The sequence below is a fragment of the Natator depressus genome, chromosome 6, assembly GCF_965152275.1.
Source record: "Natator depressus isolate rNatDep1 chromosome 6, rNatDep2.hap1, whole genome shotgun sequence".
NCBI lineage: Eukaryota > Metazoa > Chordata > Testudines > Cheloniidae > Natator > Natator depressus.
This window is the reverse complement of record NC_134239.1, coordinates 17,524,932-17,636,607: the sequence shown is the minus strand read 5'-3', so window position 1 is coordinate 17,636,607 and position 111,676 is coordinate 17,524,932. Positions and strand designations below refer to the sequence as shown.

Sequence of the window (111,676 nt, the reverse complement as noted above, 5' to 3'; positions counted from 1 at the left end):
GGTTCTATCTAGCCGGAGTCTTGGGTTTCTGGCTCTGACTTCTAAACCCCCTGGCTTCAGAGTCTTCCCTACAAAGGTCTTTCTTACTTTCTACAATTTCCTTCGGTTCCCTTTTCATTACAAAAAGAAAAGGAGTACTTGTGGCACCTTAGAGACTAACCAATTTATTTGAGCATGAGCTTTCGTGAGCTACAGCTCACTTCATCGGATGCATACTGTGGAAAACTGCACAAGACATTATATACACAGAGACCATGAAACAATACCTCCTCCCACCCCACTCTCCTGCTGGCAATAGCTTATCTAAAGTGATCATCAAGTTGGGCAATTTCCAGCACAAATCCAGGTTTTCTCACCCTTCGCCCCCCCCCCCCCTCCCCAACACACACAGACTCAGTCTCCTGCTGGTAATCTCTCTTTACAATTTGCATGATAATCAAGGTGGGCCATTTCCAGCACAGATCCAGGTTTTCTCACCCCCCACCCCCCTCCAAAAACCACACACACAAACTCACTCTCCTGCTGGTAATAGCTTATCCAAAGTGACTACCCTCCCTACAATGTGCATGATAATCAAGGTGGGCCATTTCCAGCACAAATCCAGGTTTTCTCACCCTCTGCCCCCCCCACACACAAACTCATTCTCCTGCTGGTAATAGCCCATCCAAAGTGACCACTCTGTTTACAATGTGCATGATAATCAAGGTGGGCCATTTCCAGCACAAATCCAGGTTTTCTCACCCCCCCCCCACACACAAACTCACTCTCCTGCTGGCAATAGCTCATCCAAACTGACCACTCTCCCTACAATGTGCACGACAATCAAGGTGGGCCATTTCCAGCACAAATCCAAGTTTAACCAGAACGTCGGGGTGGGGGGGGGTAGGAAAAAACAAGGGGAAATAGGCTACCTTGCATAATGGCTTAGCCACTTGCAGTCTCTATTTAAGCCTAAATTAATAGTATCCAATTTGTAAATGAATTCCAATTCAGCAGTTTCTCGCTGGAGTCTGGATTTGAAGTTTTTTTGCTGTAAGATAGCGACCTTCATGTCTGTGATTGCGTGACCAGAGAGATTGAAGTGTTCTCCGACTGGTTTATGAATGTTATAATTCTTGACATCTGATTTGTGTCCATTTCTTCTTTTACGTAGAGACTGTCCAGTTTGACCAATGTACATGGCAGAGGGGCATTGCTGGCACATGATGGCATATATCACATTGGTGGATGTGCAGGTGAACGAGCCTCTGATAGTGTGGCTGATGTTGTTAGGCCCTGTGATGGTGTCTCCTGAATAGATATGTGGGCACAGTTGGCAACGGGCTTTGTTGCAAGGATAGGTTCCTGGGTTAGTGGTTCTGTTGTGTGGTATGTGATTGTTGGTGAGTATTCGCTTCAGGTTGGGGGGCTGTCTGTAGGCAAGGACTGGCCTGTCTCCCAAGATTTGTGAGAGAGTTGGGTCATCCTTCAGGATAGGTTGTAGATCCTTAATAATGCGTTGGAGGGGTTTTAGTTGGGGGCTGAAGGTGACGGCTAGTGGCGTTCTGTTATTTTCTTCGTTAGGCCTGTCCTGTAGTAGGTGACTTCTGGGAACTCTTCTGGCTCTTCTGTTACTCTGAAACTTTTCATTACAGCCACCTGCTGCCTTTTATAGGGAATTACTTGATCCAACCCATGTGTGCCTCTTTAGTAATCAAGGTTAGCTATCCCCAACCCTCCAGGCCTTAAGGGTCAAGCCATCCTGTTACACCCAGCATTAACAGAAAAATAGTTATCCAGAGTTCATCCAGCGAGCTCCTTCTGTTGCCTAAGGGGCCAGGCACATACATAGGACAAACACTGCCTGGAGCGCTCTCAAGTGTGCCTGGTGCTCTAAGTCCCCACTGAAGTCTTAGCATTGCCATGGAATAACATCATTTTACAGAGTCTTTCTATAGAGGAACAGAGGCAAAAACAGATCACAGCAGCTTACTAGAGACTGATGAATATGTGTACACCTGCTCTGCTCTCCTTCCTTGTGTAATTTTCCTTTTACACTCCATCTCATACTGAACAAGCAGCTGATTAACAACCAAAGAAATATCCTATGACTAAATCCTGAGGAACCTGCTGTGATGGGTTCTGTCAGGGACCCCTTAGGGACTGTCACTTGATGTGCTGAGATACCTCTGCCTGTATGGGCACCCCTTAACTCTGTCTTGCTGAGCTAGGCCCCCCAGCACAGACTCAGAGATAGGGCCACACCCTTCTGCAGAATACAGATACTGAGATCAGATCAGCTCTGAAAAAACTCAGCTAAAGGGACTTGCCTCAGCACCCAAGGGCACAGCCCTTCTGGGAGCCTGAACCCCAGATGAATGTGTCTTATGCTGCATAGAAAACTATGCAGTATAAACTCATAAGAATACACCCTCTTTCTCAAAGTAAACAGATATATGCACAGACTCCTTGCCACTGCCCTCCCCCCCCCAGGTAACAATTACTTACACTGGGTTTATTAATAAACAAAGTATAAAAGGTAGGATTTAAGTGACAGAATAAAGTAGGTTACTAAGCAAAATAAAACAGACCATGCAAACTAAGCTTAATACACTAAGGAAACTTGTTACATGTAGTATCTCACCCTCACAGTTGTTCCAAGAATCTTTGCACAGACTGGATACCCTTCCAGTGTGGGTCCAGTGCTTGTCTCCAGTTCAGTCTTTAGTTGTTTCCCGCAGTCATCTTGGGTGGGGTAGCCAGGGAGCACTGATGAGCAGGATACCTCATTCCTCTCCCTTAAATAAGATTAGCATAAGGCAGTAATGCTTTGTCTCCCAAACATGACCCCCTCCCTTCACTCCAAAAGTTACTATAAGTCCCAGGTGATGTTCAGTATCAGGTGACGAGGCCAACTGACGTAGTATCCGGGAGTGAGCAGTATGGAGCATCGGCAGGAAGGCAAGCCAAAATGGTTTCGCAACCTGTTGTACTAGCCGATGAGTCATTAGCACTGCCTGGCTTTTCCATTATTGTACCTGAAGTGTGAGCAGTGGGAGAGACCCAAAGAAGCAAATATGAAATACAGATACACAGGTCAATATTCCTAATTTCAGATACAGAAATGATACATGCATATAAATAGGATAAACACATTCAATAAATTATAACCTTTCCACTTATATGTTACTTGAAGCATTTTGCATAAAGCATATTCCAGTTATGTCATATTCATAAGCATATTTCCACAAAGAATATGGAGTGCAACGTCACGCCTGCTTTTATTATTTTACATTTATGGTGTGGTAGTGCCTAGAAACCAGACAGGTTTTGGCCCCATCGTGCTGAGCACAATGCAAACATATAGTAAATGAAAGTCCCTGCCCCTCACAGATAAGGACTATGGCTTGAGACATGAGCATATTATCACCTGAGTTCTAATTACTGGGGATGAGGACCACGAGCCATGTGTGTAAGTGACTTTAGCGGTGGTGAAAAGTGCCAGATTAACAAGATGAGTGACCGAAGACCTATTGTTCATCTACAGAATTAGTCCCACACCAGAACGGACCATACAATTTCTCCACGACACCATGTGTTTTCCCCAGCAATGACCTGGACATTAAAGGAGTTAAAGAACAGCTCATTATGCACCTCCATCCCATCCCATCTCTGCTCTTTGTGTGGAGAATGTTAAAAAGCGGGGTGGTTAATGCCAGTTGTAATAGTGGTTTCTGTGGCACGGGCATCAGTCTGCTGGCCACTGCAACACGACCCAACCATGTATGCTGCTGATCACCCATCCCACTGTAACAGTCCGTAACTGAGCCACCGTACGCCATACCCCTTTCATCGCCAGGGGTCAGGACTGAACGCAGCCGCTGTAACCACCATCCACAGAGGAATCATTGGATGATTGTCAATCTCCCCACCCATCTTTGCCACTGTTAGAGAACCCATTTTTCCCCCCCAAAGTAGAATGAATCTAAAACCCAGTGAAGTCAATGGAAAGACCCCCACTGTACTAACTCACATGCCACAGAGATGAGCTCAGTCTAGGTGGACTAGACAGACAGGAAGAACCTGAATGGAAAATTTAGGCTCTTATCTATTGGCAGGAAGGGCTCTGGCTTTTGTCTGCTCTTCTGGGAACTCCACCTCCAGTGACTGAGCTGCTGCTAACAAAACCCACAGACAGATCCATACATTCCCATTTACAAGGGCCCAATGCTGTGAGATGTATCCTCAACTCCAAATGAGGTCAGTGGGAGTAGAGAGGACTCAATGTGCTTCAGGATCAGGCCAAAAATACACATTATAGAATATCTGAACGAATCAAATATACAGCGCCTCATGACATAAATGGTAAAATTGGATTATTAGCCCCTTCTACTACTATTGTATGAAAGGGTTTTTTGACGAATTGTATTGAAAGACATGTAGGAGAATTGCATGTCCAGGGAAGGAGGGTGGCTAGGAATAGATTAGCCAAAGGTGCTGGGAGGCCAGAATGGAGATGAATTATCAACATGGGTGGGTTTAGAGAGGTTAATTGCAGGTAGGAGTGAATAGTGAGAATTCAGATCAGCTCCCTGTGAATGGACAATCCAGTATTGGAATCCTAATCTCAGTAGCAAGGGTCAGATTTAAAAGTTCCTTTTAAATAAATAAAACATTTGAGCCCCATCTACAACCGTACTCACATGTACCGCTCTTGGAAGTTCAAATATAATTACCCTAGTCACCATCAATGCTGTTTTTCTTCCCTTCGCATCCACACATGGAGTCTTGGTAAATGGGGAACACAACCAGTGTTATTTTGGGTAACCAAACAAATCAATCACCAAACTAATTGATCATCTGGGTTGTGCCCAACTAGCCACAATTCTAGTTCACAGCAAAGCACCAGCAATGCCTTATCCTTAAATCCATCCCCATCTAACTCAAATGGATGCAGCAGATCCCCTTTGCTGTGGATTTACTCCAGCCCACTGATGTTGGTTTCTTCCAGTTTGCTCTTACACAGACCTCAGTTACCAGCTCTTTTCTGGTTCTCTACCACCACTCCACCAGCCTAAAGCAAATACCAAATGGGCCACCAAAGACACATGACCAGAATCCAAACAATTAGATTTTAATTAGAACCTGGTTGTCTGCTTTGGGCCCGGTTACCTAGTCTGAGACCACTAACTTCTAGATTAGAGTGGCTCACTTTCCCCCTTGAATAACATCCATGAAGTCTCACACTTGCACCCCCTTTCACTCATCTCCAGTTAACTAGCATTCTGTAATGCTGTTTATGAGTGTGGAACAGAGGGAAACTCTGGATGGTACAGCTTTGGGGAATCTCTGGAACTCCTCTAAGATATGCAATTATATCCACCAACACGTAGGAACAAAGTCTCAATTCACTTCACCTTCACCAGCAGGCAGGTTTCAGAGTGGTAGCCATGTTAGTCTGTATCAACAAAAACAACGAGGAGTCCAATGAGAAACTGCAGAACTGGAATTAATTTGCAAACTGGACACCATCAAATTAGGCCTGAATAAAGACTGGGAGTGGATGGGTCACTACAAAAAGTAATTTTCCCCTCTGCTGATACTCACACCTTCTTGTCAACTGTTGAGAATAGGCCACTTCCACCTTAATTGAATTGGCCTTGTTAGCACAGACCCCCCCCACTTGGTAAGGCAACTCCCATCTTTTCATGTGCTGCAATATTTATACTGCATTCTGTATTTTTCACTCCATGCGTCTGATGAAGTGGGTTTTAGCCTACAAAAGCTTATGCCCAAATAAATGTGTTAGTCTCTAAGGTGCCACAAGCACTCCTCATCGTTTTCACCTGTAGAGGGAACCAAAGAGCTCTCATTCCAACAACATTGCTAGCTCAAGGACAATACACTCATCTGTTAGTGTTGGTTTTAAAAAAATCCTATTTTATTGCAGAGAAAATTTTGAAACGAAACAATTTTGTTAATAAAATCTTTCAGACAATCTTGATTTTTCAACAAAAAAATTAAATGAAAATTTTCATCTCATTTCAAATTGAAATGTTTGTTTGTTGTTTTGTTTTTCAAAAAATAAATTGAAATGAAAATTTACATGAAAAACTAAATTACAGATTTTGTTTAGTTTCGGTTTGAGTATTTTTCACTGAAATACTGAAAATATAGTTGAAATTGAACTGTTTTTACCAAACATTTCAATGAAACTGCATTCTTCAATGCAAAATCATTTTAACCAGCTCTCTATTCTAATCTATCTGTGCGTACTATTTATAGGGTGTCAAGCTGAGCCTTCCAGTGACCACTCTATGAAAGCAGCATCTCTCCCCCTCCCTCCAAAGACAATGTACAAACACGTCCCACAAACTGCAGAGACAGAGATACCATGAAATCATAACTGGACTCCTAGTAGCTATTAATGGAGGAGCTGTGCAGAGCAGAGGGTAAGGAAAGGTCATTGAAAACACACTGCATTCTTGAGCCCAGAGGGGAGAGCTCTGTGGATTGTCAGCACCTAACAGACAGGGCTGTTTTTTACCCTGACATGTTTTAACACCTGGCTGTTTGGAGCGGGGAGGAGAAGACTGGATTGTCTAATAATCATATGCACTTCTGGCCTTTGAAAGTTACAGGGGCACTGTTCTCCTTTCTCAGAGATGATCTTTGAGTTTATAGCTTCCTTTCTTAATCCTAAAATTGTGCAGGGGCTAGGCTAGAGCCTGGGGAACTTACCTCCCCTTGCAGTGACTTCTGCAGGTAGGTTGGGGGGCCAGTGTGGGATCGACCCTGAGATCACTAGCACAGCCTGGCTCAATGTGATTAACGAAGCAGTGCTTTTCCAGATCAGTAACCAGAGTTCCATTCCAGTCTGACCTCCCATTACACAGGAGTTTGATGGGGAGGGTGCCAGCGGGGAAGGGGATAGCACGGACAGTGAGCAATGCCCCATACACTCAGGGAGCCATCACTGAATCTGGGCAGAGAACATCACCTAGTTTCAAGCCTGACTGTTTCACTACTGTGAAATGCAAACCCAACACACATAAGGGTAGGACCCCGATACATGGAATGGCTAGTGGTGACCATCATTATGGCTCCGGGGATCCTGTCCCTGCTCAGAGGCAATTCAGGGAAAGAAGGGTCTGAAAGAGAGGAAAACCTCTAGGTCACTAATGACCAGTAGCGGTAACCAGCCAGTGGTTGGGTTTGGGCCAACAGGAATGAGTTCATGGGCTCAGTGTTTCCTAATGGAGCGCTGTTCATGTGGCTCCGTAATACCCAGCACGGCTGGCACTCGCACGCGAGGATACAACCGGCCTGGAAACTGAACAACTCTCTCAGCCCACCAAGCAGCTCAGCACGGTTCTGGAGCAGTGAGGGGAGAAGCTTCGATTGCCACTGCCTCTAGGCTGTGCCCTTTCCGTGAGCACACGATTTCTCAAGTCCAGCACAAAACCCACTTTTTAACCACAAAACATGGAAAAGGAGAAGAAATTCAGGGTAAGCCAGAGGGAGTGACAGCAGCATCTTGGACGCAGGCTTTCCTGTGAGTAAAGGATCAGCCTTGGACTTTGGATTTCCGACTAGTCCTTGTTTACCCAGCTCCAGTTCTGAAAGTGCCTGTTCATCGTACAAACATCGAGAGTGCTGGCAAGGCCGAGGGGAAGCAAAGTTCAGCTGCAGGGAATGCGAGAGGAAGGGCGGTCCTGCAGCTCCCCTGGCAGCAGCTCAGGTCGTTAAAGCAAACGGTTCTGATCTGCAGCAGGGCGGGAAGGAAAATGGTGGGGGACTCCATCTCCCAAAGCCTGGGTCACTATGTGCTCCTGGCCATAAAAACTGGGGCTGGGCAGAAATCCAAGCCCTCCCCACCAGCCACGTTAAAAGCTGCTGACTGACCCCCAACAGTGCACATTCACTACAGCACGTCCAGGGCTGCAGGACCATCGGGGAGATTATTGTGTCACCAGGTTATACTACAACCATCTTCCCACAGCGCCACACGAGAAGAGGCTCGGCAACGGCCTCGCTGAAGGCTCCAAAGCCCCTGCCCTCTGGGGCCTAGCCCAGCAGCGCAGGCTGGAAGAGGATGGGTTCAGGTTCAGCGTGCTCTGTGTCGACAGCGAAGCACTCATTTCCCTGGATCCACTCGCCCCTCCTAAAAACAGTACCTGCAGCGTATGCTCAGTTAACTCCCTCCTGTTGACTCATTTACGGAAGTCAGGATTCAGACACAACCCAGTACGATGTGCTCCTAACAGAGGGGTTTGTTTCAGAGAGCTCCACTGTGTTGTGGACCATCTTTGGGTTTGGCACACAAGCAATATATTTCATCCGTAGATCAGGCCAGTTTTCTATTGCTTTTTCCCATCTGAACCATGCTAACTCTGGTGCCGTTCCTCTGAGGAGCTCCAAGCACCTTACAAACATTGGTCAAACATCACACCACCCCTGTAAGGCAGGTAGGATTATCCCCATTTTACAAAGGGGAAAACTGAGGCTCGGTTACCCAGAGTCACACAACACACCAATGGCAAAGCCAGGAAGAGAACTCAGGTTTCCTGACTCCTCGTCTCCGCACTTTAATCACTAGACTACACTCTCTTTCTTCAGAAACATTAATTCTGTTTTCTGATGCTAATTTAAAAGGGCTTTATTCTGTTGCTCTAGATTAAATTCCTTAAGCAGATCTCTCCCTCAGAGAGCTGCTTTTCAAAAGTCCGCTCCGATGCACTTGAATGTTTCCATCATGCAGCCTTTATTGTCCCCCTTTCAGCTGTGAAATAGCACTAATCTCACCTAAGCAAACTCACAAACCAAGCAAGTTCAGACACTGTCATCCAGAAGTCCCCCTGTACTAAAATTAGGAAACCATAAGTGGCTGCCTGTTCTTATCGGAGGGTGTGACCAAGCAACTCCCCAGCCAATCAGAGCCAAATTAATTCTGCAGGCATGAAGCAACTGAACTTGTTTATCACTTTGACATCTGGCACCAGAGCAAAAACTTGCAAATCTTAAACTGCCTTCACACAAGGAACTTGTGACACAGACAGCTGCAGCCTCACAGCCCACAGGCTGGGACTATCTACTCTCCCTACAAAGGGTACGGAGCCTGGATTGGAAGAGAACACAGTAGAAGGGCCATGTTGGGTTTTCAACGTGCATTCAGGTTGCTTAATGCAACAGTGAGGAAGCAGATTGTTCCCAGAGCAAATATTGTTTCTGGACCACCAGAGGAGATTGTCACTCCAGCTGTGAGTAACCTTTTGTTTAGGGGAATAGTGATAATCTATTATAGTAAATGTAGCAGTTTATTGTGTTCTGCGGACTCAAAACTGATTACAAATATAGCTGATAGCATTGGGATCTCCTAAAATGACAAGTATCTCCCGTGTGTGATAGCAAAAAGGGGCTCTGCTGGAAAAGAAAATATAAATAATGCAGAGAGAAAGTTAAATACTGACACATTTTTTTAAGAAAAGGAGAAACTTAAGTGAGTTTTCCTTGGGGTGGGGATAGGAGAAGCTGCAACTCATGTTTTTCCATTTGTTAAATTTCATTTGGATGTGAAAGTAAAAGTATAAAGAAAGAGGGAAATGATGAGTTTCACTCAGGAATAAAACCAATCCTTTTCTTACAAATGGCCAATCAAGTCACATGATGGATCAAATTCTGCTCTCAGTGACCGCTCTGAAGTCAATGGGGCTGCATGGCTGTAACTGAGGTTGACTCACTTTGATTCCCAGGGGTTATTTTTCTTTATACTCTACTTTCTTCTCTCATCGGTCAAATGACAGAAAAGGCCTCTTTTCATCTTGTGCTTACACCAGTGGGCAGGGCAGAGACGTTCAGCTTTGGGTGCGAATGCCCAGCAGGCCTGAGCCTATAACAGGCCAAACCACAATCCCACTTCTAATCGCAGGGAGAGTGGGGTCCAGACCTGCACTGTGTGGCTTGGGCCCATCTCTGCTCCACTCACGGCCATCACAGAAGCTAGTGCTGCTCCTGATTTTGATAGGAAATGTTCTTTCCCTGCAGAGGCAATTCACTGCTTTGTGAACTGCTTTGCATAGTTGGTAAGGCGAAGGCCCCAAACAAAGGCCTCTGATCCTGCAGAGATCTCCATGTGTGATACTGGAATCAATGGAACATTGCACAGATGCAGGGATCTGCCTACATGGAGCTCACTGAGGGATCGGGGACAAACTGTGTGAACGGACACAAAAATCTCTCTCTACTTTTTACTCAACTTGAACCTGTCTGGCATCTACCGGGTTAAAAAAAGAACCCTCTTTGGAGGCTGTGACAGTGGTGAAGTCAGAATCCATTGTTGGTCAGATCGGTTACACGTACCAGGAAACAGGGGAGATCAGTCACCTGCAGGCAGACTTATGGCGTCACTTTAAACAGACAGTGGCAGAAACTAAACTCCGTTCCTTCCATTAAAATAACCCAGCTCCCTGGTTTGCGGAGCCTGCCAGGAGTGCCATGTTCAGAGGTGAACGTGGGCGCCTCTTTCTCGACGGGCCAATAATAAAAAGAAAGTTTAAAAAAAAAAAAGTCGTATGGAAAGACGCTGTCTCGTTCTGGCTATAAAAAACATTCCCCTTGTTGGGGGCGGGGCAAGGGGGGGCATACTGCAACCGGCTACTGAGATCTAGTGACAGGGCATCTGGGTGTCTCATAAGAGGTTGTGTCGCAGTTTGCTTCACTCTACTCTTGTTTTGTTTGTATTTGTATAGATACCGTCTAACCCCTCCCTCTCTCTGTCAGATTGCCTCTCCTTGCCTCCAAACCAACCCCCATTTTAGTCAAGCCTTTAAAATCGGAATTTCCCCAGTTGAAATTGAATCTGCTACCGTCAACGTGTAGCTGTGCAGAATCCCCTGTTGTTTTCCTGCTTTCTTCTCCTTTTCCAAGAGATTATGTGTGAGCAGGGGGGCACGGGCCTATACTAAACTCAAGAGAGTCCAGTCCTGAGGCGCTGACTTGCTACTCAGTTCCCCATTCCTTACTCAGGAGCCTCCGAGAAGCTTTGCCAGAGTAAGGTCTAAATAAAAATCAAATAAGAGCCTCAGACTTTGATCCGAAGTTTTAGTTTATTAATATGCTTTGCTTTCAGGAACAGAGCACAAGGGGTTAATGTATGACAGCTGTATGTACAGTTAACTTAAGACTGTTTGCAGCCAGCGCAGATAACTTGTTACTAGGTGAAACTTTGTCCAGGCCATTGCTACTGTTCTGGGCACCTCAAAGTGATTTGAAAGTCAGACTGATTGTCACTGTGCCCTTCGGGAATGCATTATGCGCAGGCCGCGACCTTCTTGCTGAATTTGAGGAGCTGGCGGGCTCATGGCACTGATCAGTGACCTTGGAAGGCTGAGAGTGAGCAGTTATTGCTGGGTTGTTTTGCATACGTCCTACACCTGGAACCTTGCGGAGACGTTAGACCGAGCCCTGCCTGCGTGGGATGAATTTTGGGACTATGGGAACTAACCAAACCAGAACAGGGAAGCTCGGCTCTGTGCCAGCAGGGGGAGATGGAAGGAGCCCTGTTTTTCAAAGCAGGTGCTTACGAGCCATGTTGTTCCAAACCAGGTCCCAGCTAATGGCAGGATCTGGACTAGGGAGCTGGGTTACTTTGATTTTCGTGCCCAAACCGAGATGCAGAAATACACAAACATGCAGTGACAGAAATAAATTGACATATCAAACCACATTTAGTCTAGAGCTAGTAGGAATGAGTGCATTTACCCATAGCTCCTCCTCCCCTCCCCATCTCTCTAGTAGGCCAAGGCTGCGAACCTGTTCCCATGTTCCCTGCACACCCAAACTTCTGACTGAAGTCAGTAGGAGTTTGGGGTGCACACAGAATGTAGACCCACTAGAACCAGCTACACAGGCTTGTTACAGTTTGAACCCCTAAATCCCAATAAGATGATGTCCCATCTCTATACTGATCCATGACACATGGGAGGCTGCAGAAGACCCTATATGACCTCTGGTTTCTCTCCTATTGGCAGGATCAAGCCATTGCGCTGATTGTGATGTTTGCAACCGTCCTGATCCCATCGGGCTGGGTTCTGGCACACATGGAGGACTACAAGCACAAGCCTAGTGAGTGAGAGACAGGAAGAAGCTGCATCCAGCCTAGTTTAGGAGAATGGGAAGAGGAGACTATTGAACAAACCCCTTCATGGCAATCTGACTTTTGAGGATTTTATAATTAAAACACCATGAAAAAACACAATGGGCTGAGCAGGTCTTTGTTTGGGTAGAAGAATTGGATTGTATCTGCTGGTTAGGATAGACCCTAATCTGTCTAGGGACCCAGTCCTGATGGGGGCCTATAGGTGCTATTGCAATACAAACTTTCTCCTCTTACAGCAAACTCTGACTAGGGAGCTTTTGATTTTCCTCTTAAGCTGGACATTTCATGCATCCCCACTCACCAACTTTACAGTGTAGTCTTAAGTCAAGTCCATGATGAACAAGGTTAGGAAGCAACTTACTACGCTCAAGTGCACTCAAGGTGCAGGCCCAGTCACGGAAGTGCAATAGAGCAGAGATACTGGCAAGAATATGCTACATGGCCACTCACGGTTCAGGGGGACTGGAAAGCTGTTAAGCAGGGGCTGCTTCTCAGGGGTGCTGCACATCCATAGTTCACAGACTTTAGCTGTTGTAGATGCTCTGCATACCTGAAAAATCAGGCCCATTGGCCCAGATCCACAACGTTATGTAGGATCCTAACTTGCACTGATATCAGTGGAAGTTAGGAGCCTAAATACTTTTGTGGATGTAAGCCACATGTCGTTTATCCCCCACTCCCCCAAAATAGCTAACAGGGAACTGGTAGAATTAGTGTCAAGCAAACACGGCCAAGGCTGTTCCAGGGAAGCCGATTGCAAGGGTAATTCAAAAAGGGGGCAGTAACACTTCTATCATTACAACCTGATCACAGTCAAACAGGGATTAGTTTCTTTAGTGAATATCATGTCTACGGAGCCTACCAGTTATTTGAAAAGGTTAATACAATAAAAGCCCATGGCTCACTAGGATAGGGGAAACTCCCTAATCCACTTCTGTGGCTTCCCACGCATCCCCATCTCACACCAAACCTAGCCCTCTCTCCACACCATTGAAAGGGCTGTAATGAGGTCTCCTAAGCTCAATAGGTTCCTAATTCTCTCTTGAAGCAATGAAGTATTGCAATTAAATCTAAACTGCCAAGTGACACATTAACCCTGCTTTATGATGGTTGCTCCATTATTCTACTTTGCAGTGGCTCTTTGTCAGCATCAACTAGTGAGGTTCTACCTTATTTTTAAAAGCCCTCTACTTAGCCCAACCCTGAAATATGACAGAAAATATATTCCTAAGCATGGTTATTTGCTCCTTACCTGTACATCACAGACTAAATCATGAGAAGTGGCAGTACATAGTGAGGGTTTCTTCGGAATGAGGTTTGGGAGCAGTCTTAGGTACATTAATGACTTGGAGCATAAATAGGGGAAATTCTCAGATTGCACAACGTTGCGAGGAGGAAATGGACTGTGATACTTGCAAACATCACAGAATTATTTCAGTTGCTAAAACAAGGGAGGATTCAGAGACTCTCCAAATAGAGTTTGACAGAATGGGGTGGCTAGGGAACATGATGGTAGATGTGAAAACAAGGGGCCACATGCTGAAATTAAATAATTTAGAACCTATAACGAAGGAAATGCTATTTATGCAGGAATTCCCTGCCAGGCAAGGTCATTGAACTAAACACGGAGGTCAGAGTAAAAAGGATTAAGTCATTTTATGACCAAACTACAAACTCCACAGGAGAAACTGGTGTAGGTTGACATCTAATCAAGTCTCACACCGTCAGATCTTCTCTACCTCTGTTCACCATTGCTGCACTGACATGCACCCTATATTGTGGTGTGCTTGTCACGAGTGTGAGGAAAGACTTGAAGACCATATGCAGAGCTACAACCATGGGAAATCCCACTGTGTTGGCTGGAGCCTTTGCCTGGTGAAGAAATCTGACGTATATACTTTGATGAAATACAGGCGCAAGCACTGGTGAATAGCATGCCAGCTTTCAGAATAAGTCAGTCCTAGGATACTGTCCCAAGCACCTGGTGCAAGAATATAAGTATTGGATCTTACCGTTTAAAGCTTTCTGGAAGTTTGTCACTACCATTTATGTTTCATTTGACACCATCTGTTCAACTGATGGGTGGAAAAGGGGCTCAGCTGCTGTCTGCAGCGGCAACCACTGATGTCAGTGCCGCACCCAGAAGAGCACCAGCCACCTAGCGGAGATTAAAGACCTGCTTGGGTATCAGCCTGACTAGTGTTTATGCTCACATGCCACATTTCCTTTGGCGCTTGTACTATCATAGCCAAGGGCAGCAGGCAACCATCTCCTTGATGTGGAACCTGTACCCCACCCCCACAATTGCGCTGTTCATTCCCCCAGCTGAAGTAGCTGACTCTTGGTCTTCTCCAACTCCTCCCAAGAAAGGTGTTTTTTCAAATAGACTGGTCATGGGCCCCTTTACCAGCTCTCTCTCCTGGCTGTATGAAAAATCCACCACCCTCATGAAAGACCCAAGCCTGCCATACTACTAGGAATACTATGGAAAAGTGACTCACTAAACACTGGTATAATAGCCATGGACAGTGCCAGAATACACAGGCAGACTAAACCAAAGCAATGAAGCTTAAAGCTGTATTAGAAAAACGTTCATTACCTGCAGCCTGGTTCTGTCACCTTTCCTCACAGAAAGTTGCTACTCCACGTGAGTACGGGTGACAGAGTCAGAGATGTTGAGAAATGTGTCAGAAACACAGCTCCTAACAAGACAGGACCTTGGATGCTGCTCTTGGCAGTCACCAATGTTTCAATTTATTGTTAAGATGTATTGATCTGTAATGAAGACTACACCTGGCATGCTGTGTAAGATCTTACGTTATTCAGTTAGATTGTAAAGTTCCCCCTTAAACAGGACACAACCCAAGAGTTAGCACAAGAGCATGTGAACAGAACTGTAGAAGAGGGAAGGCAGAGAAGTTTATTCCAGCAATACTGCTGCACCACACTTCACAATAAAGTGTTCATGAAAGACGAGAATAAACCCAAAAAGGATATAAAACCAAATGCACTAAATGAATGATTTTATTCCTGGCAAACCCACTGATGGGGTGAGCAGCTCCCTTTACTGCCAACTGTGCAGGTGGGGTGTCTTGGTAATGCTGCCTTTGGGCTGCTGGGAGGAGGGGCTACTGGTGAGAAAGTCTTGCTCCCCCAAGTCCAATCACCACATCAGCAATGCCTGATAGTGGGAATATGGCATCTCTCTCTCTAGCACAGTTTAGGACAGAAGCACCCATCTACTGGGCTAATGACTCTACCATGTAGCTACCACCAGCACCCTCCAATGCAACAGTTTGACACTAAGACTGATTCAACCACCATTATGGAGCCCTTATCCCCCTTGGTGACAGTAGGACAGGAGCTCCTATGGTCAGTGCCAGCAGACCGTTGGCGCACAGGGAATTCCTGACTTAAGCACCAAAGGGTTACACAGTAAAGGCCACTTACTCCTCTGTACAAGCATCAAAAAGTAGTTCTTCCCGACCTCCCCTAGCCCCCCCTTTAATATAATTCTGTACAGAGTCAGTGGTCTGAGCACCACCAGTTTCAGCAGCAGCAAGAGTTATTCGCTCAGGCAGTGCAAAGTCTTCTATGTTAGGATATCGTGGGCTTGGTGCTCCACCAGCATTTCCATGCTCCTCACATCTGTGCACCAGAACTCCAGACGGTCCTTCATCCCCTTGATCTGGAAAGCAAATCCACAACAGCTTTAGGAGCCTGGACATAGAAGGGGAAAAGCAATTGCACCTGCCCAGGAATGGGCACTAGAGTGAGACCAGGCATGCTGCACACTGAATTCAACTAATTTGGAGCAGAAGATTTCTCACCACATCCACTGCATTTAAAGATGGAACATGAAAGCCAAGGGGGCTGATTACAGGCAGGGCCCCAGGAAAAGCATTATCAAGAGTGAAACCAATTCAACATGGGTAATTCAACAAAATTACCAATTCAACAAAATGGACTGTGAATTTGGTAGGGCCCTAAACACGGGACATTAAGATCCCAAACTTGACTTCAAGATATGGTGTGACAGGACCCCAAGATTCTAAGTATGTGGGTTTCTGAGAAAGCTTTTAGAAAATGAAGGGAGGAAATTTTAAGGGAGAATAATTTTAAGTTTTGTAAAATGAAGCAGTCCATCAGCTGTGATAGTGTGTCATTAGGACAGCAGTGTGCATTTCAGTTTCACTCAAAGCAAAGTCCAACATTATTTCCCTCTCCCCAACCCAGTGTTTTTCATGGTTTAAAGGTTTTTAATATCTGGGAGAAGCTATTCAAAGAGTTCTTAACACCTTCTTGTTACATGTTTGTTATGGGAAAAAACTAATTAATCATGGGAGTGAGGGATGGTACAGACATAAGGTCTTCTAGCCCATCCCCCTCTTCAGGCAGTGTTGTTATCTATAGCATTTACTAATAGGTCATAGGCCCCAAATGATGAGGTACCAACCCTGGGAGACTATTTAGCTCTTAATCTTTCTTCCAAAGTCATTCCCTGTTAGATGTAAGGTCTCAGGTATAGAGGATGTGCAACAATGGCATAGTTATTAATCTGAAACCTTAAATTTAAATTTAATGAAGCAAAAACTTGTTACATTAACCCAAGTTTCTGTCAATTTATATACACAAGTGCGCATGTGTGATGTACTTATTGTCTGCATGGCCCTATTCTCAGAATCTCAAAGACACTTATTCCATCCATCATGTTCCCAAGGAAGGCTTGCGAGTACAACTGCAAAGCTTAGTTATGGATATCTGGGTTGAAATCAAGGTCTTGTTATTTTGTGAAGGTTAAGCACTACAGGAGAACTTTTCAAATAGTGTTTTCCTCTGGAGGGGGAACCTTTGCTAACTCTCTTCTCCAAACCACTGCAAGAAATGGGCAGAGTCAAGGTCTGAGAACTACAATCTTATTAACAGCTCTCATGTCAGTATTCAGGCCAATCACAGATCGAAAGGAAGGTGAGTTACCATTGGTTAAGTATTTCAGCTGACATTACCTGCTGTAAATCCAGCACACGCGGTTGGACCCAAGTCATGTGCACTTTCTTATCCACTTCATCAATACTGCCCTTTACTAACCCTACTGAGAGAGCCTTCATCACCAGCAGTTCCACCTGAAGAGAAGAAAAAGGGATTAAGAACCAGCCACTTTTCCCACAGACTCCCAATTCTTTTAAATTGAGTTATCTTATAAACAGTCATTAGACTACTGTTCGCCACACGACAAAACTAAACTGAAGAGTGGCGCAAGGCAACTATCTCCACGACAGATCACTCTGACCAAGCTGGGCAGCATTCTATACAAACATCTGGAACCACAGGAATTAAAACTGTGCAAGCTTGTTCTACTAAGGAACGCGAGGGCCACCTGTATCTGAGACAGAGGGCAGTAGATGGCAATTCATTCTTCCTCTACAACCAGAGGATTCTTCGCAGTTAATTTGTGAACATTAATGCGGTGAATTTCTTTTCCCCACTATTTTACAACATATAGAAATGAACCTGTTCAGCGGATACTGTTAGGAATTTCACATGCAAGTTACTTATTGTCATCATTAGCATTAACACAACTCACCTCATTCACGGTGACTTTGGCACTTTTAGCAATCTCTTCAAAAGTGAGCTGTCTGTGATTGGCTGGTCGGGTGAAAGTCATCTAAAGGCAAGCAGAAATTCAGCACTCTTCAGATTTCTTCTCCGAAGATGTATGGAGTCTCCCTAGTACTGTCCTCCAGAAGCCACAGGGTATGCCAACACAGCAATTAAACACCCACGGCGGGCCCAGGTCAGCTGACTTTAGCTCCGGGGGCTCAGGTTGCAGAGGCGTAAAATTGCTCTGCAGATGTTCGGGCTGGGGTCCGAGCTCTGGGACCCTGCAAGGAGGGTCCTAGAGCCCAGACTCCATCCCAAGCCTAAACATCTACACAGCTGTTTTTAGCCTCGAAGCCCAAGCTAGCTGATCTGGGCTGGCCGCAGTCATACCGCAGGTCTTTTATTCCAGTGTAGATGTACCTGCAGACTCAAACCTCATCTCTACCTGTGAAAATCAGAGGCTCTGATAACAAAGGGCCAACAGCAGCTAGCTCTCCCTCTATTTTTAGAAAAAGACTGCTTTATTAAAGACGCTAAAGTAAGTAGCAGTCAGTTTCCCACATCTACCTCTCCAAACAGTAGGCTCCCTAGGAAACAATTGCTCAAAGAAAGATTCTAATCCTGAAGATGGAAATTCTCCATCCACATCACGTTATTGGCCCAACTGCAAGTGCTTAAGGACCGCTAGACCAGTGGTTTTCAAACTCTTTCTGTGGACCCAGTTGAAGAAAATTGTGGATGCCCGCAACCCAATGGAGCTGGGGATGAGAGGTTTGCGGTGTGGGAGGGCCTCAGGGCTGGTGCAGGGGTGCTGGAGCGGGTGAGGGCTCTGGGCTGGGATGTGCAGGCTCTGGGGTGGGACTGGGGAATGAGGGGTTTGGGGTGCAGAAAGGGGTTCCAGGTTTGGGGGGCGCTCAAGGCTGGGGCAGGGGATTGGGGCACAGACTTACCGCCAGTGGCTCCCAGTCAGCAGTGCCGCCGGGGTGCAGAGGCAGGCTTCCCGCCTGTCCTGGCACCGCAGACTGCGCTGCGCCCTGGAAGTGGCCAGCAGTAGGTCTGGCTCCGTGGGACTCTCGCCTGCAGGCACATCTCCCCCACCAACCAGTTCCCATTGGCTGGGAGTGCGGAGCCGATGATCGGGGAAGGAGGAGCGCATGGAGCCCCATGCCTAGAAGCCAGACCAGCTGCTGGCTGCTTCCAGTGCACAGTGTGGTGTTGGAACAGGTAGGGACTAGCCTGCCTTAGCTGGGCAGCACCGCCGACGGGACGTTTAACGGCCCGGTCGGCGGTGCTGAGCAGAGCAAGGCGACCCAGTGCCTTGCATGTCGCAACCCACGGTTTGAAAAACACTGCACTAGACTCTCTCATAATGAAGCACTTCATGTGTAAAACAATTAACTAAGCTCCATCTGTCTGAAGTATAAGTCAGCCTGTCAAAACTGCAGCTTTTGAGAGTGAGTCAGAGATTGTTAGTGTCATAAGACTCCGCATACCCATTGGTGACAATGAAATCAGGCCTTGTACATGGACGGAATGCCAGGACAAAAATTTCTGTGTCTTAGATGTTAAAGGCTTTCCTTGCATGAGGCGGGTTTTCAACCCTTATCCATTTCAGGCGAGAATTTGGGCTGTTCTTTAGGCAGCTCTAAAGTTATGTTGGGACATGCTTTAAGAACCATCCCTTCAGATGCTGTCTTTGAAAACAATCTTTTTGGCTCTTGCTGTCTCTTACTAGTATTCACTGGCACTTTCTTCCAACAGCACTTGTCTTTGAGCACCACCAATAGGCAAAATCATGTAATGCTGCCATTACTGATTTACATCTAAAGAGCAACATATAAGAGAGCAGTAGACTGAAAGCACCATGCACACAGCTCTCAACTCACAAACAATCTACTTGGACACTACAGGGAAGTTAATCATGGGGCTGCCTTCCAGACCCATCCAACTGACAAGGGGGGTGCCCTATCAGGGTCTCAGCTTGCAGCTTACCTCCATGAGGCACAGCAGCTGGATCTTCTTCAGGAGAAGTGCTTCATTTGCAGCCAGGTCTGGCTGTGAGATAACAAAAACATTAAGCAGCTGTCTATGAATAAAGTTAATTTTTCTTCTTGTTTCTTCTTTTTCTTTTTAAGTTACATCCTATGTACTATAAACGAATCACACAGAAGGTAAATACCCTCTCCTCTGTCTTGCTTCTGTGCTAAAAAGCCCCGGATTCAAACTCAGTACTGGCTGACCATTCCATATAGTGGTAACAAGGAGATGGTGTACTGTTAAATGCTATCCTCTGCATGATACGCAAAATCATGGTCCTTAACTAAGGGCTGTCTAGATGGACAATAAAGATCTCTGGGAGCTATTGCCATATTGACAGCTTCCTCCATAATCACTGAAATATTAGTATTTGACAATCATTATTTTGCAGGTGTTCCGGGAATGTGAGAGGCACTCTTTAGTGTTTTCCATAGTACCTTCGTAATGATATTTAAGTGTCCCAGGTAAGTTAGATTGGCACAGCAAGAGCCCCAGGAGACCCCATGAAATCTGCTCGTTTCCTTGGTTACGAAAGACACTTCTCTTTCTTCCATCCTTTATATCTACCTTCATATATTTATTCTAATCAATCTAGTTATGGTGGGAAGGTGCTGTTAGAAACGTTATGGTGGAGATTTTACATGGACGGAAGTCAGGAAAACTAGAGTTTTGGGTTGTATATAATCCTTATCTGTCCCTTTGTACTCCCACATTATTTTATTATTCTAGCAGATGTCTATGCATTTATCAGGGCACTATGAAGTTGTGTTGTTTCCCACATCACTCACTCACCTGCTGGCCCCAGGCTGTCTTCTGAGCCTGGAATTTCTCTACATTACCACTATTGAAGGCATAAAGTGTGTCAATCAGCCACTGTCTGTCAGTGGTTCTCAAGGACTCCAGTACAGGGTGCATGAGCTGTGATAAATAAGGCAGGACAGCGTTATTGACAGACTATAACCAATTTCCACCATTCAACAGCTGAGACAACCCAGAGTCTACTTACCAGCTCCCCAAAGTTATAAACTCCTTCTCCTAGGAGTCCTGCCAGCCCCAAGGTAAAGGCTCTCTCCTGCTGCTCTGACACTGCAAGGAAGAATAGTGTGTGTAAAGCGACAGCTTCAACCCTATTGCTCCTTCCTCTTTCAGTATGTGTATATGATCTCTTTCAGATTTTTTAGTCATCATCAACTCCACATTTACTCAAGACTGCAAACATGATCAAATCTAATCTTAATCCATGTGAAATGCAGTTCCATGCCAATACTGGAGGCTGCAGGAATTAGTGTGTGACAGAAATCCACTCCAGTGCAGCCTGAGGGTCTGAACTACTTGAGGTCAGTGACCACTTCAGTGATCTGCTTGCAGTAAAGGCCCCCCCCGGTTGGAAATTCAGAGGAATACCATCACGTACCATATCAGTGACGCAAAGGAGATCAGAAGAGTTGGGAAACGGTCATTTACTCTCCCCTACCTTACTGACAGTCTCCCCACCCCCCATACATCTTGGGTACAGTAGCCCTGAGATGAATGAGCAAGCAGAATTCATCTCTCTGGGTGGACTCTAGTAGGTTAATGATGGAATTATATAATACAGCAATGTTGAGGAAAGCTGGACTTCCCTGCATGCCTACAGCTGGACTACACTGGTGAAATAGGCCAGGACTGAATGAACATGGAAACTACAGTTCCCTATATCTGGCACAAGGAGGCAGAATTACCTGGCAGATCCTTGACATCAATACAGCCCAGGAACCGCAGTGCATCCTTATAGTAAGAAGCATGATTCCCAATTGTCTGGTAGTATTTGCTGGAAAGGTCGTAGAAACGGCTGTGAACAGATGTCACCCCAGGGAGATTGTTCAGCATCTCCTCAACATCCTCTATGGTCTCCTAAAGAAAGGAGAAAGTCCAACTCTTGACACACAGACATTTTATACACACCTGTATCTTTCACCTCCACCACTCACTATTTTAGTTAGTCTTGAAATTTACAGCTTATCACAAATTATATTCACATGTTTGGTACAGAAATCCCATCCAGAGTGAATAAGATGAGAGTGCAGCTGAGAACATTAGTAACAGCACTTGGAACAAAGCAAACAACTCCCTTTCTCCCAAAAAGTCTCATTCATATTTACAAACACTGGTCAGTGAGTGCACTTCCTGACTCTTGAAACTTCATATTTCTATTGATACTAAAGCACGAACAACTGAGGGATCCCCATTCAGCTCATGTTGGTGAAAATAATGCATCGTAACTTTGCCTAATAATCATAGAAATGTAGGGCTGGAAGGGTCCTCGAGAAGTCATCAAGTCCAGCCCTCCACGCTGACAGGATCAAGTAAACTTAGACCATCCCTGACAGCGTTTGTGCAACCTGTTCTTAAACACCTCCAATGATAGGGATTCCACAACTTCCCTTGGAAAAACCATCTGTTCAAGTGGGTTCCCTCTTACCCAAATACTCCAATCCCCACTTATAATAAGGTCAGTAAGGCCCCCAAAAAAGTTCAACCAAGAAGCTAAATAGAGATATACCATACTTCTTAGCTATTTGCCAAACCACATTCATGATGCTAAATTCGTAGAACCAGCCCTAAGTTGCACTCGGAGACACAGAAGGGTTAATTCAAGGGTTTTTCTAGCCCTTCGCAGAGGCAGTTGCTGATTCACACCAGCTGAGGATCTGGCTCCATACAGGTCATTAGTGGTGATAGTCATACACTAGAAGTATATGCCACTAGCAACTCAGCTAAAGGAATAACACTGGCTATTACTTTTAGTGTTATCAGAACTACACAAACGCTTTCCAGTCTTCCAAATAGAGCTGGATTTCCAAAACACCTGCCCATGCTGCCTAAGAGAGGTTACAGATAAATTTAAATTCACAAAATTCAACAACAGATACAGAAAGAGAGGGGCTGCCTCTAAAGGCTAAGCAAGTGCTGAAATAATGGGCATCCAGAGGAACTGAGTACACTCAAATGGACAGAACCTAAATGCCAACATAATCTCACCTTTGTGACCTGTAGGTCGCCAATGTTTAACTTCAGAGCCCCGATGGCTGTTTTACATAAAATCACAGCCTCATCACTGCTTTTCACCTGCAACCACAACACAGTTACACATCAGAAAAACATAACTGTTCCAGCCACACAGGCAACTACGGACAGTTAAAGCATAACAAGTGCTAATTTAGTTAGGTTGTGTTTCTTGCTGTGTTCCCAAATCCAAATCCATGTTGGCTTGTTCACAGTGAATTGTATGAACTGAAGAATATGCCTTCTCCAATATATACACAGATGTAAACATATCTACCAGCACAGACCTACATATACATGCAAAATGCAGCAGCTATTTTACTTAACTGTGCCAAATAGGAAAAAACTTGGATTTCACAAATACCTTTTCTCGAGTCTTTTCCAGGAAAGTAAGGGCCACATTAGGATCTAACATGGAGGAAGGAGGAAACCATATTAAGGATCCAAACAGCAGAATATTTTAACCTACCACAAGAAAGTACCTTGCCTGGCTGCACAGAACTCAGAGCCAGATTCTCAGCCAGTGAAAGCCATCATACCTCCACTGAAGTAAACGAACTATGCTGATTCACACCAGCTGAGGATCTGGCTCCATATGCATCAGCCCTCTCTCCAGCAAGGTCCCTTCTGCAGCAGTAATTTCAACATTAGTTGTAAAATTCTATGAGTTTATGCTTTTTACTTTCAATATTGTGCAAACCGGTTGCCTCATTTTCACATTGAAGCTTTGGCTGTTGCCATCAGCCAGTTAAATTGTAGGCCTAATAGTCCTAAAAAGTCACCATTAATACTAGAAAAGTTACTCACCTGTCATCTGTCTAACTACATGAAGAATGATCTCTACCAAGGACAAAGGATTCACCCTGAAATGAACAACACAGCATCAGAACAGTTAAAATTAAGAGTGCACACGCTACAAACATATGTACAAGTAGTCAATCTCACCTGTGTTCAAACTCACTGATGAAGTTCTCATAAAGCTGTAGGCGGTTAAAAAAAAATTGTGACAGCCAGTTAGTGACAGAATATTTCATTCTAGTGAAATAGGCAACTTGCCCATTATTGCATATAAACTCCTCCCTCAAAGTAGTTTTGTACCCATAAGTGGAGAAATTTAAAATGTACTGACAATAGATTACAGAAGCCAAAAATTGCTCATCTTATGAAGAGCAGTCTCCGGGATCTCCTCCCAACTGTGGAGAGTGATTCACCAGTTAATAGATTCATGAGACAAGACTAGTCTCTACCAAGAGGGGGTTACCTAGGTCTGTTTACTCCTCTTTGGTGTGAGGGGTCGCTATCCACTAAGTATCCATATAGTCAATAAAAGCCTAGCTATTTCAGGCTTCTCTACACACCCCACTTGAAACATGCAGAGCATGTCCAAACTCTCTGGGCTTTCCTTGCTGATGTCAATGTCTTTTTGGTGAATCATAATTTGTTATAAAAATGCAAAGAAGAGGGAAATGAGCAGAAATGAATCACAGGAGTACCTAGGTTCATGTAAGTTCAGATATTTGTGTGTTGCATTCTTAAAGATGACATGCCTAAATTGGAAGAGAGGAATGAAATCTGCACTGATACCTGAGTTTGTGAACTCTCAGGAAAACCACTCTGCGCACACACACACTGTTAATCCCTTTGTTCCCAAGACTGAAGAAAAGCCTTTTTAAAAAAACACAGGTGAACCAAACTAAGACCTGTGAAGACCTGAAACTCATCTCATTCCATTCCTCATGTTACAGCGCCATTATTTTAATCTAACCCATTTCAAGCTTTAGAATGTTTGTAAAACATGGTCAAATTATGCCCAAAGCCTGCATATAAGATCCAATCCATAAACTTCTAATACTAATAAACTGTATCTATTTGTTGACATTTTTAATACATATTCAGACCCTTCCAAATAGATGGGGTGCGGTTAGGAAGTTTTAAAGCATATTTTCCGATTCCACAATATTTAGGCAGGCCTTTGCACACCTATTTTATATCAGCCCAAGAATGCTCACACTGTCATCTTTGCACTGACACTTGCTTAAGAATCAACCTATTCACCTTGATGAGTCCATCTCCTTTAGCAAAGCAGGGGTCTTGCACAAAGTCCAACACCTGCAGAGTCAGCTGGTGCCAGAGTCTGAAAATACAAAAACAAAGAGGCCCCTGGCATCAGCAAACATCAGTACAATAAGCAAAACTATCAGACGGCCACCTACTGAAATACAGAAGCAAACATTATAAAACTAATTTCAATTAATCCATAAGGACCAATATAAAGGATCATTTATGACTCAATTCAGCACTAGTTCTGAAAAAGTTAAAGACCTCAACTGGCCAGGACCAGCAGCCTGGTGCTAATAACTATTCTAGACTAGACTTCAGTTAAAAAATGTGTGTTCAACCTTTTCCTCATGTATAGTTCAGAGGGATAGTAAAAATTGAGTGCAGCTTTCTTCAAAAGTTCTCACAGCACATAAGTAGTATAGATCAACCCTCAAAACATCCTCCAAGGGAAAATATTACTTTCCTCATCTTACACATGAAGAAACAGGCAGCAAGAAGTCACAGGGAAACACCAATCTCTTGCCTATTTCAAAACCCTGTCAATTATTTTTAAAAAGTTCAAGTATGGTTTCATGTTCTACATGCATTTCTCAATCTGTGACAATATTTGTAATTTCAACAATCATATTTTCCTATATTTTAAAATTGGTTTCTGTTGTTGCTGTGAGCAAGGCCGACAGAGAAACAAATCACTAACAGAGAAACAATGAAACTGACTATGCATAAAGTGCGGTCAAACAAAATAAAACTGAAAAAGCATCTCAAATTGGCTATAATTATCCTAGGTGTTTTTTGTAGCTACTATAGGTTAAAAGGTATCAGATAAGTGTGGCTTTTAAGTTAAAGGTGTCTCTTCAATAGGACATTAACTAAAGAGTACTGGATGGCATTACTACGAGGGGGACTGTATTTCTTGAGTACCACCATTTCTTGTAACCCAGCGGTTCTCAAACTTCATTGCACCGTGACCCCCTTCTGACAACAAAAGTTATTACACGATCCCAGGAGGGGGGACTGGAGCCCGAGTCCTCAGCAAGTCTAACACCAGCCCTAGCGACCCCATTAAATTGGGGTCACGACCCACTTTGGGGTCCCAATCCTCAGTCTGGGAACCCCCACAGCGTAACCCATTTCCAGTGGAGATGTCGGAGCAAAGGTGCACGTCTGATGCTGCACTCAACCCCCCAAGTATGTGCACAGGGGCGTGGGGTGGGTCTGCACAGAGGTGTAGGATTTGCTCCCCCGGGGGGGGGTCAGACACCCCCCCCCCCCCGCAACACCAGCTCATGGGAGCAGCGCTCCAGCCTCCCAGCACCGGGGCAGAGCGTGATCCCTGCACCCAGCGGCCGCCAGGTCCCATCCCACCCCAGGCGACCACCCTACACCAGGGAGCAGCCCCCGCAGCCCGCCCGCCCCAGCCCGCCCAGTGCCGGGGCCCCCCGGCCCGCTCACTTCTTGGTGTAGAGCTCCTCCAGGCGGTGCCACACGGCGGCCTGGCCCGGCCCGGAGCTCTGGCTCTGCTGCAGGAAGCCCGGCACGTCCTTCATGATGGCGGCGGCGGGCGGGGCGGGGGTGAGACCGGGGCGGGGGGGGGGGGAGCGAGACGAAAGGACCCCAAGAAGCAGGAGTCCAGGCCACCCCGCCGCTACCGCCGGAAATGCACACTCACTTCCGGTAACGAACCCCCGTCCCGTGCGCGCGCGCGCGGCATGGTGGGTACCGTATGGCCTCGCGTAGTGCAGCCTCGAAACCCCGCCCCCACGGGGAGGAGCCGCTGCGCGGCCTGGGCCTGATGGCGCGACGCGAGCGCCGGGGTGCTGGCCGGTAGCCATGGCAACAGGCGCGGCCTAGGCCTAGGCCCTGCAGCGCGGAGCCGTGATGGAGCTGCTTGCGGCGGCTCTGACCCCCCCCCTCGCCCCTCAGCCCCAGGGAACGTACCACGGGCTCGGGGGGACACGGGCAGCCCAAGCCAACGGGGTGGGTGTTTCCATCCCCCCAGCCCATCTCCCCTCCCAGCACCATCACGGTCAGCAGCTCCCCCACATGCCGCCATGGCAGGGCCTTGCGCCAACTGCCCTTGGCCAACACTAACTCGTGGCCCGTCCGCCCAGCGCGGTGCATCGGGGCGCCATGGCATGGGGACGTGTGTGTCCCAGCGCCCCGACCTTTCGGAGATCTCCAGACCAGCCGGGACCATCTCACTGCGCGGCTTTGGGGCTCTCGGCACTGTATCGGTTTGGAGCCCCCATTGGTTCTGTTTAGGGTAGCAGTGTTTCTCAGAAGCCCCTGAAGGACGGAGCACCCACCAGTGCAAACAGACAAGGGGTCACAGACCTGGCCCCCTAAAAAAAATAAAGCTGAGCTGCTGAGGGCGGCCCTGTACGTGCAGCCTTACCAAAGCTGCTGCTTCCAGATAATGCTAGAGACCCACTTTTTTCAGACCACTTTAAGCACGTCACTAAAGGACCACATTCTCATCTTCTATCCCTGCCCAGTGGGTACCCTGCTGTGAAGGCCAACCATTACCATGAAGATAATTGAAAGTCATACTAAAATAAATAAATTACACTGTTTTACTTGAAATTCCAATTTCCCCCAGCTTTTGGGGAGCTGACCACACAGAGACAGTTAGTTGATTTATCCTCTGTCCCTTCCTTTGCTAAAAAGGAGGAAATCCTAGTGTGTTTATTAACAACTCAATGGACGAAGGCGAGAATACACTAATGACAGCCGTGGACAAATACAAAGATGCTTGAAAGGGCAGCAAATACTGTTGTATGACAGAATTAAAATAGAGTAAGAGCTAAATAAATTTTAAAAATGGCATAAAATCAGTAAAATGAGGTGCAGCAATTTCACATAGGAATAATCAAATACACAGGTTTACAGTGGGAAAATGATGGCTCAGCAGTAGAATTGCAGGTGGGGATCTCTGACTAATTTCAGTAGATGATAAAATAGATGGGAACCAATGCAAGGGGAGCTATTGGGGCACTGATAAATGGATCAATAGGCTGGCTAATTTCAGGCCTAAATTAGGAATGGTAACACTGATATCTGAATGGTAGGAACAGTGCCCAATTGCTGGAGCTGTCACCTTTTAGATTAGATAACATCAAGGTTCAGCGCACGCATTATCGTGAAAGATCCATGGCACATTTTGAAAGATTTGGTGTGAATTACAATGTCCTGGACACTTTCCCATCCAGGATATCGCCTCTTGCTGGACCTATATTCGGTATTGCCAACGGTACATGTTCGAAAATCATAAGCTGGGCCCCCAAAATCATGAGATTGAAAACACACCATTTTGGTTTCTTTTTAGTTGCCTTCTGCTTTTGGGGCCTTTAGGGTGCTCTCAGGTCAGATTTTCAAGCCTTTCTCCACTACCATGAGGGCTAGAAATGTGTTTCTTTGTTTGATTGATTTTAAAGCTGAATTCTCCCCTCATCACTTGTCTCCAGCAGCTGGGACTGCTGAAATACCCCAAGACTCGCAATAAAATCATAAAAAGAAAAGGAGTACTTGTGGCACCTTAGAGACTAACCAGTTTATTTGAGCATGAGCTTTCGTGAGCTACAGCTCACTTCATCGGAGTGCATCCGATGAAGTGAGCTGTAGCTCACGAAAGCTCATGCTCAAATAAACTGGTTAGTCTCTAAGGTGCCACAAGTACTCCTTTTCTTTTTACGAATACAGACTAACACGGCTGTTACTCTGAAACCTGTCAATAAAATCATAGTCATTCCTTGACCTAAAAACACTGTTGTATAGTGTAGCTAGAGATGAAGCTTGCTGCGCTCTACTCCATTTCAGTGGATGATCCCTCTATACACAGTTTGTACAAGGGACAGCTAAGTGACAGCAACAATGAAAATACAAGCTATGGTTATGCTCCTGTGAGCTGCGGCGTGCTCTTCTATTACGGACATTGTGGTAAAGCCTTGCAGCTGTTTTGCCTGGCTCCGGACCACCTTAAGCAAACAGGCTGGTGCTCTGCCCTGTGCCCCAGATCCCCTTCTCCAGCCTCCAGGTCACCAGTGCAGCGAGTCCCAGGGCGACACAGGGGACAGTGACCGGGCGGCCCTGCGACAGTCGCTTATCCAGTCGCCGGGGGCTGTAAAGGGAAAAGCAGGGAAGCAGCCACAGCAGCCTCCCTCCTTCGCATCCACATCGCCCAAGCCTCCACTTTCTGCGACAGGGCCCGGGCAGGGGCATGAGCCTGGGGACGGGGTTACGGTTCAGAGTCGCGGCTCGTAGAAATGTGTTTCCTGCGGCGAGTCCTCAGGGATTCACAGGTAAGCAGCATATTCCGGGGCGGGGGGTCGAAAATGATCAGCGGGAGGGGGGCAGGCGGATTTGGGAAGACTTCCGAGGAGGGGGAGGGGAAGGGCAGGGTAAGTTGGCTGGCAAAGTTCAGAGGTGCGTGGGGGAGAGCGGAGTGGAGGGGACTGGGGAGAGCCAAGTGCAGTAAAGGAGCTTGGAGTGTGTGGGGCGGGGAGCTTGCTGGCAGTTTGGGGGAGATCAGTGTCAGTGACATCCTGTGTATGGCAGAGTGGATGTTAAATCTGTATCCGTACCTGGCTGGTCTCAGGCTTTTCACCTGAGACTCAGGCTTTTCAGGGGGTTCTCAGTGATAGAGCCAGGCGCTGAGTTTGCATGGCATGCCAAGCTACCAGCTTTGCTTGTACCAAGTATGGTGTTAGGAGCGGTGTTGGAGGTGCCCTCTTTTAGATGAGATGTAAGAGTGATAGAGAGACAAGGTGGGGGAGGTAATATCTTTTACTGGACCAACTTCTGTTGGTGAAAGAGACAAACTTTTGAGCCACATTGAGCTCCTCTTCAGGTCTCTCTCACCAACAGAAGTTGGTATCACCTCACCCACCATGTCTCTTTAATATCCTGAAACCAACATGGCGACAGTTACACTGCATGTAAGAGGGATGTTACTCGTAATGCCATAATGCCTGGTAAATGCACAGAGCTGACTGTTCTTTCTATAACTCTGGATAGATTTCTTTAAATCGGTCACCCCTGGCTCTGCCTTTCTAAGGGACCATTGTCAGCTGGTCCAGGTTGTTATCTTTTGTTTTAGCCTGGAGGAATCTCTGGATATGCAGTCAGAGAAATCATCCCAGGAGGCCCTTTGGCTCCATGGGGGGCAGAAATCTTCCCTTAGCTTCCTTGGGATCTGGCTTCATCCCCACAAGTGGAACTTCCCTGCAGAGGGAGCCTCTGGAATGCCATGGAGAGATGGCAATTGCCTGTGGAGCGAGGTACGGCTGTTTTCTCATTTCATGCTGTTTCCTGTTACTCTCGAGCACAATCCTGATAATTCTCCGCAAACCAAGGCTCTGTTATCTTAGGGACTCATCAAACTCTCTCACTGTCTCAGAAATACCCACTCCCAGGAAGGAGGAGATGAGGCTGTTATAATTAAATTCACCAGATACTGTAGAGAATGCTGAGAGCTTGGAGATGAGAACAGTGTTTACCATCTAAATGCACAGGCTCTCTGTCTCTGCGAGCCATACTGGTGTAGTATCTGCTGCCTGGGAACTCTTTGTGAGTGGATCAAACAGCAAAGAGGCTTTGAAGAGAAATATCAGCCACTGCTAGAGATGGGACATGTAGTCTTGTGCTGAAAAGCCCATGCTCTTTTGAAGACAGTGTCCAACCCATGGAGGCCACATTCAGTGATTCTGTGACCTAATAATTACCACCACTAGGAGTCACCAAGAACTTCTGGCCTCTGGTCTCATGTCTGGATTTTGCCCTGATCAGAGTCAGTGCCCTGAGTGACGGGTTGGGTCACAGAGTACCTCTTGGGACTGCCACCTGATGTGCTGAGACTATCTCTGAGCCCGTTTTCCCTGCCAGCGTGGGACTCCAGAACCCTGTCTTGGTGAGCCGGACATGCCAGCCTGCTGCAAACCCAGACCCAGACCTGAACCACGTCCCCCAAAAGCTGCTGACTTAACTGAAAACAGCTTAAGAAGCGCTCCTGTCTCTAGCACTCAGACACCCAGCTCCCAGTGGGATCCAAACCCCAAATAAATCCGTTTTACTCTGTATAAAGCGTATACAGGGTAAACTCATAATTGTCTGCCCTCTATAACACTGATAGAGAGATATGCACAGCTGTTTGCTCCCCCAGGTATTAGTCACTAACTCTGGGTTCAATAATAAGCAAAAGTGTTTGTATTAAGTGTAAAAAGTAAGATTTAAGTGGTTCCAAGTAATAACAGACAGAACAAAGTAAGTTATCAAGCAAAATAAAGCAAAACACGCAAGGCTAAGCCTAATACATTTAAGAAACTGGTTACAGATGAAATCTCACCCTCAGAGATGTTCCAATAAGCTTTTTTTCACAGACTGGACTCCTTCCTAGTCTGGGCCCAATCCTTTCCCTTGGTACAGTCCTTGTTCCTGCTCAGGTGGTAGCTAGGGGATTTTTTATCATTACAGCTCCCTTTCTTCTCTTCCACCCCCTTTTATAGCTTTGGCACAAGGCGGGAATCTTTTGTCTCTCTGAGTCCCCACCCCTCCTTCTAAATGGAAAAGCACCAAATTTAAGATGGATTCCAGTACCAGGTGACATGGTCACATGTCCTGTGAGACCCCGCGCCTTCATTCTTCCTGGCCTGACTCACAGGAAGGCTTGCAAGTAAACAGAGCCATCCACAGTCAATTGTCCTGGTTAATGGGAGCCATCAAGATTCCAAACCACCATTAATGGTCCACACTTTGCATAATTATAATAGGACCTCAGAGTTATATTTCATATTTCTAGTTTCAGATACAAGAATGATACATTCATACAAATAGGATGACCACACTCAGTAGATCATTAACATATTTTCATAAAATCATATGGACTGCAGCGTCACACCCTGGATGAGCAAACATCGCTTAGGTTGTTTGGGGTAATAGTCTTCTCATGTGATGGATTGTAGATTCTCATTTCCTCTTCCGCACTTAAGGCTGAGCAGTGATTCAGTTAGGTGTCTGCCATCCGCACATGGACTCTACTAAGCGGGGGATCCTGGATGGGATTCAGGGAGGGCCGAGGTTTCTTCAGTCCTTAAAGTGGGCAGCCCTGTCAGAGCAGCATGAAAACACAATCCTAAGTGCTTTCTGGTTGCCAACCAGGATCCAAAGGGGCTCCCGTGTGCATTAGCCAAGGGGAATTGTATACTAATTTGGAGATTCAAAGATCCTTTAACCCCAGTGCCTTGTCTATAATCCACCCAAATACACCAATGGTGGTGCTGTGATGCTTAATGTCTTATTTATGTTGAAAACATCTTTGGGGTAGAGACTGACGTTTTAGTCCGCATTTGTACAGCACCTAGCACAATGGGGTCCTGGTCCAGGACTGGGTGCTAGCACAATAAAACAATAGATAATAAATGTCTGTTAAGTGCCTTGATATCCTCGTATGAAAGGGGCTGTAAGTGCAAAGGAATATATTGTGCTCCTGGGGGCTTCATACTAACTGGTTCTATGTTTTCTCCCCTCAATTACCAAACAATAGCACATGAACCTGCAACTGAAAGATCAGCTCCTGGCTTCCCAGGAAACACTTGGGATGTTTTTCTCCATCTGAGCAGCTTGAGTCCTTTTGTTACCTGCTGCATTTCCTTTCTGCTCCTAGAAGGATCCAGGGGGCCAGACCGGTCTCCTTATCCACTGCTGCCACAGGCTTTTTTGGGATCGGCAGAGGAGGAGACGGCAGTGGGAACCGGAAGCTCACTCTGCAGGACGTGGCAGAATTAATTCAGAAGAAGGACTGTCACCGGATGGTAGTGATGGCTGGAGCTGGGATCAGTACCCCCAGTGGCATCCCAGATTTTAGGTAACACCTCACCCCTCTCACAGATGCTTAGTGGAGCCATGCGAGAGCTGGAATTGATGATATTCCAAACCTAGGCAACACCAGGGGTCTGCCACTCACCGTTCCTCTCCCTCTCACTAGTACTGGGGATACTGATCCCAGCTCCAGCCATCACCACCGCCCTCTCATTAGTTCTAGTTTGTGGCATGCCAGCAGCATTCCAGACTTCATTCAAAAATCACCATGTCTGCTGCTTCTCCTTCCCTGGCCGCTTGGACAATGCCACAGTTAAGATTAGTGCTCCCTTCAGCAGCTCTGACTCCATATGACACCTTGATCCAGATCCTCAGGCCCAGCTGAGCTGTGCTTATTGCTTGGTTTCGCTCTGCACTTCCCCAGTTCTGAGGCTGTCCAGGAGCCAGTCTGGCCATGGCGTAAGCTAGAGTTGAAACAGGGGCCACTCCAGCAGCCCAGGATCACTGGAGCACAGTGCACTTGCTGTGGCCCTTCCATCCTCAGCAGATCCTGAACATGCCTCATACATCAGGGGGTCTGGAGTTGGGTTGTGTAGAGCCAGCGATGCCAGTTTGACATCACCTGAGGGGCTCCTCTTACATGCAAGGGAAATCCTCAGCTGCCCACTTAAGGCTCCTTTGCCCTGCCTCAGCTGCAGAAAGCAACTAGATAGGGCTCAAGAATCTGGGCATTCTCTCTCTGAGAGGTGTCATATGTCACGCGCTAGGGGTAGGTGTCTTTAGAAACATCTGTGCTGGGTTTGTTTTCTGTGGCATTCTGACTGATAGGCCCCTTTGTCCCCTCTGCAGGTCTCCTGGGAGTGGCCTGTACAGTAACCTTCAGCAGTACAACATTCCCTATCCAGAAGCCATCTTTGAAATTGCCTACTTCTTCCACAATCCTAAGCCCTTTTTCACGTTGGCCAAGGAGTTGTACCCTGGCAATTACAGGCCCAACTACTCCCATTACTTCTTGCGACTCCTGCATGACAAGGGGCTCCTTCTGCGTCTGTACACCCAGAACATCGACGGGCTGGAAAGAGGTGAGTGCAGGGAAAAGACAAGGGGGGGTGGAATACGAGAATGGGGCTGTTGAAACATGAGATGAATTTGGGGCCAGTAGGTTCAATTTCCTTGTACTGAGTTGATCTTCTCTCCATCTTGTGTTCAAGTTGCTGGGATCCCTCTTGATAAGTTGGTGGAAGCTCATGGCACCTTCGCCACTGCGACATGTACTGTCTGTCGGAGATCCTACCCGGGTGAGGACTTCAGGGTGAGTAGCAATTATGGGGGCATCAACACAGAGACAACAGAAGCAAATTCAAAGGGGGCTTGCAGGCCAGTTACCTTGTCCTCATGGCCAAGAGACAAGGTTCCTGTTCCAGAACAAATTTTGTTTTGTTACAATGTGATATGATGGCAAACCCATGTGTGCTTGTGGGATGGATGGAAGATGTGATGGTGGAGTTGGTGTGTTGCCTGGTAAAGCATGTGGCTGCTGATGGGTTTTCTTCTTTCAGGGAGATGTGATGGCAGACAAAATCCCCCGCTGCCCAATCTGCACTGGACTCATCAAACCTGACATTGTGTTTTTTGGAGAGGAGCTCCCACACCGGTTCTTCCTGCACGTGACAGATTTCCCCATGGCAGACGTGCTCTTTATCATTGGAACCTCCCTCGAGGTCTGTGACATAGATCATGAGAGGGCTACAGGGATTCAGCACTTCGGGACTTGGGGAAATAGTGCAAAATTGAATAGGGCGTTGGGGGGAATGGAGGGGGGGGCGATTCAGGCATCAGGAAAATGAAGAGAGGAATTTGAGGACACAGGGTGAGAAGCAGAGTGCTCAGACTCTGTGTGTGGGTTTATGGAAACAGAAGGCAGCTAGACAAGGTCCATGGAGCTCAGGGTAAGGATGTGGGGATGGACCTCTGTGGGTGGAAGAGATGAGTTTTGTGGATACTTGAGGAGGTAACAGTAATAACTGGGGTGGACTCTGCTGGAGAGATGCCCCCTGCCAATACAGTGATGTGCCAGCAGGGGGTACAGTAGATAATAGCTTTTGTCTGGGATATTCCTCTCAGTCAGCTTGTCCAGGTTATGAGATGCAGTGTAAACTTTGTTATTAAATGGAGGGTCTGTGTAGTACGGAAGAGTCAGGCTGTGAGGTTTTGGGCCCCCCAGTGTGGTAGAGCCTTCTGAGACCCTGCATTTTGAGTCCCTGAGGTTCAGTTTGTGGAGTGCAGTGAATTCATTTTGTGTGGGGTATGGACTCCCCTGCTGCTTCCACTCCTGGGATGAAGCTCTCTGTTTCTTTGCTCCTTGGGGGGGGGATTTTTTAGGTGCAGCCCTTTGCCAGTCTGGCAGATGCAGTCCGCAGCTCTATTCCTCGTGTGCTGATCAATCGAGACCTGGTGGGACCATTTGCCTACCAGCCGCAGTACAATGATGTGGCCCTGCTGGGAGATGTGATCAGTGGGGTGGAGATGTTTGTGGAGCTGATGGGCTGGAAGGAGGAGATGCAGGAGCTAATCCGGAGGGAAACAGAAAAGGTATGAATGGCTCATGGAGGCCTCCCTCAACCTCGTCATGCTTTGTGTCAAAAAAATATTCCAGTGCCAACAATACTAGGAATTGTGGTGACCAGAAAGTTACATAGAAGCCATCTTCATGTCTACACTCTGTACCCGGGAGGGAGGAAGGGAGAACACATTCCAAAGGATAAAAGAAACCACTAGGGCATTTAGCAACGAACGCAGAGGTTTATATCGGAAGATAAGGAAGTAGCCGGGGTTGTTAAATACATTTTCAGCCAACATCAGACTTGTCTCAACCATGCAAAGAGAAGACCAAGACTGTGAAGTATAGTTCCCTAATGATGGAATGGTTTAATGTTATTTAACTGAATATCTGGGTCATCCTGATCTAGAATTATGTTGATATTTAAAAAGTACAAGCTGTTTTAAGGGAAGCCTGTTCTACTTATTTACTGATGCATATCCAAATAGACTTTTCAACCCCTAAAGAAGTGAATAGGGTGATGGAGACTTGCCTAAGCCAGAAATCAGTTTACCAGAGACAACAGCTGTGCAGCCAGGAAGCGTACAAAAACCAGAAAGGGTTAGGGTTAGATGCATTTAAAAGTCAAATCATCAAAAGCCTGATCCAAAGCCTAGTGAAATCAATGCGAAGACTCCCATTGACTTCAACAGACTTTTGATCAGATGCCAAGTCCAGGATAACATGCACTCCGGGGCGCAGACTGCAAAAGTTCCATAGTGATTCTGAAGGACTGGAAAGTTACCAGTATGACTCCCCATGCCAAGAGAAATACCCCTGACGTGTGCCAAACTAATTTGCGCACATTATAAACACACAAAAGTGGTGGCTTTTTTCCTCCTCTCAGTTTTCAGAGCAGAGGCTGTCGTGAAGTCTCACAGTATTAAACTTCATTCATTTTACAGAATATTCACTGTGGGTCAGATCCTCAGCTGGTGTGAATTGACATTGCTTTCTTGATTTCAATGGAGATTCAGTAGAGCTAAGCTACTTTGTGCCAGCAGAGGATCTGGCTCTGTAATTGTATTGATTCCTTCTGAAGTGTTACCATAAATAAAATTAACCTATAAATGCCAAAACGTATTCTCTTTGCTTTTTTGTGGGTTTGTTCTCTTATTTGCTGCTTTACAGAATCAGTTCATTCACAATGGCTCTCCCAGTCATCCCTATTACTAACAGAAGTAAAAGCATTCTTCTAGTCTGGTAGTAATGAAATGTTTTAAGCGCTTAATCCTGCAAACCCTTACTCCTCTGAGAAGTCCCATTGACACAGGTGATCCTTTGAGACCTTCAGAAGAGAGATTATAAAAGAGCAAACTATTAATTATTTTATTTTACACTAACAGTAATTAGGGACCATTAGGAGTAGTCGTTTATTTTAATCTAGTGGAGCATTTAACTCCATGGATCAAACTCTGCTGGTATAAATGGGTGCAGCTTCATTGGTGTCAGTACAGTTTTGCCCATTTGCACCAGCAGAGAATTTGGCCCTGTATTTTTAAACAAAGTGCAGTGAGAGGGCATGATGTAGTATGGAGATCCCAGACCCGATTTTAACATTGCTAACAATCATTATCAGATTATGGGTTGTCTACAGAAAGGATGATTAGTCATTTGTCAGGATTTTTTTCACGGTAAGCCATTTGAGGGTAACATGAGAGCGCACAGCCACAGCTGCTGTAACTCACTGAAGCAAATCCAGTTAATTGTGGCATGCACGCTCTTTCTCTTCACCCTGGGCTTTTGGCCTGAGTGTCACCAGCTGAGCTGATGAACGCTGGAACACGTGAATCACATTGACGAGCCATGAACGTTCTTTCTATTTTTAGCTGGATGCAAAAGACAACTAGGACAGCTGCCCTCCTGCTACTGGAGAATGATGTTCACCTTGAAAAGGGGTAGGTGTCATCCCCAGTGAGCTGTGGAGAGGTTACAGAAGAGAGCTGGGGAAAATGCTCTCCAGCTTTGCAGTGGCTACTGAGGATCCTTTTGGCTGTATCAGGGTGCCCTGCTGCAATACAGGAAAGACCATCACACAAGACTCTTAGCAAGTGAAGACCGAATGACAGGCTGTGGGCTGGCTATTGCAGGAGACTTTCCCAATCTGACACCTCAGCCTGGCACATGTGCCCACTGAACGCTGTGACCTCTACCTTTTCCTGTCTTCCATTCTCCCAGATCACGCATTTGGAGAGACTTTGCCTCTCCTTTTCTGTCACGTAGATCCTTATAAACTATCATCCAACTTTGTGATGTTCACTATTAGACTGGGCCAGAGTCTCATTTCCCTCCCACCAGGCATTCTGGACTCTCCCCAGAAATTCAGGATCAAATTTTTCATACGTGTCTTGTGAGTCTGGGTGTCCCAAATTTTTCGGTGCCCCACCTGAAATACCCTGGAACGGCCTGACTGTCAGAGGGTGAGCGCTCAGAATGTCCTGAAAATCAGGATCATTTATAGTATTTCAAGTTGGGCACCCAAAAGTCACTAGTCCACTTTTGAAAATGCTAGTTGATCTGTCTAATTCTAATGCTGCTGGGACAAGTACCCAGCTTCAGCAGACAGGTTCATAGAAATTGTCAGCTCCCTGAACCAGCTCTTCAAAAGAGCAGGTTTTGGATGCAAGCAGGCTTTTTTCAATTATTTATTTGTTGCCAATTTGTAGCGTTTATTATATGGGTGAAATCACTGCTAATCAGGAGGTAAAAGGTGTCAATGTGTCTAGAGATGATGCCTGGAAACCCCACTCCTGTTGAGCAAATAACCCTATGGGCCAGTTTAAGCTGCTGTTTGAATGGAACGTGGGTTGATATCTGCACAGCAATAATAATTATTAACACTAATAAGTGTTAATGCCTTTGTGGATGTCTACACATGGTATTTCAATGTCTGTTTCACACATTTCCCAGGGTCAATGCTTTGATTGCACTTCCCCCAATTTGGTTCATATGCCCTTTGTTATCCTTCATTTCTCTTAATTATTCACTTAGCAGCTATTCACCCTTTAAATGCTGGCTCAGTTCCTTGCACAGATTTACAGCTCACCGAATGCTCCAGTCATGTGGAGCAGTAAAGGGTCTACTGTTTATTCACTGAGCCTTCTAGGGAGGGAATGTTGGCCTGGACACCAGGATTATTTCCTCCTCTTTTCAAAAAGTGCCATGGGATATTTAATTTGCACATCTCGGATGGACAGAAGGGATCCATGTTTAATGTCTCATCAGAGAGCACTACTAACAGTGAGAGGCCCCTTCCCCTCTCACACTAGAGAGCTATCATTGCGGCTGAGCCCAAGGCCCAGTGCAAGATTTGAACTCACTACCCTTCTGGCCTAGAGGCAAATGCAGCAATAATTAGCTAGTCTATTACAATGATTTTTCTGGATGTGACCTTTGACCAATACTATGTCAAAAGAAGCACAATAAATAGGAGATGCAAAACACCTTGCATCAGTGTGGTTCTGGTTAATATTTTGAAATGCACAAAAGTCAAGGAATTTGAATGTTAAGGCTTCCATAGCTACTGTAACTCTGAGTCTTTGTACATTTGTATTCCTGTATATTGTGTTAACTTTTTTGCCTTAATATGTATGTGCAATGTGGCTAACTTACAGTTGCGGTATGAAACCTAGCTTTGGATTATCTGTCTTCTGTGCATTTAGAAACTTCAAGCCAAATCCTCAGCTGGTGTAACTCAACAGCACTCCATTGACTTCGATGGATGTATGCTGATTTACGCTAGCTGAGGATCTGTCCCTGTCATTCCTACCATTGCAGTAACAGTTTTTTGCCCTTGGACTTCTTTTGAATGAGCTCTGTGATTGAGCTCACATTCAGATGAACAGACTTGTTTATCTGAATGTGTGATTCAAATATATTTGAATGTTCTTACACGGCTGTGGGATCAGCCATTGAAATAAATGTCATTTGAATGTATAGCCTAAATAAAAGCAGAAGTGTTTCTTTCACTTTGCAGCGCACCAGACATGTAGCCCAGCTGGAGTTCTGCCCATTTCTACACAGTTAACATTTTACTACAAAACAGCATATGTTGCTTCTCAACCATATTTCGTTATACACGTCAAAGGTGCTTGTCCTGACTTGAGCCTCAATTCTGCAAACCCTTATGCACAAGATTTACACATATAGGCAGCCCTATTAAAATCAGTGGGATCGTTCATATGTTTAATGTTAAGCACGTGTGGAGCTTTTGTTGGATCAGTGCCTAAGCCATTGCAAGGTTGAGTTTTAAACATGGCCTATTTCTGAAGAACTTGAACACAAGGAAATGGGCGAGGGGTGAGTAAAATACACCATGTTTTTCTTTAATTTCTTGAGCGGGCGAGGTTTCTGCCAGATCTAACACTTTGAAAAAGATCAGAGGTTTGCACTGAAAGTTTACTATTATTTTTTGCCAACTTCTATCTTAGAAAAATAAAATAAAATGGCTTGACCCAGAATCTCCACACTTGATTTCTCCTGTTCTCCTCAGGGAGCTTGCTGTCTATTTGTGAAGTTGAGTGGGTTAATTTTTGAGTTATTCAATTTTTTCCCCCTCTTTTTAAACTTCTTGGAGTTTAAAAACGTCCACAAAGTTCTTCACTAAGTGAAGAACTAAACTTGCATTTTTAAAGAAGTAAATCTCTAGCCTTTTTCTCTTGCAGAGACAGCCTTTAAAATGTAAACCAATTGCAAAGTATATTTAGAATGTTCTCCCCTTAAAAATTCACAGTGGGAGACATTTTTAGGAACAATCCCCGATTCTCCAATCCCCCCAACCGCCCCCAGCAACTGCACTTCTGGCCACCAGGGCTCCCACCACACCTTGATTTCCTGGACCACAACTGTTCAGTGATAAGCCACAAGGCCCAACCCTTCCTGTCCATCCTGTCTGTACAGAAGAGAAACACCGCTGTGCTTAACCTACTCTTTCGTTCAATACGGGTCAGAAACCCCACTATCTACATACAAGCAGGTAACTATTTAGCCCAGATCCACTCTACAAACACTAGCTGAAAACCTCATTCTGCAATTCTGGATATGCCCGTAGATATTCTACACAGAGCAGAAAAGAGGACTAATATGCTTGGACTGTATTACTTATTTTTAATAATTACAACCATTTAAAAAGTAATTGGAATACTTATCATGCTCCTATAGCTACAGTACACGTGACGAGGTACAGGGGGCAGAGTTAAGGGTGTTAGTGGAATCTTAACTTAAAATTTCCTGAATCTCAGGTGCTTAGATGTTTCAAATTCAAACATTCAGTGATGTGTTTGGTTTTTTTGGTTAAGGTCTAGAGATAGTTTCAGCCTTAACTGTCTCTTAATATAGCCTATTATTTGGGAATAAAACTAATGTTTGGAATGATCATGGCTATATGACAGACACCCAGAAACACTGGCCGTTTTCTAATTTGCTTAGAGTTGTGACACCACTCAGACGAATCATTGACACAAAATCATCTGTCAGAAGGTTTCCTTTATTCTAGTGTATTTCTTTCTATTTGTGGTAATATGTTCTGAAACTCTTGGTACAGGAGACAAATTGGAAGATAGTTTCTCTTCTTTAAACAGAAAAGTCTACGCAGGAGGGGATTTGATACCAGCCTGGGAGTGCAAAGAGCTGGGGATTTGTAGGAGCTGAAGCAGATGATTCCGCAAGAAACTACGCAAGGGGTCCCTGCCTTTCATTCAGAAAGCAGAATGGGAGAAGTTAGTCCAGAAAACTGAATGTGGTGGAAACAGGAAGACTGCACAGTACTAGAGACTACAAATCAGAGCATTGCTAGCAAACGGTCACCTGCAAATGTCAACCCTGCAGTCAGTGTGAGTGCTGAAAGAGCTATACTCCCATACCTCCACATGTGTTCCCACACAGAATGAGCACATGTATCCTAACATGAGTCCCGACAGGCACATGTGCTTAAAACATTACACTCGCATCCCCACCTGTACACTCCACAGCCATTCATGTATACACTCCTTACATGCCCACAAACATCTATATGTGTACCTAAATATTACACGTTGACATGCGCCCATCTGTACATATACAATTGCATACACCCCATATAACCAGGCTCACCCATACAAGCACGTACCATCAGTATGCAGACATGTAACGCCCACACTCTTCTAATCACTACACATATGTCCAAGGCATGTACTCCACTTGTACATACACATTCACACACATCTCATGTTCCCAAATTCCCACATATGTTCTCTGTCATAGGCACACCTTTGTGTGCCCTTACAAATGCATGCATGCTGCACAAGTGCCTCACATCCCATGAACACACCCACACCCCATAAAAACACACAGATGCGCACACAGTCATGTGCCCACACAGCAGTCAGCACACACAATGCTCCACGTGCTACTGGACCCCGGTGGTGTAAGAAGATATTCCCTCGTCCCCCTTCCCAATCTTTCCTTATAAAAATCCTACTGGACAATCCTGGGTTTGGGATGGAGTGTGAGGTCCTCAGGGACACTGAGGGAAAGAGACCAAGATGAAACCAAGCTGTGGCGAGCTCTTTGGGAAAGGAGAGGTGGTTATGGGACCGGAGAGGAGGTGGTTGTTATCCGTCTGGTCAGTGGACTCCAGCCCTGATTCAGATCCCACTGGGAGAGTCCTCACCCAGTACTATCCTCTGGATGCAGCACCAGTTCTGGAGGGAGAGTGGAGAGCCCACAGTCGTTGGGGGGGCGGGTGGAGAGGTGTGAATCAGTCCAACCCCAAGTCAGAGTCAGACGATGACCTCTCCTCCACCAGCTCATGCACAGCGTTCTCCAGAGAGGTGAGATTGCCCCCTGGAGTCATCCCCATCGGCTGGATGACTTGCTGTCTGCAATACAGAGGGAAAGAGCAGAGTTAGTTTGGCAAAGTGAGTTCTCAGGAGAAAGCACATAATATCACTGGAGGGGTTACAGAACTGGGAGACGGGGGAATGCTCAGATCGCTGAGCACTCAGGTCCAACCCCTGAGGGACCTGTGGACACCTCCAGATGGCAGCCAGGGAGAATGCTTTGCGGAATACCAGCACAGTAGAGGCCCCCCAGTTAAAGCAACAGGTTTGGTTCCAGCAACAACATTCCCATGCACCTAAGGAAGGAATAAACCTGTGAAAAGAACGAGGTGCTGATTTTCAGAAGTTCTGGGCATTCACAACTCACACTGAACTCCCCACCTCTGAATATTGGGCTCTGCACTTCCACTTGCAAAGCTCCAAAAGGCAGCAGAGAGAATCCCACAGCCCACAAATCAAGTCCGAGGAACGGATTGATGCCTCTTCTCAAGCAACCCAAAGAGGGCAGCCCCTGCGGCAGGGTGGGCTAGGGGCCCAGAACCCCCGTCATGTTGGAATTAGCGTTGGAGGTCCCAGGAGCCACTCTAAGCTCCTGCTACGTTGGTTGGATACTAGAATCTCCTGGGCATTCCTGGCACAGTCCGGAGTAGCACTGGTCAGAGGCAGGCAGTGCTAGCTGAACCACCGTAGTGTAACTTTAGGACTGGCACCAGGATGAGTTTCTCTCTCTCTGACACACACGGGCTAACAGCATTAAATGAGCTGCCCTGCTGCCCTTTTCCTTCCCATCTCGGTGCCTTCTGAACTCTCTAGGTAGATCCCGGACCCCTGTCTGCAGTGCCCCTGAATGATGGATGAGCGCCTACTGGAGAAGGCTCTCCTGTGGGGAAGGAGAATTGGTGCCATTGGCTGCCATCTGTGTCTGAAATGCTACTTCCTACCAGCAGCCACCCAGGGGCAATGCCACCATCTGCTAGAGAACTCCCAGGCTGAACTCTGGTGAGGTGACAACTCCCGATGCACTGGGAGGTGGAGAACACATCTATGTGGTAGTCTGCTGCTGTCTCAACGAGGCTTGGCTAAGGCCCCTGAACTCCTTTTGCTGGGGTAACAGAATCCAGCTCTGTTAATTTATTCCTATGTTAAATCTTCCCAGCAATCACCCTGAGTCCATCCCCTATGATCTTCCAGGGCCCTGGACTGCTACCAAACACTCACTGCACTGAGCTGGGATTCCCCTCCTCCTCAAGGCACATACGTAGTTGTGTGCCCATTAAGACTCTCCTACAGTACTGACCTGCCATAGTCATGATTCTGTGACAAACCTGGGTCCCCCCAGTCTCAGTGTCTGACCTATATTAGACAGGACTCTTTCTCCTAGTGCATTCCCACTGCATCCCCAAACCACAACTGCGCACGCTTCGTTCTCTCTTCTGATACCTGGACAGCTTGTCAAACATGTTAACCAGCTTCATGGCTTCATACTCCTTCTGCTCCTCGGTCATCCCTTCCATGGGGTTGGGGAGCTTCTCCTCCACACGACCTGTCACTGGGTTAATGCTGAATGCAATGATGGGAACAGGAAGTAGAAAGAGAAAAAGAGGGAGATAGAAGAGAGAAACAGGTTCATTGAAAAGCAGGCTGCGTCTACGAGTCTACAATAGCATGAGAGCACAGCTGGCCACAGAGCACATGCTCTCTCCTCTCCTTGGGATACTAGCGCTGGTGGCATCACAGGGGACAGCCAGGTGCTTCTGGCACTTGCCCATGCTCCACTGCATCACCCCCCACTCTCCTTAGGTAGGAGAGTCCTGCCAAGCCTTCCCCTCCTTCCCTGGCCACCGGAGTGGGAATACACCCTCTCCCCGTCACTTCCTTCTAGTGGCCTCCATCTGTAGAGGCTTCACCTCCCTCCTCTTCCATATACATGTGGTCCATGTGATTCCAGAATTGGTGGACTAACGGCCTGATTTGACATGGCCAATCCTACGTTCAATCAGAGCTCGGTAGGACTGGAGAGTCCCCTTTGTCCACCCCATCACAGGGTCACGGCTCAGCACTGCCGAGGAGAGAGAGGAACACGTTCACTTTGGCTGCAGACAGGAACCTAGCAGCTGCAGGTGGGTAGGACCCAACCCTCATCACACACGCTGCCCCATCTCCACGCCTCTCCGGAGAGGCACAATAAGGGAATCTGTTCCACTGCAGATGATGTGCCCTACTGCCAGTGAGTGGATACAGGCACACTAGCAGCTGTCACACAAGGGGAGCCATTCCCCCGGTGGGGATGGGTGGGGCACTGGAGTAGGAAGTAGGTAATTTTTGGATGAAATGCCATCAAATGAAATGAGTAGTGAGGAGGAGAAAGTGGGCAAAGCCCTGGGCAGGGGGATGCAGGGAGAGGATGGGGAAGAACAGGAACAGGGTGAGAAAAGTGGGTAATGGGGTAGGTGAGGGCGCAGGGACAGGATGGGGAAGGGAGCTCGTGAGCACAGGCCGGGCATGGAGAAAGGGATTTGTGAGTATGTAGGGACAGAGGGACTGTGGTGGGAAGTGGTGGAGGGAAAGGGGTCCTTACTTGGGCTTAGCTTCCTTGTATTCCTCTGTGTCCGTGTCTTCATCCTCAGAATACTCTCCCTCTGCCCGCCCTCCTGCCATGAGGCCTCGTGCTGCCAGGAGCCCGGCTGCATTGCCATACCCTGTGTACTTCACAAATCGCGACACTGACAGGGAGAGAGACACAAGAGTCAGCACATCCCCATGCTGCCCAGCGGCCCTCCTGGGGACAGGCTGGGCTGCCTGAGAGAAAGTGACCACTTTTAAACAAGAGGCACCAGCCAGCATGGACATCCACTGGATAAATCCTCATGTGGAAGAGGCAGGTGGGAAATGCAGACTGTGGCACTGATAGTCAATACACCGCTCCTGAGTGCTCAAGCAGCAAGTTCAGCTCCGGGTCCTCCTCCCTCAGACAAAATCCCCAAGAACCAGTTCTTCCCCTGGACTTTGAGACAGCAGAGCGGAGGGTAAAGCAAACAATATCAGATTTATCATCTGACTCCCCACACTGCGGGGGCTGGACAATGGATCAGTGGAGCTGCATCCGCTGACAGCAGGTCTGAATGTTGCCCAGTGTGTCTGTGAGGTAGGAAGGAGCTGTCTCCTCGCAGAGTGTTTCACTGACCACTGGCACTGCTCATCTACATGGTGTGTCTGTGAGGTGGGAAGGCAACTCTGCCTTCCCACAGTGCACTCCTGTACTACCTGCCCCAAGCACCGACTGCCTGGACAGCGTGTCTGAGGGGTGGCAAGGTGTGTCCTCTAGCCTCGGAAGGTCTGATGTGGTGTAAGCTCTAATTGGCTTTGACCAGAAAGTGGATTCCATGCCCTGCCTCCCTGGCACTAAGGTCCCAGAGGATCTCATCCATCCCGTGACGTTTTCATTACTCACCGCTCTCCTTGCAGAGCACAAAGAGGAACTCGGCCGCGCAGTGCTTCACGTCGGTATCAATGTGCGTCATCAGGCGCACAAGCTTGTTCCGCAGCAAGTTCCCCACCTCGGGGCGATTCTTCACGTCCCGCAGCGGAGGCAGCACCTGCAAAGCCACAGCAAGACAGATGAGGCGGGAACAGCACTGGGATTTCCAGAAAACCTTTGTGCCACAATGCAATTTACAGATCAATTAAATGAATAAACTACTGGGAGCGCGGCAAACGTGGCAGGTATTGTGGGGCTCAGAGTCTTGGATAGCAGAATCTGTATACGGAGGGAGAGGGGTATCTGTTTGGAGGCTGGTGGTATCCATAAAGTTTGTGTTATTCTTCTCCCACCTCAGAGGAATCAGGAATGAGCGTTGGATTCTCCCTACACCAACACGGTACCTTAGCTTTGAGGAACTTCCTCGTCTGGCGGTGAACACGGGCACTCTCTGTCAGCAGGTTCAGCACAGGGGTTAGGGTCTCCTTCAGTTTGTGACCCTGTGAAAGAGCCCAGAAGAAACAACAACAGATCATCACAAGCTCACGTAGTTCTCATTGTCCAGTTCCTAGCAGAGACAGATCCCGAGAGCGCAGGCCAGAGATGAGGACGGACGATTCCAGTTCTGTACCACGGCAGCTTTCCCACTGTGTCAGTGCTCAGAGCTGGCAGCCTCTCTGCATTCGCTGTATGGCACAGGGCTGCCAGAAACACACTGGAACACAGGAGTGACAGCAGAGAGCGCTGGGAAGTCACGCAGCCACGCACAGAAAAGCTCTCAGAGTATTTCTAGAGACTGAAGACCACACCCAATGTTCTGCTGAGTTGGTGACATTTTTAACAGGTTTGCTTCATATAACACCTTTCTGTCAAAAATGAACGGAGAACTTAAAAACAATTTTATTTTTGGATTCAGGAAAAACTCAGATTAAGTTGCTGGAGTAGTAAATCCAGGAATTTGAGGGGTGGGGGTGGGTGTTAATCCCCATGATCTGCCTTAATGAAGCCCACAAAAACTCCACCGGCCCTTCACCTCAAAGTGGGATTGGTGACAATCAGTCCTCAGACCTCCTGAGTTAGTCACGGGAAAGGAACAGCTAACCAATCAATCAACTGCCTACTGTACAGCAATTTACACTGTCATATCCAAACAGCTGACCAACACACCCGGTAACTAACCAGTTCCAGGGTTTCCGATTCAGTCAGTCAGTCAGTCAGTTAACCAACTCCCATCCAACCAATCTTGCCATGCAAACAGCCAATAAATCTATTACTTTTTAATCAACAAGTTAATCACCCTACTGTCCAGTCAACCAGTGAACCTACTCAAACACCAACCATAATTTTTTGCCTCTGTCTGGAAAATATTCACTTCTATTAAAGGTATAGCTACAAACTACTCTGGTGAATTCTAAACCAGCCATCATTTGCTGACATTCCTGTGGTCTCCTCGTGAGGTGATTTGGGTTTTTTTTAATGGAGAAAGTAGCACTGCTGGGCAGGGATGGAGGGCCAAATCTGCCCTACAGTGAGAAGGGAAGGTACTGCATGGAAAGATGGCATAATGAAAAACTGCACAGCATCTCCTCTACCTACCCTGTCAAGTCGTCGCTCTAAGAAATCCAGCAGGACACTGACTGCATCCATGTTGACGCCCATGTACTCAAGTGAGCCTGGCCGCACCTTCGGGGTCAACAGGACATCCAGACACATGAGAGGCAGGTTGCCCAAGAGGTTAACTGTGTGGCTGAACATACAGGGAGAGGAGGAACAAAGAGACATCCAAGGCTCTGTGTTAATGTAGATTCTTTTACTCCCCAAGGAGCAAGTTAATTTCTAAATTCTAGCAATATGAGGAGCCGGAGGGTAGGATCAAAAACCATCGTTTGCTGGGACCTGCAAGTGGACTCCTCTACAACCAAACTAATCAAAGGGTGTGCACACAAAGGTCAAACATGACCTGATTTTGGGAGGTCTCAGCTCTCTCTCGAATGACACCTGTCAATGTCAATTGCACAACATATGGCGACTGCTCTGTATGACTCAGGATATGGTTAGATATTTAAGGCCAGATTGTGAAGACCTTTTTCAAGTTGGTGAGCGATTCTTGCTCTGGCAAGCAGTCCCATTCCCTTCAGCAGGACTACTTGTAGAGAAAGGTACCATTCAGCATGAATCAGGGTATCAGAATCTGATCCTTAGTGTCAGGATGGCTTATATAGTAGCACCTTCTGATCTGGGTAAGAAGATAATGTGGGTTCAAGTCTTATGGCAGGACAATGATCTTCACCTATGAAATTCTTCTGTCCGGTCCTCTCCATCAGCTGAAATCATCAGGCAGTGACGCAGGAGAGCGCCCAGGCGTCGGTACAGAGCAGCATCTTCCTGGCCCCAAAACAGAAAACAAAAAACCTGATTATGAAAGGGAAGCACATCTCTGCAGTCCCTGAAATCCCAGAGTCTGTTTGCCCTTCTGCCTCTCTACTGCTGTTCTGGGAACAGAACACTTCTGTACATGGATACCAAGAACAACCAAATCTTGGTAAAGTGGAGTAAGAGGAGTAACATACAAAACATGGCAATGTCCCCAGAACTCTCTTTCTGCTTCCTGCCCCGCCCACGCACTTGCTCGTCCTTTATCCTGCTCCATATCCCTTCCGAGTCCTCCAACACACCACATGGTTAATCCAAGGACCAGCAGAGGCCACAGACATTCCCAAAAGTTAGCCATCTGCAACCTCCATCACTAATATAGAAGGTGGAAAAGGGCTATGCTTTGGCCATTTCAATGGCAAGTTACATGAACGTTTTGCCCTCGTCTGGCACAAAAATTATTTTTAAAGTCATAAGAAAGTTTACAAAATGCTACAATTTGTTAAGTGTTAACAGTGTATAGGGCAGAGACAGCAGAGTTGTCATCAAACTGTTCTAGAAGTGAAGTCCCCATGGGTTGCTTCTGTTCCTACATGTGCGTATGTAACCGTGAGTCCACAGACTGGAGGATGCATCAACATCACACGCAACAGGGAGGAATTGCTCAGCGGAGGTGGAAAACCACTATCGGATCAAGGCATGGGCAGTGACTTCTGGGAAACTTACCTCATCCACCTCCCTCCTGCTGGAGTCAAATGTGATGTTGAAGAGCACCTTAAGGATCTCCATGGCACGCTCTGTCTCCTGGCGTGGCAGGGGTAGGGGAGGGCTCCCCTCAGTGGCTACCTCATGGGGGTCCAGCCATTTCACCCCTAGCGTCAGCTCCAGGGTGTCTGTCATCAGGCTGATGCCCCTGAGCTCCTGGGCCAGCTGCTGCCGGATGTCCACCCTCAGTGCTGTCAGCAGGAACAGAAGACGCAGGTCAAAAAACTTGACCTCATGGGGGAGATTCTTCTCATTGTAGAGTTTGATGCGCTCCGTAAGACCCACCACGAGCCGGGCCTCAGCTGTCAGCTCTTGTGCCCGGGGACTGCTGAAGACGATGTTGCAGAGGCATTTGAGGGCCTCCAGGATCACATCTAGGTCTGGGACTTCCCGAATGAGCTCCTCTGAGTAATCAATTCCAGCGTGTCTGGCCAAGGTCTGCAGGCCTTCCCTGGTGGCAAAGGGGTCAAGGCAGCTTTTGTCCCGGGACAGGATGCGGATGCTTTCCAAACATGTGACTTGGCAGGAGGGCTGGAGCTCTCTCTCCAGGAACTTGATCAGCAGCTGGGCCATTTTCTGGGGAGTTAGAAGGGAAAAATGAAGACACGGCAAACAGTGCCTTAGCTCGGACATTTCAACAGCTGTTCTCACGCGTGGGCACTGTGTAATGCACCGCGCTGAGACAGATAAGCAGTATCTAGAGATGGGCCTACCATAAAGTTCAGATCAAGACGTGAACTTTCCAAAGCTCAAGGGCGTTTGTCTCCAGAGTGTGGGTTCTGACCCACATCTAGCAATAATGCATGGAAAGGAGTATCATAGAATCTCAGGGTTGGAAGGGACCTCAGGAGGTCATCTAGTCCAACCCCCTGCTCAAAGCAGGACCAATCCCCAACTAAATCAAATACAGAGTACAGAATGCGGGGGGGAGAGATGTAATGGGAGTCCCAAGGTCAGAGAGAAGGTGATACTGGGGATGGGGGAGCAGGCTGAAGGAACTGAGGGGAAGATAAGACAAGGTTAAGGGAAGGATGGAGGATCTTGCTGGGTTGAGAACAGGGTGGGAAGAAGGGAAATGATCTCAGAAGGTTTAGATATAGTAGAATGTCACTAATTCTCACTAATAAATAGGAGACTCATTGGCCCAGACTCCCTGCTGGGGTAAATTGGGATAGTTCCATGAATACTGATTTACACCGGCTGAGGATCTGTCCCATTGTGATCTGCTGATATCTTGCAGATCAGTGAATAAGAAAACAAAACAGCAATAAGAGCAAAGGTAATGCATCTCACAACCCTGCACAGTTTTGTTTCAATGTATAACAACACTTCATATGACACTAGTAAATATTCTGCATATGTTGCATAAGTAATGATGCCACAGCAAGAGAAGACCTTACTACAGCTCGCATTGAGGAATAACGTGCCTGGCCTTGGGGAGCAAGGAGAGCGACAGCAGACGTGGCATCATGCCATGTAGAACCTGCCCCTGGATCAGAAATGGATATGCTGACAAACCGACTCAGGAGACCACTGTTCTAACCCAATCCTCCTCCATCGGTGACCCAGTCCCAGTGAGAGAGCACTAGCTTCTCTCTGGGATTTGCCATCTCTCACCAAGCCTTTTGGCATTCACTACTCTGCATTCAAGTACCTCTGCATGGCCACAGTAAAAAACAAAGGACATACCTTCCTCTCCTCCCGCTCTTCATCTTCAAAGGTGAAACACTGAGACTTCTGTGAAAACAAACCAGAAACTATCAGCCTCAAGAGGCAAAAAAAACCAGAGAAAATAAATTTGCTCTATAGTATACAATAATAAATGGTTCAGGGACAGCCATTGGGCAGCTTCTACCCAGCAAGCCACATAATGAGAGAGCTACGAGCCAGTCATTGAACTGAAAGGCAGCAATGAAAAAGGAAATAGTTCTTCTTGCAGAGTAGAGCCAATCCATGGAACTCACTGCTGCAGGAAATCAGTATGGCAATGTTTATCGGAGGATATTAAAGGGAGTTAGGATATTTACATAAACAAGTACAACATAAGTAGCTGAAGTCACTAAGAAACCAGGCAAAAAGTTAACAGAGAAATCAGGATTGCTTGCAAAGTTCAGAAATCTATTTCCCCCCACGGTATAGCACAGTTGACTAGACTCATTATGGAGAGTTTCACCTTCCTCTGAAGTATCACATAAGAGCCACTGAAAGAGGCAAGATACTGACCTAGATGGGTCAATGGTCTGATCCAGTATGGTGGATCCCTTGTTCTTATATGCCCAGGAGACAATTCTGCTAGCACTCTGTTGCAAAACAGTTACCCAGTGTTATATAAGTTCAAGGAGCCAACCCGCAGGCACTCCACAAGGCATGTTTCCACCCAAGTTAAAAAACAACAGAGGAAGAGCAGGAGTCACATGAACTGGATATACCATTACATCCTTTATACGTGGTTGCAATTAGGGTCTGATCCAAAAGCTGCTGAAGTAAATGGAAAGACTCCCACTGACTTCAATGCACTTTGGATCAGGCTCCTACTTTCTGGAGTTTGCATTACGTTTTAAATGACCACTTACACACCCAGACTGTTCTCCAGACACTCCTCTGCTCCTCGTCATCTGTCCTCCTTCTGCTTCCTGCCATCCACCCCATTAAGCCTCCTCCCACTCCATGTTCCCGCCATTCCTTCAACGGTTTTGTCATAAATATAAAGGGAAGGGTAAACCCCTTTAAAATCCCTCCTGTAAAGGGGTAAGAAGCTAAAGGTAACCTCACTGGCACCTGACCAAAATGACCAATGAGGAGACAAGATACTTTCAAAAGCTGGGAGGAGGGAGAAAAACAAAGGGTCTGTGTCTGTCTGTGTGATGCTTTTGCTGGGGACAGAACAGGAATGGAGTCTTAGAACTTAGTAAGTAATCTAGCTAGCTATGTGTTAGATTATGATTTCTTTAAATGGCTGAGAAAATAGCTGTGCTGAACAGAATGAATATTTCTGTCTGTGTGTCTCTTTTGTAACTTAAGGTTTTGCCTAGAGGGATTCTCTATGTTTTGAATCTAATTACCCTGTAAGGTATTCACCATCCTGATTTTACAGAGGTGATTCTTTTTGACTTATATTAAAAATCTTCTTGTAAGGAAACTGAATGCTTTTTCATTGCCCTAAGATCCAAGGGTTTGGGTCTGTGGTCACCTATGCAAATTGGTGAGGATTTTTACCAAACCTTCCCCAGGAAGTGGGGTGCAAGGTTTGGGAGGATTTTGGGGGGAAAGACGTTTCCAAACTATGTTTTTTCAGGAATCCAGATAAAGTTTGGTGGTGGCAGCGGAAGTCCAAGGGCAAAGGGTAAAATAGTTTGTACCTTGGGGAGGTTTTAAGCTGGTAAAAGTAAGCTTAGGAGGTTTTCACGCAGGTCCCCACATCTGTACCCTAGCGTTCAGAGTGGGGAAGGAATCTTGACAGGTTTTGTGTGACTTCCTTCTTCTTCTTAAATCTAAGCCTCATTATATCACATTTCTCTCCATTGCCCTGTGCCCTGATCTCACTCCTTGTCTGTCCAAGCCATTCAGAGATTTATTAACAGGCATCTTTGTACCGATCAGCCCCCGATCTCCTACAGTTCATTAACAAGTTTCATCCCTTCACTGCATGTTCCTTCTTTTAGGTCACTGCGATGGAAATACCTTTTTAGGATGATACCTCAGAAATGGATTTTTCTTTTGTTCTCTGGAGTTTTAAGATCCCTTAGCAATCTGTATATGCAGGTGGTTCCTGTATCATGTCTGCTTTACAAGGTACTGGGCTTGATCCTCTGTGTAACCCGCAGCTCCCCATTTAGCTTGCTAACTTACAGCATGGATTCTTAGGTTGAAGGCCATGGGTTTCTGACTTGTATTGGGTACAAATATTTCCACACATTGCTAAATTTGATGTAGGAATCACTGTGTGAAATTCTGTGGTTTGTGTTACATAGGAGATCAGGCAGATGATCACAATGATCCCTTCTGGCCTTAAAACGTATGACTCTATAAAACAACATGAAGAGTTATGGAAAGAACAGATGAGTAGGGATGAGAGCTGTCATGTAGGAGAGGCTTGTGTCCAGCTTTGCCCATAAATCCATTCTTTTCTAAAGTCTACTGTGATACCTATATGTCTCCCACTGCTGTATGGTTGTTTATGAGCACCTCCCAAGCACTTAAATATAGAAACAACAATAAACTCTTTCTCACCTTTTCTTCTTTCCAGGCCTGGGTGAAACACAGCTTGATTCCCTGATTGTTTGTTTGTTTTTTATTTGCTTGTGTGAGTGGGTGTGTTGAGTGTCTAGTGCCTTGATTAAAGTAGAGAAATGTTATTTCTTGTGAGAATAAGCTGCTTCTGGCTCTTTATTCTGTGGTCTATGAGGCCATCCTGGATGTGAGTGATCGTCTTGGTGAACTAAGAGGATAATTCCTTGCAGTGAGAGCGGCTGTGTTCTGGGGTTGAGTGATGACAATCTGAGTTTGCAGTCTAGAAAAAATTCTGCAGGGCATTGCCTTGCTACCTCCATAGCCAGGGAAAGGCAGGCTCTCTATCTCCCTCATAGCAGTGGCAGAAGTTGGTACTGGAAGCTGGCTGTTTCAGAACACATTTTCCACCACTTGCCTGGGTTTCTTCTTGCTTCTTCCATCCTAGGCTATCCGAGAACCATAGTGATCCAGAGTGGATCATGGTATGTCAGTGCTAATATCTATAGTCATAATCAGGAAGTGCTTAGCACTAGTGCTAGTTCTTCTCCTCCTGGGCCTCTCAGTTGGTTCGGGTTTTAATAAGCAAGTTTAGGAATTTGCCAGTGTCCAAGAGATTCTCAGGATTGACTACATGCTCCAGTTTCTTAGTCTAACAGCAAAGCTTCTGCTACTCTGTAGCCCAGTTCCCTCCATCCCACAGGGCATCAGCTGACAAGGACTGCTCCATGCTTCCAATACCCAAGCAAACAACTAGCCCAGGACTTTGATAAGTTACCTTGTTATTTGCAACCCTGAACAAAGACCACACCCAGACTGTACAGCACCTTCCCGCTTCACGAGGCCGCTTCACACTGGATCAGAAATGTCTGAGATCTGTCTAAAAGGGTATTTTAACAATTGCAAGTGACATGGGCATTTAGACGGTGGCTGCACTAGAAGTGCTTTACCAGTACAGGAAGGCCAGCACACTACACTGGCAAAGTGCTGCTAGTGTGGACGCAACTTATACTGGCAAAGCTCCACTTTGTACCAATACAGTAAAAACGCTCCCCACGAGAAAACCACCAGTAAAAGTGCAGTTTTGTTGGCATAGCTGCATCTACATGAGGGGCTTCTGCTATGTCAGTGAGGGATCAAACCTCTTCATGTGCCCGACCAACGTAGCTATGCCAGCTGAAGACTGTAATGTAGACATAATCTTACTCTGCTCTCTTTATCCAGCTCTATAGGCCCCATTGATGCACGTGGACTGGCTGCAAAACATGCCAGGAGCTGAGCAGGCTTCGATTTTGCACATCTTTCTTTGAAGAGACCTCTCCCAAGAAAGATCCTATTTCTACAATTTTTAAAAAGATGTGAAGGATCATCTCCCCCAACTGGGAAGGCAAGAGATACATCTCACAACTAATACAGAAGACTTCTTGGCAGCTAGGTGAAGGCTTTTGGTCTTAAGGCACCCAAGGTGGACACCAGTCACTTAGGAATGTACACACCCTCTTGCATCTTAAATATTCTAGGTATTGGTCCTACTCCCTCTCCTTGGTAACTATTTCTATTATCTTCTCCACAGCCATGTCCTATAGTTTCCCCGATCTGCTCTGGATTCCTTAATATAGCTGTTACACTAGCCTCTCTCCAGCCCCTTTATTTTCAAAAGGTTTAAAATATAGAAGCATAAATTGGCCTGTCTCATTTCCTTCGTTATCCTCATATTGATCCTGTCCGCACCCTTTGGTTTGCTCAGCTTTCAGATCTTCTAATTTCTGATTAGCTATTCTGGACATGATCTTGATTTTCAATATAATTTTATATGTATCCTTCATCCCAAAGTCTTAACAAAAGATGCAGCATCACAGCAGGGTAAAAGAAGAATGCCAGGCAAACAATCAGCACACTGCACGAAAGTGGGAGGAGGCTGGGTGATGTCTAAGGACTTCAAAATGGGATTCCTTAGATCACTGAGCCATTCCTTCAGCATGCCATCTTCTTCCCTTGGATCCCAGGCAATTCAGATACGATCAATAAAGCGTATAGGTCTGTGTCTTGCTCTTGGTTCTCAATGATATGATTTAGGGAACTCCCCATTCTTCTGGAACACAAAGAGCCACCCCTGAGGCCCCCCAGTCTCCTTCATCTGCCTCTCATCCTTCACTCCGAAAACATCTGTGATTGAGCTTGCCTCTGCTTTTCATCCCTCTGGTTTCCGTTTTCATGGCAATTTTAATGCACAATTAACCCCTTCACGGTTGAACTCTGGTGCCACTTCTGTATGGCAGCTGAATGCAGCAGCATTATTTTAAGTGCTGAACGGGCACTGGAACATCAGAATTTCAGCGATGGCACACCTGCTGCCGCCTCCGCGGCATCCCTGGAGGCGCATGGTCACCAGGTACGTCAGGCAGCACTGAAGCAGCTGATTCCATTCTACCACCTTTCCATTCCTCTCCTAACCCTGATATGTTATCTCTCAAAAGTGCCTCCTCCTTCTTACCCCTGAGGAGTCTCTTTTTTCCTGAACAATCAAACGGGACCTTATTTATTTATTTATTTTACTTTTGCGTGGCAGGCGCACAGAATTTGTCCCTTTTATTCTCCATCAGGATCCTTTCCATCACATTCAAGTTGTCTTGCTCCTCCATTGCTTCAACCTTATCAGCTAACCCCAGTTTTACACTCTCTTCCATATCTGGCTCTGTGAAATTCATTGTCCCTACAGTCCTTCACAATCAGATTAACTTCATTTACACACCAAACTAGAATTACTGGCAATGTTGCTTTGATGTTTCCCCACCTCTATGGCTCCAGTCAAGTCCTCTACGCTACTCAAAACTAAGTCAAGACATTCCTTTCTTCTCAGCTCACTCTTTTATAAAGCGTGCAAGGAAGCCATGTATTTACATTTCATCTCTTTGAAGCTGGGGCACTGGGCCAGATCCTTAGGTGTCATGAAATGGGGTGATGACACAAGTGGCTTTCCACCTCTACCTCTACTCCTGGAGGTAGAAGGGGACTGCTTTGGTCTCCAGGGCAAATTAGAACAGCTCCAGAGCTGCTTTAAAGCCATTTCAGTCAGTCCAAAATTGCCATGCCTCCTCCCCCCGGCACACCCACTGCATCCGGAAGGTGGTACCAGGAACACGTGATGCGGTAGAGCTGCCAACGCTGACTTTATGCCACCCAAGGATTCCCCTATGCAAAGGGAATCCTCAGCTACCCTGTTAGCACAGCTCTGTGTTCCCTTTGCACTCCAGGAGGTACAGAGGGGATGAAGCAGGGGCTGAGAATTGGGCCTTCTTCTAATTGTCCGTAAAGGACAATGTAAAGGTATGGTGCTGCATGATAATAAGGAATAATAATAATGTCCATAAAATTCTGATTTACTCTTTTTGCTTGTTGTCTACATATGTATATAGACTTGATTTTCAAACTATGGGTAAGTCATTTTAGCCTAGTACTGTGTATAACACACACCTAACTGCCTGTCTGACCAGCTGACTTATTTTAGAAGACTACAGTGCAGTAGCAGAGAAGTCGATATTCGTGATCCAGGTATACGGTATGTCCATGCATATCAGTACTCCGTTATGCCCCAAATCATGCATTTTTTCTTCTTGATATGTAGTGCTCACTAGTGCACTATTTCATCCATTCATTCCCTCTAGTCTATCTGTCTAGGTATTATGAGGTCCTCGTTATCATAGTATCTGAGCTTGTCAGTTATTTACCACGTGTTCTTTAAAAACAGTTGATTAGCATATGTAATCACACCCTCCCTATAGCTTATTGCAGCCTGTATTTGCTACCGTTGAGTCACTTTGTAATACAGATCATTTTAAATTACGTAACAACTATCAACTAGTAGATCATGTCAACTTTATGATTTACTGCAGACTTTCGAGGTGCATTGTCTAGAAAATGTTTTCATCTAGTCTTTGGCACCTTTCACGTAGTCTCAATAATACAGGGCCAAATCTAAGGGTCTTATTCAGATTTTACTCAGTCATTTTCCAGTGAAGTTCTGCTGAAATCAAAAGGAGGGTTAAGCGAGTAAGGAAGGAATAACAGTGAGGAAGGATCAGAGGGCTTGGCCCATTGCTCACCATGGCAGACGGATTAGTGGAATCCCTCTCCAACATCCAAAGCATGGCATTTCAAATCCAATCTTTTAAAGCACTAAACAATTTTCATACCTCAACATGATGCGTCTTTCAAAGGTTTGAGCCAGGTATCAATCTATGTAACTTCAAGGTCTCAAAACATATTATCCTATTAAAATCAGGCAGAGGTTGCTGAAGCAGCTAAAGGAAAATACCACAGCACCCAACTGTGGCTGCACCCTGTGCAAATGGGCAAGGGGTGGAGGGTGCGAGTAGCCTTTCCTCGTTCCCCACCACCTTTGCCACACTGGATCAGACCAGCACTCTGGAAGCGCCTGCTTCCAACAGTGGCCAATACCAGATGTTTCAGAGGAAGGGGTAAATGGACAATTATAAACTAACATTTCCATGGGGGAAGTTATGATTTATGCCCCAACAGAAGAGGGTTTAAAGACCTTTATAAATGTTTTATCCTATCTAATGTAACTGCAGATATCCTTGTTAGGTATGTAAATGTCCAATCCTTGTACCCTCTTCAGCTACTTGTCTGAATTATACCTTGTGGCAGTGAGTTCCACAGGTTAATTATGCAGTGTGTGTGTGTGTGTGTGTGTGTGTGTGTGTGTGTGTGTGTGTGTGTGTGTGTGTGTGTAAAAAGCATTTCCTTTCACCGGTTTTAAAGGTATTACCTTTTTAATTTCACTGGATCAAAAAGTCATAGATTGTAAGGCCAGAAGGGACTATTATGATCATCCAGTCTAACCTGCATAAAACAGGCCAGAGAACTTCACCCCTTGTGCCTTTATGACAAGAAAAGGTAAGGATGTGCTCCTGACTAATCTTTCCTATATCACTCATTATTTTATATACAGGACCACTCTCCCGTCCCCTTTCCAAACTAAATAGTCCTATCCTCTCTTCATATGGAACCACTTCCATGCTCCTAATCACTTTTGTCGTCCTTCTCTGGACCTTTGTCATTTCTGTTATATCCTTTGGCGATGCAGTAACCAGCACAGATTATAATGGGCCCTGAATTCTCTGCCGGGGTTATAATAGGCCCTGAATTCTCTGCACAGCTCCATTGCAATTAGTGGAACTATCCCAATTTACACCAACAGAGAATTTGATCCACTGCTTAAGGCAAGGATGTCTCATCAATTTACATAACAGTATTATCATATTTTTGTTATTAATCTCCACCACATTGTTAATACTCCCTAACATCTTTTTTGACCAACATTGTGTATTGCCCAGATGGTTCTATTGTGCTGCCTGCAAATGGGACCTAGGATTTTTTTCCAGTGTGATTATACTTAAATTTAGACCCTATCAACATGTATGAATAGTTCAAATGGTTCCTTCCAATGTACCTCACTTTGCACCAATCCACAGTGAATTTTTATTGCCCCGTGTTGCTCAATTGCCTATTGGCATCTGATCCAGCACCCACTGAAGTCCGTGATAGTCTTGCCATTTACTTCAATGGGCTTTGGGGATCCGGTCTGTTGTAGGGTCCCTCAGGAACTCTTGATGTTCTTTTGCAGTCTTGAGAGATTTACACAATTTTCTGTCAACTGCAAATTTGGCCTCCTCCACTGTTCACAATGTCTTCCAGATCCTTTATAAAAGTATTAAACAGCCTGACATGAATTCTTCAGGCACCCTAACGTTAACTTCCTTTCACGCCCACTGTTGAAAAGAATATATCTGGGGCAGGAATCTCCCATCATCTTCTGTGGTGAAGACTGACACAAAGACATTGCCTTAGGTTCTCTGCAATGTCTTATCCTCCTTTATTGCTCCCTTTACTCCCCGACAGTCTAGCTGACTTGTTAACTCTCTCCCAGGCTTCCTGTGTCCGATATACTCTCAGAAAACATCTTGGTGTTTGTTCTGCTATGTTTAGCTATTTGCTCTTCAAATTTCCTCTTAGCATCTTAATTCCTCTTATATTTCATCTGCCACGGTTTGTGTTATTTCTGCTGTATGTCACTTTTATGGGGTCCTACTGTTTCTTAGTTGAGACTTTCACTGGATTAAAATTGCCCGGTTGGAACAGATGTAGCATGCACAATTTTTCCCTGGAAAATGACACTTGTGCAACAATATTTGCAGCTTTCTCTGCTCGCTTTCCACCTACTTCAGCGTGATGCAGCATGAGTCATGTAGGATCTGACGGGCCACATTCATTCCTAAGGTGACTCCTTTGAAGTGAATTTCACCTGCACTTGCATATTGGTTCCTGAGTTGAAAACGTCATGTGTGCCTATTCTGAAGGGGCAACCCCTTCGTGTAATGTTTTGAAACATTTCCAAGCTGGTAGCGGCAATCGCTCATTCCTACCAGTTTGTTGTTTTCACGTGCTATTTTTGATTTCTCTTATCAACTTTCAGATGAAGCATATGTGGCAAATCCCTACTGTTAATGTGCTTCCTTAATTATCTTTAATTGTGAACCATAATAATTCTACTCCATCCATAGCTTCCTCCTTAGGCCTCATATGTTACCTCCAAACCTTCCTTTGCCATAAAGGGCTCCTCCTTTCTACCTCACTATTTAGCCCCCACATGGGCATTCATTTCCCTGCCATGTTTCCCTTGCACCCTTGATTCTAAAAATCCAGCCTGAGTGCTTTACTTCCAGTACATAAGGGAAGCAGGAAGGGGAGATGTTTACTAGATGCTCGGGAACAGTCACTGTCAAAACATACATGCAGGAACCACTGATGCTACAAACAAAAGATTTACCCGCTAAGCAGGTTAATGGCAGTTTTATTGAAGTGACGCACAGACAGATGTAGGTAGAGGAGACAAACGGGGCCAGCTGGGTGGCACAGAAATCCCACAGCACGGCTTCTCCAGCCAACCTGCTCCCAGACACGTAAACAGGGAAAGCTGAGGACTGGCACAGGCCAAGCACAAACACAACACTCACCTCCTGATTGTAGATCTGCAGCACCTTGAGGATAGCGTCTTGTTCCCCGCTTTCCACAGTCTCCACCACATTCTTGAGATCCATTGCCCCAGCAGCTTGGATATGGATTGGAACGCTATGGGGTGGGGTGGGCGGCCTTGCAGCGTTGCCAGATAATTACCCGGATAATTACAGATGCACAGGGACCTTGATACACAGACAACTGGGAGGGAGCAGGGAGGAACAGAGAGAGAAAAGCAAGTGAAATGGCTCACTCTGTTACATCCAAAGGGAAGAGCAGATGGATGACCCCCATAAAACCAGGCGCTAACTCCCTCTCTTTCTCTCGCCCTTTAATCCTCTTCCTCCTCTCTCTGCTTTCCAATGTTTAATAAATGCCCTCCCACCAACGCACTTAGGAAACCTCCCTCCCTTTCCCAGCCGGAAGATTAACACAGAACAGACAACTGCAGCTCCCTGCAGCCCTCCTCCTCCACCCACTGTCCTGATTTCTGTTACCACATAGCAAAATCCCAGAAATGACCCTGTGGAGTAAAAGAGATGCACAATAGACAGACAAGCACCATCCAGGCTGGGTTAAGGTGGCGCTGTCCTTTAAGGTGGCATGAAGAAGTTCCTCAATTAAAAGCACTGGGATTTTGCTTTGTTGGTTCAACAAAGAATCTAGAATACTGACGAATCTAGAATACTGAGGTGCCTGTGTAGCTCTGTAATTGGGGAAGATGGGAGGATATACCGAACGCACTATAAAAACGCCTGTCTTGATGACGGATAAAAGGCCTCTATAGGCCAAAGCGACAGTAGGCTTGTATCATCCAGGAAACCAATGTGTTTTACAAGTATATTAAATAATTAGATGTGTATTTATATGCAAATAATACTCATAGATTCTTTGGGGCTAGGCCTGTGTTTAAGGTTGTTTGTAAAGCACTGTGTTGATGTATAGCGCTGAGAGGGATAGTTAATAAATAATGAATATAATAAATTACTGAGTATGATTCCATACATTTATGGACGTTTATCTTTTTCTATAGCTAGATGTCAATTCGGCACTAAATATTGGTAGTGTAAAATTACACAGTAAGGTCATGATCCTGCGATGAGTCTCCTGCAAACCTCTGGCTCCCCACCCCCGACTTCAGTGGGGCTCCATCCAGAGCTCATTGCAAGGGTGTGCACCAATTCTATGGCATTACCACAATAAAGTTGAAGGGTGCCTGCTGACCGCCCACCATGATGCACACCCTGAAGTTTGAGAGCTACTAATAGGGCCATTTAGGAAGACAGAGAGGAACACAGCTCTCAAGATGCACCAACTGCCCCCCCCAAAAAATTAAAAAATTCCATACTGTTGGAGACATTAAAACTGGAAAAGGCAGCTCATCTAATCCACCCCCTTTGGGCCAGTACAGAATTGTTCCCTACAGTGTATTCTCCAGCTTTTTGTCCAGGCTAGCATGATGGAGCTTCCACCACTTCCCATTTAGACCTCACTATTTGGAATTTTCATCCTGTTTTTCATCTTGCATTTTTCTGTTTAACTCATGAGGAACTCATCCCATTAGTCTTAATTCCACACCCAGTACCATTCTCTCTTTGATGCCCACACCCATCAAATATGTATAGAAGCTGGTCTTTGTGCTCCTCCCCCTGGTTCTGCAAACATTTACACATGTGCTTAACTTTAGTTCTGTGAGCAGTCCCTTGAAATCAGTGAAACTACTCCTGGTAGTAAAGTTCAGCATGTGTGTAAGGTCTTTGCAGAATCTTAGTCTTTGTTTAGCCGAACTACACATGTACCTATCTTTTAATCTTTCATAATAAATCAATCTTTTAAGAAATCCTGATCACTTTGGAGGGACAGAATGGGAACAATGGTAACTATTTTACTAAAAGTAGGGACTGGGACTCCTTAGTAGAGACAGAGGGCAGAGAAGCAAAATGTCTGCAACAATTAACAATAACCATTATAATAATTATTGGGTTAGCTTTATTTTAAAAGATAAAATGCTGCTAAATCAGTTAAAACAACTCCACCTTCCAGATCAATGAAAAAGAGTATAAACAAACATTAGGAGCTACTCTATGTTAAACAATATACATATAAAGCACATTACCTTTACTTGCTCAGGTTTCCTGCCTTATTTCCTGAACACAGCAGCTGTCCCTCCAAAGCTGCGTTTAGTGAGGGCACCTGCTTTGTTTTAAAGAAAAACTTGTTTTTTCAAGCTCGAACACCGGCGGCAGGCTGGAATGTGGGGTCATCCGCCCGGCTGGGCTGCTGATCCTAGGGCAGGGTAGCGGGGAAGAGAAGATCTTTCTCTCTTCCCCCTCCCCGCTGTCCAAGGCGAGCGGGAGAGCGAGGGGGTGTGTGGGTGTGTGTGTGACTCATACGGAAGTTGCGACCCGTGCGGGTAACGCAGCATCCGATAACCGATTCGGAAGGGGTGGGTGGCAGCAGCTCGGGTAGGGAAGAAGAAACAGACAAAAGAAACGCTGCATTACTGGAAGTCTGGGATCGGGGGAGGGGCAGAGTTAACTTCCCGGGATCCGGGATGCAATGGATGCAATCTGGGAATACTGTAGGTGCTGAACACCTTTTCCTGGGAGGATTAATGACAAACAATGAAAAATCCTCTCTTCCATTGTGTTTGAGACGGAGAGTCAGATGGAAAAAAAAAACCCTAAAGTAAAATAATCAAGCAAGGGCTGGGCAAACCTGTTCTTTCTCTGTTTTTCTCCTATTCGTTGTTTTCTTTTTAAAATATTTATGATGCAATATTTAAAGCTATGGAATATAAAATAGCAAACATTATGAAACTAACAAGGCATGTGCTAAATATCACTGCCCAGTCGCTGTTTTTCTGTTCCATCCCATCTCCCTTCGTCCTCGGTGTCCCAATGGTGGAAAGACTTACTGCCAGGCAGAGTGGCTCCCTCCCTGCGTGGTGCCGCGGACGCAGCTCTCTAAAGCCGCGGTCCTACCCGCTGTTCCCCGTCGCTGGAATCCTGCACCTCTCGGGGGCTCTGGGCAGGCGCACGCCTCTGCTCACATGGATCACATTGCAGGCTCGGGCATTAAATAAATAACAACATTTTGTCAGTGTGAGAAGGAGACAGAGGAAGTTTAGGCCAGGATATTAGGCGTTGTTAATTAAAATAAACTATAGAAATCTTTTCCACGCCGCTCAAAGCTTATTTTTGTACATGTAAATATTCCTACGTTTCCCATGTTACAACAAGCCGAAACAAAACAGCACTGCGGTACGAGCACTCAGGTTTAAAAACGGAGCCCGGGGGGGATGGTTTGCAGGACTGAGGCCTACCACCAGGAGTGGCACTGTCTAATCTCCAAACCCTAAACAAAGGGGAGCAGCCAATCGGGATGTCGGAATCCCTCCAGGACTGTCCTGGAGTCTCCAAGAGGTAAAGATTAATCTGAAATCAAAGCCTATCATGTCATGTGATGAAACTTCCAGGAACACCTGGCACCAAACCTGGCAACCCTAAGCTTGACTGACCCAAAAGGGGTGAGAGGCTGGGGTGGGTTATAGCCCTACAGAGACCCACACCTCACACAGGTGTATTACTGCTGTAGACCCGCACCCAGTCCGGCGTGGGGCCCCACTGCAATGGGTCTAACACAACTAGTATTCAGCCACCAGACAGAAGGGGCGCATCTAGGGTGACCGGATGGCAAATGTGAAAAATCAGGACAGGGGTTGGGGGGAGGTAATCGGTGCCTATATAAGAAAAAGCCCCAAATATCAGGACTTTCCCTATAATATCGGGACATCTGGTCACCCTAGGCTACTCCGCCTTCTTGCCCGTGGGTCCCCAGCCGGTGGGGCACGGCCCCCTACCCTGTCCAGCATGGGCAAGCCTGGCCACCCTGCCCGGCCAGCCGAGGGGCAGCAGCGGGGGGGCTGGATCGGAACCGAGTGTCCAGGGCCGGCTGCGAACGGGACTGTCCGGGCAGCGGGGCAATGGGCGGGGGGAGGGCCCAGTTGTCCGGGTGGGGGCCAGGCTGCTGGGTGGGACGCCCCCGGGCCGGTGTCTCCCCCGCAGCAGCCGCCAGGGCTCGGTGGCAGGGGAGGCCCCGCCCCGGGAGGCGGAGTCACTGCGGCTCCCCGCCCCCGCCAACCGGAGCCGTCCGCCCGCCCGCCCGCGGCCGAAGCCGGATACGGAGGCGCCGAGGCCTGACGCGGCCATGGCGGACTGGGGCCGAGGTGAGCCCGGGCCGGGCTTCGCGCGCTGCCGCCTCCTCCCCCGGGGCGACCGGCAGCCCCGGGCCCAACTCCGGGCCGCCGCCGCCATTTGTCCGGGCCCGGGCGCCCGCCCGGGGAGAGGGAACGGCGGGGCGGGGCCTGGCAGTGCGGTGCGGGGCCTGGCTATTGGGTAGGGGCCTGGCAGTGGGGTGGGGGGCCTGGCGCTAAGAGATGGGAGAAGGGAGTTGCTGTGGTTTGGGGGAGGCTGAGGGGACAATGAGGCCCATGGCACGGTGGCAGTAAGGTATGGGGTGGAGGGTGGGCTTGGTTTGGGGTCGGTGTGGGGAGGTGCCTGTCAGTAAGATATTGGGATGGGAGGACAATGGGGCCCGTGTTGGTAAGATATGGGGTGGGTAGTTGGTTAGGTGTGGGTCTGTGGGGCAGCGAGGAGCATGTCAGTGCAGAATCGGTGCGGATGGGGTTGGCTTGGTTTGCTGGTAGTTTTGAATTTACGATCAGGCAGTCACTTTGGTTTGTTGTTTAAGCACCTTGTGAATGTGGGGTTTTCTAAATAGTAATTTCGTAAAACAAATTTAAAGTTTTGAGCTTGAATTAATATGCAAACTCGATACCATTAACTTGGGTTTGAATAGAGACTGGGAGTGGCTGGGTCCTTACACATATTGAATCTATTTCCTTAAGCGAAGTATCCTCACACCTTCTTGTCAACTAAGTGGGCTATCTTGATTATCACTACACGCGTTTTTTTCTCCTGCTGATAATAGCTCATCTTAACTAATTAGCTTCTCACAGTTTGTATGGTAACTTCCAACTTATCTGTGTATAGATATACACACACACACAATCTTACTCTATGTTCCATTCTGTGCATCCAATGAAGTGAGCTGTAGCTCACGAAAGCTTATGCTCAAATAAATTGGTTAGTCTCTAAGGTGCCACAAGTACTCCTTTTCTTTTTACAAGTACTCTTGTTCTTTTTTAAATTTAAAGTTAACCTTCTGGAAGGTGGGTTACTCCTCCACCTCCCTCCCTCCTGCAACCACTGCCATGGAGGTTTCTCCAATGGGGCGGTCTCTTCTAGATCAGTGGAGGCCGTGAGCAGGTTTCAGGGTGTCCCCCAAGCATGGTCAGCGTTAGACTTGTTAGGGCCCAGGGCAGAAAGCCAAAGCCCTGTCATGCAGGACTGCGGCCCGGGACCCTGAGCCCCAACACTCCGGGGATGAAGCTGAAGCTTGAGCAACTTAGCTTTGCTGGGGTCCCTGTGGCATCGGGCCCCAGGCAATTGCCCTGCTTGCTACCCCTTAATGCCGGCCCTGACTTTCATACGGAGAAAACCAGTTGTGGCACAGCTGGGCCATGGAGTTTTTATAGCATGTTGGGGGGCGGGGAGGAGCTCAGAAACAACAAAGTTGAGAACCCCTGTTCTAGATTCCTCTTCTCCCTAGTCATTGCCCTCATGTGAGGACACACAATGCTCCCTCTGTCTCATGTGACTGCAGGTGCCTGTTAGTCACTTTGCTTGCCTCCATTTGGGCAGTAGGGGTTCAGAGTATTTAATGCTAAACAGATACTGCCTGCATCCCCATAGTTTGAAGTGTAGCTGTTTGATGGACTGAGGATTGGTGGGGGATGTTTTGGACTCGTGTGTGCATGCTCATTATGAACTGCAGGCTCCTCTGCTGCCCCAAGAGTTCAGCAGTGGGTCCTCCATTTAAGTAGTACTCCTTTTAAGGCATGGTTTAGTTGGCACCAATATCTGCAGTGGCTCAGAAGCTGCTTGTACAGGTATCTTGTTAGGTAAGCTAGTGTACAGTTTCTTATATACAGGTTGTGAGGCGCAAATCATCAAAGTTCTTAGACATCCTCAGATGGAAGTTGTTACAGAAGAACAAACCACTATTATTTATTATTACATATACACACGCAAACTGTTAAGCCCAAGCTTTTCCAAAATATGCACCTCTGCAGCTAAGGGAGGAATTAGGCATTTTTTAAGAGCAGGGACTCAGATGTAGCAAGTGTCTTTGTTTGTCTGTCAAATGCCTGGTGAATTTGCTATTCACTTCAGACCAATGATACCTGGCACAGTAGTTCAGGGCTGAAACAGTTTCCTGAAATATTATTGCTCATAGTTGCATAACCTTCCGTTTAGCACTTGTCTGAAAAGCAGCCTTAAAAAGAAGGCATTTTCTCAAAAGCTTTGGTGTTGTGTTTTCCGTAGTTCCTTGTAAATGACTCTTACAAGCTCCATAAGGTTTTAGTAGTAATGCTTTGCAATTTTGTAGTACCTTTTCATCATAGGATTTCAAAGTTCTTCATGGGCATTGATCTTTACAATACCTACACAAAGTAGGTAAGCATTATGATCCCCATTTTACGACTGTTGAAATGGAGGCATAGAAAAGTTAAGTGACTTGCCCAAGGTGTCACAGCAAGTCTGTGGTAGAACTGAAAATAGAAATCTGAAATCCTGACGCCATTCCTCCATTTTAACCAGTAAATACACTGCCATTTGTTGTATCATAACCGATAGGATTTTTTCAGGTCAGAGTCCAAGTGCTGTGGATGATATGCTAGATGTGGAGAACAAGCGCATGGCGGACAATCTAGCCACCAAGGTCACCAGGCTGAAATCGGTTAGTTGCTAACTTCACATCATACATTTTCTTTACTGTCTTACGTCGTGAATGTTGAGAGCACATAGTAGGTTACGTGGGGCTGTCTTATTTGTGAAGCTTTTAAGTATATCACTGTCTATGACCGGTCAGGTAGCTAACTTTTGCTATTGGAATGTCCTGGGGAATTTTATTGAAATCCTCATCCCTTCTTTGGGATTTAACTATGTTCCAGGGTACAAAATTTTCTGGTTTTAGTGGCATCCAGAGAAGGAATTAGGTTTGGTAAGTGATTAGGGGGTGGGAGCAAGATATACAAAGATATATTGTTAAGAATGCCTTCTTTGGAAGATCTCAATAAAGCCATATTAAAAGTATTCATGAAAAAGATGTGTATGTGTAGTGTTCCCTCAGGATAATAATTCTGGGACTAAATCAGTTCCGTTGGCTTGAAAAACCTTGATTTACGTACACTTCTTAATGCAGAGACCACAGTGTTAGCAGAATACTGGAGTCTGTTTTCCATTTTCACTTTCCCAGTATTTGCATGGTGACTTCATATAAAAAAGTTTCTGTCTGTGGTTGGTTGTAGAGCTGAATTTCTGATTCTGGAGATCTCAGGAATTCTACTGCAACTATTGGTGTGTACATGGGACTCAACAAACACATTGTGTGTATGTGTGGGAGGTGGTAGGAGTGATGAGCCACTCTTGTTTGTGTGCTTGGAATTTCACCAGCTTTTAGTATGTTAGGAGTTGATTGTTTCACTTGGAGATGCTGACACTTTCTTCTGTCTTGAGTAGCTGGCACTGGACATCGACAAAGATGCTGAGGATCAAAACCGCTATCTGGATGGCACGGTAAGAAACTGATAGAAGTCCATAAGGGGTGAAAACCTCTGTGCTGAATCTCAAGAGTTGTCTTAATTGTTTGCTTCATAGAACCCCCATAAACGGCACCAAATTAAATTCTAGCAATTGGAATTGGCAGCGTCTCAAATGCTGGGTGATAAACGTGAAGCTATTTTGTATGGGCTTTTTGGTACATAGTCCAACAGATACCTACCAGTTGCTAATATCATTGTGTCTGATCAGACTAACACAGCTAGCAACTAGTAACAGGAACCATTGGAATAGGACAGTGTATTTTAGAAATACAGATGGAGATTATCTATTTATTGGGATTAAAACCTCTGCCTCAAGCTAATATTCAGATATAGGCCTTTCTTGGTCATTTTTGTTTGTAACTTTGGAAGTGTTTATAAATATGTCAGGATTACTTCCCATAATCTCTGAAACCCATAGAATTAATCAGGGCTTTGTATTCACTACTCTTTTTGGAAGTGCTGAGGCTGGGACTCTGTGCAAATGGGTATCTGCTCATGTTATCAAGTATCTTATTCCTTCCACTTACCACCTTAACTTCTACAGGTATTATGAAAAACAAATATAACTTATAAAACAAAAATAAAATCTGGTTATGTATTCTAAACACTGGCTGCTGATGGAAGATCCAGGAACTTCAGGAAAGTCAGAAATTGCTGTACATTGTGTGGGCTAGCAGATGCCCTAATTTAGCATTCTAGGGGAAAAGACCTTACTTTTTAACCTCCATATTTTTAATTTCAATTTATTTCCCCTTAATTTCATCCCCCACTGCAGTCTTAAATTGATATATACAAATTGTATAGTAGCAACAGAGAGAGAAGATCTGTAACATAGAGCTTACCCACTGAGGGTTTTGGAAGAATTCTGAAAGGAAGGGAATCCAGTGCAGATGTTTGAGGATGGGACTAAGGTGGTCATGCTGTTACTTGATGAGCAAGATCAGGCAGTTGCTTTTCTGTACATGTTGGAGTCTGGAGAAGCTGCGACATGGAGGCCATAGAGAAGGTAACTGCAGGATTGAAAGCAAGATGGGATGAAGATGTATATGAAGTCTTCAAGAGGGATGGGATCTGTACAGTCACATACAAAGTCAGAATTGGGAAGGAGAGGAGAATGGAGGTTGATGGTGAAGGTTAGCAGCAAGATTATGGGCAAAAGGCCTTCATCTGACTCTTAAATTAACAAGGTATGTTCAGGAGATTAATTTGTGTTTTTATCTGAGAAACATTTCAAATAAATGTCTTGGAGGAAAGTTGAGCGGAAGCCACAAATTACGTATAATTAAGGAAGACTCGAGGGAAGGATGCAGCATTAAAGTTATTGCATAACATGTTCACCTGAGTGTGGCTGAAAAACTATAGCAGAGGATAAAAATGGGAGCGATAAGATCATAATGGAGAGGGAGAAAGTAGATATAAGAAAGCATATGGCCAATAACTGAGCCCTGGTAAGCTCTGTATAGGAGGGTTCTTGATACAGAAGAGAAACCACTACTAGAGATGAACAGCAATTTTGGTAAACAAGGGAACTGGAGATGCCTACGCGTCTATGGAGGTAGCGTAACAGTAAAGAACGGTCCAAAGTCTGCATTGAAGTCAAAGGTGAAGAGGAAAAAAGAAGTAGCTATCATGAGAAAGGAGACTGTCATTGAACTAATCAAGGGAAAGTACGTTCTGTGCTATATCCAGAGTCGCACTTTAGACTGCCGGACTTCAAGAATATGGTTCTCTGAGAGGTGACTGAGAAAATCGCCTTCTCTCCAAGCACTTGGAGAAAGGGAAGGTTGGAGGTTAGGAGAAGCTTTAATTAGAAGACTGAACAGCAGTAGATTTTAGAGCTTTTAGGAAGGAAAAGGAACTGCTGACAATGGTAATTATGTGAGAAGACTGAAACAAAAGACGGGAGAAGAAAAGGGGGGCTCGAGAGGAGAGAATTTGCATTACAGTATGGTCTGATGACACAGCACTGAGCAATATGGTGTTCTAGTCTGCAAATAACATTATAATCTAATGGCAAGAAACTGCACCTTTTTCTAAACCTTTGGGCTTGTCTATGCATGGAGTTTTCCCCTATTAACTGCATGTATGGGAAGTCTTAATCCAGAGTAAGAGTTTCCACACCTGGAATCAGGAATAACTCCATGTATAGACAAGCCCTTAAAGATAGATAAGTAGCATTCTGTATTACTAGCTATACTGTATGTGGTGTGTAGTATGACATAATTGAGGACCCTGTCGTAATGCATACGTAGAATAGGACAAAACTAAGGTTGCTCTGAGGACCTTTAATTCTGCATTTTCTGGTTTGTGTGCAATTAAGATACCTAAAATTGCATTGACATAGGTTGGTGTTATATTTTGGGGGTGTGCATTGCATTTAATAGAACTTTATTTGACCTTCAAATATCTAACTGCATTGAATGAAATGAAGGCAATATTTTGTCCGTGGAGCCTGAGTGTGAGTACCGGACACTGATTTCTAAAGACTGATTGCTGCTTGTATTTTCCTTTTCCTTTTTTGATTTTAGACTTAGGAGTTAGTCAGTTCCATAGGCAGCTAGAAACTGAAATGGTTTTGCTTTAAAAAGTAGCACTCTCTAGAGAGAGCCCCATTTGTTTTATAATTTCTCCATTTCACCATTCTGTCTCCCTCAGGACTCCGATTTCATGAGTGTGACAGGCCTGCTGACGGGAAGTGTGAAGCGTTTCTCCACCATGACACGCTCAGGAAGGGATAATCGCAAACTGCTTTGTTACGTTTCTGCTGGACTGGTGGTTGTGTTTTTCATCCTCTATTATCTCGTGTCAAAAGCACGGACTTGAGTAGGGTCCTCATCCTGGAATTTTTATGGAAAGAAAAACTGTGGCCATGATAGACAGACTTGCTCAAAGCTATCCTCAGTCTACCCTGTCAAGGATTGTTGGGATATTCCTGGAGGACCATAACGTCTCTGGACTCCAAGTTACTGTCATTTTTCTAATCAGTCTTGGACATATTCATCAGATTTTTTCATAAAATGAATATAGTTCGTTCTGATCTTTTTAAATGTATGTATAGCACAACTTGATCTCCTTGTTGGCACTTAGCCTTCATTTATTGCTTTGTCCATGATCTTTAGCCTTCATCTGTTACCTGGCTCATAACCATGTCATGCCCACCTTAGGGACGTGCAGTGTTGTTAATGTGAAAGTGTCTGACTCAACCCATAGTAGCAATGTGCCTGTACTCCATTCATAAATGAGCAGAGTTGGGGAGTCTGCGTGGTTTAGAAGTCTGAATGTGGGCCTGGGAGGCAGGAGCTGTTGAGTTCTAATCCAGCTCTGTCAGTGGCTTGCTTTGTGCTCTTGGGAAGTCAGTTAATCTCATTTTATGTTTTGAAATACATTAATACCAACAGCTTCTCACTAGGCTAGAATTGTTGTACAATGCTCTGAAGAACTAAATCGTGTGGTAGGTACTGAGTTGAGTAATTACTACTTGTTACCATGAATGGTTGATGGAGTTTTGTATCAGAGCAGGATTTTACCACCATGATAGCTTGGTTCTACTGACCTGCTTGTCTCATAGCCGAGGATGGGGAAAGGCAGTAAAGAGATGGCTGGTGGCAGTAATTTTTCTGTAGCACAAATATCATGGCTCTTGTGACAAGTACATACGTGCTCAGTTGCAACCACAGAAGACACGAGAGAGTTGAAAAACTGAAGAGGAGAAAAAACATTACTTTACAAAAGGCTTGGAAACTATTGTTTAAATAATCTAGAAGGGGAAGTTGTTCGTATAGTTGGTACTAGCATTCCCATAATACGACACTTTGGTATTGTTGGGAAGACGTTTCCACTCCATAGGTAAAGATGGAGTTTAGATCTGTCGTCTTAAGTGGGCTGATCAGAGGGATGATTTAAAATAGGAGGTAACCTTAGAATTCTCAATTCTTTGTGCCCCCCCCACAGTACATCACCTGGTAGGTACGCTGCATGTCACTGTGCGACTGTCTGGAATACATACCTGAGCAAGTATTGTCTATTGTTTGTGAAGCCATCACTCCAGAGCTTGCAGCACTTTGAGATACAGTATGCACCCTGTTCTATGATGATTCTACATAATTCCGTGCGTTAGAATGCTGTGTGGATGAAGGATGCTTATGATCTTTCAGCACTACATCTTTATTCTGTATTGTACCCTGGTTCAGAATGCTCATCCCAAATCACCCTTCTCTCCCTTTCATTGACCTTGTCGCTTCCCCTCTCATTCCAACCCATGTATGTTCTCCCATCTGAATTATTTATATCTGCCTCCAGTTATAATAAACCATTCTAAAAATACTACTACTATTTTAAAAAAACACCCAAAACGCTATACATTATTTTAAAAGGCTTTTATGGTACAAAACAACTCTACCATAATTATTTTGTAGTGTGTGTATATTTGTTCCAAGGGCTCCTCTGGATTTTCCTGTAAGTATTCCTTGCTTGATGATTGGCTATCTCTTATTCCTCTTGATATAACCACCTCTCTAGGACCAAAGAATATATCCTCTATACAGTTTATTTTTCTCCCCAAACAAACCCATATCCCCTAATCCCTGTGTATATTGCCTCACCCTGACAAATGACACTGTGTGACATTGAGGAATTTCCCTCTTACAAGCCACAGAACGTTGATCCTTCTGCAGGTTTAGATCCAGTTTTCTTAATCTGCTTCTTACCTTGAATATTGATCTTCTCATGTATTAGTTGATGTACTGTAACTTGTGTCCTTATCCTGTTCCAAAGATAGAATGTGCAATAGGGATGGAGGGAGAAGGATGCAGCGATGATCCACTCTGGCTCTTGGCTCAGTTGACTCAGTCCTGTTTGAATCTTGTTTTTGGTAAGACTTGGCTGTTCTGAGCTCATTTTACATGCCTAAAAAATTTGGGTGGCTCACTTGAGTGTTCCGTCTGCTTCCCTCAAGCAAATCTTTCCTGACCAAAGAACTCCAAAGCACTCTAATTCTTGCCAGAGCAATTATCTCTTTATTTTGCTTTTTATGGTGTGAATAAAGTTGTACTGCCTTAAGATGCTGCACCAGTAATTATATGTGTATATTCTTATCGTGGTCCAAAGCTGTATTATACTAACCAGTTTCCAAACATGTACATGGTTCACTTTTTATAGGACCTATTGCCTTGGAACCTGCATTGATGCACAACATTAAATACATCAATAATACCATACTCACTACAGTGGACAGTGAAGATTACATCCAAGCTCTAAGATGCATTAGACCAGAAGGTGTGACAAGATAGCACCCTATGGGATCTGCATGTATCCATAAAGAAGAAGATAAATTGTCCCCCACTGACTTTGGGATGAAGAGGAAAAATGATCACTAAAGTACAAGTCACCCATCTTGTTCAGGCATCAATAATAGAGCTGGTCAGGAACTTTTAAACCATTTTTGTTGGAAAATGCTGATTTGTCAAAACCAAAACTTCCCATGGGTTTCAACGGATTGTTTGACACTTGTCCCAATTGTTTTCATTTTTGGAATGAAGTACTTTGATTTTTTGATTCAAAATGACTTCTTGTTTTGAAAATTTATTTTAAAAATATTTTTAAAATAAAGGTCAACAGTGTCCTCTGGAGTCCAACAGTTCGCTCCCCCATCACCACCTTCACACTAACCTTGCCTTGAAAGGCTAAGTAAAACTTTGAGAGACCAATAAATGCGGGGGAGGGACTGTTGATGTTCCCAGCTTGGTTAAGTGGGGGAGACCATTTGTCCTTAGCAATAATTTTGTTAACCTTCTTTGGGCTCAGCTGTGGCACTTAAGCACTGCTCATAGCAAGGGATGGTGCAGAGTTGCACCATTTCTGCATGGAGCTTGGGGAGGAAGCCTCACAGAGACAGAATTTTCCCCTGTAATTCAGGAGGAGAATAGCTACTTCTGTACCACTTCAACAGGAGCAGCTTCCCTCCCTTGCTGTGTCAGGCCTGCTCCAAATGGTGATGTGCGGCTGCAGTGTGTCCACAGCTCCACCTCCTCCTCTTTAGGCAGTATGCTGCTCTGGGGAAGTATGAAGGGAATAGTTCCCGAGTGCAGCCTGCAGTCCTGGTTGGCCTGCATGGGGACCTTGCAAGGCGCTGCGTATTCACAGCCATCCGGCATACAGCAGCTGAGAGAGCAAGAACAGTGCTTCTCCTAGGTTAAGGGGATGTTGTTTGGCAATCTAGGCTTACTTTGTTTTTAAAAATTCTAATGAAACTTTTTTCTTAAATTTAATGAAAAGGTTTTTTGAATTTAGGATTTTAACATTTTCTAGCAATTCTAAACTGGCAATATTTTGCAAAGGCATGACAGCCAGAAGTGGAAATTCACTAATCATCATTCCCCTTCTCCCCCCCCGCCCCCCTCCCCATTATCCAAGATTAGTGAAGAGGAAAATGTAAACTAGGAATGAGTGGTGAAAAGCCCATTTAATTTTTTAAAGTTTTGTTTAATAATTTAAAGATGTAACACATGTAAGAACTTGTTTTAACCACACAGTATCCCTTTAAACTTTAGTCTGTAGCCCCAATCTAAAGGTAGATTGAGGTATTCAGCTACTTTGACATGATAAATACTGACTCCCTGATTTATTTTCTTTACATGCTGATACTGCAATAGAACACAATAAAAGGGATAAATGACACATACAGTGAGGGTCATCACAGGAGTAAACAAACAACAAAATAGCTCAGTAGTACAAAATTGAGTGACTCTTTATGTATACAGTTGTGAATTTCCGGTTCTGGAACACAGGATCCAGATGCTGCAATGCACTAGTGCCATGGTTCAGACTCTCAGCAGGTAGATACAGCAAGATCCACACGCCAAGGTAATACTGCTAGCTTCAGCATGTCCCCTTCATTAAGGGGGGATATGGAAAATTCCTTCATAGCCAGAGGCAAGTTAAAATATTGCAAGTGATTGTTTTCTGAATATTTGTCATCCTTTAGTGCTAGACCTTGTAGAAACTTATTGTTTGAAGATAGATGATTGTTAATTATAAGATAACTTGTATAAAAACTGGCAGCTTTAAAATATAAAGCAACATGATATAGAAAAATAAGTTTAGTTTCTGTAAGGCGGCTTGTGTGAAGGTCAATAGACATCCACTGTCAAAGGCATTGTATACTCAGAGTGTCGGATTCCGAAGGTAACAACTGGGGCACAAGGCTTGGTCAGTGTTATCTGGAGATAGAAAAGTAAATACAACAAATCAGGATATTCACCATTAACTAGCATCAGGTTAATTAGTTTCTATTTTCTACGCTACATGCCCTCCCCAATCAAGTACAAGATCTGGACAGTCACACATGTGCCCCTTTTACTAGATTCCTGTCAGCGAAAAGAAAGTTTGTAACTGAAGGAGCAGGTTGGTGCACAGACAGTCTAGATCACACAGCCAGATTAGAATGGTGGAAGAGCAATCAGATTCTCTGAATTCCGGGTGAAATGTTGCAAAATTTCCTAATAAGATGAGGGGTGTCTGGTGTTGTTTAACCTTTGATGTTGGCTGTCTGAAAGTGCAGCTTCTTCCCTTAGATAAGTAGCCTTGTTGCTTCTGGATGCACCACACCCAGCGTCAGTTCCTTGATTAAATAGATTTCTCATAAATGATAATAGTTTGTGAGACTGTCTTCACGAGTTCTGTCTTCACGAACAAGGTCAGCTCCCAGACTGCTGCACTGGGCACCACAGCATCGAGAGGAGGTGACCAGTCCTCTGTGAAGAAAGAAGTGGTTCAGGACTATTTAGAAAAGCTGGATGAGCACAAGTCGATGGGGCCGGATGCGCTGCATCCGAGAGTGCTAAAGGAGTTGGTGGATGTGATTGCAGAGCCATTGGCCATTATCTTTGAAAACTCATGGCAATCGGGGGAGGTCCCAGACGACTGGAGAAAGGCTAATGTAGTGCCCATCTCTAAAAAAGGGAAGGAGGAGGATCCTGGGAACTACAGGCCAGTCAGCCTCACCTCAGTCCCTGGAAAAATCATGGAGCAGGTCCTCAAGGAATCAATTCTGAAGCATTTAAAGGAGAGGAAAGTGATCAGGAACAGTCAGCATGGATTCACCAAGGGCAAGTCATGCCTGACTAATCTAATTGCCTTCTACGACGAGATAACTGGCTCTGTGGATGAGGGGAAAGCAGTGGACGTGTTATTCCTTGACTTTAGCAAAGCTTTTGATGCTGGCAAGAATACTGTGGGAGACAGTAAGTTAAAGAAGTATGGGCTGGATGAATGGACTATAAGGTGGCTAGAAAGCTGGCTAGATTGTCTGGCTCAACAGGTAGTGATCAATGGCTCCATGTCTAGTTGGCAGCCAGTATCAAGCGGAGTGACCCAAGGGTCGGTCCTGGGGCCGGTTTTGTTCAGTATCTTCATTAATGATCTGGAGGATGGTGTGGATTGCACCCTCAGCAAGTTTGCAGATGACACTAAACTGGGAGAAGAGGTAGATAGACTGGAGGGTAGGGATAGGATACAGAGGGACCTAGACAAATTGGAGGATTGGGCCAAAAGAAATCTGATGAGATTCAACAAGGACAAGTGCAGAGTCCTGCACTTAGGACGGAAGAATCCCATGCACCGCTACAGACTAGGGACCGAATGGCTCGGCAGCAGTTCTGCAGAAAAGGACCTAGGGGTTACAGTGGACGAGAAGCTGGATATGAGTCAACAGTGTGCCCTTGTTGCCAAGAAGTCCAATGGCATTTTGGGATGTATAAGTAGGGGCATTGCCAGCAGATCGAGGGACATGATCGTTCCCCTCTATTCGACATTGGTGAGGCCTCATCTGGAGTACTGTGTCCAGTTTTGGGCCCCACACTACAAGAAGGATGTGGAAAAATTGGAAAGCATCCAGCGGAGGGCAACAAAAATGATTAGGGGTCTGGAACATGTGACTTAGGAGGAGAGGCTGAGGGAACTGGGATTGTTTAGTCTGCAGAAGAGAAGAATGAGGGGGGATTTGATAGCTGTTTTCAACTGCCTGAAAGGGGGTTCCAAAGAGGATGGATCTAGACTGTTCTCAGTGGTAGCAGATGACAGAACGAGGACTAATGGTCTCAAGTTGCAGTGGGGGAGGTTTAGGTTGGATATTAGGAAAAACTTTTTCACTAGGAGGGTGGTGAAACACTGGAATGCGTTATCTAGGGAGGTGGTGGAATTTCCTTCCTTAGAAGTTTTTAAGGTCAGGCTTGACAAAGCCCTGGCTGGGATGATTTAGCTGGGGTTGGTCCTGCTTTGAGCAGGGGGTTGGACTAGATGACCTCCTGATTTCCCTTCCAACTCTGATATTCTATGATTCTATAGGTTTACTTACACAGATACTCCTATATATCCCACCTTGTCCAGTTTATGCCTCTCTCCTTTTATGGTTGCTAGAATGCATTTAACTGTTCCCATTACGTTGGTATTTTTATTCCAACCCCCTCTAATCAGTTGTTTCTATAATAACTTTTGAGAGTGCAGCCATTTGGGTTGAGAGTTCCTGGGCTTTTTTCTTAGACCAGAGAGGAGTATTTTAGGAATATTGGTGTAAAATCTATTCAATCTCTCTTATTTCAATGGTCCCTTTAAAAACAGTTTTATTTTTTATTTAACACCCGCCACACAATTAGCGTTAGGGATGAGCTGTGAAGTTGTCTGTATCGGTACTTACCCAAATTTCAAAATGCTTTCAATCCTATATTCCAGCTTGAGCTGGCTTCTAACTGAAATATTTGTAAGTATTCTTAATTATGTCCCCTTGTACATATAAATTGCATTACTGAAAGAAAGGGGTGTGTGTGTGTGTGTGTGTGTGTATGATGATGATGACACAGCACAGTGCAGAGTGACATAGTAATTGCCAAGTGCGTCTTTCATGTGAAACTTAAACTAGGGCTTTTCTCTGTGTGGTTATTTAAAATCCCACTGGCACTTTATGAAACAGTTCGTAATTTGCAGTATCTTGGCCACATTTCCAACTGGGATAATTCTGCCTTCCTCCTTGCAGTTTCAATGGGGTACAGTATCTCTGACTTCCTTTTCTAAACTGTGCATTCTTACAATATTATATGCTGTAAAAATAGTTGCCACATTTCATCATTGAGGGGACAGCAGTGGCAGATTAAAATGATCCCCAAACTAGTTTGTAAATTTCTAAAGCTGCCACTTTAGGATACTTCAGGTACTTCTATATATAAGCAAATGTGATTTATAATTGTAAAAAATCAATACAGGTGAAAGAGGCTACACTCATTTTGATGCTGCTCTTCAAATGTGTTTGTGTAAATAAACTTGTGCATTTGTTTAAGTAAATCAAATCTATTTATTCATGTCTGAATATTGGTGATATCACAGCAGACTTTTCAGAAGCCTTCTCAATCCATCACTAGCTTTGAACACTTAGTAGGTGTCTTCTCACTGATCTGCCACATACCGTTCCTCCATCTCCTTCCCAGTCATCCCCTATTATGAAGACCTGCCACCATTCCTTCCAGGATAACTTTATCAAGATTATTTCCATCTCTGTGCCTGATGTGACCAAAGGACATAAATTTACACCTGTTGATTTCCAACAACATGGTCTGCTTCTCTCCAATAATGCTGCTAATTTAAGCATTTGTCGTATTTTCCATCCAGGAGATATGCAGGAATCTTTGCCAGCATCACATCTTAAAGGCTTCAGTCTTCATCTACTTAGCAACATTCATTACCCATAATTCACATCTATAGGTTGCTCTTGAGAAAATTAAGCTTTTCACCAATCAAACCTTCACACATTTTGAGATATCATGTTTTTTCTAAACTTTAGTGAGGGAGGCCATGGCTGAGCAATCCATTCCTAATCTTCTTCCACTTTCTTTTGAACAGCCTTCTTGGTTGGATATGTATGATCCCAGATAACCGAATTCATCTATTACCTCTACAATTTGACTATTAATCGTGATGTCCACTTTCATCCTGTTTTTGTTAATCATGTCAACATACATGCACTTCATTTTTACAGTATTCAGGGATAGTCCATATTCCTCACTCACTTTTTACAGATTCCAACATTCATTGCATTCCACCAGTGGTTGTAGCAACAGGTGTTGTCACTGGCATGTCTAAGGTCAGTTAAGAGGGGGTCCACCAATGGAAATCCCAGCTCCTTCCACTTTATCAAAATCTTCTGGGGCTTGTTCCATTCTGCATACCTCTTGAAAAAGTTTGGGACAGAATACACCCTTGTCTCACGCACAGCCCAGTGGAAAACCACTAGCTATTGCCTGCAGCAGTGTGCACTGTGGTCTGTTGTTGAGGGTAGAAACTTGCAAAGCTGCCATTATCCTCCAAAGATGATCAAGTTGGACAGTATTGAACGCTTCTGAGTAGTCCATGAAACACATGATCAACGGGTGGTTGTACTCCCTGCATTTTTCAATGATGTGACTGACTGATGTTCACAGTTTGTCTTGTTCCTCTCTGAAAACAACTGGTGGTGGCAGTAGTTCTGCTTCTGTCATTTTCTTCATTCAATCCTGGATTATGTGGGGCAAAAGTTGGTCAATTGTGATATCAGGCAGAGGATACAATTGTTATTCTCTGTTATGTCTCCTTTCTTTGGTAATGGCAGAAAGGCTACCTTTCATCTGGTTGTCTGGCCAATTTCTAGTCCATACATGGTTGGAAAATTTCCCCATGAGATCAATTCTGCAGGCATGAGTCACTTTAAATAGTTCTGCTGGTACTTTACCTTCCCATGCTGTTTTCCATGGCTTCATTTTCATAATAGTACACACTACTTCCTCTTGAGGGATTGATGGCTCTGGTTCTGTACTCTCCTTTCTGTTGCCCTATATTCTGAGTGGCTCTAATGAAGCATAAAGATTGGCAGAGTAATCTCTCCTTCAGCATTTGATATCACTTTCAGTGAGGATTCTGCCATCATGATCTTTTGTTATGTTCAATTGCAGGGAAAACTTTTTGTTAAGAAGTCTAACTACTGTGAACAAACTTTTTGTATTATTACTCTTGTGGTTCGCAAGTTCCATGCATTTTGCCCTGATGTATTTGCTGTTGTCTCATCTAATCTGCCTTTGGGTCAGTTTAGTTCCTTGTACTCTCTCTTTCATTCTTAAGTCTCTAAGCCATTCTTTTCCATTCTGCATTATTGTTCCACCTGCTCAAGCCCTTTCTCAGTCATGTGTGGTGCACTGCGACACTGACTTTTCAGAATGTATAATTTGGCAGCTTTGAGCATGATAGTTTTCATTTTATTCCAAAGTTCATTCAGGTTGTTCTTTTACCTGTGACAATGCCTCAAACCCATTTGGGACAGAAGTCATGTAGTTTTTGTTGATTCTGGACCGATCCAAATGTAGCGGACCTGCCGAACATCTTACCTTTTTCCGTTTTCAGTTTATTTTTGAGGCTAACCATTGGTGGTCTGACCCACAGTCTGCGCTTGGGAAAGTCTCTGTATCCACTGGATGCTCGATCTCCAACATTGCTATATCATTACATAGACAATTTGGTTCTTTGACATACTATCAGGTGACTTCTATGTGTTTAAATGTTTAGGGTGATGGGTGAAGATGGTGTTTGTAAAGACCCAGGTGATGAAAGCAGCAGAATTCAACTAAACGCCTTTTTCTCATTTTGTAAACCAAAACCATTGTTTCAGTAAGCTTCAGAAGAACTTATACTTCCAACTTCAGCATTCATAGAACTCTTCCTTGGCATTGCACCTTGGCATAGTTAGAAGGCTTACATATTCCAATGAGCTTGATAGCTATGCTAGCAGGAGCTTTATCTTCTGATAGGGCCACCCAAGCTGGACAAGTCAAAGGGTAGGGACCAGACAAAAAGTAGTCCAACTGGCTGATGCTGGGTGCAGAGTGGAATTCAAGTAACTTGGCACACTTCATGTCAGTGTTTTGGCTGGATGAGGGCCTAGGGAGGGTAATGGGACCCTGATGGAGGAAGGGCCATCGAAAGGTGGAAAAGTTCAATCAAGTATTTAATCAACAGCAGCTAAAAACCAGAGGGGAGTCAACAGGAAACAACCTTCTATACTTCCATGCTAGAACAAAGGCGAAACATTAATCTCCACGTGGTGCTGGATGGCAAGACCCCCAGGTTAGAAAGCACAACAAACTATACTGGGGAGGAGGTTCTGGCCATTAAGAGTACCAGTTGCAGCTATGATGGTGCTGTACCAAATCCTTCAGGATGAACCTGATGTTTGCACCAAGGAAGAGTGACTTGAACCTTTGTAAAGGAATGATCAGAGTAGACACGTGGAATGTGAAGAGTATGGGTGAAGGGAATCTCTCCATGGAGACCAAAGAATTGAAAGATATAAGAAATATGTGGAATCTCAGAGCTGTGATGAAATGGTAGGGGCTGTTCCATTACAATGGATGGATACACAGCATATTACTCAGGATCTGAGAAAGTGGGGTCACAGTTATCCAAGGAAACATCAAAGTGTGTGCTTGGATATCACTCAATCAGCAATAGAATCATTACGGTTTGTCTTTGCGTCCACATATCAATCATACAAGTTTATGCTCCTACAACAGCGGCTGATAGTGAAATGATTGAGTTCTATTTGTTTAAACAATATCTTTTTCCTTTAATCCCAGGTGCACAAATGTAATATCTTGTATTTTTGTATGTGCTTTTGTACATGTTCTCATGTAGGCTCAGATATCTGATGAATACATACCTAGACAGAAAGAATGAAAGATCCCACTGGAATTGATACGCACAAGGATTTCTCAAAGAAACCTGTCCAGTTTCTTGACCCTCTGCAATTAATCTGTTTCAATAATGCATTAATGTTTTTGGGTTTTTTTTTAAATTTAACTTTGACTTGTTCAAACATGGCCTCTTCAGGGCAGTAATGTAAAACATTAATTGTAGCTCTTCCATGCAGATTGATGTCCCTTCTTGCCAATACTCATCTTAATGCACTGATATATTGAAGGATTTTGTCCTTGCTATATGAATCTGGATTTTTATATGCTGAACTCTCCTGGAAAAAGCAAGTTTTTGTGATAGCTCTAAATCAAGTCTTGTCAATTCAAGGAGTTTAAATACAAATCAGCCCTGTAGCCTGCAACTGTTTGTCCTCTGGCTCAAGTAAATTACCCTCTAGATCTCTCTGCCTTACCTTTCCAGGATAATAGTCTCCTGGTCCAGGATGTCTAACAGTTCCTGCAGGCTTAGTCCGTGAGCTCATGCTGTACTTGGGGGCTCTCTTCTTGTACACATCAATGTCTGTCTTTCTATATGCAGCTGGACCTGGGGTCTGTAAGAGAGTCAATGGAATCTTCCGTTGAAAATGGCTACATTCAATATCCCCGGTTTCCTATGAGAGCTGCATAGGTTTATCTGCAACAATTAATTTCAACAATTTTTTTTTTTTTTTTGCAGAAGGTTTCCCTCTCAACAGTGTCATGTCCTTTAGAAGTTTACATTAGATGTCTGAAGTCTTATTAGCATGAGCCATTTCCCTTTTGACAGACTGCAGGGGGACAGTGGCTCAAACTGAAATGAAAGTGCCATTGTTCTGTCTCTGCAAGTGTTAGGTACCTGTGACCTTCACTGGCTTTTATATGTGGCTTACAGTAAAAGATTTGTTTAAAAGCCCAATGTTTTCAGCAGGTTTTAGATAATTAGCAAGAATCGGCACATGATCATTTTTCATCTAATACAAAAATAATCATTTTGTAAATATGTAACGTTCCATGGTATTCAGCTACACAGCCTTATTTCACTTAGTATGATGTTATCATAGGCATGAAATCTGACGATTAGTTTGGTAGGTGGCACTAGGAATGTTGCTACAGCCTTCTACCTAGAGGGATCATTATCTCCAGAAAATACGCTTGAGCAAGGTGTCCGTTTTGCTTTCCCACCCCCCTCATTGTTACACGCAATGCTAATCATTTAAAAAAAAATCTGGTTCCAACTCTTACCACACAGCAGCATCTGAGACCCAACAGTTATTTCCTATTGTAAGAAAGCTGTGGGCCTTCAGATGCTGCTGTGTTTACCGCAGGCAACTGACGACCTTTTAATGATGACGACTACTGGGTATTTTAAAAAGACTTTTTACACATACTTATTGTCTGGGAACATGGATCACAGTAGGTATTTCAGTATGAAAAATTCTTTGGAGATGGCAGAGAAATTTGAGTTTGAAATGTTGCTACTGAATATGCTGCAATAAGATGTCAAAATACTCAGTAACCATAACACTGGAGCAAAAGATTTTTCCTCTGGAACATAAACGATATATTGCAGCTTTGAGCAGGGGGTTGGACTAGATGACCTCCTGAGGTCCCTTCCAACCCTGATATTCTATGATTCTATGTGTGTCCTGATGTGAAATTTCATATCTGAACTTCTGTCACTTAACACATTTCTTGTCCTCATCCCATTTCCTTTTCCAGATGCAGTTCAGGCAACATGGTGCTTAGGCATAGCACAAGAACTAGGCCTAATCTGAAAACTATGGTAGTCATTGGAAAGATTCCCATTGATTTTGATAGGTTTTGGATCAAGCCCTTAGACAGGTACTTGCTGCAGATACAGTTTGAGCCCTGACTTGCCAATGATTCAGTTACTAAGAACAGCCATGTTTGCTGCCAGTCTTCACCTGCAGCATTTGTATCTGTTCATGCTGCAGAACACTTGTATCTCTTCAAGTACTAGGAAAGAACCCACCAGTGCTTAGAGGCCTTCAGTCTTGGAGGCAGCGACGGATCACGGGTTGTCAATGAGAGCAGCTGGAGAGGAAATGGAAAAGCAGCTTACCTTATGGAGATCCTCATCAAAGCGACCAAGCTTACTCTTCCATTTCATGGAATAACAAGGGCTAGCAGTTTTGTCCACTGTGTTGGGTCCCATCACCCGAGGGATAGTGTATGCACCAGGACCTGGGGAGAAAAACCATGACAGTTGTGTACAGTGTGAATCCCCGTGGATTAGAGGGAGCATCGTATTTGAGAGGGGCTTTCAACAGAGGCTGGAGAGAAAGAGGGATATTTCTTTTTCACATTCCCTGGCCCTTTTCTGTCCTGGAATAAGGGTAGGCAGCTGGAGTCTGAACTGCTGGTGCTCATGGCTGGTAAGGCTGGCATGCTGAATGAAACAAACAGAAAAGAACAGTTACGTACCTTACACTAACTGCAGTTCTTCAAGATGTGTCGTCATAATCAACTGCATCTTGCCTGAACTTTCTCAGAGCCCTTAGTATCTTAGGAATTGGCAGAAAGGTATATGTTCGTCTCAGTGTCAAGGAGCCTAGGCTTGAACTGCCTCAGGAGCAAAATGCCTGATGTTTTGTTGTTCTGGTCTGTAGCAAACACGTCTATTTCTGGGAATCGCCAAGTGTGAAAGATGTTCTGCAGAACTGAGTCTGACAGACCACTCCTGGTTGTCTGAGAACTACCTGCTAAGTCAATCTGCCAAGCTGTTTTGAGGGCCAGGGAAGGTGCAGTGCTACTGGTGTGATTCGATCTGGAATGCACGAACTCCAGAGTGGAGACAGTCTTGCTCCCCCTGTCTGTTGACATTGCTGTGGGGTTGTCGGTCAGTGCTTGGATCATGGATTCCTGGAGTAGCGGTAGGTGTGCTTTGCATGCCAGGCAGATAGCTCTGAGCTCTAGGATGTTTATGTGAAGATGAGCTTCCTGGGGGGCTCATAGGTCCTTAGTTTGAGTTTAATTTAGATGAGTCCTCCATCCCCAAGTGAAGGTTTTTAATAGCTAATCTCTTGGTAGGTAGAGGTGCAGAACAGAGTACTCCCTTGCATACCTGAATTGGGTCTTTTCACCAGTTTAATGGGGAGAGGACTTCTTGTGGGATCATGTGGTGTCTACTGCATAGATACTTTTTCACGGAGCACAAGGGAAGTCTGGCAGACTGAGGCATATATTCTACCCCACCCTTTCCAGGTGTCCAGTAGAACCAGGGCAGATATGAGTATAGGTACTGGGGAAGGTGGCACCAGGAAGGATTTTCCCTATGACATTTCCTGCTGTCCCTTACACATACTTCCTTAGAGTACTTTGTGGCTCCTGTGGCATTTCCTAAGCAGGGTAAGGTGCATAGGAGAGGAGTCCCTGTTATGCCCTGATGGGGATGAAGTAAAAGAGTACATTTCTTTCAAGGGAGGGACTGTCAGGAGCATCCTGGCTCCGTTGTGCTCTCCTCAGCTGGATAGGGGGTGAGGTCGGTACTGGAGCTGTCTCCTTTACCTGCTGTACTGATGTGTCAGAATCCTCAAACGCTCAAGGAGAGGAGACTAGTACTGAGCCACAGATAAATCACTCAGTACTATATATGCCTTGAGTACCAACACACTAGGGACCAGTCTGGGCACTGAGGAACATGGTTTCAAGGTTGCCTGTACAGAAGCACCAGTTGCTGAAGGATCATTACTAAGAGAGATGCTATCTGCAGGTTTAATGGCTAACATTGGTGCTCTCTTAACAGTCAGTACAGGGGTGCCTAAAAACCAGAATCTGACTGAAATCAGAACTTTTGTGTGTGTTGCCAATGAGCAACAAAACAAACACGAAGCCGCAGAGAAGCGGGTGGACACAGTGGGGGTTCGTTCTCACTGCCACAGATGTTAAGAAGGAAATGAGAGACTGCTGGACTTGGTCCACTGCTTATGACTTATGCCCTTGGGTTAGGGGCACAAGGGAACTCAGGGCACATGTGCGGCTCCAACAAATACTGCTGGGCACAATAATGTGAGATCGTACACAAAGGGTGCATGTGCACCAAGAGTAGAATCAATGTGGACAATCACTCAAAGAACAATGGAAGAAAAAAGCCTTCTGCTCCATCCAAGGATACAGCTTGAAGTTTAGACCCCAGGCTGAGTTTGTGGGGCTGGCAGTTTAAAACAAAACAAAAACATCACATCTTTTAATCGTTGGCTGATCTAATTTACACTGGAGTCCCTAGGACATTAGAGTGACTTTTGAGAGTAGAGTGGCACTTTTAAAGCTGCCCCCGATAACTATTCTGGGTATAAAAGGACGTACTTCACATAATATTGAAAAATAATAAACGTTTTACAGTTTAAAGAGAAGTTATTACAAATGTTATGCAATCATTACAAATGGTTCTACCATAAATCTCCGGTCCCATCTACACAACAATCCCAACTATGTTGGTGCAGCAAATGACAAACCTGCTGTGGCTTAATGGGGCTGTAATGTGGTCTGTTTTTTGCCTCTGTGAACAGGACTTATTTTGATCTTTTCAAGGTTGTAACATAGTTCACATAACATGATCATAATGTTTTGCTATTGCACAGATCACTTTCCTGGCTTTGTCCAGGCCACCTCTCTCTTTTCATCCGTCCTCTTGCTCCCCCTTCTCCATCACATGAAACACAAACTACTTGTCTTCACTTTTAAGGCTGTTTGTGGCTTTTCTCCGTGCTACCTATCATCTCTCATACACTACTGAGATGTCTAACGATGCCCACCTCTGCTCTGCCAATTACAGCAGCCTTTATTGATCACTTGTTACATTTTCAAACAAGCACTTGTGTGTTTTCTACCAGTCTGCCCATCGTGCCTGAGGAGATCCCTGTAAGTATCTCCCAAGCCACCTCTTTGTCCTTCTTCAAATCCATCCTTAAAACTCTCCTTTACTGTTATGTCCACACACAAAAATGTGACAACAGATGGGCAGCTGGTGTGCTGAGGTGATAACTCTCATGCCAACTAATGTTTCCTTGTGCTCTTCATTCTGTCTGTGTCCACCTGTTGTCTCTCGTCTTATACCTAGATTGTCAGCTTTTTGGGGAAGTGACAACCTTTTTGTTCTGTCATAATAGCACTCAGCACAAGGGGGTCCTGTTCCATGACTGGGGCTCCTAGGTGCTATCCTAGTAACATTTGGGTTCTGTCTATGCAAAGAAAACCAAACTGTATTATACAAGGTTTGGGCATATCCATTTTGCAGTTGGCACACAAACATTGTTGTGATTGTAGACAAGGTGTTAGCTGTCTGAGAGAATCAAAAGTAGTAGAGAAACAGTTGCATAGTGGTGATATGTAGATGTGGTACAACAATAAGCATTATGTTGTTTTGGATCTGTCTAAATGATTGATCCATGGCAGTTATTTTTGATCAACCTGTATCTCTTCTGTCTCATCTCTGCATGTTTGATACTTTTCTTTCTGATGAAGTAAACCTAACCCATCTGTAGTGACCTGGGTTTTCCAGACATTTTTTCATACAAGAACACTGAAACATTTTTCTAAAACTATACTCATATAATGGGACATTTTTCAAGACATATTATGGAGTTTGTCGTGTGATGACCCATATTGATTTTGATAGTTATGCTGCTAATTATTTGCTGATATTCAAACTGTAGGTAAAAGGAATTGCATATGTATTTCAAACAGACATAGGAAGATAAAGTTAGGTCATATTTTGGCCTACTAATCTTGATGAGAGTATGTCTCAAACTCTGGGTGTAACACTGACTTCTATCGAGGCCTTAGGTATATTCCTGACTTCCAGTGAGCTTTTATACCTCTGTGCCAAAGGCGTTCCTCTCAATTTTGAGACATAAGCTGCCTGGCTGTGTTGTCACATGAGCATTGAGTGTTTTCAGTATTTTTGTTTTCCTCCCCTGGAAATATTCCTGTTGGTTTCTGTCCCCCATTGCCCCTTGTTAAATGAGAGGAAGAATTTGGTTTCTTCAACTTTTACCTCTTTTGACACTGAATCAGTTAAATTGTCTCTAAGAGCCCATCTCCACTACAAATACAAATGGGATACAGTCTTCTTATAACATGGATGTCCACTGACTCATTTAAGACATGATTTCTGTTTTAGTGTAGACAGGGCTGTCCTTAACCATGTACTGTAACTGCGCAAAAGCTTTGGATGTGAGCTTTAAACTAGGTTCACCGGGGGAAGGAGACCAAAGCCCTGAGGTAAGTGGGAAAGCGGGATACCGGGAGGAAACACAGGCAGGAACGTCTGTGAGGGGCGGGCTCCTGCCTCATACTGAGAAGGAGGGGCGATCAGCAGGTTATCTCAAGTGCTTATATACAAATGCACAAAGCCTTGGAAACAAGCAGGGAGAACTGGAGGTCCTGGTGATGTCAAGGAATTATGACGTGATTGGAATAACAGAGACTTGGTGGGATAACTCACATGACTGGAGTACTGTCATGGATGGTTATAAACTGTTCAGGAAGGACAGGCAGGGCAGAAAAGGTGGGGGAGTAGCACTGTATGTAAGGGAGCAGTATGACTGCTCAGAGCTCCGGTACGAAACTGCAGAAAAACCTGAGTGTCTATGGATTAAGTTTAGAAGTGTGAGCAACAAGAGTGATGTAGTGGTGGGAGTCTGCTATAGACCACCGGACCAGGGGGATGAGGTGGATGAGGCTTTCTTACGGCAACTCGCAGAAGCTACTAGATCGCACGCCCTGGTTCTCATGGGTGACTTTAATTTTCCTGATATTTGCTGGGAGAGCAATACAGCGGTGCATAGACAATCCTGGAAGTTTTTGGAAAGCGTAGGGGACAATTTCCTGGTGCAAGTGCTAGACGAGCCAACTAGGGGGGGAGCTTTTCTTGACCTGCTGCTCACAAACAGGGAAGAATTAGTGGGGGAAGCAAAAGTGGACGGGAATCTGGGAGGCAGTGACCATGAGTTGGTTGAGTTCAGGATCCTGACGCAGGGAAGAAAGGTAAGCAGCAGGATACGGACCCTGGACTTCAGGAAAGCAGACTTCGACTCCCTCAGGGAGCGGATGGGTAGGATCCCCTGGGGGACTAACATGAAGGGGAAAGGAGTCCAGGAGAGCTGGCTGTATTTCAAGGAATCCCTGTTGAGGTTACAGGGACAAACCATCCCGATGAGTCGAAAGAATAGTAAATATGGCAGGCGACCAGCTTGGCTTAACGGTGAAATCCTAGCGGATCTTAAACATAAAAAAGAAGCTTACAAGAAGTGGAAGGTTGGACATATGACCAGGGAAGAGTATAAAAATATTGCTCGGGCATGTAGGAATGAAATCAGGAGGGCCAAATCGCACCTGGAACTGCAGCTAGCAAGAGATGTCAAGAGTAACAAGAAGGGTTTCTTCAGGTATGTTGGCAACAAGAAGAAAGCCAAGGAAAGTGTGGGCCCCTTACTGAATGAGGGAGGCAACCTAGTGACAGAGGATGTGGAAAAAGCTAATGTGCTCAATGCTTTTTTTGCCTCTGTCTTCACTAACAAGGACAGCTCCCAGACTGCTGCGCTGGGCATCACAACATGGGGAGTAGATGGCCAGCCCTCTGTGGAGATAGAGGTGGTTAGGGACTATTTAGAAAAGCTGGACGTGCACAAGTCCATGGGGCCGGACGAGTTGCATCCGAGAGTGCTAAAGGAATTGGCGGATGTGATTGCAGAGCCATTGGCCATTATCTTTGAAAACTCGTGGCGAATGGGGGAAGTCCCAGATGACTGGAAAAAGGCTAATGTAGTGCCAATCTTTAAAAAAGGGAAGAAGGAGGATCCTGGGAACTACAGGCCAGTCAGCCTCACCTCAGTCCCCGGAAAAATCATGGAGCAGGTCCTCAAGGAATCAATCCTGAAGCACTTACACAAGAGGAAAGTGATCAGGAACAGTCAGCATGGATTCACCAAGGGTAGGTCATGCCTGACTAATCTAATAGCCTTCTATGATGAGATCACTGATTCTGTGGATGAAGGGAAAGCAGTGGATGTATTGTTTCTTGACTTTAGGAAAGCTTTTGACACGGTCTCCCACAGTATTCTTGTCAGCAAGTTAAAGAAGTATGGGCTGGATGAATGCACTATAAGGTGGGTAGAAAGTTGGCTAGATTGTCGGGCTCAACGGGTAGTGATCAATGGCTCCATGTCTAGTTGGCAGCTGGTGTCAAGTGGAGTGCCCCAGGGGTCGGTCCTGGGGCCGGTTTTGTTCAATATCTTCATAAATGATCTGGAGGATGGTGTGGATTGCACTCTCAGCAAATTTGCAGATGATACTAAACTGGGAGGAGTGGTAGATACGCTGGAGGGCAGGGATAGGATACAGAGGGACCTAGACAAATTGGAGGATTGGGCCAAAAGAAACCTGATGCGGTTCAATAAGGATAAGTGCAGGGTCCTGCACTTAGGACGGAAGAACCCAATGCACAGCTACAGACTAGGGACCGAATGGCTAGGCAGCAGTTCTGCAGAAAAGGACCTAGGGGTTACAGTGGACGAGAAGCTGGATATGAGTCAACAGTGTGCCCTTGTTGCCAAGAAGGCCAATGGCATTTTGGGATGTATAAGTAGGGGCATAGCGAGCAGATCGAGGGACGTGATCGTTCCCCTCTATTCGACATTGGTGAGGCCTCATCTGGAGTACTGTGTCCAGTTTTGGGCCCCACACTACAAGAAGGATGTGGATAAATTGGAGAGAGTCCAGCGGAGGGCAACAAAAATGATTAGGGGTCTGGAACACATGACTTATGAGGAGAGGCTAGGGAACTGGGATTGTTTAGTCTGCAGAAGAGAAGAATGAGGGGGGATTTGATAGCTGCTTTCAACTACCTGAGAGGTGGTTCCAGAGAGGATGGTTCTAGACTATTCTCAGTGGTAGAAGAGGACAGGACAAGGAGTAATGGTCTCAAGTTGCAGTGGGGGAGGTTTAGGTTGGATATTAGGAAAAACTTTTTCACTAGGAGGGTGGTGAAACACTGGAATGCGTTACCTAGGGAGGTGGTAGAATCTCCTTCCTTGGAAGTTTTTAAGGTCAGGCTTGACAAAGCCTTGGTTGGGATGATTTGATTGGGGATTGGTCCTGCTTTGAGCAGGGGGTTGGACTAGATGACCTCCTGAGGTCCCTTCCAACCCTGATATTCTATGATTCTAAGTCTTAGCCCAGTTGCAGAACACAGTTAAGGTTCCATTTGCACTACAAATTGGAACTATATTGTAACCAGTGTAGAGGACAACCATGTTAAACTCAGGACCATCTCTAGTTCATGGCTTTTAAGAGCCCCACGTTCAAACTACACATGCTATTACCAAGGCTTTCTTCCTTCATTATAATACTTGGCTGTGGAGTCAGACTCAGGAATTTCACTTTCTTTCTGGCTTTTAGGCCAGGTGGCAACTACAGGACTCATAGATGGGTTTCATTTATTAGTTGTTGGATTTTACCTGGAGTGCTGTCTACTCTGAAGCTCCCAGTCCTGAATGACATGGAGTGCACAGGAGCAGATTCATAAACATGCTTTTTTGACTTCTCTGTTGAATAGTCGCCTAGACAAGAGGTGAGCAAAGCAACAACAATGATCCTTTCATGCCAAACAGGTGGCTGAACCTACAGACCAAGTCTGTGCAACCACATCATGCTGCACTGCCATTTCCCCCTACATCCCAGCCCCATCGTCCTGTTTTGCCAGTTCTCTTCCATCCTGCTCCCAACACCCTGCACTGCTGTTCCCCTCTTTCCAGCTTGTGACCCTGCACTGCCCTTCCTTGAATCCTGAGCCTACCACCCATGTTGTTGTTCCTCCCACATCCTACTCCCAAATGCTGGAACTGTTACTTTCCATTTGAAAACCTCCATACCTCATTCTGGTGTGGTTTATATTCCCCTAACATAGGACACCCATAGGTACGTTATCCTCACCTTGAAAAAACTGTTGAAAGAAATACTACTCACTTGGGCCAGGTGTGACCTCAGTTTTCACCTTGGGGCGCCCACACATGGTATAAGCTGGGGCAACTTCCTTTCCCTTCCTGGTCATTGCGGGTTCCACATAGTAACGAGGACCCGGAGAACAGGCTTCACGGAGCGAGGGCCTTGCCCCCTTAAAAGTGTAGGCAGGGGCTTTCCTTTTGGTGGGGTTGTGCTTCAGGTAACCTAGGAAGAAGGGCTACAGTTCATATGCATGTGTCAGGTTTTATTTTAATTCCCCTTTGGGTCTTGTTGCTAAAGTCGTTTTAGAGCCTTTGGACCATGAGATTCATTTCTAAGCCCTGGTCGACACTAGGAGTTGAGGTCGAATTTAGCAGCGTTAAATCAATTTAACCTTGCACCCATCCACACGACGAAGCCCTTTTTTTTGACTTAAAGGGCTCTTAAAATCAATTTCCTTACTCCACCCCCAAAAACGGGATTAGCGCTGAAATCGGCCTTGCTGGGTCGAATTTGGGGTACTGTGGACGCAATTCGATGGTATTGGCCTCCGGGAGCTATCCCAGAGTGCTCCATTGTGACCGCTCTGGACAGCACTCTCAACTCAGATGCACTGGCCAGGTAGACAGGAAAGGGCCCACGAACTTTTGAATCTCATTTCCTGTTTGGCCAGCGTGGCGAGCTGCAGGTGAGTGCAGAGCTCATCAGCAGAGGTGACCATGATGGCGTCCCAGAATTGCAAAAGAGCTCCAGCATGGACCGAACGGGAGGTATGGGATCTGATCACAGCATGGATTCCTCTCCTCATTCAATCAGAACTATGTTCCAGTTTTCGAAATGCCAAAACATTTGTCAAAATCTCCCAGGGCATGAAGGACAGAGGCCATAACAGGGACCTGAAGCAGTGCCGCGTGAAACTTAAGGACCTGAGGCAAGCCTACCAGAAAACCAGAGAGGCAAATGGCTGCTCCGGGTCAGAGCCTCAAACATGCCGCTTCTATGATGAGCTGCACGCCATTTTAGGGGGTTCAGCCACCACTACCCCAACCGTGTGCTTTGACTCTGCCAATGGAGAGAGAGGCAACACGAAAGCAGGTTTTGGGGACGAGGAAGATAGTGCACAGCAAGCAAGCGGAAAAACCGGTTTTTCCGACAGCCAGGAACTGTTTCTCACCCTGGACCTGGAGCCAGTACCCCCCGAATCCACCCAAGGCTGCCTCCCTGACCCGCCAGGCAGAGAAGGGACCTCTGGTGAGTGTACCTTCTTAAACAGTATACATGGTTTAAAAGCAAGCGTGTTTAATGATTATTTTGCCCTGGCATTCGCGGCCAGTACAGCTACTGGAAAAGTCTGTTAACATGTCTGGGGATGGAGCGGAAATCCTCCAGGGACATCTCCATAAAGCTCTCCTGGATGTACTCCCAAAGCCTTTAGAAAAGGTTTCTGGGGAGGGCAGCCTTATTCCGTCCACCATGGTAGGACACTTTACCACGCCAGGCCAGTAGCACGTAGTTGGGAATCATTGCAGAACAAAACATTGCAGTGATGTTTGCTGGTGTTCAAACAACATCTGTTCTTTATCTCTCTGTGTTATCCTCAGGAGAGTGATATCATTCATGGTCATCTCGTTGAAATAGGGTGCTTTTCTTAAGGGGACATTCAGAGGTGCCCGTTCCTGCTGGGCTGTTTGCCTGTGGCTGAACAGAAATGTTCCCCTCTGTTAGCCACGGGGAGGGGTGAGGGGTTAACCACTCGGTGGGGGGAGGCAAAATGCGACCTTGGAACGAAAGCACATGTGCTGTGTATGTAATGTTAACAGCAAGGTTTACCCTGAAAGAGTGTACCCTTTTCTATAAAATCTGTCTTTTTAAGTACCACTGTCCCTTTTTTTCCTCCACCAGCTGCATGTGTTTCAAGGATCACAGGATCTTCTCCTTCCCAGAGGCTAGCGAAGATTAGAAGGGGGAAAAAACGCACTCGCAATGAAATGTTCTCTGAGCTCATGCTGTCCTCCCACACTGACAGAGCACAGACAAATGCGTGGAGGCAAACAATGTCAGAGTGCAGGAAAGCACAAAATGACCAGGAGGAGAGGTGGCGGGTTGAAGAGAGGGCTGAAGCTGAAAGGTGGCGGCAGCATGATGAGAGGAGGCAGGATTCAATGCTGAGGCTGCTGGAGGATCGAACTCATATAGTCCAACGTATGGCTGAGCTGCAGGAAAGGCAGCAGGAGCACAGATTGCTACTACAGCCCCTGTGTAACCAACCGCCCTCCTCCCCAAGTTCCATAGCCTCCTCACCCAGACAGCCAAGAACGTGGTGGGGGGGCCTCCAGCCACCCAGTCACTCCACCCCAGAGGATTGCCCAAGCAACAGAAGGCTGGCATTCAATAAGTTTTAAACTTTTAAAGTGCTGTGTGGCTTTGTCCTTCCCTCCTCCACCACCCCTCCCAGTGCTTCCCTCCTCCACCACCCTTCCTGGGCTACCTGGGCAGTTATCCCCCTATTTATGTGATGAATTAATAAAGAATGCATGAATGTGAAGCAACAATGACTTTATTGCCTCTGCAAGTGGTGATTGAAGGGAGGAGGGGAGGGTGGTTAGCTTACAGGGAAGAAGAATGAACCAAGGGGTGAGGGGGGTTTCATCAAGGAGAAACAAACAGAACTTTCACACCGTAGCCTCGCCATTCCTGAAACTGGTTTTCAAAGCTGCTCTGATGCGCACCGCACCCTCCTGTGCTCTTCTAACCGCCCTAGTGTCTGGCTGTGCGTAACCAGCGGCCAGGCGATTTGCCTCAACCTCCCACCCCGCCATAAACATCTCCCCCTTACTCTCACAGATATTGTGGAGCACACAGCAAGCAGTAATAACAGTGGGAATATTGGTTTTGCTGAAGTCTAAGCGAGTAAGTAAACTGCACCAGTGTGCTTTTAAACATTCAAATGCATATTCTACCACCATTCTGCACTTGCTCAGCCTATAGTTGAACAGCTCCTGACTACAGTCCAGGCTGCCTGTGTATGGCTTCATGAGCCATGGCATTAAGGGGTAGGCTGGTTCCCCAAGGATAACTATAGGCATTTCAACATCCCCAATGGTTATTTTCTGATCTGGGAAGAAAGTCCCTTCCTGCAGCTTTTGAAACAGACCAGAGTTCCTGAAGATGTGAGTGTCTGTACCTTTCCCAGCCATCCCACGTTGATGTTGGTGAAACGTCCCTTGTGATCCACCAGTGCTTGCAGCACTATTGAAAAGTATCCCTTGTGGTTTATGTACTTGCCGGCTTGGTGCTCCGGTGCCAAGATAGGGATATGGGTTCCGTCTATGGCCCCACCACAGTTAGGGAGTCCCATTGCAGCAAAGCCGTCCACTATGACCTGCACATTTCCCAGGGTCACTACCCTTGATATCAGCAGCTCAGTGATTGTGTTGGTTACTTGCATCACAGCAGCCCCCACAGTAGATGTGCCCACTCCAAATTCATTCCTGACTGATTGGTAGCTGTCTGGCATTGCAAGCTTCCACAGGGCTATTGCCACTCGCTTCTCAACTGTGACAGCTGCTCTCATCTTGGTATTCTTGTGCTTCAGGGCAGGGAAAAGCAAGTCACAAAGTTCTATGAAAGTGCCCTTACATATACGAAAGTTTCTCAGCTACTGGGAATCGTCCCAGACCCGCAACACTATGCAGTCCCACCAGTCTGTGCTTGTTTCCTGGGCCCAGAATCGGCGTTCCAACGTGTGAACCTGCCCCATTAGCACCTTCATGCCCACATTGCCAGGGCCTGTGCTTTGAGAGAAGTCTGTGTCCATGTCCTCATCACTCTCGTCACCGCACTGACGTCGCCTACTTGCCCGGTTTCACTTTGCCAGGTTCTGGTGCTGCATATACTGCTGGATAATGCGTGTGGTGTTTAACATGCTCCTAATTGCCAAAGTGATCTGAGCAGGCTCCATGCTTGCAGTGGTATGGCGTCTGCATGGAAAAAAGGCGCGGAACAATTGTCTGCTGTTGCTCTGACGGAGGGAGGGGCGACTGATGAAATGGCTTACAGGGTTGGCTTACAGGGAATTAAAATCAACAAAGGGGGTGGCTTTACATCAAGGAGAAACAAAAGCAACTGTCACACAGAATGGCGCCCTCAAGGACTGAACTCAAAACCCTGGGTTTAGCAGGCCTGCTCAACCCACTGAGCTATCCCTCCCCCTGGTATTCCAGACAGGACTGAATCTCCATTAAACTTTTCAAGGTGCCCCTGACAGACCTCACTGAAACGACTGTCAGCCGTTGATTTCACGGAGGGAGGGAGGGAGGGGGGAGCAAATGAATACAAAACAAATCTGGTCTATTTCTTGTTTTGATCCACTCCATCTATCTTTTACATCTTTGGCTAGCAGCAGACAGTGCAGTAGGACTTCTAGCCATCCTCATCTCCTGCCTGCTCGCCAGAAGATGGTGCAATAAGACTGCCAGCAGGACTAAAGAGAATGACCTAGTCAAGTCACTCCTCTCTCAGTCCTTGCGCCCATGTCTGCCCAGGCGCTCCTGACTGACCTTACCGAGGCGGCCAAGAGCACCTCAGACACGATGATGATGGTTATCAGGCCTATTGCACCGTCTGCTGCTGCAAGGCAATGAACTACTGCTGTGTAGCAATGCAGTACCACGTCTGCCAGCACCCAGGAGACATACGGTGATAGTGAGCTGAGTGGGCTCCATGCTTCCCGTGGTATGGCATCTGCACAGGTAACCCAGGAAAAAAGGCATGAAACGATTGTCTGCCATTGCTTTCACGGAGGGAGGGAGGTCCTGACGACATGAACCGAGAACCACCCGCGACAATGTTTTTGCCCCATTTGGCATTGGGATCTCAACCCAGAATTCCAATGGGCGGCGGAGACTGCAGGAACTGTGGGATAGCTGTACTCAGTGCAACACTCCGGAAGTCGACTCTAGCCTTGGTACTGTGGAAGCACTCTGCCGAGTTAATGCACTTAGAGCATTTTGTGTGGGGGGGGACACAATCGATTATATAAAAACGATTTCTAAAAATACAACTTCTATAAATTCGACCTAATTTCATAGCGTAGACATACCCTTTGACGCTGGCTTTAGTTTTGGTTTGTAGGATGGACATACGGTCATTATTATTGCTCATTCGTCTCAGTTTATGGGTATGTCAGAGGTTTCTCTCTTATAACTACGCCTAAACTGTCACCTTCTGAGCAGTTCTGTCACTGGACAAAAGGGGTGAATCACTAACAAATGGCAAAACTCATTGATTTCAGTAGGGCCAGAATTTCACCCAAGGATTGCAAAAGTGAGCTGTACTATCCTGTTCTTATGACAGAGACTAAGGCTTGTTTACTTCAGAAAACTTACCAAAATAGCTATTCAGGTTATAATTATTCCAATAGTTCTTTCAGTATAAGCCCTCATGTGGACGCTCTTATTCTGGAGCTTATACTGAAATAACTATCCCTGGATAATTACTCTGGAATAGCTATTTTGGTATGTTTCTCAGCATAGACATACCCTAAAACGAAGAGAATTTTCCTGGAAACTCCCTTGTAATATAAGAGATTCTAAAAATTACTTCCAATTACACAGAAGAGTAACTCCTAAACAAAATTTGTTTGAAATACTAGTTTTAAATAATTTGGGATTAAAGAAGAAAACTCAGTCCTGACAATGTGATGCCTAGTACAACTGAAAACATTGACTTTCCCATGTGAAAACACTGGTGATTAGAATATGCCAAAGTTGTTGTAAAGCAAATCCTGGAACTACAAAATACTTTGGTTATTTAACAACCAGCTGTTAAAATAACCAAAATAATAATAAACACCCAAACTTAAATGTAAAGAACACTGATTACTTACCATTAATTTTAAACCTTGTTTTCCAATGCATTCTAATGGGGATGCTACCTACCATGTGTCCTGCTGCTGGGAAGTACAATACCGTTATTCAAATGGCAGCTTCCCAGTGAGAGTGACAACAACCTCTTAGGGTATGTCTTCACTACCCACCGGATCGGCGGACAGTGACCGATCCAGCAGGGATTGATTTATCGCGTCTAGTCTAGACGCGATAAATCGACACCCACCCCCCCCGAGCCCTTTCCCATTGACTCCTGTACTCCTGCGCCACAGAGTCAACAGGGGAACAGCAGCAGTCGACTCACCACGGTGAAGACACCACAGTAAGTTGATCTAAGTATGTCGACTTCAGCTATGTTATTCACGTAGCTGAAGTTGCGTAACTTAGATCGATCCCCTCCTAGTGTAGACCAGGCCTTAGTGACATTATTTCTAAAAATCTATATTGAAAATTCCTTCTGAATTTAGATTCTTATTGTTCGACGCCTTAAAAATGTGTATAACACAAATAGTTTAGATAGTGATACAATTCCTAAGCCAAATATTGACACTTTATTATGAGGAAGATAAAAGGTATGCAGCAGCAGAAGTGAGAGGTGATGTAAGAGTCAAGCTGCCTCTTACAAATGTCTGACTGTCATTTGCATCACAGTCAGACATCTAACACCTTGCTCTAACTTTCGGTGGAGCTACAGCCATAGGTGGTTGGCAGTGAGGTTAATCACAGCAGGGATATTCTTTATGAATTTCCCAACTTCCCCTTTTTGTAATTTCTGCTCCAAGAAAATGTGTTTCTAGTTCAGCTTTGTGAGGTTGTCGTGAAAATTTACCAGCCTACCGACAAAATCTACTCGCCACAGAGAGATTGAAAATAACGATTGATGGTAAAGAAAACACCATCTGAAACGGTTCAGCATAAGTCTGTACTAAGCAGAGTCACCCTGTCCTATTTCCTAGGTTATAATGGAAATTAATACAGACATCCCATATGTAAGTGAGGGAATGGTGTTGTGGGGAACTTTCCTGGCTTCTGCACTACCCCGATGAAATGGGCTAGCGAAAGGATCTGAGTCCTTGCTCCCACTTCCTTTACCCGGACGCCTCCCTGCCCTTGAGGACTCCCCTTCCACTCTCATGTCTGGTAGAGTCCTCGTAACCCCGACAAGGCTGGGCCCAGGATTCCTGGGGGGCTCAACCCCCAACCTTGCTGTGGTCACCTAGGACAGGGGCTAGGGTGTCCCTACTCCAGGGTGCTCTCTCTGCACTGTTCACTTCCCTGACCCACTGATCATTACATACAATTTAAAGCAAATACAATTTATTTAATCAGCAATTAGTTTAAAAAGGAACAAGGAAAAATGGGAAAGGCTAAAGGAAAACACATCACCCTGCTCTGTGGCAGGGAACATCACAAACAGTGTCTCTGGAACGTCAGGGCAGTTCACGGTCTGTTCCTTGTAAGTCCCAGGCCTCCTCCTCAGGCCCTGGCTGCGCTGCAGGGATGCTGTGGGTTGGACACTTGCTCTGGCGGTGGCCACACGCGCTCAGGCTCTAGGTGGCAGGACTCTTCTTCCCAGCGTTGCCCCCGCCCCGTCGCGGTTACGATCTCCCTCCAAGTTTGGCCTGCAGAGCCTCCTGGCTGAGGCATCTCCCTGTGCTGGGCCCACTGCCCAGGGTCCCCCTCACTCTTCCCAGCTGCTCACCGCACCCAGCTCCGGACTGCTCCAGCCCCAGCTCCACCACTCTGTCTCTGCACCGCTGCTGCTGCTCTGCCTCCAGCTCCCTGGGCTGCTTCTTTGGCCCCTCTGCCTCTGGTTGCTGCAGCTCTGCTCCCAGGACAGGTCTGCTCTGCAGGCTGCTTCTGTGACTCTGCTCCCAGCACTGACCTGCTTCCTGGGCTGCTTTTCTGGCCCCTCTGGCTCTGGTTGCTGCAGCTCTGCTTCCAGGGCAAGTCTGCTCTCTCTGGGCTGTGCCTCTGGCTCTGGTTGCTGCAGTTCTCCTCCCAGCACAGGTCTGGTCTGCTCTGCTGGCTGCTTCTGTGACTCGCTCCCAGCACTGACCTGCTTCCTGGGCTGCTTTTCTGGCCCCTCTGGCTCTGGTTGCTGCAGCTCTGCTCCCAGGGCAAGTCTGCTCTCTCTGGGCTGTGCCTCTGGCTTTGGGGCTGCAGCTCTGCTCCCAGGACAGGGTTTGCTCTCTCTGGGCTGCTTTTCTGGTCCCTCTGGATCTGGCACAGCTCTGCTCCCCAGCTCAGCTTGCGCCCCTGCTTCCTCCTTAACTCAGCCCCACTCTGTCTGACCCAGGCAAATCCAGCTCACACACAGGACTGGCCCCACCCTGGCCTCCTGACTCCTTGATTAGCCTGCCCACCCTGTCAATCAGACTGACCTGGAGCCTTGGCCTCTCCCCATTGCTCCTGGGGACTGTCAGTCTCAGGGTCCTGATTTCTCATTGACCCTTCCCCTTTCTTTTAGTACTGGGAGCTAGCCAACCAAAACACCCCCACTGAATGTTAGTAAGGGGGAACAGTCCCCTTACACATAGGAGGGTTTTATTAACTGTCACATCAGAGACAGGTTTCAGAGTAACAGCCGTGTTAGTCTGTATTCGCAAAAAGAAAAGGAGTACTTGTGGCACCTTAGAGACTAACCAATTTATTTGAGCATGAGCTTTCGTGAGCTACTTAGGCTTGAATAGAGACTGGGAGTGGCTAAGTCATTATGCAAGGTAACCTATTTCCCCTTGTTTTTTCCTACCCCCCCCCCCAGACGTTCTTGTGAAACCCTGGATTTGTGCTGGAAATGGCCCACCTTGATTATCATACACATTGTAAGGAAAGTGATCACTTTAGATAAGCTATTACCAGCGGGAGAGTGGAGCGGGGGGAGAGAAAACCTTTTGTAGTGGTAAACACCCATTTTTTCATGTTTTGTGTGTATAAAAAGATCTTCTGTACTTTCCACAGTATGCATCCGATGAAGTGAGCTGTAGCTCACGAAAGCTTATGCTCAAATAAATTGGTTAGTCTCTAAGGTGCCACAAGTACTCCTTTTCTTTTTACATCAGAGACAGTGGAATTATATTTTAATAGAATATGTGAGAGTTTGTACTAAATGAATCGTTTGAACTGATCTGGATTTAGTGTGTTTAACTCGTGATATCAACTGTGTTTCTTGAAACTCTGTATCTTTCTGTCCTTTTACCTGTTGTTCCCTGTATTGCGTACTTTGGTCCTGGGCTGGTAAAGTGGGCCATTATTGGGCCCCTTGGACGATGAGGCCTCCAGGTCCCCACCCAAGCGCTGTCATCCATGGTGGGAGCTGGTTACAAAGCCTAAAGGGAGAGTAGAAAGGTTAATAGCAGATTCTCGTAAAGAAGCAAAGTTCTATTTCTTTTTTATATTTCAGTGAAAAATTCTCAGTCTGGCCCTTCAGGTACTACACCTGAAGCCTCATCCTCTGAATCCAGTCTCCATGTTAACGGAACTGTGAGACATGATGTTATAGATTGCATTGTATCAGGAATAAAGGACCCCTGCTCATATGGTACATACCTAGTTTGATATCTGCTTCTTTAGGCCGTTGATACTAACACATTCAAACTCAGTGGTCTACTTATTTTGCTAATCTGCATTTTCTTTTATACTCGTTACCCTGTTTATGGTATGATGAGGAGCAGAGAGACATCAAGATGTGGAGCATTCTATCAGGACCACCTCCATCTGCATAGGCTAATATGAGGGGAGGGTGGGCATTCTTGTGAAGCATCAGGTGCTGGCCCTGATGGAGGCAAGATATTCAGCTGAAAGCACTGGACCAACAATCTGATCCAGCATATCAACTCCAGTGTATAAGCAAACCCATTGAGACAATGGATATAGGGTAGTGGGTTCTGATGGCAAGTGTTGACGAAGTTACTAGCATATCAGTACTGTACTAGGAGTATCTTGGAAACCTCTTGGTATCTGGGTGTCTGATGCCAGTAGCATGGTGGTACTGAGGCACTAAAACAGCTGTTGGAAGGGAAATTGTAGGTGTTTTCCATCAGTGTGACTCCTCGTGTTTATCAGAGGGAGAATCCTCTAGGGAATAGGAATAGGACACCTGACTCCTGTGATATTAAGAATCTTTTCAATGCAATAGACAGGGCAAATCCCTGCATCCAGAACAAGGACTCCTCTGACATTTCAGAGAGGTCTGTTTTTCTCCCCTATCAGAGAATTGTTATAAAGCAGACCCTGGTTTTATTTGGGGACTGCTAGTGACCTTCACATCCTGTATCCACAGCAATTGTAGGATCCTCCCTCACAGTGTCTTTGCCACTAAGATTTGTCTTGTCAGAGTTTGAACTTAATAAAAATCTCCTGCAGGTTGTTCATTAGCCAGTATCTCAGCAGAGCCCAGAATCCCTCAGGCTGCAGTTCTGTTCTAGACGAACAGGAAATATTTTCTGCTATGGGCCTAACCCTGAACTTGTACACATACTAGGGGTGAATTCCTGTCCTTAGTGAAGTCAATGGGACTTTTGCCATTGTCTTCAATGGGGCCAGGATTTCACTCCCATTCACTAGTATGCACGCTTAACCCTCTGCCTCCATTCCTATAGCTTTATATCTTCCTATCTCTCATGGTGTAATAGGACTTTTTAGATTACCCCGCTCTCATCTGCAGGACACTTTTTGAATAACTGGGCTGTCAGGCCCTCAGGTAAGCTACTTTATTATCCCTGTTCAAATTAGTCTGTATTACTCTCCTTTGCCTTGATGCTTACAAAAAATTGACAGCAGTTAGCCCACCAGTGTGCTGAGACCACTGCCTATTCATGCTGACCAGTGTTGTCGCATAGTTTCCTTGTACTCTTCTCTGCCTGTCTGTATCTATCTGTTGTCTCTTGTCTTTTTGTTCTCTGTACAGCTTCTCACACAATGGGGTCCTGGGCTCCTAGGCGTTATGGTAAGAAGGAATTGCTAGAAAACAGCTCACTCCACCTCTTTTTTCTGCAGTCATTATTGCACCTGCTGGTATCTCTCTCATCGGACACTGTGTGCTCACCTGAGCTTCACCTGTACTTGCTGCTTTGGTGCTTTAAGCATCAGCTGTGTGGCTCTGTTTTCTCTGTATCTGCAGCAAAACTTGCTGTCCTTTGAGTCTTGAACCACCCCGTCTACTGCTGTTCCTTTTAAAATATGCTACGACTCAGGAAATTTATTTTAAAACAGTTCCTGGTCTGGCCTGACACAGGTGCCTGAAACCCAAAACATAAGAGTTCTTCACCAAGCTGGCTACAAGAATGAAAAACGAAGAAATAACATTTGCATAACAATGTACTTGCAGACTTAAAACCAAACAAACCTGGAGGTTCAGCTGTTCTCTGTAAGAACTGCAATTTTCCTCTTCTGTATAGGTCTGAGAGGGTTAAATATGCCTCACATACATTACGTGTATGTATTACACACTTTAAAATGTGGTTACAGACAAAACAGTGACAATGTAAAAATGACACTCTTTGCTAACTGTCCATCTTTGATTTTTATCTCCTGGTATTCTGGGAGATGCAAATTTTTAACTACAGCTGGCATCTCCGAGCCAGTATAGGACAGAGCAGGGAGCTGAATGTTATCCTGCCTCTCCAACTCAGCTAAGTTCCTACTGCAGAATCTTTTGTTACTGGCGATGATGTACAGGAAGAGGCAGATCCTAGCTTCAATTTGCAGCATTGGATGTTAGAAAAAATATTTTTCTTTGGGTTTGTAGACTGAGCCGATATGCTGTGAAAGCCACTGGATATAACGGCCCCATCCTGCCAGTGCTGTGCTCATAGAACTCCCATTGATTTCAACTGGACTCCTGTGAGAAGAGTAATTGAAGGATCAGGCCTTAAACACAGAAGACCATGATGCCATTTTCCATTCACTTTTCAAAATGTAATATACTAAAGTTCAGGGGTCGGCAGCCTTTCAGAAGTGGTGTGCCCAGTCTTCGTTTGTTCACTCTAATTTAAGGTTTCGCGTGCCAGTAATACATTTTAACGTTTTTAGAAGGTCTCTTTCTATAAGTCTATAATATATAACTAAACTATTGTTGTATGTAAAGTAAATACGGTTTTTAAAATGTTTAAGAAGCTTTATTTAATATTAAATTAAAATGCAGAGCCCCCCAGACCGGTGACCAGGACCCGGGCAATGTGAGTGCCACTGAAAATCAGCTTGCATGCTGCCTTTGGTACGCGTGCCATAGGTAGCCTACCCCTGTACTAAAATATTCCATGATAACCTATATCCCTGATGCTATACACAGTGGAATTCAACATGCAGGAGAAACAACGCTAGTTTTGGCTTATTGCTTCTGTAGGGAACGCTCAGCAGGTTGAGCCTGAGGGACGTGCACTTCTTCCTAGCAATTCCAAATTCCATTTAAATCCATCTCACTATTGGCACACCAGCAGTCCACAAAAAATGCTCAGCATGTCAATTGCAATGTTAGCCTGTCTGGTAGAGTTTTGAAGACTTGCAAAGAGTGTTTTTTTGTGGATCGCAAATGTTTTACAACTATGTTATAAAGCTACTTCTCTGGCACAGATGGTGTCCTAAATAAAAATAATTCTGAGTCTGCACAATGAAGTGTCAGAGGTTAGCAGACTGTGTTTGGAATTTGGTGGGTTTGGATTTAACTGTGTTTTCTTGCGTACCTGCCTAGCAAATTACAGCAGTTTACTACCGGACAGCTGACAGGTGTGTGAGTGTAGCATTTTTACACCTTTTCTGTGCTTTGTTCCTTCTGCGACACCTTTTTTTGTTATTACTATTCTATATTGAAAAGAAAATATATTCGTGCATTATTTTACGAAAACAGTTTTAAATATACCAGCTTGGAAATATTAAACCATTTATGGTTTAGAGAGAAAATGATTTGTTACAATTATCCCATTAAGCTCAATTTGCAGTGAAGGGCAAAGACTGGATTCAGTCCTGCTCCTATAGTGACAAAACATGAGTTTCTGAATTAAATCAGACTCAATAAAGCTAACTATAGAACTAGAAGCTGTACAGAAATGAAGATGCTGTGAAATCTCCAACTAGATAAATAGGAAAAAATTCACCTTTCTTGTCCTTTGAAGCCTAATTATATGTGAATAAACCCTGTCCTCTCTGCTGCTCTTCTCACCTTTCTTTCAGTAATAGAACTGCAGAGTTTTAGGAGAAGGTGGAATGCTGGCAGGGCAGGCTTAGGTTTCTCCCTCCATGTGGACTTGGGAAGAACTTTCATGAAAATGTCAGAGAAACTCACAATTACTTGTACAGTGGCTCAAGAGGTTCTAGAACACTGTCCAGCATTAGGATTCTAGCCCCTGGTGTATGTGTTTTATGAATCATTCCTGTAGCTTTGGCGTCATGGTGCTACTTCTTGAGTAGCTCATAATGAGGCAACAGGACCTTCAGATTGGCACAAGGACTTTGTGCCCACAGGGTAGTCCAGTTCAAACCCCAGTGATAAGTCTTTCTGCCCACTTCTCTATCATCAGTGCTGATCCATCTCTTCAAATGATATTAGTTAAATAGTCAAATCCTGCTTACTTAGTGCTTGCATCTGGCTGCTTTGTGTATACATTGAGCTCTTCTTGTGAAATTCCAAAATGAGTTCATTGGGTTTTGTAGGTTAGGGGCAAACCTTTCAGTCACCTGAATGATTCGGAGCCTAACCCCTGGTTTCGAGAGTGACATAGACACTTAAAGCAGATTTTCAAAGGAAAAGATGCAGATAGGTGCCTTGTGAGATTTTCAAAATTGCCTAATCAGGTTATATGCCTTATTCAAATAGATTTCAAAGGAAAAGTCAACGGATAAGTGCATGTGTCACCTTTGAAAATGGGACTTAGGCTCCTAGGCCACTTAAGTGCTTTTGAAAATTTTACCGTTAAGATGTAAAACCCAGTGAACTTGCTTTGGAAGTTACAAGAACAGAACAAATCATACAAAGCAGCCAGATTTGCTCCTTCCATAGGATTACATGATGGGTCCCATGGCCTCAGCATTGAATCCAGGCCAGGTCTGTCCAGAGATAGACAGACGAAAAATGTGAATTACCTCGCTCCTTTTTCCTAATGATTTCAGTTGGAATGGTACAATGAAGCATTAAACTTCTATAGCAGTGGTGGGCAAACCACCGCCCGCAAGCTGTATGTGGCTCTTTTACAATTAAGGTGCAGCTCGTGGAGCCCCCCAAGACACCCCCTCCCTCCATTCTCCATCTACCAGACAGGGGGAGCTCAGGGCTCCTGCCCTGCAGTGAGCTGGTGGGGCTGGGGTAGGGTTGCCAACTTTCTAATCACACACAAATGAACACCCCTGCCCTGCCCCTTCTCCAAGACCCTGCCCCCACTTGCTCCATCCCCCCCCCCCATCACTCACTTTCCCCACCCTCACTCACTTTCACCAGGCTGGGGCAGGAGTTTGGGGTGCGGGAGGGGGGCAGGGCTCTGGGGTGGGGCTAGGGATGAGGGGTTTGGGGTATGGGAGCGGAGTCTGGGTTGGGGCTGGGGTAGGGGGCAGGGCTGGGGGGGGCGTTAGGGCTCCAGTGGGGGGGGGTGCTGGGGATGAGGGGGTTGGGGTGTGGGAGAGGAGTCTGGGCTGGGGCAGGGAGTTGGGGTGCAGGGGGGGTGAGGGCTCCGGCTGGGGGTAGGGCTAGGGGTGAGGAGTTTGGGGTGCAGGACGGGGCTCGGGCAGCGTCAAAAGCTTTACTGAAGTCAAGACCTGTCTTGAATGCTTCCCACCATCCACTAGGCTGGTTACCCCATCAAAGAAGGAAATTAGATTAGTTTGGTGTGATTTGTTCTTGGCAGGTCCATGTTGGCTATTACTTATCCCCTTATTATCCTCTAGATATTTACAAACCGATTGTTTAATAATTTGTTCCAGGATCTTTCTGGGTATCAAAAGTTAAGCTACCTGGTCTATAGTTCCCCAGGTACTCATTTCCCCCCTTTTTAAAGATAGTTACTATGTTTGCCATTCTCCAGTACTCTGGGACCTCATCCATCTTCTGAGAGTTCTTGAAGATAATTGCTAATGTTCAGAGATTGCTTCACCTAGTTTCAAGATGTACAGAAACAGCAGGGCAAATATGGATGCCAGACAGTTCTAGGTTGAGTGTGTGCAGTATTCTTTTGTGAAATCTTTTGCCCCATTGCCATTATTCTCAGCTTTTCCCCCATTTTATTATGTTATGGGGACTATACTCTGTTTAATTTGTGTGTGTGTGTGAGATTTGTGAAGTTTCATTTTTGAAATGGGAGAGAAGTTTGTGTGCAAAAAATCCACCAGTAGTGAGTATAGTGAGTAAATTGTGCTTGGAAACATGAAGGCCCTTTTAACCAGCCCCAGTGTTTGCTTTTATGAAAGTAATTAAACACTTTGGTGCATCTCTGCTGGAACTGTGGCTGCATCATTTCCAGGATACTGTCCGCAGGCATGTTCCAGTCCTAGGGTTCAAAGTAACTATTTTGTATGATCTTTTTCAGGTACCAGATTTAATGTATGTGGTTTAAAGGAAACTCTGAGGAACTTAGTAAATGTTGCCAGTTTGACATAGATTTGCCTCAGTTATTATCATAACAAAATCTGGCATTTTCCTTTCATACCTACTGTACCAACGATGGTAGCGATACATGGATTTCTTCTTTGTAATATTGAATTATCAATGTAAATGAATGACTTGTGCATTGATATAGTGGTTGTCATCCTGTGATCTCTAAGCAATTTACCATGTAACCTTAGTTATTTTTCAGTAATGTATCAATTATAAATTTCAATAGCTGATTAGATCCTTTTCCAAATCAAGCCCTCTGTCTCCTGCACTAATAAAACAGGACGTGAACAAAGAACTGAACTGCTTTTGGTTTACTGGAATAAAAAGTTTAAGTGAATCTAAAACATCATCTGTGGCTTATTCGTGCATTAGAGATTAAAAGCTCTCTTGAGCAAAGAATCAGGAAGAAAAGAAAATAAGAGAGAGGGAATCAACAAGAAGCAATCAGCAGTTAGGATTATGATGAGTTCTTCATTGGTGCAGATCCCTGGAGTTATGGTTCCTCTTAACACTTTGCCAGGATATTTTTTGAAACAGAGATTAACAACAGTGAATGGAGAGGGCTTGACTCTGCTAAGAAGATAATGCAGGTAAAGTGCCATACAACCAGCTAAATTGAATATTTTGGAGCATAAGAGCACGTTGACTGGCTGCACACTCACTTTTGTCGTGGTAGTATTAAATCTGGGTGTTTTAAAACCATGAGATTTCATCTTTGTAACAGAAGGTTTTGACAAGCAAATTTGATTTTAAATATATCTAAGCAAAATTGAAAGGCATCTAAGCAATGACTTGTCATGATAAGCAAGACAGGAGATATTTCTTACTCTAGAAAGAGGAGTAAAATCTCTTAACGTGATTTTTTTCACCAGTGTAACCGTTTGGACCTGAATATGCTTCACGTAGGGCCTGATACAAAACCCAGTGAAGTCAATGAGAGGCAACTGACTTCAGTTTGTTTTGGATTAGGCCCTTACATTGCTTTTACACAGGGGTATTTATTTTGACTTCAGTGAAGTTATTCCTGATTTACACTGGTACCCTTTATTTAATTATAATAATAATAATAATTAATAAATGAAATTACCATCAATTCCCCTATGGCTCCTGAATGTTCCTGTGAAAGTTTAAGCACACATTCCTTGAGCTCATAAGCAGCAGTCTTCATAACATCACTTGTTACAAAAGGAGCAATTGACTCCATGTATTCTGGACAAGAGCCAAAGAGGGACTTGTTAAGAATGTTAATGAGAACTGGACACGTATCAGCAGTAACTGGAATGCAAACATGAAATAGTTAAGCAGGATAATATCAAAATATTTTAAACTATTTATTGCTCAAATATTTAGTGCAATTTCTCTACTGTATCTTAAAACTCATGGTGTCAATGCCATAGTGGAGGTTGTGATGGCTATTCCATTCTAAATGTCTGTGATCTTGTGCTTATACCTCCATCACTGTGTTCGTAAGGCTGAAATTTTTCCTCGTTTTCGTTGAATGGGGAATACTTGTAGAATAAGGTACTACTCAATGAGAGTAAGGGTATTAGAATTTGTCCTATTGTGGATGATTTCTTGCCTGGCAATTGTCAGAGGGCTTATTCCTTCACCCACTTACTTCCCTGGTCCTTCTCGCATGAACAGAGAGCAACAATACCCGAAGTCCAAAGGTGCAAACAATTCAATGTTTATTGGGGTGAACTTCCAGCAAGCATGATTCCAGTTTCCTTCCTTAGTGTCCCCCTTCCCAGCTCTGACACCACAGAGCCTTACCTGTGTCCCTGTTCCCATTCCCCCCCCTTAGCAAAACATTATTCCAATTTCCCTGTTCCCATTCCCCCCCCACACTTCCTGATTGACTGCAGACTATATAGTAAAACTTGAGTTCTGCTTAGCTATACCTTAACCAATCATTTTACTTAAATGTAACTAACCAATCCTAACATATTGTAACATGATTAGCCAACCAGTTATATCCCACCACCTTAATTAGTTGACACCCAGCAAAATTAATTATACAGCAGACAGAAACAATCACAGAATCAGACAGAGATTATACAGACAAACAATCGGGAAATGGGGACTACAGTGATAGAACAACACAGAAATGAGGAAAAAAGAAAAGGAGTACTAGTGGCACCTTAGAGACTAACCAATTTATTTGAGCATAAGCTTTCGTGAGCTACAGCTCACTTCATCAGATGCAACTCAGAAATGAGGATTTCACATCCCAGCTATTGATAAGTGAGTTCTTGCCAGACAGGATGCTATCAAACTAAGTTTCCTTTTACATCTTCTAGGCACTTCCCTTTCTCTGGAGGCAATAGGCATGATCAGGACAGGATATTCCTAACAGCCCAATAGCACCTTCTTTCAATGTGACTAGGTTGGAATGTGAGGATGTGACCGGTCGCTTCCTAGCTTATGGCTGCCTCTGCTGCTTCGCCAGAGGCCTTAGCCTAAGCACAGGGCCTCAGACTGTCACAGTAAGAGAAGGCCCTTACACCGGCAGACAGTGATTTTGATTCTTTCTTTTATACCTCTATAACTAGCTAAGTGATAAGAATACACCTAAATTCTTAAAGTACAGGCCTTTGCAGACAGGCCTGAATATCTATATCCTAACCGCAATAACTCCAAATCAGATTATATTCTGAAAATCAAACAGACCATGGAGGTATTTTTTTTCCTCAATAAGGACAAGAGCCTTGGATATTTTTGAAGAAATTTGGTTGAGTACAGCACAGTGGGCATGTCTACTATATTACTGTTTTACGCAAGACATGGGTGTAGATGTCTCAATGTACACAAGTGGGATATACACATTCAAATACTATTAAAATGGACATTACTTAAATGGTCAGCCTTTCCCCAGCCTCCCCACTTCTCGCGGAGGGGGAACAATGAAAAGATCGAATGACAATGAGTGAGCAGACAGACTGAAATGCAAATACAGAGAGAGAGACTGAAAAATGGAGATGAGATGGGGAATAAAAATTGTTCATAATTTCTTAGAATCAGTTAAACTATATTTAGGACACCCACTCATCCCAACCAAACTTTTGAGAGCGTCTGCTCTCTCTAGGACCTAGGTTGGGGTCCTAGTACATAGTATAGGCTTTCTTCTACCAAATCACCCTGCCATTCAGTTTTTTAAAACTGAATCTCATTGGGAAAGTGGAGAAACCACCTTGGTTTTAGTTTGCAGAGCAAAACGTTTTGTATATTCAAACTAATTTTGTGAACCTCAAGAAACAAAACAAAGCAATGCATGAGAATCCCTTAACCTCTTAAATTCCCCCTAAGTTCACTGATCCCTATTTTAATCAAACTCTAATGAATAGCCCTTGCTAACCCAAATTCATAATATATAAGGTAGTGTTACATGTTAGGCTACAATACCAAGTTGATACTAATGTCCATCTTTTTATCAACACTGCTTTGAATCCCATATATACTTAAGTCAGTGGACCTGATTCTGCTCCCTGTTTACCTGATGTAAATCAGGAGCAGCTCCAATGAAGTCAGTGGAGTAACATCAATCTAAAGCCAATGTTAGATCAGAATTATATCCTGCTGCTTCTTAATCAAAGGTGGTAGAACTTATGCACCGGTCAAAATACAGGTGCATTTCAGATGGTCAGAATACAGGTGTAGGTAGATTAAATTGCACAGCTGTGTAGCTTCCACTATGTGACCTTCAGGGCCAGATTCCACCACTATCATTAGTGTTGAGTAGTACCTTACTCCTTGAGTACCCTATTGATTTCATAGACTAAGGTGGCAGAATCTGGTCCTCAGTGAGTGCAAAATAAGTGGTTTCAGAGCAGCAGCCGTGTTAGTCTGTATCCGTAAAAAGAAAAGGAGTACTTGTGGCACCTTAGGGACTAACAAATTTATTAGAGCATATGCTTTTGTGAGCTACAGCTCTCTTCATCGGATGCAAAATAAGTGTAACTGACCTGAATTGTTTCTTTCCAGTCTAGAAACTGGAATGCATTTGCTGTGGGAACCTTATAAACTCCTTAATGCGGATTTCAAATAGCTTGATGCTTGAGGCTTCAAGAATTTGAGGTTTCATATAAAGAGGGGCCAATTATGTAAGGCTCCATTGTGAAACCCCTACTCACACTGGGGAGCACCTACTCATACAAATTATCCCATTGACTTCAGTCAGTAAATGTTCTACAGTCTGGCCTGTAAGTAATACTCACCAGAGTAGCAGCACAGTGTCAGGCTGATCAGCGGAAGAGCAACTGGCAGCTTCATGGTGAAGATGATGATTTATCACATATCACGCCTCAAACGGCAAGAGCCAATGAACTCGCTTAGGAACTTTGCATGCAGAGATCCAATATATAAGCACAGCAGCGACACCTGTTCCTGCCAGCAGAGTCCGTGCCACACCACATGGCCTCATTAACACTGGAATCTATCCCATGTTTGCCAATGGAGTGGAAATAAGAAAAAAAAAGTAAAAGTTACTCTTCTTTATTGTTCTCTTGGGAATGGAATGGTCTGAAGAGTTAAACATCTCCAGTTCTTGTTATGTAAAGGTGCACTAGAGATCAAGAAAAGGGCAGGAAAGAGTCACATGTTATCGTAAAGGACAGCATGTAAAGGACAGTTCTGATGGACGAGGTGACCCCACATAATTGGTTTCCTCCATCTGTAATTTCAATGAGTCTGCAGTATTTGTGTTTAATATTTGGTTTAATACAAATAAACATCCCCTTGAGTTACTTGTGCTGACCTCCCCTAACTTAGTCTGATGACAGAGCAAA

At 45.2% G+C, this 111,676-nt stretch overlaps 5 protein-coding genes and 1 long non-coding RNA gene across 9 annotated transcripts; 3 read left to right on the top strand and 3 right to left on the bottom strand.

Moving 5' to 3' along the window:
* The first annotated feature begins 8,788 nt into the window (after nt 1-8,788).
* Nucleotides 8,789-12,139, top strand: LOC141988749 (uncharacterized). Its single transcript, XR_012639825.1, has 2 exons — nt 8,789-9,239; nt 12,009-12,139. It is a non-coding gene; the product is annotated as an uncharacterized LOC141988749 (long non-coding RNA).
* Nucleotides 12,140-15,043: 2,904 nt separating this feature from the next.
* On the bottom strand, nt 15,044-26,455 carry PSMD13 (proteasome 26S subunit, non-ATPase 13). The gene is made up of 13 exons (XM_074954683.1): nt 26,333-26,455; nt 24,875-24,953; nt 23,765-23,799; nt 23,627-23,682; nt 23,184-23,227; nt 22,796-22,882; nt 21,496-21,667; nt 20,781-20,860; nt 20,567-20,692; nt 19,730-19,792; nt 17,721-17,801; nt 17,143-17,259; nt 15,044-15,824 (listed from the first exon to the last, which is right to left on the bottom strand). Exons 1-13 carry the CDS (start codon nt 26,425-26,427, stop codon nt 15,729-15,731), a joined length of 1,131 nt encoding a protein of 376 aa, XP_074810784.1. The 5' UTR covers nt 26,428-26,455; the 3' UTR covers nt 15,044-15,728.
* A 2,352-nt stretch (nt 26,456-28,807) lies between these two features.
* Nucleotides 28,808-39,659, top strand: SIRT3 (sirtuin 3). Its single transcript, XM_074954682.1, has 8 exons — nt 28,808-29,178; nt 29,976-30,156; nt 32,538-32,738; nt 33,542-33,774; nt 33,904-34,004; nt 34,252-34,413; nt 35,075-35,284; nt 37,121-39,659. Exons 1-8 carry the CDS (start codon nt 29,097-29,099, stop codon nt 37,139-37,141), a joined length of 1,191 nt encoding a protein of 396 aa, XP_074810783.1. The 5' UTR covers nt 28,808-29,096; the 3' UTR covers nt 37,142-39,659.
* Nucleotides 39,660-40,744: 1,085 nt separating this feature from the next.
* RIC8A (RIC8 guanine nucleotide exchange factor A) lies at nt 40,745-63,121 on the bottom strand. 3 transcript variants are annotated; one of them, XM_074954680.1, is made up of 12 exons: nt 62,908-63,121; nt 62,107-62,186; nt 59,990-60,191; nt 50,415-50,462; nt 48,687-49,301; nt 47,878-47,972; nt 47,184-47,334; nt 45,992-46,087; nt 45,561-45,705; nt 44,688-44,832; nt 43,550-43,669; nt 40,745-42,148 (listed from the first exon to the last, which is right to left on the bottom strand). In XM_074954680.1, exons 3-12 carry the CDS (start codon nt 60,071-60,073, stop codon nt 42,028-42,030), a joined length of 1,620 nt encoding a protein of 539 aa, XP_074810781.1. In that variant the 5' UTR covers nt 60,074-60,191; nt 62,107-62,186; nt 62,908-63,121; the 3' UTR covers nt 40,745-42,027. The 3 variants fall into 3 exon arrangements, with proteins under 3 accessions (XP_074810781.1, XP_074810782.1, XP_074810779.1); XM_074954681.1 differs by lacking the exon at nt 62,107-62,186; XM_074954678.1 differs by lacking the exon at nt 62,908-63,121 and having other exon boundaries at nt 62,107-62,846.
* A 980-nt stretch (nt 63,122-64,101) lies between these two features.
* On the top strand, nt 64,102-73,205 carry BET1L (Bet1 golgi vesicular membrane trafficking protein like). The gene is made up of 4 exons (XM_074956885.1): nt 64,102-64,218; nt 66,763-66,854; nt 67,637-67,693; nt 70,375-73,205. The coding sequence occupies exons 1-4, from the start codon at nt 64,200-64,202 to the stop codon at nt 70,540-70,542; spliced, it is 336 nt and encodes a 111-aa protein (XP_074812986.1). The 5' UTR covers nt 64,102-64,199; the 3' UTR covers nt 70,543-73,205.
* A 1,562-nt stretch (nt 73,206-74,767) lies between these two features.
* CIMAP1A (ciliary microtubule associated protein 1A) lies at nt 74,768-100,620 on the bottom strand. 2 transcript variants are annotated; one of them, XM_074956883.1, is made up of 6 exons: nt 100,512-100,620; nt 91,449-91,649; nt 90,941-91,042; nt 83,545-83,666; nt 81,896-82,033; nt 74,768-74,936 (listed from the first exon to the last, which is right to left on the bottom strand). In XM_074956883.1, exons 1-6 carry the CDS (start codon nt 100,618-100,620, stop codon nt 74,847-74,849), a joined length of 762 nt encoding a protein of 253 aa, XP_074812984.1. In that variant the 3' UTR covers nt 74,768-74,846. The 2 variants fall into 2 exon arrangements, with proteins under 2 accessions (XP_074812984.1, XP_074812985.1); XM_074956884.1 differs by lacking the exon at nt 81,896-82,033.
* Nucleotides 100,621-111,676: the final 11,056 nt, after the last annotated feature.

Coding starts and splice junctions, on each gene's coding strand:
- PSMD13 (XM_074954683.1), bottom strand. CDS start 26,427: ATGAAGGACGTGCCGGGCTTCCTGCAGCAGAGCCAGAGCTCCGGGCCG. Junction 23,800..24,874: donor AAGGAGATGGACTCATCAAG/GTGAATAGGTTG, acceptor AACCGCCTACAG/CTTTATGAGAACTTCATCAG. Junction 23,683..23,764: donor ATCAGTGAGTTTGAACACAG/GTGAGATTGACT, acceptor TGTTCATTTCAG/GGTGAATCCTTTGTCCTTGG.
- SIRT3 (XM_074954682.1), top strand. CDS start 29,097: ATGAGCCTGGGGACGGGGTTACGGTTCAGAGTCGCGGCTCGTAGAAAT. Junction 34,005..34,251: donor ACCCGGGTGAGGACTTCAGG/GTGAGTAGCAAT, acceptor TTCTTCTTTCAG/GGAGATGTGATGGCAGACAA. Junction 35,285..37,120: donor TCCGGAGGGAAACAGAAAAG/GTATGAATGGCT, acceptor TTCTATTTTTAG/CTGGATGCAAAAGACAACTA.
- RIC8A (XM_074954680.1), bottom strand. CDS start 60,073: ATGGATCTCAAGAATGTGGTGGAGACTGTGGAAAGCGGGGAACAAGAC. Junction 50,463..59,989: donor TGCAGATCTACAATCAGGAG/GTGAGTGTTGTG, acceptor TTGTTTTCACAG/AAGTCTCAGTGTTTCACCTT. Junction 47,335..47,877: donor CGGACAGAAGAATTTCATAG/GTGAAGATCATT, acceptor CTGTATGTTCAG/CCACACAGTTAACCTCTTGG.
- BET1L (XM_074956885.1), top strand. Junction 66,855..67,636: donor AGGTCACCAGGCTGAAATCG/GTTAGTTGCTAA, acceptor TGTCTTGAGTAG/CTGGCACTGGACATCGACAA. Junction 67,694..70,374: donor ACCGCTATCTGGATGGCACG/GTAAGAAACTGA, acceptor TGTCTCCCTCAG/GACTCCGATTTCATGAGTGT.
- CIMAP1A (XM_074956883.1), bottom strand. CDS start 100,620: ATGGATGACAGCGCTTGGGTGGGGACCTGGAGGCCTCATCGTCCAAGG. Junction 82,034..83,544: donor TTGATGAGGATCTCCATAAG/GTAAGCTGCTTT, acceptor ACTCTCTTACAG/ACCCCAGGTCCAGCTGCATA. Junction 74,937..81,895: donor GAGACTATTATCCTGGAAAG/GTAAGGCAGAGA, acceptor TTCTATCTCCAG/ATAACACTGACCAAGCCTTG.